Source organism: Eleutherodactylus coqui, chromosome 6, assembly GCF_035609145.1.
Source record: "Eleutherodactylus coqui strain aEleCoq1 chromosome 6, aEleCoq1.hap1, whole genome shotgun sequence".
Lineage (NCBI taxonomy): Eukaryota > Metazoa > Chordata > Amphibia > Anura > Eleutherodactylidae > Eleutherodactylus > Eleutherodactylus coqui.
Window position 1 is genome coordinate 84,813,751 of NC_089842.1, and position 144,179 is coordinate 84,957,929.

Sequence of the window (144,179 nt, forward strand, 5' to 3'; positions counted from 1 at the left end):
CCGCAAACGTGGGCATAAAGGGGGCTCAGGTGCCAGCAATTCTACACATCTCCACAATGCAACAATACTCTGTGTGGGAAGCACATGAGCAGGCCCAAGGTCAGATTCGGTCCCAGCCTCCACCTTGTATGACCCAATGTGCTGCGAGTTACATAGCAATGGGAAATCCATGTGTCCCCACACAATTCATTCTGTGTAGGTGTCAGATAGCTCAACAACGCAATAGAAAGTCTTTGAGTTCCTTGGGCTTGCCTATGCTGTGGGTGCACAAAGATGGTATTACACAGGAAGAAATCAAAGTGCCCAAACATGGCACCTCGGCCAAGGACCTCGGCCTTGGCCCACATTTCTGCCCAAGTCAGTCAGTGTATTTGTGCCAGACAGGTAAAACACTGCGATAGGAAGTCTTTGTGCACCCACAGCATAGACAGACCCCAGTAACATTTCTGTAGCAAGAGTATAGGCAGACCCCAGTAACATTTCTAAAGCAAGAGTATAGGCGGACCCCAGTAACATTTCTGTAGCATTGGTATGGGGAGACACCAGTAACATTTCTGCATCAAGAGTATAGGCGGACCCCAGTAACATTTCTGTAGAAAGAGTATAGGCGAATTCCTCAAACCATTCAGGAAAAAACGACATAGGCGAACCCCTGAAATATTGTTGTACCAAGAGTATAGGTGAACACCTGAAAAAATTTGGTTACCAAGAGTGTAGGCGAAGGCCGGAAAAATTAGCTTGATAACAGTATAGGCGAGGGCCAGAAAAATTGGTGTACCAAGAGTATAAGTGCACCCCTGAAAAATTGCTCAACCGCGAGGGCAGGTGAAACCCATAAACATTTTTTAAAGATACATCATGCTGTTGCTTGATTTGTAACAGAGCCTGGAGGCAGCCCTGTGAAAAAAATTGGTTTCTGTTAAAGTATCAATACTTTTGAAACTTTGAAAAATTGTAAAGAACTTTTAAACAGAGCCTTTTGGGCTGCAGAAAAATTGGCAGTTCAGCGTGATGGCATGCTGTTTAAGGAGGAGGAGGAGGAGTAAGAATATCCGAGAGTGATTGACAAAGCTAATTCCCCTTTTTTTGTGGTGATAGAGGATGCATTTTTCTCCTCCTGCAGCGAAAAGAATCATTAGGTTCCGCTTCTTTCCACCGGTGGAGAAGAGAAGTCTGGGGAAATCCAGCCCTTGTTCATTTTTATGAGTGTAAGCACGTCGGCACTGGCAGTCGACAAGCGGGTACGCTTATCCGTGATGATTCCTCCAGCTGCACTAAACACCCTCTCTGACAAGACGCTAGCGGCAGGGCAGGCCAGCACCTCCTGGGCGTACAGCGAAAGTTTGTGCCATGTGTCCAGCATTGACACCCAATAGTTATATGGAACAGAGGCAACACGGAGGACAGTGGTACGATTGGCTACGTACCCCCTTACCAACTTTTTACAGTGCTCCCTCCGAGTCAGCCTTGACTGGGGAGTGGTGACACAGTCTTGCTGGGGAGCCATAAAGCTGGCAAAGGCCTTGGAGAGTGTTCCCCTGCCTGCGCTGGACATGCTGCCTGATCCCCGCGCCTCCCCTGCTACTTGGAACTACGTCTTCTGCCACTAGCACTGTCAGATGGGAACTTTAGCATCACTTTTTCCACCAGGGCCCTGTGGTATTGCATCACTCTCGTACCCCCATCTCCTGGCTGATTAATTTGGCAATGTGCACGTTTAAAGCTTGTGGCAGCGTATTTGCGCTTTCGCTCCAACACTTGTGTTAGCAACAGCTGAACGCTGAGCTGAGAGACATTGTTGGATGGAGTGGAGGACGGTGGGGGTGAGGGTGTCGGTGCAGGCCGGGAGGCGCTCGTGCCTGTTTCCTGGGAGGGGGATTGGATCTGTGTGGCAGGTTGGGGCACAGGGGAAGAGGCAGTGGTGTGACCCGGAGGCGGTGAATGGCCTTTGTCCCCCCTTGTGGGGTGCTTGGCCATCATATGCCTGCGCATGCTGGTGGTGGTGGCACACAGGTTGCACACCACTGTTCGTCGGTCGTCATGCTCTCACTAAAAAACATCCACACCTTTTAACACCTAGCCCTCCGCATAGAGGCTTGCTGCGAGGGGGTGCTTTGGGAAACAGTGGGGGATTCTTAGCTCTGGCCCTGCCTCTACTCCTGGCCACTCCACTGCCTCTTCCAACCTGTCCTGCTGCTGCACTTGCCTCCCCCTCTGAAGCCCTGTCCTCATCGTCCAGCTGCTCTTCCTCTGAATCCTCTGTGTGCTCCTCCCTCAGACTTACTGCCCTTACTACTATCTCACTGACAGACAACTGTGTCTCATCATCCTCCTCCACAATAAACTCTCGAGACAGTTGCCGGAAGTCCCCAGCCTCATCACCCGGACTCCAGGAACTTTCCAAAGGTTGGGCATTGGTCACGTCAAACTCCTCAGGTGAGAGCGGAACCGTTTTTTCCTACTCATGGCAGGGACCCGAGAACAGTTCCTGGGAGTCTGCCTGCTCAGAATATGTCATTTTCAGGGAGTGAGGAGGCTGGGAGGAAGGAGAAGCAGCCACAGGATTCAGAGTTGCAGTCCCTAGGCCGGGAGTAGTGCCCTGTGTAGAAGACTGGGTGGTCGATACATTGCTAGACGCCTTTTCTGCCATCCACGACAAGACCTGCTCGCACTGCTCAGTTTGTAATAAAGGTCTACCACGTGGACCCGTAAATTGTGATATGAAGCTGGGGAGCCCAGAAACTTGCCTCTCTCCTAATCCCGCAGCAGCTGGCTGTGATTCACCACGCCCAGGAACTCGGCCTGTGCCCACACCCTCACTTGGACACCCGCGTCTATGTCCTCGACCCTTACCCCGACTCCTCATCATGGCGGTTTAAGAATAGAGCAGGGCCCAAATAAATTACTCCACTGTACAGCACTGACAACTGTGGCTTAATTTACCGCACACAGAGACTTGTAGATAGCGGAGGCTCTATGCTGTGACTTGAAAATATTAACCCGCTGTCTTGCGCTGATACCTAGGGGTAATTTACTGCTCGCAGAGACTTGTAGATAATAGAGGCTGTATGGAGGGGGAGAAGACTCTAAAGCCAGTGGATAGTGCTGGTAACTGCGGCTATCTCAACCCCACCAAGGAAAGGGTATTGTGAGACGCTCTGCACAGCGGCAGAGCTGAAATACTTGGCAGTGACCCAGGAAATATTACAGTACTGTTTAGCAGTGAGACCTCTCTCTAATGCACTGCAGGCACAGAACAGTATAACTGAAGTAGTTTGCAGTAGGCTAGGAAATGTTAGAGTGCAGTTTCACGGTAAGAGCTGGTTATATGGCACTGCAGGCTGAGAACGCTATTATTGAAAGGCTGGGAACCGGATGCGTAAGACAAAAATTGATGCACTACTGCTCCCAGCCACCCTCAACTATAATGCACATGGTCAGATGTAGCCCTAAGAAGGAGTGTTGGGGTTCTTGCACGGAGGAGCAGGACTGTATAACTTTCCATATAAAAGTGGCTGCATCCTTAAACTCTGCGTTATGCACTGCAGACCAGAACGGTATAACTGAAGTAGTTTGTAGTAGGCTAGGATATGTTTGAGTGCAGTTTCACGGTGAGAGCTGGTTGTACGGCACTGCAGCCTGAGAACGCTATTACTGAAAGGCTGGGAACCAGCCTAGATGAGCAATACAAAAATTGATGGACTACTGCTCCCAGCCAGCCACAACTATTACGCACACGGTCAGATGTAGCCCTAAGAAGGAGCGTTCGGGTTCTTGCACCGAGGATCAGGACTGCATAACTTCCCTATAAAAGTGGCTGTCACCCTAAACTGTGCGTTATGCACTGCAGACACAGAACGGTATAACTGAAGTAGTTTGCAGTAGGCTAGAAAATGTTAGCGTGCAGTTTCTCGATGAGAACTGGTTGTACGGCACAGCAGGCTGAGAACGCTATTATTGAAAGGCTGGGAATCGACCTAGATGCACAATACAAATATTGATGGACTACTGCTCCCAGCTAGCCACGACTGTAAAGCACACGGTCAGATGTAGCCCTAAGGAGGAGCGTTGGGGTTCTTGCATGGAGGATCAGGACTGCATAACTTCCCTATAGAAGTGGCTGTCACCCTAAACTCTGCGTTATGCACTGCAGACACAGAACGGTATAACTGAAGTAGTTTGCAGTAGGCTAGGAAATGTTAGAAAGCAGTTTCACGGTGAGAGCTGGTTGTACGGCACTGCAGGCTGAGAACGCTATTACTGAAAGGCTGGGAACATGCCTAGATGCGTAATGCAAAAATTGATGCACTACTGCTCCCAGTCAGCCACAACTATAATGCACACGGTGAGATGTAGCCCTAAGAAGGACCGTTGAGGTTCTTGTACAGAGGATGAGGAGGACTGTAAGTTTCCCTATATAAGTAGCTGTGTCCCGACACTCTGCCTTATGCACTGCACACACAGAACAGTATAGCTGAAATGGCCTGCACAGCCCGAGATGCTTAAAAAAAAAATTGGTGCACTACTGCTCCCAGCCAGCCACAACAGTAATGCACACTATGAAGAGTAGCCCTAAGAAGGACTGTTGGGGTTTTTGATGACAGGATCCTACTCTAACACTGTCCCTATACCAGCAGCAGCACTATCCCTAACCTCTGCCAGCATGCGTCTGAGGCGAGCCGCGGGCGGGACCACTTTAAGTACTTGGTGGTCACCTGATCGGCCCAGCCACTCACTACTGTGGGGAGGGGGGGGGGGAGAGGGCTGGCACGTCACAGCAGGAAATGGTAATTCCTTTCCCGCATGTCTATTGGCTAAAAAATGATGCTAAACATGCGGGGAAGGAAATGCAATTGACTTGAGTACCGCGTGGTGTTCGTCTCGAGTAACGAGTACCCTAATACTCGAACGAGCATCAAGCTCGGACCAGTATGCTTGCTCATCTCTATTTATTAACATACAGGGCACCAGAAAATAAAAGTTTTTGTTGAAATGCACTTTCTACCATTTCTTGCACACGTGTCCCCTTTGTGTTTCATGTTCTAGGTATTGCTGTAGTAGCAGTTTATGTTCAAAAAATGTGATGACAGAATCCATTTGAATAATGTTATTCATTTGTTATGCAAAAATTCTGTGCAGAATCCTCAAAGTAATTCACATACGCTTTTTAATAGGTAGCATGTTAATTCTTTGCTGCAGATTTGAGTATGTATTACACAATTTGCGGTGCAAGGGTGACATCTGTGGCTTATCCTCACCAAATTCCATGGCAAAATCCACACCATTTGGGGCCTCTTCAATCAGGCGTATTTACACAGTATAAAATTACAGTATAATACGCAGACACACGCACAAATCAAACTTATTCATAGCTAAATACATTGCGCTGAAATGGGGGCATTTGTGCATACACCCGAGTGAAGGCACCTTTTAGGTGCAGATTTTGTAGCTGTGGATTAACTGTGCATTCTTTGCGGAATATCTGTGAACATTCCCTTATACATATGGTTCATGCAGATTGTTAGCACCCAGATGCATACTATAATTTGTGGATCTTAGAGCAATGAGAGTGAGAGTTTTACCTTTTATTACACTTTAGGTTTAAACCCCCAATGCGGACAGATTTTTCAACATTCAGCCCAGCTGCCGTGAGAGCAGGGGGCTGAGATCAGCTCATCGCCAGAGATCCCAAGTGGCGGACCTCTTCTTAGCAACTATTGATAATCTGTCCTGAGGATAGAGCATCAATAGTACAAGGGTTAAAATGCCCAGAATGCCCCATGAAAATAAGTAATGATTAAAGTGAATGCCCTCTCTTGAATATCATTTTATAATTCTAAAAAGGTCCAACAGCCTGGGCAGATTAATAGCATACTATGTGGGCAACATGGTGGCTCAGTGGTTTGCACTGTTTCCTTGCAGTGCTGGCATTCTGATTCAAATCCCTCCAAGGACAACATATGCATAGAGTTTGTAAGTTCTCTTTGTAGGGGTTTGTGTTTAGAGATGAGCGAACGCACTCGTTACGAGTAATTACTCGATCGAGTACCGCGATTTTCGAGTACTTCAGTACTCGGGTGAAAAGATTCGGGGGGCGGGGGGAGGCGTGGCGGCGCGGGGGTAGCAGCGGGGAACAGGGGGGAGCCCTCTCTCCCTCCTAAATTTGGATTATAAATGGAAACTGATTTCTGCATTGGAATTAGGAACCTGAATCAATGTGTTCCTAGAAATGTTCTTTCTACTGATAATAAAATCTAAAAATGATTCTACTAACAAAGTGAATTTTCACTTTTTTTATTTTCTAACTAGATTCATTATTCTTTGTTGACCAATTTTATGATCCATAGTTTTGAAGTTCCAATTTTATCACACAGCTCCAAATCCTTAGTGCAGGTATAAACTTAAAGGATAAAATCTTGCAGCCACCACTAGGGGGAGCTCAGAAACTTACAATGTACTGTTATTACCAATGCGTATTTAGTGGGCCAGATTTAGGTCAGATAGAATGCAGGATGTGAGATATACATACGCAGCCATAAGCAGAGCTGTTGTATACTGGCTGAGTGCTGCCCATAGCCATGTACTATCTTAGCGAGTGTGTGCGCATATTAGAACATGGTGTGCTTTATCTGCAAGGTTTATCTTGTGCAAGTGGCAACATTGCTGCCTACGGCAGATTGGTACAGTGTTATTACATGTACAAGACCCGCGCATGATGTATGCCGGGCTAACTTAACCATATGCAGCAAACCCTGCTTGTGTCACGCATATTGCTTATCACTGCATATGGCAGCAATATTGTACTGTATCTCATGTGTAGTCTTCTTTTTTTTCATTTCAATTTCCTGCGCTGTTGCTTTGCAGCAGCGAGAGCGATAGATTAGAATTGTGGGGGTTTTTGGTCCCTCTGTCTCCAAGTAATTGAATAACAAATGAATCAAAAAGTCTTACATAGCCCAAAATGGTACCAATAGAAAATATGGCTTGTTTTCGGGAAATTAATCCCTTCCAGGGTCCCATCGTCTCCATAATTGTACAGACCCACAACTAGAAAATTAGCAGTAAAAATTGCCCATTCACATGATTGGGAGCTGCGTGTTTCGTGTTATCCAGCTCCACTGGAGTCTATGGAAACTCCAGCACATCACACAACACAGATAGATCAGGTCCTATATTTTCATGCAGCATGGACCTTAGATGCATAAAATGCAGTCACGCATGTCCTTTCTTTGTAAGGTGCAAGTTTTTTTCGTGCCTAAAATTCCTTCATCTCAACGTTTCTATAAGAAACCGATCGTTCTAATAGACCCACATTTTTTTGTGTGCCTATTCTGCGCAAAAGTCCCGCCGGTGTGAAAGAGCGCTAAAAGTAACATCACATTCAACACATCTGAACCCACTAAGAACAATGCCACTCCAAAATCGTGAAATTGCAGATTTTCTTTGGCCCTGCTAAACTTTAAGCTTTTCAATTCATCATTAGAGATGAGCGAACACGTTCGGCCCCGCCCCTTTTTCGCCCGAACACCGAACTTTGCGAACACTTCAGTGTTCGGGCGAAAAAGTTCGGGGGCCGCCGTGGCAGCGCGGGGGGGTGCGGCGGGGAGTGGGGGGGAGAGGGAGAGAGAGAGGGCTCCCCCCTGTTCCCCGCTACTGCCGCCCGCGCCGCCGCGCATCTCCCCGCCCCCCGGCGGCACCCGGACACTTACGCGCGAACACTGCAGTGTTCGGCAAAGCGGGTGTCCGGGTGCGGATGTGTCCGTAACGGACACGTTCGCTCATCTCTATTCATCATGTTTTTTGTTAGATATTGCCGTGATAAAAAGGCCACATGTAGCTCTGTCACTGGAAAATAAAAAAAAAGTAATGGTTTTTTGAAAGTGGGGAGGAAGAAATGAAAAAAAAAAAAAAAGGCTGCAGCAGGAAGGGGTTAATGTACTATATAATTTATTGAAAAACATTAAAAAAAAGTAAATTGCAAAGGATTTTATTGGTGTTCTAATAATCAAATCAATAAAGTGCTGCTTTTTCAATGACAAGACAATTTAACGACTTTCATTAATATGTATTAGTTATTAAGTGTATATCAAAAAGCAAAAATGTATAATAAATAGAGATGAGCGAACCTACTCGGCCACACCCCTTTTTCACCCGAGCACCGCGATTTTCGAGTACTTCCGTACTCGGACGAAAAGATTCGGGGGGCGCCGTGGGTGAGTGGGGGGTTGCAGCGGGGAGTGGGGGGCAGAGGGAGAGAGAGAGGGCTCCCCCCTGTTCCCCGCTGCTACCCCCGCTCGGCCACGCCTCCTCCCGGCGCCCCCCAAATCTTTTCACCCGAGTACTGAAGTACTCGAAAATCGCGGTGCTCGATCGAGTAATTACTCGAAACGAGTAGGTTCGCTCATCTCTAATAATAAAACAATAGTTGAAAGAGAATCAGGACCAAAGCTAGAGAGACTCTTGCATCACTTAAAGGGGTTGTCCCGCGAAAGCAAGTGGGGTTCAGCACTTCTGTATGGCCATATTAATGCACTTTGTAATGTACATTGTGCATTAATTATGAGCCATACAGAAGTTATTCACTTACCTGTTCCGTTGCTAGTGTCCTCGTCGCCATGGTGCCGTCTAATTTCAGCGTCTAATCGCCCGATTAGACGCGCTTGCGCAGTCCGGTCTTCTCCCTGGTGAATGGGGCCGCTCGTGCCGGAGAGCTGGTCCTCATAGCTCCGCCCCGTCACGTGTGCCGATTCCAGCCAATCAGGAGGCTGGAATCAGCAATGGACCGCACAGAGCCCACGGTGCACCATGGGAGAAGACCTGCGGTGCATCGTGGGTGAAGATCCCGGCGGCCATCTTGGTAAGGTAAGTAAGAAGTTGCCGCAGCGCGGGGATTCGGGTAAGTACTAAACCTTTTTTTTTTTAACCCATCCCTTGGGTTTGTCTCGCGCCGAACGGGGGGCCTATTGAATAAAAAAAAAAACGTTTCGGCGTGGGACAACCCCTTTAATACAGCTGCAACTGGAATTACCTCTATCAGCCTAGACCATTAGCTGTGTTAGCATTAACCTTTTTACTGTCTTTGGGCTTTTCACAAGAGTGTAGCGTGTAACAACCACAACGCGACCATTTGTGCGCCCATTCAGACGGCTCGGGTCCGGCGCATATATGCCGAGCCGTTGGGGGGGGGGGGGGAACAGTTCAGCTCTGCTAAACTGCCTACCCCTTTCCATCCCCTCATCAGCTCTCAGCAAGGGAAGGGGGTGGGACGGGGTGGGAGTTAGTGTGCTAAGCAAGTGTGCTTAGCAACTAGCTCCCACCCCATCCTGTGTCCTCCCATTGCAAACAGCCAGCAAGGGGAGGAGGAGAGAAGGGGGTGGGAGTTTAGCAGACACTGCTAAACTCCCTCTTACCTCCCTTCTCTGGCAGCTACCATAGGCTCCCACAGGAGTCTATGGTAGCTGCCACCGTATTTCAGCTAGAAGATAGTTCCTGAACTATCTTTCCTGGCCAGCATAAAAGCGCCTGGCCAAAATGAGCACCATATGTGCCATCTTGGCTGGTCGGGCGCTTTTACGCCACAGGAATATGCCCATTTGAACTGATGCATTGTAAACCAATGCATCAGATGGGCAGTGTATATCGGCTGGGCGTGAAACCTTGGCCAATATACACTCATGTGAATGAAGACTTAAGTCAATAACACATAGGCATATGCACTAATATGCTCGCAGATATGGAGGAAATTAGCGCATTAACCAGTTTGGTTTTTTGTTGACCATTCAAGCTCCGCGCTATTGTGTGCGAGTTCGAAATAAAAAGGCAAAAAGATAGGTCTGGCCTTACATGCAAGAAAGATAAGATATTCACCGACGAAGAATCTCTTAAAATTTACTAACTTTATTAACTTTAAAATCTGGACAGAACAAAACATATATAATAGATTCTGAGGGCCCTCGGGAATGTATCTTTTCGATGAAAAGATAGATCATATTATTCCTTGGCACCTCAGTGAAGAAAACCGTCTTATATACCCCTGCTATTCAGTGGGTATCCGGAATCTTGGCCACTTATAGGGTATTTACGGTACAAGTGGGATATTAGCCTATAGTCATTGATTTAGTCAGGGTTGCAGAGACGGATAAAGGCAACGCCTTTTTGTCAAAGATCTTTTTTATGAGTAGTCAAGTGATAGTGTCTTGCAGTGTTTTAACTGAAACTCTGCCTGTAATAGTATAGTTAGAGTCCCCTGTCTTTCATAGATGCAAGGAGATCAAGTGTGTTGTGTACCTGATTATCTAGTCACAGAGTGATCCATCAGGACAGAGGAGTGCAGTTTGAACAGTGCTTAATGCCCCTTGTGGGTATTAACCGATTCCTGCTGCAGGGCGTAGGTTTACGTCCTGGCAGCGTGGTCCTTCCCGCAACAGGACGTAAACTTACGTCCTGGAGATAGCGCAGGATCACATATGATCCCGCGCAATCCCGCAGCGGGAGCCGGCTGTCAATCACAGCCGGCGTCCCACTGCAACAGCGGGGGGGCATCGGAGATGCGCCCCCCGCTGTTAGCCCCTTCCCCGACGCGATCTAAGTAGATCGCGGCAGGGAAAGAGTTCACAGAGGGAGCGGACTCCCTCTGTGTCTCCGGCCGGCTCTCGCGATGTTATCACGAGAGCCCGGCCTGTCGCCATGGTAACAGGATGCCAAACACTGGAGTCCTGTATTGCCTATGTAGCTCTCCCATGCCTTATGACAGCGATCATCAGGGCAGTGGTCAAAGTCCCCCAGGGGGACAGAAATGGTGTAAAAAAACTAAGATTAAAAAAAGAATTTAAAAAAAATGTAAAAAAAAGAGTAAAAGAAAACATTTTTTAATGCTTTTTCTCAGATTAGCATAAAAAAAGGTAAAAAAAAATAAAACCCCACATACTTGGTATTGTCGCGTCCATAATGACGCATACAATAAGATGCACATGCTTTTGACTGTGCACGGAAAAAAATAAAAAAAAAACGCTAAAAAACTGAGGCAAAATGCTAATTTTTAGCATTTTGCCTCACTAAAAATGCAATAAAAGTGATGAAAAAAGCTGTATGTACCTCAAAATGGTACCAGTAAAAACTACAGCTCGTCTCACAAAAAATAAGCCCCCACAGAGCTCCTTACATCAAAAAATTTAAAAAGTTACAGGACTTTGAATGCAGCAATTTAGAAAAAAAAAAAGATTTCCAAAAAGAGGGTTTTTATTGCAGAAAAGTGGAATAAAAAAAAATGTAAGAATTTTGGTATCGTTGTAACCGTACCGACTCGCAGAAAAAATGGAATTTATGCTGCATGATTAACGCTGTAAAAAAAAAAAAAAACTGGCAGAATTGATGTGTTTTCTCTCCCTGCCATCATAAAAAAAATAATAAAAGTTTTACAATATACTCTATGTACCCAAAAATGACGCCGATAAAAACTACAGCTCGCCACGCAAAAAAACAAGCCCTTATACGGCCGCGTCGACGAAAAAATAAAAAAGTTATGGCTTTTGATAAATGGAGAAAATCCGCCAAAAATTGTTGCGTCCTTAAAGGGGTTGTCCCGCAGCAGCAAGTGGGGTTATACACTTCTGTATGGCCATATTAATGCACTTTGTAATGTACATCGTGCATTAAATATGAGCCATATAGAAGTTATTCACTTACCTGCTCCGTTGCTGGCGTCCCTGTCTCCATGGTGCCGTCTAATTTCTGTGTCTTCTGGCTGCTTTAGACGCGCTTGCGCTGTGCGGTCTTCTGCCCGGTGAATGCAGCCGCTCCGGCGCGCTCGCGCCGGAGAGCTGGTCTGCGCGTCGTCATTGTAGCTCCGTCACGTGGTGCCGATCAGCCAATGAGGTGGCTGTATCGGCAGTGGAACGCGGAAGACAAGAAGAAAATCCACGGTGCACCATGGGAGAAGACCCGCGGTGCACCATGGGAGAAAACCGCAGTGCATCATTGGGAAAGGACCGGCGGCCATCTTTAAAGAAGAAAAGAAGATGCTGCCCGAACGTGGATGCAGGTAGGCAATTTTATTTTTTTTAAATAACAAATAGATTGTTTTAAATGGGGCACAATGAGGGGGTATCAAGAAAAAAAAAATTTGGAGATTTCGCCGCGGGACAACCCCTTTAAGCCCAAAATAGGCCATGTCATAAAGGGGTTAAAGACGTGGTTAGATAGATAAAAATATTCCTTTAGGGAAATACTGGGGAAAGGGGGTGTCAGATTCTGTCTCTGATCCTTTATGATACTCAATGTCTAAAGGGTTAAACAGTCCCTTTATAGAATTCAAACAGTAGAAAGCAGCACTGTTGATGAATAGCGTTGTTTTCCTAAGTTTAGAACTCAAATCAGACTTCTTTTAACTCAGAGATTTATTTTACCCCCAGATGGAGAAGAAGGGGTTAATTTAGGATAGGTGAGCTTCTAGGTGGTGGGTATCCCCAGCCCAGTCACCCAGACATGATAAAGAAGCTGATAGGCATCTAAAATTGTGCCTTTTTCAGTTTTCTGCGAACCAGCGCATTAGGGGTTAATTCCCGGTAATTAGGAGGTTTGCTGTGTGCTGGTAATATCTCTCTGACATTGAGGTATATCCCCCAGTTTGAAAAAAATTCCTCAGTATTGCATGGAAGGTCCCTATCTGCTCTCAGCAAAAAGCACTGTAAAGTGAAAGTAACTAACTTGGCATCAGTGGACTCACTTCTGGGATGCCGCCTGTCATCACGGCTGCTCCCTGCTTCTCTCTCTAAAATCATCCTGATGAAGCAGTCCTTTTTCCTAAAGGCTGCAGAAACGCGTCGATGACGCAGAGTAGTGAGTTTAGATCTTAAATTTAGTCAGTCAGTGCAGTGTAGTTTTCATCGGCTGCCCGATACCATCTGTTGGGCAGCTACACCGATGCCGAGTTAGTTACTTTCATATATATATATATATATATATATATATATATATATATATATATATAGTAGCAAAGGGGGTACTCTTGCCTCGGGATCGCTGGTCTCTCGTACCATAAATGGCGCACCACACGGGTAAATACGGCTCAGGAATAGCATGTATTTTTGTCTGGCTCCTGCCAGCGTTTATTTCACAGCGTGTCACAGCACAGCAAATCACATCAATGTCCATAAGCACCCCAACTTTGGTTGGAGTCCAGGGTCGCCTTCCCTGTCAGACTCTTGTCTTTTTAGGCCACCAGCCTGCAGCACCTCCCTATGCTGTGCTAGCCCTCTCTCCCTTTCATGCTTTTGGCAGGAACCTGCTTTTATCTGGTTCCTGCTCCACCGCTTGGTTAACCCTCGCACCAGAAGTCCTGTCTCTGGCCCTCCACAGGCCCTTCTGTGTACTGCACTACTACAATATATATATATATATATATATATATATATATATATATATATATATATACACTACCGTTCAAAAGTTTGGGGTCACCCAAACAATTTTGTGTTTTCCATGAAAAGTCACACTTATTCACCACCATGCGAATGAATAGACAATAGAGCCAAGACATTGACAAGGTTAGAAATAATGATTTGTATGTGAAATAACATTGTTTTTACATCAAACTTTGCTTTCGTCAAAGAATCCTCCTTTTGCAGCAATTCCAGCATTGCACACCTTTGACATTCTAGCTGTTAATTTGTTGAGATAAGCTTGAGAAATTGCACCCCACGCTTCTAGAAGCATCTCCCACAAGTTGGATTGGTTGGATGGGCACTTCTGGCGTACCATACGGTCAAGCTGCTCCCACAACAGCTCAATGGGGTTCAGATCTGGTGACTGCGCTGGCCACTCCATTACCGATAGAATACCAGCTGCCTGCTTCTGCTGTAAATAGTTCTTGCACAATTTGGAGGTGTGTTTAGGGTCATTGTCCTGTTGTAGGATGAAATTGGTTCCAATCAAGCGCTGTCCACTGGGTATGGCATGGCGTTGCAAAATGGAGTGATAGCCTTCCTTATTCAGAATCCCTTTTACCCTGTACAAATCTCCCACCTTACCAGCACCAAAGCAACCCCAGACCATCACATTACCTCCACCATGCTTAACAGACGGTGTCAGGCATTCTTCCAGCACCTTTTCATTTGTTCTGCGTCTCACAAACGTTCTTCTTTGTGATCCAAACACCTCAAACTTGGATTCATCCGTCCACAACACTTTTTTCCAGTCTTCCTCTGTCCAATGTCTGTGTTCTTTTGCCCATCTTAATCTTTTTCTTTTATTGGCCAGTCTCAGATATGGCTTTTTCTTTGCCACTCTGCCCTGAAGCCCAAAATCCCGCAGCCGCCTCTTCACTGTAGATGTTGACACTGGTGTTTCGCGGGTACTATTTATAGAAGATGCCAGTTGGGTACCTGTGAGGCGTCTGTTTCTCAAACTAGAGACTCTAATGTGCTTATCTTCTTGCTTAGTTGTGCAACGCGGCCTCCCACTTCTTTTTCTACTCTGGTTAGAGCCTGTTTGTGCTGTCCTCTGAAGGGAGTAGTACACACCGTTGTAGGAAATCTTCAATTTCTTAGCAATTTCATGCATGGAATAGCCTTCATTTCTAAGAACAAGAATAGACTGTCGAGTTTCAGATGAAAGTTCTCTTTTTCTGGCCATTTTGAGCGTTTAATTGACCCCACAAATGTGATGCTCCAGAAACTCAATCTGCTCACAGGAAGGTCAGTTTTGTAGCTTCTGTAACGAGCTAGACTGTTTTCAGATGTGTGAACATGATTGCACAAGGGTTTTCTAATCATCAATTAGCCTTCTGAGCCAATGAGCAAACACATTGTACCATTAGAACACTGGAGTGATAGTTGCTGGAAATGGGCCTCTATACACCTTTGTAGATATTGCACAAAAAACCAGACATTTGCAGCTAGAATAGTCATTTACCACATTAGCAATGTATAGAGTGCATTTGTTTAAAGTTTGGACTAGTTTAAAGTTATCTTCATTGAAAAGTACAGTGCTTTTCCTTCAAAAATAAGGACATTTCAATGTGACCCCAAACTTTTGAACGGTAGTATATATATATATATATATATATATATATATATATATATATATATATATATATATATATATATATATATACATATATATATATATATGCGAAAGGCCTCACTCAACGACTCACTTACTGACTGACTCACCACTAATTCTCTAACTTCCCAATGTCATACAAACTTGAAATTTGCCACAAGCATTCTTTAGGTCCTACATAGGAATAGTTCTTGGGTTGCAACTTGAATATTGAATTCTAAGCATGAAAATCCACAAAAAAACATGATACGTGAGATAGTTGTTTTCCCAGAAAACAGAAAGCCTAGGGAAATTATTTTTTTGCACACACTACCTTCACGGCATGGAGGCATACTAAGTAGGCTCTTTAAGAAATTCATTGTCCTACCACGATAATTTATGATTAAAGCGCAAATCTTGGAAATTCACCATGCAAATTGGGGAAGTAATCAGGATCGCAACTTGATTATCTACCTCACCTCTATGTGTATATACTGAGAAGAATTTCACCTAGCTCTCAAATATTGGCCAGCTGGTAGCTTTCTTCAAAGTGGGAGGGTGGTGGTTCTGCCATGCTAAAAAACTATTCCTTGATGTTGGTTTATGATAGAAATTAGTATGAATACACCCATCATCTTCAATTCTGATAGTAGGCTGATGTTGGCTTCATTTTGAAAAGGAGTTGACTTCATGAGACAATCCTATTAATAATGCTTGTAAAATAAAAAAAAAAGTCATAGTACACACAAAGTGTAATCTCTTACAGAAAAGAAAGCAAGCACTAGATTTAAGTATTTTTTCTTGTATCATCCGAATGCTCAGCTTTTAGCTTTTAGTGCCATGTTTTTTTTACCATTATAAGCTGATTAATTTTTCTAGCAGATTACGATATCCAGGATATTTCCCTTCCAGCCTGCATACTGAGTGTGAAATTGGATTTGTTGTAGATTCAGGCCATCGACAACCACCTGCATACAGGAGCTTAGATATACGGGATGCGGAGGCAGCAATTACACCCGGGCCCTGGAGCCTGCGGGGGTAAAGGCCCCTTTTCAACATAAGAAGACACTAGTGTTATAAATAAAACATTGTAGGCGAGCACCCTGTTAAAGATTTTACATTGGGGTGTACAAGATTAAAGCTACTTCCCTTCATGCCTGTAAGGACTCTTTCCCCGATCTCTACTACACAGTAACATAGTATGTTAGGCTGAAAGAAGACAATGTCCAGTTAAGCCTGTTTCCACCCCCACACCCTTATTCATCTAGAGGAAGGCAAAAAAAAAAAAACAATGGGGCAGAAGGCAATTTAGTTCATTGTAGGAAAAATTCCCTTCTTGACTCTATAATGGCAGTCAGAATAATCCCTGGATCAACGCTTGAAAGTTCGTACCTGACTCCAAGACTCGGATTAACAACCCCACTGGTTATTTAATGTCTATATCCTGTAGTATTACAGCACTCTAAAAAGACTAAAACGTCATCTAGTCCCCTCTTAAACTCTTTTATTGATTTGGCCATAACCACGTCCTCAGGCAGAAAGTTCCACAGTCTCACTGCTCTTAAAGTAAAGAACCCCCTTCTGTGTTGGTGATGAAACCTTCTTTCCTCTAAACATGGAGGATGCCCTCTTGTTACAGTCATAGTCCTGGGTATAAACAGATCATGGGAGAGATCCTTTATACATAGTTATTTGGTCACCCTTAAACCATCTTTTTTCAAGGGGGAATAATCCCAATTTTGATAGCCTCTTTGGGTATTCTAGTTTTCGCCTTCTGTTTATTAATTTAGTTGACCTTCTTTGTACCCCCTCAAGCACTGCAAAGTCTTTCCTGAGTACTAGTGTCCAGAACTGTACACAGTATTCCATATGAGGCCTGACAAATGCCTTATATAGTGGAAGAATAATGCTCTTTTCCCTCGCTGCTATACTTCTTATAATGCACCCCAAGACATTGCAGAAGCTGACTGGCGTTGATTGCTCCAGTTAATTCTACAGTCAATTACAGAAATGCAGTCCTAAGCTTCTGCTCACAACCTGAATGTTGCAAGTTCAATCCCTGCATGGTTCAGGTGGCAGGCTGAAGGCTGACTAAGCCTTCCATCTGTCTGCGATTGGTTAAATGTGTACCCAGCTTGGTGGGGAGTAATAAATAAAAATTACTTGAAAGAACTGTGGCATACGTTGACGCTACACAAATAAGATTTATTTTATCTAGCACCCCCAGGTATTTTTTCGCATCATTTTTCCCTAGCAGTACCCCATTTAGTGTATTTAGGTGACATCCGTTTCTCCTGCCCATGTGCATGAACATCAATGTTGAATTTCATTTGCCATTTTTCTACCCAAGCCCCCAGCTTTTTTAGCTCCATTTGCAGCCGGATATTGTCCTTCGTTATATTAATTATTTTGTATAATTTTGTATCATCTGCAAATATCGATATTTTACTATGCAGTCCCTCTATAAGGTCATTGATAAATATATTAAACAGAATGGGGCCTAATACTGAACCCTGTGGCACCCCGCTAGCAACGGTGACCCAATCAGAGTATGAATCATTAATTACCATACTCTGCTTTCTATCTCCAAACCAGTTCTTTACCTAGCTACACACGTTTTTGCCCAGCTGGAGCTGTCTAATTTTATATATCAACCTATTATGCAGCACAGAGTAAAATGCTTTAGAGAAATCCAGATATACGAGATCAATAGACTTTCCCAGATCCAGCCTAGAACTTACTTCATTGTAGAAGTTGATCAAATTGGTTTGACCTGATTGACCCATGAACCCATGATGATGATGAGTTATACCGTTTTTCTCCTTGATTTATTCTAGGATGGCATTTCTCAGAAACCCCTCGAATATTTTTCCAGTTATTGAAGTGAGACTTACCTGCCTGTAGTTACCAGGCTCTCTTCTAGACCTCTTTCTGTATATTGGAACCATATTGGCAATATGCCAAGCCAGTGGTACAACTTCGATCTCAATAGTGTCCCTAAATATAAGAAACAGCGGTCTGTCATGTCGCTCTGTTCCCTTAGAACCCTTGGGTGTATTCCATATGGACCCGGTGATTTGTTGATTTTAATCTTTTTTAACTGACTCTGCATTCCCTGCTACATTAGGCAGGTGATATTTAGCAGGTGGTTTGTTTTATCCCCCTGCATCTCGTTTGACATTTCTTTTTCCTTTGTGAATACACTTGAGAAAAAACTGTTTAATAGATTGTCCCTTGGCTCCATCATCCTCTATGGTTTCTCCTGCATTTTTTGTTAAAGGGCCAGTACTTTAAATGCAGATCTTTTTTACCATTTATATAAATGAAGAATAGTTTAGGGTTATTTTTGCTCTCTTTGGCAATCAGTCTGCCTGCCTCCTCCTTGGCAGTTTTGATCTTTTCCTTACATAATTTGTTTTTTCACTGTATGTTTTTAGTGATTCTTTACTGCCTTCTTGTTTTAATATATAAATGCTTTTTTTTTTCACTTCTTACCCCCTTTTACAGTCTTGTTGATACACATTGGTTTCCTTTTACATGTAGTTCTTTTATTTTTGAAGGGTTTAAACTGCTTATATGAGGTATTTAGGATGTTTTTGAACGTCTCCCAGTTGTCGCCTGTACTGTTATTTTTGAGAACATTGTCCCATTTAATATTGTTCCCATGTTATACTGAGCTGATCAAATTTAGTCTTACTAAAGTTCAATTTTTTTGTTGATCCCTGATATGGCTTCCTATTGAATGACAACTGAAAATTTGGAAATAGTGACCACAATATACTCAAGTGTCCCTCAACCTGCACCCCCGTGAATCTGTCATGTTTGTTGGTTAATAATAAGTCAGGAGTGTCCCTCCCTCTAGTCAGTTCCCGCACAAGTTGGGTAAGGTAGTTATTTTAATTGTTCTCAATAACTTATTGCCCTTGTGAGATCTGCAGGTTTCATCTTCCCATATTACATCCAGATAGTTACAGTCTCTCCCATGATAATTACTTTGTTGCGATTTGACACCTTTTCTATTTGTCTTAGTAATAAGTTTTCAGTTTCTTCTGGTATTTTTGGTGGCCTATAGAAAACCCCTATCAGGATTTTGTTAGTTTTCCCTCCGTGTATTTCTACCCACAGAGATTGCACATTTTCGTGCCTTACACCTATATCTTCTCATAGCCTCGGCATTAAGTAGGATTTAACATACAGACATACCCCACCCCCTTTCTGTTTCCCATGGACTATACAGAGGTAGGGGCCTCCACACGACAGAACACATGCAGATCCCGTGCTACTTCTGCATAAGCTCCTATTTTGCAGACCTGCACTTGCGGCTATGTGCAATGTGGCTATGTGCAAAACTAACAAGAGCTTATTAGAAGAGATCTCAATATTTGTAATACAGAATTATGCAGCAAGTACAAATACAATCTATTTACCATTTAGATAATTAAAAGATTTAATTCCAGTTCCAGTAAAAAAAAATTACCTACAAACATAAGAAATAAATATGAAGGAGCATATTGTAGTCTTGTTCTATAAGCCTGAAGTGTATTAACTCATATTATGCCCAGGAGGAGGACTGGGGGTTATTTCCCCGTAGTCTATTTGAGTCCCAGTAATTGGAGGCTGATTCAATTGATACGACAACAGTGGAAAGAAGAACCAGAAGTGATTCTCATGTGATAGCTACATCCTAATCCCATGCTATTGAAGGAGGCGGCAGCACTAGCGTGCCACTAGGGGTCGCAATTGCAACCTGGCCCCTTAGCTAGGGGAGCTCACGGGGCTCCCACCATACGCTATTTCACTTCCACCAGCTGACTGTGGGTGATGCTCAGGGATGAGGGGATGGGGGGAACTACTTGGGGGAGCCAGCAGACAATTCAGTGCTGGAGACCCCGACGCACGGTCCTCCCTACCACTGAATGACTGCAGTTGTGATTTTCCACAACTGCCATCTGTCAGTGCACTAAAATTGCTCCAGCTGTGACTGATAGTGGAGGAAAGGAGCGAACCATGCGGTGCAACTAGGTATGCGCTGTACACACTAGCATAACTTGAAGCTTCTGGGCCCTAATGCAAAACCTGTAACAGGGACTCCGACCGTAATGCTTTATTCATACTACTAGGCTTACTATATGGAGAGGAAAGGCCTTAATTAGAGATGAGCGAGCACCAAAATGCTCGGGTGCTCATTATTCGAGACAAGCTTTTTGTATTATTCGAGAGCTGTATTTGAGTAACGAACCCTATTGAAGTGAATGGGAGACCCAAGCACTTTTTGCAATGGACCCGCCGAGTGCCGAGCTTCTTTTTTTTTTTTTTCTCTCTCTCTCTCTCTCTCTCTCGTTGAGGAGGAGGGGGAGGAGCATGAGGAGGAGGGGGAAGAGACAGCTTGGCCCATTGCTGAGGGGACTGATGCTTCTTGCCTGTCATCCTTTCAGCGTGTATGGCCAGAGGAGGAGGAGGAGGAGGGGGAGGGGGAGGAGCATGAGGAGGAGGGGGAAGAGACAGCTTGGCCCACTGCTGAGGGTACAGATGCAGCTTGCCTGTCATCCTTTCAGCGTGTATGGCCAGAGGAGGAGGAGGAGGAGGAGAAGGAGGAGGATCCTGAAAGTGATCTTCCGAGTGAGGACAGCCATGTGTTGCGTACAGGTACCCTGGCACACATGGCTGACTTCATGTTAGGATGCCTTTCTCGTGACCCTCGCGTTACACACATTCTGGCCACTACGGATTACTGGGTGTACACACTGCTCGACCCACGGTATAAGGAGAGCCTTTACACTCTCATTCCCGAAGAGGAAAGGGGTTCGAGAATGATGCTATACCACAGGGCGCTGGTGGACAAACTGATGGTAAACTTCCCATCCGACAGCGCTAGTGGCCGAAGGCGCATTTCTGCAGCCCAGGTAGCAGGGTAGGCGCAGAGATCAGGCAGCATGTACAGCAAGGCAGGGGAACATTATCCAAGGCCTTTGCCAGCTTTATGGCTCCCCAGCAAGACTGTGTCACCGGTCCCTAGTCAAGGCTGAGTTGGCGGGAGCACTGTAAAAGGATGGTGAGGGAGTACGTAGCCGATCGCACGACCGTCCTCCGTGACGCCTCTGCCCCCTACGACTACTGGGTGTCAAAGCTGGACACGTGGCCTGAACTCGCGCTGTATGCCCTGGAGCTGCTTGCTTGTCCTACGGCTAGCGTCTTGTCAGTGTGTTTAGTGTGGCTGGGGGAATCATCATGGATAAGCGTACCCACCTGTCAACCGACAATGCCGACAGGCTAACACTCATCAAGATGAACAAAGCCTGGATTTCCCCAGACTTCTCTTCTCCACCAGCGGACAGCAGCGATACCTAAACAATACGTAGGCTGCACCCGCGGATGGAAGCATCGTTCTCTATCACCATCCAAAACGGGGACCGTTTTGCTTCATCTATCTGTGTATAATATTCCTCCTCCTCCGCCTGCTCCTCCTCCTGAAACCTCACATAATCACACCGAACGGGCAATTTTTCTTAGGCCCACAAGGCTCAGTCATATAATTTTTCTAAACAATTTTTATACGTTTCAATGCTCATTAAAGCGTTGAAACTTTCACCTCAACCAATTTTTATTTTTACTGGTCTGCCTCCAGGCCTAGTTACCAATTAAGCCACATTACCAAAGCAATTAATGGGTTTCACCTGCCCTCTTGGTTGGGCATGGGCAATTTTTCTGAGGTACCTTAGTACTGTTGGTACACCAATTTTTTGGGGCCCTCGCCTACAGTGTAATCCAATTAATTTTTAGCCCACCTGCATTACAGCTGACGTAACATCAGCTGTGTTGGGCACTGCAATGGGATATATTTATGTACCGCCGGTGGGTTCCAGGGAGCCACCCATGCTGTGGGTCCACAGGGAGTTGTAAATGCATCTGTCCACTTCTAAAGAATCCCGGTCTGACTGGGGCATGCAGTGTGGGCCGAAGCCCACCTGCATTAAACATGACATTATTACCTCAGCTGTGATGGCCAATGCATTAGGATATATTAATGTACCGCCGGTGGCTTCCTGGCACCCACCCATGCTGTGGGTCCACAGGGAGTTGTAACTGCATGTGTCCACTTCTAAAGAACCCCGGTCTGACTGGGGCATGCAGTGTGGGCTGAAGCCCACCTGCAATAAGTACGACATTACATCAGCTGTGTTGGGCACTGCAATGAGATATATTTATGTACCGCCGGTGGGTTACAGGGAGCCACCCATGCCGTGGGTCCACAGGGAGTTGTAAATGCATCTGTCCACTTCTAAAGAACCCCGGTCTGACTGGGGCATGCAGTGTGGGCCGAAGCCCACCTGCATTAAACATGACATTATTACCTCAGCTGTGATGGGCAATGCAATGGGATATATTAATGTACCGCCGGTGGCTTCCTGGCACCCACCCATGCTGTGGGTCCACAGGGAGTTGTAACTGCATGTGTCCACTTCTAAAGAACCCCGGTCTGACTGAGGCATGCAGTGTGGGCCGAAGCCCACCTGCATTAAGCACGGCATCACATCAGCTGTGTTGGGCACTGCAATGGGATATATTTATGTACCGCCGGTGGGTTCCAGGGAGCCACCCATGCTGTGGGTGCACACGGAATTGCCATTGCGGAGTTGTACCTGCCTGTGACTATTTATAAAAAAACGCGGTCTGACTGGGGCATGCAGACACCTTGACAGAATGAATAGTGTGTGGCATATAGGTTCCCCATTGCTATGCCCATGTGTGCAGCTCCAGATGGAGGTGGCACAGGATTGGATTTCTCATTGCTACTGTACAGCATTGTGGACTATCACCCCGCCCCTTTTAAAGAGGGTCGCTGCCTAGCCGTGCCAACCCTCTGCAGTGTGTGCCTGCGGTTCCTCTGGCAGACACATTTATAAATAGACATGAGGGTGGCGTGGCATGAGGGCAGCTGAAGGCTGGGCAGGGACAGTTTGGTGTGCGCTGTGGACACTGGGTCGTGCCGGGGGGGGGGGTTGGGGGTTGGGCAGCATGTAACCCAGGAGAAGTGGCAGCGGAGTGTCATGCAGGCAGTGATTGTGCTTTGTTGGAGGTAGTGTGGTGCTTAGCAAAGTTATGCATTGCTAATGAGGGCTTTTCAGAAGTAAAAGTTGTTGGGAGGGGGGGGGGCACTCTTGCCGCTATTGTGGCTTAATAGTGGGACCTGTGAACTTGAGATGCAGCCCAACATGTAGCCCCTCGCCTGCCCTATCAGTTGCTGTGTCGTTCCCATCACTTTCTTGAATTGCCCAGATTTTCACAAACGAAAACCTAGCGAGCATCGGCGATATACAAAAATGCTCGGGTCGCCCATTGACTTCAATGGGGTTCGTTACTCGAAACGAACCCTCGAGCATCGCGAAAAGTTTGTCTTGAGTAACGAGCACCCGAGTATTTTGGTGTTCGCTCATCTCTACTGCCTACCCCATCTCTATGAGTTCTCTTGCAATGCAGAGCATAGCTGACAGGAGAGCAAGGAAGGTGGCTGCCACATGTGCAATCAAATGGTGGGGCTCATCCCATGCCTTAGTTCCTCAGGTGAACCCCCAGACCCAACTGTATGGCATATATAGAATGACTAGCTGATATACCAGGCTTTGTCCAAGTTAATTTGATACAGGTGGTTGTGTTTGCATGGAAAATTTTATGAAGTTGTGGTTAGTTTAGAGGAACTGAGGAATAAAATATGTAGACACATAGAGGACTGTTAGGCCCAATGTCGACAGGCAAATTTGTGCACCTGCACACATCCGCAAGAGGACACGGACAGATACGCAGGGTGGCCAGCTGCAGGCAGGGTTGGATTCCACTGCGGGCTCCCTCATGCCCGTGGACATAAGGCCTTAGATTCTCCTTGGACTGCATGTACTGATGTCCCTCTGCAGAATTAGTCACCCCCTTCAACTCTCTTCACTTTTTACCCTTATAAGTAGCACCCTTTTTTATTCAAATTTACCCCCAGGGTGGAGGTTGCAGCCCCTTCTTAGCCTTAAAGGCATGCTCCATGCCTGCAGTTCATGGCCACTTTCTTCTGCTCAGTAAAGGCACACAGAGGTGACTTAGATTCTAATTACTATATACACATAAAGGAGCATTTGAGTGTCCTCATTATTATATACACATAGAAGTGAGGTAGATTCTTCTCAGTATACAAATGATTTCCTTAGGCTTTAAGGTTTCTGAGAAAATAACTATATCATGTATCACAAATTTTTTCACGCTTAGAATTGATTAATGAAGTAGCGACCCCTTTACTTTTCTGATTTAGGATGTAAAGAATGGACGCTGCAAATTTCATATTTGTGAGATTCAGATGTGTGTTATTAGTTACATTACATAGGGCGTCACTTACTTTTGCACTTTGCATTGAATAATCAAGTTGTGACCTCTACTTTTCGTATTTAGGACCTAAAGAATGGTCGTACCAAATGTTACGTTTGTACAACACCGGGAATTTGGAGAATTACATTAGGTACATCATCCCTGCTAGCAAAAAGAATTCTCTGCTGCTACATCTGCCACATCTGTGACAGATGCAGCAGAGGAATTCTTCAGTTCACTACCGCAGCTGTCACACATTACAGCTGTGTTAGAGGATTCTGCTGCTCACACCCCATCAATTGATTTCAGGGAAGGGCTTTAAATATAAGCCGTTGCTTGAAAATCCAGTAAAAGAGCTGTAAAAAACAAACAAAAAAATTAGATACTTACCTTGCTTCAGCTGCCGGGGCTCAGCCGCGTCTTCTCCTGCTATCCCTTGCTCTGTAGTGCTGATCTATGAGCAGGCGGGGATTTAAAATCCCCACCTGCTGAAGGAGCTGAATGTGATTGGCTGAGGTGCTCAGCCAATCACAGGCAGCTTTCGGCCATCATTCATTTGGCTTTTTTTTTTATTATTGCTTTTTAAGGGTCACTTGGGGAGATTTTTACTCTTTAAGGGGGAACCAAGAGCTATTATTACTTCTTAAAGGGGCACTCAGGAGGCACTGCCACTTTCAATGAAGCTTTATTATATTTCTTAGAGATATTATCACTTTGTGAAGAGCTACAAACAAAACTACACTAGGATCTTATTACTATGTGAAAATGAGTATTATTAACACACCATTAATCAACACGTACATATATAGTTAAATACCCAATCCACCTATCAAATAATCAAAGTAATGCACTAGAGGACACCGTACCAACCACATGTTATTAAAGTGCATCTGTCTGTACCTCCATGACTGGAAGTCATCATAGACCATAATTCTGGTGATGGATGCAGCAGGTACTTCCAAATCACATAACGTGTTTCAACCTGGAATGCATGTAATTCAGCAGATAGTAAGCCACTTCACGTAACATAATATAATAACATATAATGTGTCCACCTAGTTCAGTCTTTTTCCACCCCCCTCCTTGTCGATCCATAGGAAGGAAAAAAAACAATGAGGCAGAAGCCGATTCAACTGATTTGGAGGAAAAAATTCCTTCCCGAGTCTATAATGGCAGTCAGTATAATCCCTGTATCAAAGTTTGAGTTCCTACCTACCACCAAGACCCGTCACAGCAACCCTTCTGGTTAGTTACTGTCTATATCCTGTAAAATCATAGTTCTCTAAAAAGACGTCTAGTCCCCTCTTAAACTCTTCTATTGATTTTGTCATCACCACATCCTCAGGCAGAGAATTCCACAGTCTCACTGCTCTTACAGTAAAGAACCCCCTTCTATGTTGGTGATGAAACCTTCTTTCCTCTAGGCCAGAGGTTCCCAAACTTTTTTGCTCCATAGACCACTTGCCGATTTATTTGTTTTCCGTAGACCCCCTGCCAAATATTGAATTTTCCTTAACTTATTAAAGTCAAATGGATCTTTCACGACTGACATAGTGCAGCTAAATTTGAGGGTTTTTGTAGAGTGGACAATTATATAAATAGAAAGTTAAGACTGTCAGATCACACAAAATAGAAATACAAAGCTGTTACCACATCCTAGTCAAGACCTGTATCCTGAGCCCCAACGCACATTTCTCATCTGCTTCCTCAAGGGGGGGGCAGTCTTAACTTATTGCCTTGTTTGTCTGGCTTGTATTATATATGACTCAGTAGATCCACTATTGTATTTATTGCTATCCTATCTATACCATGAATATATTTTTCTAGTGTCCAGAACTGTACACAGTATTCTATGTGAGGCCTGACAAGTGCCTTGTATAGTGGAAGAATAATGTTTTCGTCCCTCGCCGCTATACCTCTTTTAATGCACCTCAAGACATTATTTGCTTTTGCAGCAGCTGATTGGCTTTGTTTGCTCCAATTATGTCTACAGTCAAATCGTACCGCCAGGTCTTTGCCATATCATTTTTCCCTAGCAGTACCCCACTGAGAGTATATTGGTAACATTTGTTTCGCCTGCCCATGTGCATAACTTTATATTTATCAATATTGAATTATATTTGCCATTTTTCTACATAAGCCCCATAGAATCACAGAATAAAGAACGTTAGAGTTGGAAGGGACCTCCAGGGTCAGCGGGTCCAACCCCCTGCTCAGTGCAAGATTCACTAAATCATCCCAGACAGATGTCTGTCCAGCCTTTGATTTAACGGTGTTAAATGCTTTATAAAAATCCAGATATACGAGATCAAAAGACTCTCCCAGGTCGCTCAGCGGCGCAAGCCAGCGGTCGGTCTGCTCTGTCAGACCCTGCAGCAGTTCGTGGGCCGTGTGCCTCTTATCTCCTAAGCTGAGTAGCTTCAGCACGGCCTGCTGACGCTTGCCCACCGCAGAGCTGCCATGCCGCGCGACACCGACTGCTGGCGACGTGCTGCTGCTGACACATCTTGATTGCGAAACAGAGGTTGCGTAGGAGGAGGAGGGTGGTTTAGTGGAGGAAGCATACACCACCGCAGATACCACCACCGAGCTGGGGCACGCAATTCGGGGGGTGGGTAGGACGTGAGCAGTCCCAGGCTCTGACTCTGTCCCAGCCTCCACTAAATTCACCCAATGTGCCGACAGGGAGATATAGTGGCCCTGCCCGCCTTTGCTTGTCCACGTGTCTGTAGTTAAGTGGACCTTGGCAGTAACCGCGTTGGTGAGGGCGCGTACAATGTTGCGGGAGACGTGGTCGTGCAGGCCTGGGACGGCACATCGGGAAAAGTAGTGGCGCCTGGGAACTGAGTAGTGCGGGGCCGCCGCCGCCATCATGCTTTTGAAAGCCTCCGTTTCCACAAGCCTATACGGCAGCATCTCCAGGCTGATCAATTTGGCTATGTGCACGTTTAACGCTTGAGCGTGCGGGTGCGTGGCGGCGTACTTGCGCTCGCGCTCAAACAGTGGCGCTAGCGACGTCTGGACGCTGCGCTGAGAGACATTGCTGGATGGGGCCGAGGACAGCGGAGGTGAGGGTGTGGGTGCAGGCCAGGAGACGGTAGTGCCTGTGCCCTGAGAGGGGGGTTGGATCTCAGTGGCAGGTTGGGGCACAGGGGGAGAGGCAGTGGTGCAAACCGGAGGCGGTGAACGGCCTTCGTTCCACCTTGTGGGGTGCTTGGCCATCATATGCCTGTGCATGCTGGTGGTGGTGCCTCCCCAGCTGATCTTGGCGCGACAAAGGTTGCACACCACTGTTCGTCGGTCGTCAGGCGTCTCTGTGAAAAACTGCCACACTGTAGAGCACCTTGACCTCTGCAGGGTGGCATGGCGCGAGGGGGCGCTTTGGGAAACAGTTGGTGGATTATTCGGTCTCGCCCTGCCTCTACCCCTGGCCACCGCACTGGCTCGGCCTGTGCCCACACCCTGACTTGGGCCTCTGCGTCCTCGGCCGCATCCACGTCCTCTAGGCCTACCCCTACCCCTCAGCATGCTGTATTACCAGTAATGCAGAAACAGAACGCTGTAATTAAATGTGCCGCTTATTGGCCTGTGGTTGGAGGCTGACTTCGCTTACGGAACGCCAGGAAATAATTTGGCGCAAGCCTGGTGTAACACTTAGCTGGCTGCGTATGATTTTGTAGAACTACTACACCCAGCACAGACCCAGAACACTGAGCACAGTCACAGGCAGCCCAAATAGATTTTTTGCCCCAAATTTTTTTAGCAAAGGCCCACTGCCTATATTCAATCAATATGTCTTCTGCCCCTGCCTATGCACTTCTGTCCCTGGAGTATGTCACAGAACTGCAGAGTGTTGCACTGTGGACTGCAATACAGCAGTGATTTCACAGCCCAGACAGAGTCAGGAAATAATTTGGCGCAAGCCTGCTGTAACACTTAGCTGGCTGCGTATGATTTTGTAGAACTACTACACCCAGCACAGACAGACCCAGAACACTGAGCACAGTCACAGGCAGGCCAAATAGATTTTTTGCCACAATTTTTTTAGCAAAGGCCCACTGCCTATATTCAATCAATATGTCTTCTGTCCCTGCCTACGCACTTCTGTCCCTGGAGTATTACTGCAGGGCGCAATGCTCTGCACGGCCAATATACCCCAAAAAAAATGTGCAACACTGCACAAAGCAGCCTCCACAGTACTGCACACGGTTAGATGTGGCCCTAAGAAGGACCGTTGGGGTTCTTGAAGCCTAAAATACTCCTAACACTCTCCCTATAGCAGCTCCACCAAGATAGCACTTTCCCTCCTCTATGTCAGAGCACATCTGTGGCGAGCCGCGGGAGGGGCCGATTTTTATACTCAGGTGACACCTGATCTCGCCAGCCACTCACTGCAGGGGGGTGGTATAGGGCTTGAACGTTGCAGGGGGACGTTGTAATGCCTTCCCTGTCTTTCAATTGGCCAGAAAAGCACGCTAACGTCTCAGAGATGAAAGTGAAAGTAACCCGAACATCGCGTGGTACTCGTTACGAGTAACGAGCATCTCGAACACTCCAATACTCGAACGAGTATCAAGCTCGGATGAGTACGTTCGCTCATCTCTAGTAGGCAGTCCTAAGTACAGGAGCAACCCAGGTTATAAAGACAAATGCAAAAAACATTCCCAAGTTTTAAAAACATGAATGGTGAAAGGTATTTCAAAGTATAGATGCAGCATGGGAGAAGTTATGAACACATGAATAGCATTAGTCTTACTAATAACTGAGACTGGCCATTTTTAAGCTGAGATCAGCACCATAAACTAATCTGTAGTGTCTTCAGGGAGCTGACAGGAGGCTTGGGATGTAATTTTTGTTCTCAACTGATCCCCAGGTCCTGTAGTATCCCCCGGTAAAGATCGCATGCAGTCTGAAAATCTGACTATCTTCAAACCACATATGATCTTTACTGGGGACACCGTGGGATCAGGGGAAGGAGCCCTCGCTTCCCATCACCTCCCTGAAGATCTCCATAACTTAGTTTATGGAGCTGTTCCGAGGTGACAATTTCCCTATAAGTCATAATGTGTCTTTTCTCTGGGTCTTCCAATTTCCTGGATGTTAATTGACCTCCTTTTAAAACTTGCCCTATTGTGCGTGCATACCATTGTTAACCGTGCCTATTTTTACTAATTTTCTGTTGTGTATAGACTTGGAGAGAGAGCTTCAAAATTGTATGAATGCCAACTGCTACTGATTTGCCAAACTATGAAACGTCATCCAAATACATAGGAACAATCCAACCAATGCAATGTGTTTTTTTTTAAGCTAATAGATGAAAGAAGATACTGATTGACTATCCAGGAAGTTGCTGGATGCCACCTCCTCACATCAGGGTACAAATAAAGCAGAGGATAGCTTGTGCAAAATAACAGTGTCAGACAGATCTTCAGCAAGATGAAGAAGTCTTACATTTGCATCCTATTTGCCTTTGTTACCTTAATTGCTTCAGGTGAGTAGAAGCCAAATAAGGATCATGCTGTACATAGAGTTTTCTTGTACTTTGTCCTGTAATATGGATTATGCTGCGCATAGACTTTTCTTTTGCTTTGTCTCTAACTCTATTATGATGCCTTCACCTTGCTGCTCACTCTCCCCTCTTACAGCATGCAGTCTTACATACAACAAGACAATCTGCAACTGCATAACCCTCTTCTCTTTCTCCTATTTACTGTCTGAGGCCAAATGCACAAGGCCGGTTCGGATTCCGCATGTGGGATCCCACAGTGGCCGGGGACTCCTGCGTACCTGTCCACAGTGTTTATTCATCTGAAATGCAGATATGCTGGTCGAGCCATGTGCAGTACAGATGACGCTGCGCTGTCGCTAGGCGATGATGCGGATTCCACAACCCATGCACAGCTATCACTGCGGACGGGCTGCGGATCGGACGGCTTCCATTGACTTCTATCCGGCTCAAAATAGAGCATGCTGCGATTTTCTCTTCGCAAGTGGAAAATTGCTATTGATTTCCGCTAGTGGGCATGAAAAGCCACTTTTACATTGCATGCTATGTCCAGTATTTGCTGTAGAATCAGCAGGTGGACGCCCACTTCAGATTCTGCAATGCAAATCCGTCCATGTGCATTGGGCCTTACTCTACACATTTTTTTTCCATTTTAGCCCAGTCTAATACATGCAGTGAATGCTGGCCTGTTGGTGATATGGAATGTTGTAAGGAAAAGACAAGAGAATGTCCATCTGGCACATGCATGACAATTTCGGAATACTATAAGATAGGTATGTAACATTTGATTTAGAGCCAATTAAAGTGACCTGGAGCTCATATCAGGATTTAGGTGGAGAACTAAAACAAAATCGGATTGCTACTTACCTGTGAGGTATCATAGACTGTTTTATAACTAGCAACAGCATAAACAGAATACAGACAATTTAAAATTATGTCTTCTACTTAAAGGGAATGTACAATTAGAAAATAACCTATTATATTAACCGCATTCTTGTGTTAAACATACTTTTAGCAATTTTTGGTGATTTTTCTCTATTATCGGTCACAATTAGAGATGAACGAGCAAACTCGTCCCAGCTTGATGCCCGTTCGAGTATTAGGGTACTCGAGATGCTAGTTACTTGAGATGAGCACCACGCGGTACTCGAGTAAATTGCATTTCCTTCCCTGCATGTATAGCATCATTTTCTAGCCAATAAACATGCAGGGAAGGCATTACAACTTCCTGCTGTGATGTGCCAGCCCTTCTCCCCCCCCCCCCCCCTTCTTACAGTAGTGAGTGGCTGGGCCAATCAGGTGATCGCTGAGTACTTAAACTGGTCCCGCCCACGGCTCGCCTGAGACGCATGCTGGCAGAGGTTAGGGAAAGTGCTGCTGCTTACACAGGGATAGTGTTAGCATAGGATCCTGTCTTCAAGAACCCCAACGGTCCTTTTTAGGGCTTTTCCTCATCGTATGCATTATTGTTGGGGCTGGCTGGGAGCAGTAGTGCACCATTTTTCTTTAAGCATCTCGGGCTTTGCAGGAGATTTCAGCTATAGCGTTCTCAGTCTGCAGTGTATTACGCAGAGTTTAGGGACAGAGCTGCCTATATAGGAAAAGTTTTACAGGACTCCTGATCCTCTGTGCAAGAACCCCAACGGTTCTTCCTAGGGCTACATCTCACCGTGTGCATTATAGTTGTGGCTGGCTGAGAGCAGTAGTGCACCAACTTTTGTATTACACATCTAGGCCTGTTCCCAGCCTTTCAGTAATAGCGTTCTCAGGCTGCAGTGCTGTACAACCAGCTCTCACCGTGAAAATGCAAAGTAGTTCAGTTATACCGTTCTGTGTCTGTAGTGCATTAGACACAGCTCTCACCGCTAAACAGTACTGTAATATTTCCTGGGCCACTGCAAATTATTTCAGCTCTGCCACTGTGCAGAGTGTCTCACAATACCCTTTCCTTGGTGGGGTTGAGATAGCCGCAGTTACCAGCACTATCCACTGGCTTTAGAGTCTTCTCCCACTCCATGCAGTCTCTATTATCTACAAGTCTCTGTGAGCGGTAAATTACCCCTAGGTATCAGCGCCAGACAGCGGGTTAATTTTTTCAAGTCACAGCATAGAGCCTCCGCTATCTACAAGTCTCTGTGTGCGATGAATTAGCCACAGTTGTCAGTGCTGTACAGTTGGGTAATTTATTTGGGCCCTGCTCTATTCTTAATCCGCCATGCTGAGGAGTAGGGGTAAGGGTCGAGGATGCGGGCGTCCAAGTGAGGGTGTGGGCACAGGCCGAGTTCCTGGGCATGGTGAATCACAGCCGGCTGCTGCGGGATTAGGAGAGAGGCAAGTTTCTGGGCTCCCCAGCTTCATATCACAATTTACGGGTCCGCGTGGTAGACCTTTATTACAGACAGAGCAGTTTGAGCAGGTCCTGTCATGTATGGTACAAAATGCATCCAGCAATGTATCAACCACCCAGTCTTCTACGCAGTCCACTACTCCTGGCCTAGGGACTACAACTCTGAATCCTCTGGCTGCTCCTCCTTTCTCCCAGCCTCCTCACTACATCAAAATGACATATTCTGAGCAGGCAGACTCCTAGGAACCGTTTTCGGGTCCCTGCCATGAGTGGAAAAAACGGTTCCTCCTGAGGAGTTTGTCGTGCCCGATGCCCAACCTCTGGAAAGTTCCCGGAATCTGGGTGATGAGGCTGGGGACTTCAGGGTAACTGTCTTCAGCTTTTTGTGGATGAGAATGATGAGCCAGAGTTGTCTGCCAGTGGGGTAGTAGTAAGGGCATTAAGTCCGAGGGAGGAGCACACAGAGGATTCGGAGGAAGAGCAGCTGGACGATGAGGTGACTGACCCCCACCTGGTTTGCTAAGCCTACTGAGGATAGGGCTTCGGAGGGGGAGGCAAGTGCAGCAGCAGGACAGGTTGGAAGAGGCAGTGGAGTGGCCAGGGGTAGAGGCAGGGCCAGAGCAAAGAATCCCCCAACTGTTTCCCAAAGCACACCTTCATGGCAAGCCTCCGTGCAGAGGGCTAGGTGTTCAAAGGTGTGGATGTTTTTTAGTTAGAGCACGGACGAATGACGAACAGTGGTGTGCAACCTGTGTCACACCAAGATCAGCCGGGTAGTCACCACTACCAGCCTCACCACCACCAGCATGCACAGGCATATGATGGCCAAGCACCCCACAAGAAGGGACGAAGGCCCTTCATCCGCCTCTTGGTCATACCACTGCCTCTTCCCCTGTGCCCCAGCCTGGCACACAGATCCAATCCTCATCCCAGGACGCAGGCACGAGCACCTCCTGGCCTGCACCCAAACCCTCACCTCCACCCTCCTCCAATCCATCAAGCAATGTCTCTTAGCGCAGCATTCAGCTGTCGCTAACACAAGCGTTGGAGTGAAAGCGGAAATATGCCGCCACCCACCTGCATGCACAAGCTTTAAACGTGCACATTGCCAAATCAATCAGCCTGGAGATGCTGCTCCTGTACAGGCTTGTGGAAATGTAGGCTTTCAAAAAGCTGATGGCTGCGGCGGTGCTGCGCTACTCGGTCCCCAGTCGCCACTATTTTTCCCGGTGTGCCATCCCCGATCTACACCATCACATCTCCCACAACATAAATCGTGCCCTCACCAACGCGGTTACTGGGAAGGTCCACGGACGCGTGAACAAGTACTGGCGGACGGGGCCACTATATCTCCCCGACGGCACATTGGGTGAACTTGGTGGAGACTGGGACTGAGTCAGAGCCAAACCTAGAATAGCGGGTCCTACCTCGGTGCTGGTATCTGCGGCGGTTTATGCCACCTCCTCCAAACCCTCCCCCTTCTCCTCCTCCGCCGCGTCTACCTCTCAATTAAGAAGTGTGAGCACATTGCCAGCAGTCAGTAGCACGTGGCGCGGCTGCACAGCGGTGGGCAAGCGTCAGCAAGCCGTGCTGAAACTAATCAGGTTAGGTGACGAGGCACACAACCCCCAAGCTGTTGCAGGGTCTGACAGAACAGACTGACCTCTGGCTTTCGCGTCTGAGCCTCCAACCGGGCATGGTCGTGTGTGACAATGGCCATAACCTGGTGGCGGCTCTGCAGCTCGGCAGCCTCACACACGTGCCATGCCTGGCCCATGTCTTCAATCTGGTGGTACCCCCACTTGTCTGACCTGCTCGGCAAGGTGCTCCGCACCTGCGCACATTTCTACAAGTCCACCACGGACGCTGCCACCCTGAGGACCCTACAACGTGGGTTTCAGCTGCCAGACCACCGACTGCTGTGCAACATGCCCACACGGTGGAATTCTACGCTGCACATGTTGGCCAGGCTGTATGAGCAGCGTTGAGCAATAGTGGAATACCAGCTGCAACATGGGCGGCGGAGTGGTAGTCAGCCTCTGCAATTCTTTACTGAGGAGTGGGCATGGATGGAAGACATCTGCCAGGTCCTCAGAAACTTTGAGGAGTCTACCCAGATGGTGAGCGGCGATGCGGTCATCATTAGAGTTACCATCCCGCTGCTTTGCCTGCTGAGAGGTTCGCTGCTAAGCATAAAGGCTGACGCTTTGTGGTTGGAACAGGAGACGGGGAATGACAGTATGTTGCCTGATAGCCAGACCACCCTCATGTCTATATCTCAGTGCGTTTTGGAGGAGATGGGGGAGGGGGAGGAGGAGACTGGCCTGCCCTGCCGCTAGCGTCTTGTCAGAGAGGGTGTTTAGTGCAGCTGGGGGAATCATTACGGATAAGCGTACCCGCCTGTCAACTGACAGCGCCGACATGCTTACCCTCATAAAGATGAACAAAGGCTGGATTTCCCCAGACTTCTCTTCTCCACCGGTGGAAAGCAGCGGATCCTAAAGAATCTTTTTGATGCAACAGGAGAAAAATGCATCCTCTATCACCTCAAAAAGGGGAAAATTAGCTTTGTGTCTCCCTCTCGGATATTATTACTCCTCCTCCTCCTAAAAGAGCATGTCATCACGCTGAACTGCCAATTTCTAAAAGGCCCAAAATGCTCTGTTTAAAACTTTTAAAAGTTTTATCAGTTTTTACAGTTTTAAAAGTTAAAAATTTTTGCGGAGGGCTGCCTCCAGGCTCTGTTACAAATTAACCAATAATGAGCTGTATCTTCAAAAAATGTTTGTGGGTTTCACTTGCCCTCGTGGTTGAGCAATTTTTCAGGGGTACACTTGTACTCTTGGTACACCAATTTTTTAGGCCATTGCCAATACTGTTAGCAAACTAATTTTTCCAGGCTTCGCCTATACTCTTGGTAAACAAATTTTTACAGGGGTCCGCCTATACTCTTGGTACACCAATGTAACTGGGGTTCGCCTATGCTATTGCTACAGAAATGTTACGGGGGTTCGCCTATACTTTTGCTACAGAAATGTTACTGGGGTCCGCCTATACTCTTGCTACAGTAATGTTACTGGGGTCTGCCTATACTCTTGCTACATAACTGTTACTGGGGTCCGCCTATACTCTTGCTACATAACTGTTACTGGGGTCCGCCTATACTCTTGCTACATAACTGTTACTGGGGTCCGCCTATACTCTTGCTACATAACTGTTACTGGGGTCTGCCTATACTCTTAGTACACTAATGTTTCAGGGGTTCGCCTATACTCTTGCTACAGAAATGTTACAGGGGTTCGCATATACTTTTGCTACAGAAATGTTACAGGGGTCCGCCTATACTCTTGCTACAGAAATGTTACTGGGGTATGCCTATACTTTGCCTACAGAAATGGTACTGGCATCTGCCTATACTCTTGCTACAGAAATGTTACTGGGTCCGCCTATACTCGTGCTACAGAAATGTTACTGTGGTCTGCCTATACAGTTTCTACTGAATGGTTTGAGGGGTTCGCCTACACTCTTGCTACAGAAATGTTAAAGGCATTTGCCTATACTTTTTGCTACAGAAATGTTACAGGCGTTGGCCTATACTTTTGCTACAGAAATGTTACTGGGGTCTGCCTATGCTGTGAGTGCACAAAGACAGTGTTTTACCTGTCTGGCACAAATACACTGACTGACTAGGGCAAAAATGTGGGCTAAGGCCGAGGTCCTTGGCGGGGTGAAACTCTGTCATGTTTGGGCCCTCTAATTTCTTCCTGTGTAATACCAACTTTCTGCACTGACAGCATATGCGAGCCAAAGGAACTCAAAGACTTCCTATTGCGGTGTTGAGCTATCTGACACCTACACAAAATGAATTGTGTGGGGACACATGGATTTCCCATTGCTATGTAACTCGTGGCACCTTGGGTCACACAAAGTGGAGGCTGGGACCGAGCCTGACCCTGGGCCCGCTCATGTGCTTCCCACACAGAGTATTGCTGCATTGTGGAGATGTGTAGAATTGCTGGCACCTGAGTCACCTTTATGCCCACGTTTGCGGCTCCTGACAATTTTGCGATGGAGGTGGCATGGGATTGGAATGATGATCGTACGTCAATTTATCATCAATTCTCAACAGCATTGTGGGCTATTGGCCACACTTTCAAAGAGGGTCGCTGCCTTTTCCTGCCAACCCTCTGCAGTGTGTGCCTCCAGTTCCTCCTCATCTAGTACGCGCTTATAAATAGACATGAGGGTGGTGTGGCTATGAGGCGAGCATGTGGTATGAGGGCAGCTGAACGCTGCGCAGGGAAACTTTTGTGTGCGCTGTGGACGCAGGATCATGCAGGGGGGAGGGGTGGACAGCAATGACAGCATGTAACCCAGGAGAGGAGGCAGCGGTATCACCCGCAGGCAGTGATTGTCCTTGGTTGCAGGTAGTGTCCTGCTTGGCTAAGGCGTGCCTTGCTAATGAGGGTTTGTCCCAAGCAAATTGTTGGGGGGGTGACGCCAGACTCTTACCCCCATTTTGGCTTAATAGTGGGACCTGGGAGCCTCAGATGCAGCCATGCATGCTGCCCCTGCCCTTCCCTATCCGTTTCTGTGGTGTTTCCATGACTTTCTGATGTTTTCTGGTGTTTGACAAGTCGTCATCTATGCGGCGCATCGGTCCCATACAAAAATGCTCGAGTTGCCCAATGATTTCAATGGGGTTCGTGATTCGAAACGAGCGCTCGAGCATTACGAAAAGTTTGACTCGAGCAACAAGCAACCGAGCATTTTGGTGCTCACTCATCTCTAGTCGCAATCAATATATTTTTTTAACCCCTTAATGACATGGCCTATTTTGGCGTTGAGGACCAAGCGATTTTTTGGTATTTTTCCATCTCCATTTTTCAAAAGCCATAACTTTTTTATTTTTCTGTGGACGCAGCTGTATAAGGGCTTGTTTTTTGCATGGTGAGCTGTAGTTTTTATCGGTGCCACTTTTGGGTACATAGACTATATTGTAAAACTCTTATTATTTTTTATGATAACAGGGAGAGAAAACGCATCAATTCTGCCATAGATTTTTTTTTTACAGCGTTAATCATGCAGCATAAATGACACACTACATTTTTTCTGCGGGTCGGTACGGTTACAACGATACCAAAATTTTTATATTTTTTTTAGGTTTTTACACTTTTTTGCAATAAACCTCCGTTTTTTTTGGAAATGTTTTTTTCTCTGTAGCTGCATTCAAAGTCCTGTAACTTTTTTGTTTTTTTATATACGGAGCTCTATGAGGGCTTATGTTTTGCAAGACGAGCTGTAGTTTTTATTGGTTCCATTTTGGGGAATGTACGACTTTTTTGATCACTTTTATTGCATTTTTTTGGAGGCAAAATGCTAAAAATTAGCATTTTGCCTGTTTTTTAGCGTTTTTTTAAACGCTTTTTGTCGTACAAAATAAAAAGTACGTTCATCTTTTTTGTACACGTCGTTACGGACGTGTCAATAGCCAATATGTGGGGTTTTAATTTTTTTTCCCTTTTTTATGCTAATATAAGAAAAACCATAAAAAAGGGGGTTTTTTTACATTTTTCTTTTTTTACACTTTTCTTTTTTTTTTTACACAATTTGAGTCCCTCTGAGGGAATTGCAGCACTGTGCCTATGATCGCTGTTATAAGGCATGGCAGAGCTACTGCTCTGCCATGCCTTATCGCTTATACAACGATTTAAGGCATAGGCAATACAGGACGCCAGTGTCTGGTCATGATGACATCGCGAGAGCCGGCCGGAGACACAGAGCCAACGCGATCCCTCTGTGAACGCTTTCCCTGCCGCGATCTACTTAGATCGCGGCAGGGAAGGGGTTAACAGCGGGGGGCGCATCTCCGATGCCACCCCGCTGTTGCAGCGGGACGCCGGCTGTGACTGACAGCCGGCTCCCGCTGCGGGATAGCGCGGATTCTTATGTGATCCCGCGCTATCCCCAGGACGTACCGGTACGTCCTGTTGCAGGAAGTACCAGGCTCCCCGGACGTACCGGTACGTCCTAGGGCGGGAAGGGGTTAACCTCTTAAAATCCTGCATTTGCAAACTGACCAAAGAGCCTAATAGTAAGATGATACTTCCTGATCTGTAGGGAAAGCTTTGCAGCAGTCATCTAAAACCCCATATACACACAAAGATGATCACTAAAAATTTGTCAGAAGCTGACAGTTTTGAGCGATCATTTTGTTTTAGCTACTAAAAGGCTAATCAGCACATTAGTAGCTAACTAACTTAGTTTGCATGTGTTTAGAGTACAGTGGGTGGTCTGTTCTATAAACATATCTGCTTTTTGTTCTGCTGTGGGCTGCTGGCTGCATGCAATGCTGTCAGCGCTGCCCATGGAGAGCACAGCATGTTATCAGGAATGATGATTGTATGCTGACTTAAAGTCAGTGATGATCAAAGAGTGCCCAGAAAGTGCACAATGGGGGCGCATTTACACGCAACAGCTATCACTCAAAAGCCGTTGTTTGGATTAATTTTATGCGATAATCGTTGCATGCAAATTAGACTTTACTGACATCACCGGCAGGATTACACTGAGGGGTAACACTTATATGTATCGTCTGTGACTATCCAATCCACCTCATTGCAAAATGACCTGTGTACATATCACAGAACCTGCCTAGAACATTGTCAGGGGCGTAACTATAGAGGATGCAGGGGATGCGGTTGTACCCGGGCCCAGGAGCCTTAGGGGACCCCTCCCTTCTCCATATAGGGAACCCAGTACTATGAGTAAAACATTATAGTTGGGGGCCCTGTTACAAGTTTTGCATCGGGGCCCGGGAGCTTCAAGTTACGCCTCTGAATAGTGTCCATGCAAGACAATGGGTCAGGTCCTGTACAATGTGTCAATGGCCCATGAAGCTGCTGTAAAGTATATCTGTAAATGCTCTAAATGATGTTGCAGGCAGCTCAGGTAAGATAGCTTCCCCCATATTCATGTAATGACAACAGAATAAAAAAATTTACAATCAGAAAACTAAAAAATGGAAAATGTTCTCTACCTGGTTTTAATTAATAAAAACATTGTTGGTGATTATAGTTCCTTTAACCCCTTAATGATGAGGCCGTTTTTTCCTCCCCCCTTTTAAAAAATTGTAACTCCTTTATTTAGCCATCAACGTCGCTGTATGTGGGCTTGTTTTTTGCGGGACGAGTTGTATTTTTACATGCTACTATTTAATGTACCATATAATGTACTGAAGAACTTTTGACGTGGATTTATTTTGGGGTCCACAGCGAAATCAATAGGAATGTTTGCACCCTTTCAGATTTATGTTCAAAGATTGTGCGTACAAAGGAAGAGATCACACAGAGACAAGACTGTCAGTGCAGAAAGTCTTCCTGACTCTGTTTATTAGTAGGCATAAAGCATCTTTTAAAGCATTAACGGTTAATTGCCCTTTATGGGCAGCAGGAAGCAATACGTGGTTAGAAATCAAAGCATAGGATTGGGTGGTCCAAATATGGTCTTTTTGCATCTGGTCCCGCGTAAGTTATGGACGTCCAACATCACATGTTTTCAGATGAAGAGCCAGCGCCATCTTTCTGAGTTCAATGGAGGGGGTAGGGGCGGGAATGAGCAATGTGTCTTAAAATGACGCCTGAGGGTTATGTGCAGGTAAAAAGTGTGCCCTGAGGTTATGAGCGTGTGTTCCTATCAGCTGCATATTCTGATAATGGTTAGCAGTACAGGCACATTCCATTCTATTCTACTGGCTCAGATAGTGAAATAGACATTTCACCTTGCGTATATATATATATATATATATATATATATATATATATATATATATATATCCTCCACACTTTTAAAAATTTTACGTGGAGTGAATTGAAAAATAAACAAAATTCTGTCATCTTTCAGTCTGTCTTGTTTCTACGACGCACAAACTGCAATAAACATAACATGATAACTTTATTCTATAGGTCAGTATGATTACTAAGACACCAATCTAATATAGCTTTTTTTGTTTGTTTGTTTTTCGCTGTACTACTTTTTTTTCAAAGATGTTTAATTTTTAAAAAATTATTTTCTGCCAACATCTGCTGCGTGCAATAGCTTTTTTATTTTTCCGTTGACATAGTTGTGCGAGGGCTTATTTTTGCAGAATACCATTTTGGAATACATACTACTTTTTGATCAATTTTATTGCATTTTTTTTGTGGAGACAGGATGACCAAAAAAGCGCATTTGTGGCGTTCTTTTTTTTCCTGACGACGTTCAGCGTGCAGGGTAAATTATGCATTACTTTGATACATGGGCTTTTACGGATGCAGCGATACAAAATATATATTTTTGCTTTATTATTGAGACTCTTTTATAAATATGACAGGTTGTTTTTAAACTTTTTTTTTTTTACCTGTGATCTTATAGTCAAAAACAAATATTTTTTTTTTCTATTAATTAGAGGATTTTCCATGTTTATGTTTTTTAAAGAACACACAGACCAGTGATAGAACCTGCTGGTACCTTGCTCTGTTCTCTTAATACATCTGTTTATAAGCCAAGTGGTTCTGATAATATTGTATTAACTTTGTCCCAGTATATGGTAAGAAGTATATATACATCATAAACAGGAATTGCTATCCCGCACAAAATGTATGTCATGGATATCGCAAGAAACTGGCTATGACTGACAGCTGAACTCCCGCTGTAATAGTCAGGATCGGAGCTAACTCAGATCCTGACTGTTTAGTGCTTTAGATGCCGCAATCTTGGATGGAGAAGATGGCGATCTGGTTAGCGAGTAACCCCCAGGTTGCCGCAGTATTTATTAGCAATTCCATCTGCCTATGTGTATTTGTTCATTGGTAAGTATTTTGGTGTCTATCTTTGTGGTTGGTTGGTTGTATGCATGTACGTTGTATATCGGTGTCCATTCGTGTCCCTACTCTCTTTTTTTTTTACCTTTCCAGCCGTATATATTTTGTAAGAGTCCTTGTAGGCCATTGTTCCTAGCTAGATTATCTTCTTCTATAATTTACTATTACAGCTTTCATATACTATTCAAGCAATTCCATAGATGTGATTGTGACCTAGACACTCCTCCTTCATTGAATTTTTTTTTAATATTATTATTTACTTATTAAGTTTGTATATGTATATTCATGAGTTGTATTATATTGGTATTGATATATTTATTAGTTTCTTCTTGGTGGATATTTTGTCTCTGGTTTTCTTTCAAACTGCAACATTTCCTATGATTTATGCATTGTATGTTTGAAGTGTCTGTGAGTATTTTAAAATACTATCGAGAAAAATATATTAAAGGGGTTGTCCCGCGGCAGCAAGTGGGTCTATACACTTCTGTATGGCCATAATAATGCACTTTGTAATATACATTGTGCATTAATTATGAGCCATACAGAAGTTATAAAAAGTTTTATACTTACCTGCTCCGTTGCTGGCGTCCTCGTCTCCATGGTGCCGACTAATTTTCGCCCTCCGATGGCCAAATTAGCCGCGCTTGCGCAGTCCGGGTCTTCTGCAGTCTTCTATGGAGCCTTTCGTGCAGGATGCCGGCTCCGTGTAGCTCCGCCCCGTCACGTGCCGATTACAGCCAATCAGGAGGCTGGAATCGGCAATGGACCGCACAGAAGAGCTGCGGTCCACGAAGACAGAGGATCCCGGCGGCCATCTTCAGCGGTAAGTATTGAAGTCACCGGAGCGCGGGGATTAAGGTAAGCGCTCCGGTAAGCTTTCTTTACCTCCCTGCATCAGGGTTGTCTCGCGCCGACCGGGGGGGGGGTTGAAAAAAAAAAAAACCCGTTTCGGTGCGGGACAACCCCTTTAAGACCAGCATTTCCAACGCCAGTCTTAATGATTTCCCTATCATCTCCACAACAGCACCACCTGAGATCGCCTCCTCCTGATAAGATAGGAACACAGAGTTTATAACTTCCCCCTCTCCCACCTCCCTCAGTGTTTTCCCTGTCCTTACAGGAGGCAGGTATCGCAGAGAGGTGCTGGGTGGAAGTCTCAGCAGGAAAAAGGAGGATCAGAGTCCAGTAAGGCTGCTCTCCCTTCTTGAGGATCATCTTCTGGTTTGCTGCATCGGGCAGTTCACCCAGGCCGCATTCCTTCTTACTGCAGCCAATCGTGGGCTCTACGTGGGGGCCGCGGTCCATCCTTTACTCTCTCCTCGACGCTGCTGATCTGTGAGGCTTGCGGGCCTGCATAAGGGTGGTCGTGGTGCTCTGAGGCTCTTCTAAATGATCGCGCTAGCAGGGGGTGGAGCCTGCAGTACTCCGTGACAAGCGCGATGACAGAATTTCGTTGGTGGGCGGAGGGCGGGCAGGGGCGTAAACAAGCAGCAGAGGGCACCAAATTTGAAAGAAAAAAAAGGTACTAAAGGAATCTGGAGAAAACAAAGATGGATACTCAGTTAATCACTACAGTTGCAGACTTAAAGTCCTAGATTGGTCTGCAGTACTAAGAAATGATGAGTACTCCAGCACTGGATATTCCTGAACCAGCTGCTAGCTCTGGGGACATAAATAGACCGTTACGTAAAAAACACTTCAATCAATGTAATTTTAAGTGAATTGTCTATGCTTTTATTGCTAAGGGGACAAGAAGGTAGATGGTCCACCAAAGACAAGGCCCAAAAAATGTGTGGAATGCACAAAAAGATTACCATCCACATATGCAAAGTTGCTTTGCAAATTATGCGTAGGTAAAATTATAAAAGAGGAATTGGGAGCTTTATGGATGACATTAGACACTTGATCTGAGAAGAAGTCTGTTGTGCCCTGACGTCACAAGACATACAGCCAGCTAAAGCGTCTGTTCCTAAACATTTAAGGAGGCCTTGTAGGCGATTACTTGGACTGTGAAAAAAGCATAATGTTTTCAGACATTGAGGAACATCCAGATCCTGAGGAGTCCTTGGATGAGGATGATTATAAAAAATTCCTCTTTTAATCAAGATGACCTTTCTGAACTTATAAAGTCAGTTAGGGCTACCCTTAAAGGGGTTGTCCCGCGCCGAAACGGGTTTTTGTTTTTTTTCAACCCCCCCCGTTCGGCGCGAGACAACCCCGATGCAGGGGTTAAAAAAGAACACCGGAGAGTGCTTACCTGAATCCCCGCGCTCCGGTGACTTCTTACTTACCTGCTGAAGATGGCCGCCGGGATCTTCTCTCTCGGTGGACCGCAGGGCTTCTGTGCGGTCCATTGCCGATTCCAGCCTCCTGATTGGCTGGAATCGGCACGTGACGGGGCGGAGCTACACGGAGCCGGCATCCAGCACGAGCGGCCCCATTGAGGAAAGAAGAAGACCCGGACTGCGCAAGCGTGTCTAATTTGGCCATTAGACGCCGAAAATTAGACGGCCTCCATGGAAACGAGGACGCTAGCAACGGAGCAGGTAAGTGAAAAGCTTCTTATAATTTCTGTATGGCTCGTAATTAATGCACAATGTACATTACAAAGTGCATTAATATGGCCATACAGAAGTGTATAGACCCACTTGCTGCCGTGGGACAACCCCTTTAAGATGGAGGAGCCCAGAAAACCATGAACTATTCAGGAGGAGGTCTTTGAAGGTCTGGGGAAGAGATGTAGACACACTTTCCTAGTCCTTAGCAATATACAGAAACTAATTAAAAAAGACTGGAGCAGATCGGAATACAGGATCCTTCACTACTATAGGTATTAAAAGACGCTACCCATTTTTGGAGGAGGTATGCACAGATTGGGAGGAAGTACCCAGGGTTGATGTTCCTCTAGTCAAGGTGGTGAAACAGATGACCCTGTCATTCGAAGACGCCACCAAGTTGAAGGATCCCATGGATCGAAAAGCAGAGGGCACCATGCCAGTGGGGGCGAGATTATAGTCCTTCTTGAACCAATGGGCCCCATTTTGCGAGAGAGCCTGGATTCCAAAAATTTTAAACCAGGATATCTCATCCCAAGCAAAATTTCCGCACCACTGGGGGCTCAAGTCATCAACTACATCTTCTACAACAGGGGTTCGGAATCTACTGTGGTTGAAGGCAGTAGCTCCAGTTCCCCAAGCAGAAAGACCACTACTCTAGATTGTTTCTGATTTTTAAAAAAAGCTGTGCGGGAAATCCAGTATGATTATAAACTTGAAACCTCTGAATGTCTACATAAAGTACAGAAGGTTCAAAATGGAGTCAGTGAGCTCAGCATTGAAGCTAATAAGAAAGGGAACTTTCATGGCCTCCATAGATTTAAAAGGCACATTTTCATTTGCCAATTCATATGGACTTGCAAAAATTCCTCAGATTTGCACTATACATAAGGGGAAGAACAAGGCACTTCCAATTTAACTGCCTCCCTTTTGGAATATTGTCAGCCCCTGCATTTTCACCAAGATCATGGTAGAACTTGGGGCCTATCTGAGGCAGAAATCAGTCTTGATTGTGCCTTTACTTGGATGACATCCTGGTTGTAGCAGAAACCAGAGTGCTCCTAGTGGAACATCTGGCAACAACTATTCATCTTCAATATCTGGAGTGGATTATAAACTGGGAATAGTCAGACCCCTAGCCAAAAGAAATCGTTTCTAGGCATCCTGCTTGATTCAAAGTGTCAGTGCTCTTTTCTCCCAGAGATAAAGATACTGGGTCTGCAGCTCTATAGCAGAGCATTCGTAAAAAACAAAACATGCTCAATTCGGACATCTATGTCATTATTAGGGAAGCTAACTCCATGTATCCCATCGGGCACAATTTGCACACTAGGACTCTACAAGGTGCAATTCTTTGGGCCTTGGACAGAAGGCAGTCCTCGCTGGACAAGAGGATGCACATAGAGAACACATTGAGGGTATCCCTGCGCTGGTGGCTGTCGACCAAGCACCCAGGGCTGGGGTGCTCACGTAAGGGATTTTTGTACCTTCAGGGGTCCTGGCCCCCACAGATTACCAATCAGTCCTCAAATTCCAAAGAGCTTGGAACCATCTTGGAGACTGTCCAGCAATTGGGAGATTTTTCATACGACCGACACCTGAAGATCCTGTTGGACAACATCACAGCAATTGCCTACATTTGGCATCAGGGCGGAACAAGATACCCATCCTTACAGGATATCTCTCAAAGAATCTTCCTATGGGCAGAAAAGCAGGTCCTATCAATGTCAGCAATCCACCTGAAGGGAACCTTTAACCAGAAAGCAGACTATCTCAGCCAAAAACTCATAGACCCAGGGGAATGGTTATTTTCCCAGGAGGCCTTCAGAATCTTTACAAACAGGTAGGGAATCCCACAGAAAGACCTCTTTGCATGAAGAAAAAAAGGACAAGATGGAGAGCTTCTTTTCTCTCAGCCCGGGAGATAACCCAATGGGGGTGTATGCATTAACTCAGGATTGGGGCAGATGATTGTCCTACGCATTTCCCCCAATCCCGCTAATCCCAAAGGTCCTCCAGAAGTTCCATTCCCAAAAAAATACTCGCTAGTACCAGTAGCTCCATTTTGGCCAAGGAGAAGCTGGTCTAGGCGTCTAAAAAGTCTAAGCCTATAGTCACTGAGGGCATCTTCTGCACCTTCCTTCAACTGCAGATAGTCTACAACCTGCCTGAACACTCCTATTTCAGATATTACCAGCTACGACATGTGATCAGGGCTCAGTTTCAGGGCCTGTCCATACCGCTGTCCCTGACTCGGTTGGAGGGTTTGGCACAGATGTGCAACATAGTAAGACCATTGTCCAGTTTCTATGCCCACTTAGTTCAGTGTCTTGCCCCATTGAGAGAGAGAGCCACCCAAAAATGGATCATTGACATTCCTGATCTGTTGGAGGGAGAGGGTGAAGACATATTGACGAGCTCTGGTCCTCCCTTGATTAGTGCTAGAGATAGGCTCATCCAGGTAGGGTTCCTACACCGGACATACTACACCCCATCCAGGCTACATGTAATGGGTCTACTCCCCTCGGCGACCTGCCCCCGATGTCTAATTGCCGATGGGACCATCATACACATGTTTTGGGACTGCGGTGTCATGCGAGACTACTGGGGGGATGTCCTCATATTTATGGAATCTCGCCTGGGGGCCCCGAGGATCATGCACCCTGGTGTGCCTCTTTGGGATTGTTGGAGACCTACCAGTGGCAGCGGCAACCCGCACCTTATATAAACTACTATTTTTCTATGTTAAAAAGGTGATTTTGTTGAATTGGAAACACCCTGGTAAGCCGACCAGAAACGCATGGATCCAGGTGGTGAACTCTGTGCTTCCAATGTACAAACTGACTTATATGGTGAGAGGATGTCCTGAGAAGTTTGACAAAATTTGGGGGGGCTGGGTAAACTGTCCTGCAACGGCAGCAGAGATGCCTGTCTAGAAACTAGGAAGGGATAAAATAAAGTACACCCACTTGAACCGATCTACTGTTTAGGCTAATCCTTTTTTTTTTTTTTTCTTTAAGAGTCGCGCAGGTTTGTTGTTTAAGGGATTAAGGGGGAGGGTTAAAATTCTTTCTGGGAGGGGGGGGGGGTGTTTTCTCTAATCTTTTTTATGTCCCCTTGTTTATTTTGACCTGAGGGGGGTCCTCCCATTCTCTTTTTCTTCTCTTTCTTTCTATCCTGGTATTTTGGGACTCCGAGGCTTGGAGCCCTAACCTGGTTTGGGTTTGTTTTATTATGAGCAGTTGATAAATAAATGCGAAAATGAACAGCCAAATACTATGTTTTATGAGAAATGCACACAAATATGCGAGACACTCAGTGTTTTTACTTTTGTCCTCTTTTTCTCTCACTTCTCATATACTGTGATGTATCAACAAGATGTGCATTCTTTTTGGTGTCCGCTGTTTTTGTATATGCATCTATTTGGCTAAATAAACGTCCCTTTAAAAAAAAAAGTCTAAGCCTACAGCACCCAGTCCACCTGGTCGCTCTTCCGGACCTTTTGATCCAGGGTCCCCTAAACCATCCGGACGTAGCGAGCCTTCACCATGCAGTATGGATGTTGTAAAATGCATGCTGATGGAAAGAGGGTTCTTTGAGAAAGTGACACATAGCCTGTTATCTAGCAGAAATATAACAACTAAGATTTATCTAAATGTCTAGAAAAAAAATTTCATGGGCCAAGAGAAGAAGCTCCCAGTTTTTTCCCCTGACATCTCTACAATAGTTGAATTCTTTCAGGAGGGTCTGGACAAGGGCTTCTTCCCAAGTACACTGAGGGTCCAGGTAGCAGCACTTAGTGCCTTTTTTGACACCAGACTCTCTGAAATAATATGGATTGCTAGGTTTAGGAAAGCAGGAGACAGATTGAAGCTTTAAACCTCTCTATGTGTTCCTGTCCTATCAGGAGGCAGTCTCAGGTGTTGCTGTCGTAGAAACTCCCCGAAAACCTGATTTACTGGTAAGTCTAATCTAACTTTCCCCTTGGTGCACACGCCTTTTCATATATTAGGTGCATTTCTGCCCCTCTGTGTGCCTACATAAAAATGTACATCAGGTCCGACCTAGCATAATTTCTGGTAGTTTGTGGTGTAAATACCTAATTCAGGATGGCCACACCCACTCCCAACATGTCCTGCCCAATATTTTACAAATTCTGACATAAAAGCTTTTAGAATTGCTCCTGTGTGTTGAATTTGGATCTGACATGAATCCTGCCAAAAAAAAGAAGCATGCTATGGTATGTCATCCAGGAAAATTTCTGCCTGCATACTAGAAGTTTCATGGAAACAATAACAGTCAGGTTGGTCTGTGTTGTTATGAGCTTGGTTCTGGTACAGTATTCATTGAGATGTTCTGGTAAGGGTGTTCTGCTATTTTGCTGCTTTCTGCACAAGCAGAATACAGACAAACTGCCTATTAGTGCAATATATGTTTTTTCCTTATGATAGGGGTGAAAAGACAATTCTGTGCAGGGTGGCATCTTATCTAAGGCCAGCACTGCGCTAGACAAGACCTATGTTCCTCTGTTATGCATGCCTGGTTGGAAGCATGGTCTAAACTGGATTTGAGTTGTGGTGACAGCAAGCTGGTCTCTTCTTTCTGTACGACCAATCATGGCCAAATGTGCTCAGATTGCAGCGAGTATACAAAGTAACATTGGCCCAGTGTTACTTGGAAATTAATTATCTTATCTATCTTCTAGGTGATAAGGAATATAAAACAATAAAAAAAGCGTGTGCTGATAGCACATATTGTGACAAGTGCCTCTTTCTCACAACCGGAAGGGGCATATATGTTGAGGCATGCGCAAAATGTTGTACGGGAAACAAGTGCAACGCTGGTCTTAACTATACAAGTAAGTGCAAATGTATCAAGTGTATCCAAGATGAATGGCTACAGTAATCGTATATCCAAAAAGTCTTGGTTTCTTACTGAAAGTCTTAAACTTAGACAAAAATGGTACTGGAATCTACTGGCCAATCAGAATGCCAGGGGGACCTTTAAGCTCAGAAATAATAAGCTATTACTACAATAGGGCCAATCACTTTCTACTAGGGCTCCTTTATGGCATGATTCAGAAATACCTTATCAGATCTGATTGATGATACAATATGTATGTGTGCACAACATTAACAACAAAGTATGGGGTGCAATTAAAATACATGCTCTGTATACATGGAGGATGGGTTCCAGATCATTTCTTCTGGTGTGCAAAAGTATCCTCAGCCCAGCATGAACCCCCCCCCCCCCCCCCCCTTTCCTTTTATCAGCTCACCATATAGCTCTTCTAATGCTGGATATTATGATTGAAACCAACATGTATTTATTAACTGGTGATAATGAAAAAAAATGTGATATCTAAGGCTTTGAAAGGAGTTTTCTGGGAAAAATACAATTGATGACCTATCCTCAGGATAAATCATCAATACTTTATCGGCTGGAGTCCAGGCACAGCTTCCATTGATTTCAATGAGACCCAAGCCTGCAGTTACAAGCACTGAGCACTACACAGGGGTTGGAGCAGTGGCTTCCACTCCGACCCCTGTGTAATTGCAGTGCTGTCAGCGTGTGCACAATCAGCTGATTGGCTGGGGTAGATAACAGTATTTTCCACGGAAAACCCCTGTAACATATAACCAGTTATGGACTTCATTAGGCTGTATTTAGATGGGCAAGAGCTTGTAAAATTGCAATTTTCCACGTGAGTGTGATGTGATTTGCAACAAAATCGCATAATTGAACATGCAATTTTCATGCGTGTGAAAACTGCATGTATTTTAAATAATGGTTGAGATTTCTGTGCACTCGCTGAAAAATAGAACATCCTGCGATTTTTTTTTTTTTAACTTGCTCAAACATTGTCTCACAATGTTCAAAACTCGCACGGGAAACTCACAAGTGTAAATATAGCCTCAATAAGAGACTAAAAAGAGCAGTGTTTTTCAACCTTCCTAAGCCTATTACCTTCTAGTCATAATAACTTCAACCAAGTACCCCTAAAGCTATGGTCCATTGCAATATAAAGCAAATGTACTCAGTTGGTGGCATATAACACTGTGATGTTACTGGTAGTGCAAATTCATGTATGAAGTGATCACAAGTAATGAAATGCAATCAAATATAAATAAACCTACATGCTTTTTCTTGCACCACACTTTGACCCCTATGCTTTACCTTTGGTGGCTGATGTTGGTGTCATTAGATAAGGCACATGCTCACGACAGCCGTAGAATCATTAAATTTGAGTTTAATAGCTTCAGTGAGCAGTCGGGTGAGTGTAAAGTTACAATGTTAAGTCTATGGCGGCTCTGCTGTGTCAGTGCAAGAGAGTGAAGCATTGCATTGCTAAGCAATGCTGATAAGAAGCCATAGCCGGTAAACAGTGAGGGTGCATAGGGGAGGGAAAGAGACACACACATGGAAGACAGAGACACAGAGAGAGAGAGAGAGAGACACACACACACACACACACACATGGAAGACAGAGACACAGAGAGAGAGAGAGAGAGACACACACACACACAGCAGACAGAGACACCGAGAAAGAGAGAGAGACACACACATTGCAGACAGACACAGAGAGAGAAACACACATGGCAGACAGAAAGTGAGGCACAGAGAGAGGCAAACATGACAGTCAGAGACACAGAGAGAGAGACTCATACAGCAGACAGACAGAGAGAGAGAGGCACACAGAGAGAAAAACAAATAGCAGACAGAGAGACACAGGGAGAGAATGACACACATGGCAGATAGAGGGAGATACAGAGAGACAGAGACACGGCAGATAGAGAGAGACACGGAGAGACAGAACACACATGGAAGACAGAAAGAAACACAGAAAAAGAGATACACATGACACAGAGGGAGAGAGACACACACAGCAGACAGAGACACATAGAGAGAGAGAGAGAGATAGATACATGCGGCAGAAAGAGACACGGCAGACAGAGAGAGTGGGACACAGAGCGAGAGAGTCACACACACAGAGACACAGAGAGAGAGAAACACAGACAGAGAGACACAGAGAGAGACACACACGGCAGAGAGAGAGAGAGACTCACAGAGATAGAGATACAGAGAGAGACACACACTCACAAAGAGACACACACAGCAGACAGAGAGAGACATACAGCAGACAGAGACACAGAGAGAGAGACACACACGACAGACAAAGAAAGAGAGCGAGACAGAGAGATAGACACACACACTGCACAAAGAGCGAGACAGAGAGAGAGAGACAGAAAAAGAAAGACACACACGGCAGACAGAGAGAGACACACACGGCAGACAGAGAGAGACACAGACACACAGGTACAGATGGCCGACAGGGAGAGACAAAGAGAGACACACAGCGGACAGAGAGAGATACACAGAGCAACAGAGACACATGGCAGATAGACTGAGATACACATGGCAGAGAGAGATAGACAGAGACAGAGCCACACACAGCACATAGAGAGACATACAAGACAGAGAGAGATAGACAGAGACAGAGTCACACACAGCACATAGAGAGACATATAAGACAGAGAGAAACATGGTAGACGGAGAGACATAGTGAGAGATACAGAGAAACAGAGACACATGGCAGACAAAGAGACAAATAAAGAGAGACACCACAGACAAAGGGAGACAGAGAAAGACACATACAGAGAGAGACACATGGCAGACAGAAAAAAAGAGACACAGAAAGAGACACATGGCAGACAAAGAGACACAGAGACAGACACAGCAGACAGAGAGAGAAACCCAGAGAGAGAGAGAGAGAGAGACATGGCAGATAGAGAGATACACATGGTGCAGAGAGAGACATACAGGGAGAGAGGGACACACATGCGCACACAGCAGACAGAGACAGAGAGAGAGGGACACAGAGATAGAGAGAGACACACACAGACACACACGACAGACAGAGATACAGTAAGAGAGACACACAGCAGACAAAAAAGGGAGAGAGAGAGAGACAAACACAGAACAGAGAGAGACACAGAGTGAGAGACACACAGGGAGAGACAGAGAGAGACACACATGGCAGAGAGAGAGAGACACACAGAGATAGAGAGAAACACACACACAGCAGACAGAAAAATACACACAGTGAGATACAGAGAAAGACACACACACAGCAGACAGAGACACACACACAGACCCACACGGCAGACAGAGACAGACACACATGGCACAGAGAGAGAGACACAGAGTGAGAGACACATGGTACAGAGAGAGAGAGACACACAGAGAAAGAAAGAGACACACACGGTGCAGAGAGAAACACAGAGAAAGAGACACAGAGAAAGAGAGACATACACGGCACAGAGAGAGACACGCAGAGTGAGAGACACACACACAGCACAAAGAGAGAGAGAGACACAGAGAAAGAGACCCACACGGCACAGAGAGAGGGAGACAGAGTGTGAGACACACACGGCAGACAGAGCCAGAGACACAGAGAAACAGAGACCAAACAAAAAATAGTGTAGCGCAGCAACAGAGGTGCAAAAACACGGATGAATACTCACATCCAAATCTCTATGGTTTAAACTTTATTCAAAGCACAAGTCTACTACATCACCAGAAACGTTTTGACTGGGCTCACCAGTCTTTGTAAAGCATGAGAAACAGAAACACATCCAGCAGACAGAGAGAGAGACAGAGACAGACAGAGACACATGGCAGACAAAGAGAGAGAGACACAGACAGAAACACACATGGCAGACATAGAGAGACACACAGAAAGAGAGAGAGACACACACACAGCGGACAGAGACATGCAGCAGGCAGAGAGAGGCAGAGACAGGGAGACGCACACATACATGACAGGCACAGAGAGAGAGAGACATGACATACAGAGAGAGACAGAGGGAGAGACACACACATGGCAGATAGAGAGACACCGTGAGATACACTCAGACAGAGAGACTGACAAAGAGAGAGAGACACAGAGAGAGAAAAAGGCAAAAAGAGAGATACAAGATATTACCGCAGGATACATTGAATATACTGGGGGCTCCACAGTAACATATACTATCTACTAAGTGGTGTAATATGTCGACATGTATTATACACTGATTGACTGTTGCGATATCCCCAAAATGTGGAAGACCAAGCTGTGGACTGCGAACTGTTCAAGCCGAATCCTCGGCTCCACAGTTCTTTAATCATTTAAAACATTTTTTCCAAGCTTTTTATGTTCGAGTAGCAAATACAACCAGATAAGAATTGCAGATTCTGCAGCAGGTTCTATTTTACTGCAGATATCTGCAACATAGAGCCCATTGTACTCTATGGTTGCGGATATACCCGCAGCTCTTATGCAATTATATTGTGTACGGGCTGCGGGAAATATAATCAACAAAAGGTGTACTGTGCATGACCACCTGTGTGAGTAGGTAGTTATGTGCAGTACACTATGCGGCCATACTCCGGGCCATGGCAAGGCTCCCAGCTGGGATCCACTGCAGGCTTCAACAAGCAGATTCCACATACTGCCGTGTGAGTCTGGCATTTTTTTAGATCTCTACCTGTAACACATAATTTACATGATTAACTGGATGGTATTTTCTCCAGCAGGTTTCGGGGGAATTCTGTAGCTTCCTAATTGTGTAGCATGGCATGCGCACGCCTTATAACAACCAAGTCAGAGACACAAGCTGTAAGTCTCAGGTCTAAACTGGATCTGGGCGTACAATGCTCAGAGCCTCAGGTTTATTGAAACACATAATACCTGCCCTTTATGGGCGCATAACACATTACATCAGTAACCTATAGAGGTTTTCCTTTGTTGGGCCATATAGAATCCTCCGCCCCTCTCCACACCTCTCTCAAGTCCAGTGTATGAGCCAGCCTTTGTCTCCTCAACATGTGGTGAGGCAAAAGTAGCTTCTTTGTCTCAGTAGTTGAGGGTGGGGGAGAGCTGGGAATACGCCCAATGTGGATACAGTTCTTCAGTCTTGCAGTATAGCAATGTGACTTTAACCCTTTAAGTGGCTGCAGAGGAGCAGACCTCTGGCGCTTAACCATAGCTACACCGCTATTCTCCGTGATTCCTCTCTCAATCCCCTGAGATGACTCACTCTTCCTCCTTCTCGACCTTTTTCTCTCCTCATGCTCTATCATGCCCTGTCTTTAACCCCCTCATTTTCCTGGTTTGACTCAACTCCTCCGCACTCCACCAATCAGGAAATTTAACAGCAAACAGCCAATGCAAGGAGGGGGTTGCTGGGTAGATTAGTTCTGACCTGATATTCCAGAAACAACAGTGCCTATATCATGCAGGGCACCTCCTGTGTCCCCTAGAGGCTTATACCCAGGTCCCAAGGACCTATTAACTCTTTTGACTACTGTGGACCCTCCTGGTCACTACACAGGCATACCACACAGTTTACATTATTACTTTTATATCAGACCTAGGAGATGCGAAAAAGGGGGAGGGGGATGATTATTTTTAGGGAGGTTTTTTTCTGCACAAGTGAGAATTGGGCCAGGAATTTATTCAGTTGTGCCATGAAATCCAATGGGTGTTCCCTCCATTACAAGCCTAGCCATGTTTTATTCAGTTGTGCCATGAAATCCAATGGGTGTTCTCTCCATTACAAGCCTAGCCATGTGTCTATTAAGCAAGCTGGGGCTACAATGGGTTTGTTTCTGAAAACAGGACAAACAAGGGTATCCATTTTGGGATGCAAGTTTTCATTCATATGTGTGCTGTACAAAAAAAACCCTGTTTTTAAAATGACATAATTGACAAAAAAATTAAAATCATAATTTTTTCCTTCTGCTTTGCTTAGAATAATTCAATAACTGTGGGGTCAAAGTACAGAGTACACCCATAGATTAATTCATTAATGGTCTAGTTTTCAAAAAAGGAGTCATTTGTGGGGGTTCGTTTTGGCCACTCAACAGCTCTACAAGTGTGCTATGGGGTCTAAAACACCTTCAAGCAAAATTTCTGTTCTGAAAGCCACCGGCTGCTCTTTTCGGTCTGAGTCCCGATAAGGGCCACATAGGATTAGAGCCACAATGGGTATGTTTCTGAACACAGTGCAAACAGGGATATCCATTTTGGGGTGCAAATCCTCATTTGCACTACAGAAAAAAAAAACTGTCTTTAAAATTACATATTTGCAAAAATATGAAATTTTGATTTTTCTTCTCTAAATTGCAGTAGCTCCTGAAAAGAAACTGTGGCGTCAAAATAGCCATGACTCCTTGGTTTTTCAGATGGCTTGGTGTTATCTAGTTCCTGGCGACTAGTCCTTACAGGGTTAAACAGCGCCCAGGTTCCTGCGCAGGGCTGCCCTTGTCATGGCAAATTCTCTGCTGTTTATTGCTAATTGCTAGCAGCATAAGGCTAGATCCCCAGGTCACCTTTGCATTCCAAGTCTCGTCTTCAGCTGTGAGCATCCGGGTTTCCAGAGTCAGCTGTCAGACCTTCTGATCCATCTACTGGTTGGGTGACACAGTGGATCCACATCCACTTACATAACAGTACTCTGCAGACCAGGCTGTCAGGTCTGAGGCATCTATATAGTGGTGAAGAGATGACAAACACTCTGCAGCTGGGTGGAAAAGTCAGATGTGCTGGAAAAAAGGCAATCACAGATTCAGAGAGCAACGCCCATGTCTGCCAGACCTAACAGCAAATAGGCTTGGTCACTACCGGGTTAATATAGTTTACCTGAAGGAAGTGATGACACTTAAAATTGCATTTGTTTTGGTGTTCATTAGATGGACCTATCTGTTAAGACGGATCTTGCACTGATGGGATATTGAGGGATGGCTGAGCTGCTTCTTTAACACTGAGCTCTGTGATTGGCTGCAGTAGCCTGTGATGTTCTGTTCACATGCTGACTGTAGCCTTCTACATTGATGTCATTGGTGGGATTTGAGTTGTGGGGTCCAGGAGAGGAGAGTATAACATTTTTTATTTTCAGGCATGAAGAGCATCAAGTCAAATAAGAAAAAATATAACTTGAATAGAGATGAGCGAGCACCAAAATGCTCGGGTGCTCGTTACTCGAGACGAACTTTTCGCGATGCTCGAGGGTTCGTTTCGAGTAACGAACCCCATTGAAGTCAATGGGCGACTCGAGCATTTTTGTATATCGCCGATGCTCGCTAAGGTTTCCATTTGTGAAAATCAGGGGAATTCAAGAAAGTGATGGGAACAACACAGCAACGGATAGGGCAGGAGAGGGGCTACATGTTGGGCTGCATCTCAAGTTCCCAGGTCCCACTATTAAGCCACAATAGCGGCAAGACTGGGCCCCCCCCCCTCCCAACAATTTTTACTTCTGAAAAGCCCTCATAAGCAATGCATACCTTAGCTAAGCACCACACTACCTCCAACAAAGCACAATCACTGCCTGCATGACACTCCGCTGCCACTTCTCCTGGGTTACATGCTGCCCAACCCCCCCCCCATGACCCAGTGTCCACAGCGCACACCAAACTGTCCCTGCCCAGCCTTCAGCTGCCCTCATGCCACGCCACCCTCATGTCTATTTATAAGTGCATCTGCCAGAGGAAAAGCAGGCACACACTGCAGAGGGTTGGCACGGCTAGGAAGCGACCCTCTTTAAAAGGGGCGAGGCGATAGTCCACAATGCTGTACAGAAGCAATGAGAAATCCAATCCTGTGCCACCTCCATCTGGAGCTGCACACGTGGGCATAGCAATGGGGAACCTATGTGCCACACACTATTCATTCTGTCAAGGTGTCTGCATGCCCCAGTCAGACTGGGGTTCTTTAGAAGTGGACACATGCAGTTACAACTCCCTGTGGACCCACGGCATGGGTGGCTCCCTGGAACCCACCGGCGGTACATAAAAATATCCCATTGCATTGCCCATCACAGCTGAGGTAATGTCGTGCTGAATGCAGGTGGTCTTCGGCCCACACTGCATGCCCCAGTCAGACTGGGGTTCTTTAGAAGTGGACACATGCAGTTACAACTCCCTGTGGACCCACGGCATGGGTGGCTCCCTGGAACCCACCGGCGGTACATAAATATATCCCATTGCAGTGCCCAACACAGCTGATGTAACGTCAGCTGTAATGCAGGTGGGCTAAAAATTCATTTGATTACACTGTAGGCGAGGGCCCCCAAAAATTGGTGTACCAACAGTACTAATGTACCTGAGAAAAATTGCCCATGCCCAACCAAGAGGGCAGGTGAAATCTATTAATCGCTTTGGTTAATGTGGCTTAATTGGTAACTACCGTATATACCGGCGTATAAGGCGACGGGGCGTATAAGACGACCCCCCAACTGTCACCTTATACGCCGGTATTCAGTGGAGAAAAAAAAAAAAATTTTATTACTCACCTCCCACGGCGTTCTGTCGCGCTCCGGCAGGATGTCGCTCGCTCCGGCAGGCTGTCGCTCGCTCCTCGTCCCCGGCGCAGCATAGCTTTCTGAATGTGGGGCTTGAAATCCCCGCTTCCAGAAAGCTAATACACACGCCGGCAGCCATGACATCATTGAATGGCTGTGATTGGCTAAAGCACACGTGGCTTCAGCCAATCACACTATTCAATGACATCATTGAATGGGTGTGATTGCTAACACGTGCGCCTTCAGCCAATCACAGCCATTCAATGATGTCATTGAATAGTGTGAATGGCTGAAGCCACGTGTGCTTTAGCCAATCACAGCCATTCAATGCTGTCATGGCTGCCGGCGTGTGTATTAGCTTTCTGGAAGCGGGGATTTCAAGCCCCGCATTCAGAAAGCTATGCTGCGGCGGGGACGAGGAGCGAGCGACAGCCTGCCGGAGCGAGCGACATCCTGCCGGAGCGCGACAGAACGCCGTGGGAGGTGAGTAATAAAATTTTTTTTTTTTACACTTTTTTTTTTTTTGTATTACCGGCGCATAAGACGACCCCCGACTGCAGAGCAGATTTTTCGGGGTTCAAAAGTCGTCTTATACGCCGGTATATACGGTAGGCCTGGAGGCAGCCCAGTTAAAATAAAAATTGGTTGAGGTGAAAGTTTCAACGCTTTAAAGAGCATTGAAACGTATAAAAATTGTTTACAAAAATGATATGACTGAGCCTTGTGGGCCTAAGAAAAATTGCCCATTCGGCGTGATTATGTGAGGTTTCAGGAGGAGGAGCAGGAGGAGGAGGAGGAATATTATACACAGATTGATGAAGCAAAAAGGTCCCCGTTTTTGATGGGGATAGAGAACGATGCTTCCATCCGCGGGTGCAGCCTACGTATTGCTTAGGTATCGCTGCTGTCTGCTGGTGGAGAAGAGAAGTCTGGGGCAATCCAGGCTTTGTTCATCTTGATGAGTGTAAGCCTGTCGGCACTGTCGGTTGACAGGCGGGTACGCTTATCCGTGATGATTCCCCCAGCCGCACTAAACACCCTCTCTGACAAGACGCTAGCCGCAGGACAAGCAAGCACCTCCAGGGCATACAGCGCGAGTTCAGACCACGTGTCCAGCTTCGACACCCAGTAGTTGTAGGGGGCAGAGGCGTCACGGAGGACGTTCGTGCGTTGGGCTACGTACTCCCTCACCATCCTTTTACAGTGCTCCCACCGACTCAGCCTTGACTGGGGAGCGGTGACACAGTCTTGCTGGGGAGCCATAAAGCTGTCCAGGGCCTTAGAGAGTGTTCCCCTGCCTGTGCTGTACATGCTGCCTGATCTCCGCGCCTCCCCTGCTACCTGGCCCTAGGAACTGCGCCTTCGGCCACTAGCGCTGTCGGATGGGAATTTTACCATCAGTTTGTCCGCCAGGGTCCTGTGGTATAGCATCACTCTCGAACCCCTTTCCTCTTCGGGTATGAGAGTGGAAAGGTTCTCCTTATACCGTGGGTCAAGCAGTATGTACACCCAGTAATCCGTAGTGGCCAGAATGCGTGTAACGCGAGGGTCACGAGAAAGGCATCCTAACATGAAGTCAGCCATGTGTGCCAGGGTACCTGTACGCAACACATGGCTGTCCTCACTAGGAAGATCACTTTCAAGATCCTCCTCCATCTCCTCCTCAGGCCATACACGCTGAAAGGATGACAGGAAGCAGCATGTGTACCCTCAGCAGTGGGCCAAGCTGTCTCTTCCCCCTCCTCCTCATCCTCCTCATGCTCCTCCTCCTCCTCCTCCTCACCGCGCTGATATATAGACAGGAGGGTGCTCTGACTATCCAGCGACATACTGTCTTCCCCCGGCTCTGTTACCGACCGCAAAGCGTCTGCCTTTATGCTTTGCAGGGAACTTCTCAAGAGGCATAGCAGAGGAATGGTGACACTAATGATTGCAGCATCGCCGCTCACCACCTGGGTAGACTCCTCAAACTTTCCAAGGACCTGGCAGATGTCTGCCAACCAGGCCCACTCTTCTGAAAAGAATTGAGGAGGCTGACTCCCACTGCGCCGCCCATGTTGGAGTTGGTATTCCACTATAGCTCTACGCTGCTCATAGAGCCTGGCCAACATGTGGAGCGCAGAATTCCACCGTGTGGGCACGTCGCACAGCAGTCGGTGCACTGGCAGATTAAACCGATGTTGCAGGGTGCGCAGGGTGGCAGCGTCCGTGTGGGACTTGCGGAAAGGTGCGCAGAGCTGGCGCACCTTTCCGAGCAGGTCTGTCAAGCATGGGTAGCTTTTCAGAAAGCGCTGAACCACCAAATTAAAGACGTGGGCCAGGCATGGCATGTGCGTGAGGCTGCCGAGCTGCAGAGACGCCACCAGGTTACGGCCGTTGTCACACACGACCATGCCCGGTTGGAGGCTCAGCGGCGCAAGCCAGCGGTCGGTCTGCTCTGTCAGACCCTGCAGCAGTTCGTGGGCCGTGTGCCTCTTATCTCCTAAGCTGAGTAGTTTCAGCACGGCCTGCTGACGCTTGCCCACCGCTGTGCTGCCACGCCGCGCGACACCGACTGCCGGCGACATGCTGCTGCTGCTGACACATCTTGATTGTGAGACAGAGGTTGCGTTGGAGGAGGAGGAGGAGGAGGGTGGTTTAGTGGAGGAAGCATACACCGCCGCAGATACCAGCACCGAGCTGGGGCCCGCATTTCTGGGGGTGGGTAGGACGTGAGCGGTCCCAGGCTCTGACTCTGTCCCAGCCTCCACTAAATTCACCCAATGTGGCGTCAGGGAGATATAGTGGCCCTGCCCGCCTGTGCTTGTCCACGTGTCCGTTGTTAAGTGGACCTTAGCAGTAACTGCGTTGGTGAGGGCGCGTACAATGTTGCGGGAGACGTGGTCGTGCAGGGCTGGGACAGCACATCGGGAAAAGTAGTGGCGACTGGGAACTGAGTAGCGCGGGGCCGCCGCCGCCATCATATTTTTGAAAGACTCCGTTTCCACAACACTATACGGCAGCATCTCCAGGCTGATAAATTTGGCAATGTGCACGTTTAACGCTTGAGCGTGCGGGTGCGTGACGGCGTACTTGCGCTTGCGCTCAAACACTTGCGCTAGCGACGGCTGGACGGTGCGCTGACAGACATTGGTGGATGGGGCCGAGGACAGCAGAGGTGAGGGTGTGGGTGCAGGCCAGAAGACGGTAGTGCCTGTGTCCTGAGAGGGGGGTTGGATCTCAGTGGCAGGTTGGGGCACAGGGGGAGAGGCAGCGGTGCAAACCGGAGGCGGTGAACGGCCTTCGTCCCACCTTGTGGGGTGCTTGGCCATCATATGTCTGCGCATGCTGGTGGTGGTGAGGCTGGTGGTGGTGGCTCCCCGGCTGATCTTGGCGCGACAAAGGTTGCACACCACTGTTCGTCGGTCGTCTGCACTCTCAGTGAAAAACTGCCAGACCTTTGAGCACCTCGGCCTCTGCAGGGTGGCATGGCGCGAGGGGGCGCTTTGGGAAACAGTTGGTGAATTCTTCGGTCTGGCCCTGCCTCTACCCCTGGACACCGCACTGCCTCTTGCAACCTGCCCTGCTGCTGCCCTTGCCTCCCCCTCTGAAGACCTGTCCTCAGTAGGCGTAGCAAACCAGGTGGGGTCAGTCACCTCATTGTCCTGCTGCTCTTCCTCCGAATCCTCTGTGCGCTCCTCCCTCAGACGTACTGCCCTTACTACTACCTCACTGATAGACAACTGTGTCTCATCGTCATCGGCCTCCTCACCCACTGATAGGTCTTGAGACAGTTGCCGGAAGTCCCCAGCCTCATCCCCCGGACCCCGGGAACTTTCCAATGGTTGGGCATCAGTCACGATAAACTCCTCTGGTGGGAGAGGAACCACTGCTGCACAATCTGGGCAGGGGCCCGAGAACAGTTCCTGGGAGTCTGCCCGCTCCTCAGAATGTGTCATTGTAATGGAGTGAGGAGGCTGGGAGGAAGGAGGAGCAGCAGCCAGAGGATTCTGAGTTGCAGCAGTGGACGGCGCAGAACTGTGGGTGGACGATAGATTGCTGGATGAACTTTCTGCCATCCACGACAGGACCTGCTCACACTGCTCAGTTTCTAATAAAGGTCTACCGCGTGTACCCATTAATTGTGCGATGAATGTGGGGACGCTAGAAACGTGCCTCTCTCCTAATCCCGCAGCAGTCGGCTACGATACACCTGGATCAGGAGCTCGGCCTGTGCCCACACCCTGACTTGGGCCTCCGCGTCCTCGGACGCGTCCACGTCCTCTAGGCCTACCCCTACCCCTCAGCATGCTGTATTACCAGTAATGCAGAAACAGAACGCTGTAATTAAATGTGCAGGTTATTGGCCTGTGTTTGAAGGCTGACTTCGCTTACAGTACGCCAGCAAAAAATTTTGCGCAAGCCTGCTGTAACACTTAGCTGGCTGCATATGAATGAGGAGGACTACTACACCCAGCACAGACCCAGAACACTGAGGACAGTCACAGGCAGCCCAAATAGATTTTTTTCCCCAATTGTTTTTGCAAAGGCCCACTGCCTATATTCAATCAATATATCTCTTCTCTCTCTGCGTCACCACTTCTGGCCCTGGAGTATGTCAAAGAACTGCAGAGTGTTGCACTGTGGACTGCAATACAGCGGTGATTTAACAGCCCAGACAGAGCCAGGAAATAATTTTGCGCAAGCCTGCTGTAACACTTAGCTGGCTGCGTATGAATGAGGAGGACTACTACACCCAGCACAGACCCAGAACACTGAGGACAGTCACAGGCAGCCCAAATAGATTTTTTTCCCCAATTGCTTTTGCAAAGGCCCACTGCCTATATTCAATCAATATATCTCTTCTCTCTCTGCGTCACCACTTCTGGCCCTGGAGTATGTCAAAGAACTGCAGAGTGTTGCACTGTGGACTGCAATACAGCGGTGATTTAACAGCCCAGACAGAGCCAGGAAATAATTTTGCGCAAGCCTGCTGTAACACTTAGCTGGCTGCGTATGAATGAGGAGGACTACTACACCCAGCACAGACCCAGAACACTGAGGACAGTCACAGGCAGCCCAAATAGATTTTTTTCCCCAATTGTTTTTGCAAAGGCCCACTGCCTATATTCAATCAATATATCTCTTCTCTCTCTGCGTCACCGCTACTGGCCCTGGAGTATGTCAAATAACTGCAGAGTGTTGCACTGTGGACTGCAATACAGCGGTGATTTAACAGCCCAGACAGAGCCAGGAAATAATTTTGCGCAAGCCTGCTGTAACACTTAGCTGGCTGCGTATGAATGAGGAGGACTACTACACCCAGCACAGACCCAGAACACTGAGGACAGTCACAGGCAGCCCAAATAGATTTTTTTCCCCAATTGTTTTTGCAAAGGCCCACTGCCTATATTCAATCAATATATCTCTTCTCTCTCTGCGTCACCACTTCTGGCCCTGGAGTATGTCAAAGAACTGCAGAGTGTTGCACTGTGGACTGCAATACAGCGGTGATTTAACAGCCCAGACAGAGCCAGGAAATAATTTTGCGCAAGCCTGCTGTAACACTTAGCTGGCTGCGTATGATTGAGGAGGACTACTACACCCAGCACAGACCCAGAACACTGAGGACAGTCACAGGCAGCCCAAATAGATTTTTTTCCCCAATTGTTTTTGCAAAGGCCCACTGCCTATATTCAATCAATATATCTCTTCTCTCTCTGCGTCACCACTTCTGGCCCTGGAGTATATCAAAGAACTGCAGAGTGTTGCACTGTGGACTGCAATACAGCGGTGATTTAACAGCCCAGACAGAGCCAGGAAATAATTTTGCGCAAGCCTACTGTAACACTTAGCTGGCTGCGTATGAATGAGGAGGACTACTACACCCAGCACAGACCCAGAACACTGAGGACAGTCACAGGCAGCCCAAATAGATTTTTTTCCCCAATTGTTTTTGCAAAGGCCCACTGCCTATATTCAATCAATATATCTCTTCTCTCTCTGCGTCACCACTTCTGGCCCTGGAGTATATCAAAGAACTGCAGAGTGTTGCACTGTGGACTGCAATACAGCGGTGATTTAACAGCCCAGACAGAGCCAGGAAATAATTTTGCGCAAGCCTGCTGTAACACTTAGCTGGCTGCGTATGAATGAGGAGGACTACTACACCCAGCACAGACCCAGAACACTGAGGACAGTCACAGGCAGTCCAAGTAGATTTTTTTCCCCAATTGTTTTTGCAAAGGCCCACTGCCTATATTCAATCAATATATCTCTTCTCTCTCTGCGTCACCACTTCTGGCCCTGGAGTATATCAAAGAACTGCAGAGTGTTGCACTGTGGACTGCAATACAGCGGTGATTTAACAGCCCAGACAGAGCCAGGAAATAATTTTGCGCAAGCCTGCTGTAACACTTAGCTCTCTGCGTATGAATGAGGAGGACTACTACACCCAGCACAGACCCAGAACACTGAGGACAGTCACAGGCAGCCCAAATAGATTTTTTTCCCCAATTGTTTTTGCAAAGGCCCACTGCCTATATTCAATCAATATATCTCTTCTCTCTCTGCGTCACCACTTCTGGCCCTGGAGTATGTCAAAGAACTGCAGAGTGTTGCACTGTGGACTGCAATACAGCGGTGATTTAACAGCCCAGACAGAGCCAGGAAATAATTTTGCGCAAGCCTGCTGTAACACTTAGCTGGCTGCGTATGAATGAGGAGGACTACTACACCCAGCACAGACCCAGAACACTGAGGACAGTCACAGGCAGCCCAAATAGATTTTTTTCCCCAATTGTTTTTGCAAAGGCCCACTGCCTATATTCAATCAATATATCTCTTCTCTCTCTGCGTCACCACTTCTGGCCCTGGAGTATGTCAAAGAACTGCAGAGTGTTGCACTGTGGACTGCAATACAGCGGTGATTTAACAGCCCAGACAGAGCCAGGAAATAATTTTGCGCAAGCCTGCTGTAACACTTAGCTGGCTGCGTATGATTGAGGAGGACTACTACACCCAGCACAGACCCAGAACACTGAGGACAGTCACAGGCAGCCCAAATAGATTTTTTTCCCCAATTGTTTTTGCAAAGGCCCACTGCCTATATTCAATCAATATATCTCTTCTCTCTCTGCGTCACCACTTCTGGCCCTGGAGTATATCAAAGAACTGCAGAGTGTTGCACTGTGGACTGCAATACAGCGGTGATTTAACAGCCCAGACAGAGCCAGGAAATAATTTTGCGCAAGCCTACTGTAACACTTAGCTGGCTGCGTATGAATGAGGAGGACTACTACACCCAGCACAGACCCAGAACACTGAGGACAGTCACAGGCAGCCCAAATAGATTTTTTTCCCCAATTGTTTTTGCAAAGGCCCACTGCCTATATTCAATCAATATATCTCTTCTCTCTCTGCGTCACCACTTCTGGCCCTGGAGTATATCAAAGAACTGCAGAGTGTTGCACTGTGGACTGCAATACAGCGGTGATTTAACAGCCCAGACAGAGCCAGGAAATAATTTTGCGCAAGCCTGCTGTAACACTTAGCTGGCTGCGTATGAATGAGGAGGACTACTACACCCAGCACAGACCCAGAACACTGAGGACAGTCACAGGCAGTCCAAGTAGATTTTTTTCCCCAATTGTTTTTGCAAAGGCCCACTGCCTATATTCAATCAATATATCTCTTCTCTCTCTGCGTCACCACTTCTGGCCCTGGAGTATATCAAAGAACTGCAGAGTGTTGCACTGTGGACTGCAATACAGCGGTGATTTAACAGCCCAGACAGAGCCAGGAAATAATTTTGCGCAAGCCTGCTGTAACACTTAGCTCTCTGCGTATGAATGAGGAGGACTACTACACCCAGCACAGACCCAGAACACTGAGGACAGTCACAGGCAGCCCAAATAGATTTTTTTCCCCAATTGTTTTTGCAAAGGCCCACTGCCTATATTCAATCAATATATCTCTTCTCTCTCTGCGTCACCACTTCTGGCCCTGGAGTATGTCAAAGAACTGCAGAGTGTTGCACTGTGGACTGCAATACAGCGGTGATTTAACAGCCCAGACAGAGCCAGGAAATAATTTTGCGCAAGCCTGCTGTAACACTTAGCTGGCTGCGTATGATTGAGGAGGACTACTACACCCAGCACAGACCCAGAACACTGAGGACAGTCACAGGCAGCCCAAATAGATTTTTTTCCCCAATTGTTTTTGCAAAGGCCCACTGCCTATATTCAATCAATATATCTCTTCTCTCTCTGCGTCACCACTTCTGGCCCTGGAGTATATCAAAGAACTGCAGAGTGTTGCACTGTGGACTGCAATACAGCGGTGATTTAACAGCCCAGACAGAGCCAGGAAATAATTTTGCGCAAGCCTGCTGTAACACTTAGCTGGCTGCGTATGAATGAGGAGGACTACTACACCCAGCACAGACCCAGAACACTGAGGACAGTCACAGGCAGCCCAAATAGATTTTTTTCCCCAATTGTTTTTGCAAAGGCCCACTGCCTATATTCAATCAATATATCTCTTCTCTCTCTGCGTCACCACTTCTGGCCCTGGAGTATGTCAAAGAACTGCAGAGTGTTGCACTGTGGACTGCAATACAGCGGTGATTTAACAGCCCAGACAGAGCCAGGAAATAATTTTGCGCAAGCCTGCTGTAACACTTAGCTGGCTGCATATGAATGAGGAGGACTACTACACCCAGCACAGACCCAGAACACTGAGGACAGTCACAGGCAGCCCAAATAGATTTTTTTCCCCAATTGTTTTTGCAAAGGCCCACTGCCTATATTCAATCAATATATCTCTTCTCTCTCTGCGTCACCACTTCTGGCCCTGGAGTATGTCAAAGAACTGCAGAGTGTTGCACTGTGGACTGCAATACAGCGGTGATTTAACAGCCCAGACAGAGCCAGGAAATAATTTTGCGCAAGCCTGCTGTAACACTTAGCTGGCTGCGTATGAATTAGGAGGACAACTACACCCAGCACAGACCCAGTACACTGAGGACAGTCACAGGCAGCCCAAATAGATTTTTTTCCCCAATTGTTTTTGCAAAGGCCCACTGCCTATATTCAATCAATATATCTCTTCTCTCTCTGCGTCACCACTTCTGGCCCTGGAGTATATCAAAGAACTGCAGAGTGTTGCACTGTGGACTGCAATACAGCAGTGATTTAACAGCCCAGACAGAGCCAGGAAATAATTTTGCGCAAGCCTGCTGTAACACTTAGCTGGCTGCGTATGAATGAGGAGGACTACTACACCCAGCACAGACCCAGAACACTGAGGACAGTCACAGGCAGTCCAAGTAGATTTTTTTCCCCAATTGTTTTTGCAAAGGCCCACTGCCTATATTCAATCAATATATCTCTTCTCTCTCTGCGTCACCACTTCTGGCCCTGGAGTATGTCAAAGAACTGCAGAGTGTTGCACTGTGGACTGCAATACAGCGGTGATTTAACAGCCCAGACAGAGCCAGGAAATAATTTTGCGCAAGCCTGCTGTAACACTTAGCTGGCTGCGTATGAATGAGGAGGACTACTACACCCAGCACAGACCCAGAACACTGAGGACAGTCACAGGCAGCCCAAATAGATTTTTTTCCCCAAATGTTTTTGCAAAGACCCACTGCCTATATTCAATCAATATGTCTTCTGTCCCTGCCTCACAATATATGTGTTCTGTCCCTGCCTCATAATATATGTCTACTGTCCCTGCCTCACCACTACTGGCCCTGCACTATATCTAATTACTGCAGGACGCAAGTGCAAGTGCAGTAGACAGAAGTCTATCTCCTACAGCGCATTAAATGGCATGCCCGTCTACGCCAAGGAGCTATTCAAGGTGGACCGTATGGTCCAAGCACAATAGTTCTAGGATAGTTTCCTTTAGATAGAGTCAAGAATAGCCATCAGAGCCGCAGGCGCTGCACCTCTTCTCCTATCCTCTACCTGCACTATACTTCCCCTAGCTAGTGGGGCAACACAGCACTGCCTTGCAATTTGGGTATTGCTGCTAGCCCACACAAGCGCACTCTGATCCATTCCCGCAATAGGGGGGAATTTTCATGGATCAAGAGACCTATCATCTTCTATAGGCTATTCTTGACTCTATCTAAAGGAAACTATCCTAGAACTATTGTGCTTGGACCATACAGTCCACCTTGAATAGCTCCTTGGCATAGACGGGCATGCCATTTAATGCGCTGTAGGAGATAGACTTCTGTCTCCCGACTCTCCCCTCAGTGGTGAGATATCGGGGTTGTTAACTCCCACCTACCTGCTCTGAGATTAAAATACCCTGATCGGTATCTCGAAGCGGTTCGGTGTGGTCTCCGATAAATGTATCTAGGGTGAAGTTATACTCTTTGCTAAATAATCTAATACAGTGACCTACTACATCAAGGTCCTGAGGCAAGACGGGTAGAGTAGGTATAGGAGTATCTTGTCTAATCCAACGACAAAACTCAATCTGTTAAAGGACTATCAACAAGGGTTTGAATCACGTGATAGGACGACTAGGGATAATCATACACTCTTCTGGGCAATCGTCGGCCCCGCTCCTGAGGAACCGCCCCAGACAGGGACGGAGAAACGCGTCGAGCAATAATTCTACCTCTAATCCTGAAACATGAAAAAACATCTGAGTGACTATATCACCTTTAATGGTGAAACATGTAAAAACATTTGAACAGCTACATAAATCCCTACTGTGAAAACATGTGTATATACACCGAAGCGGCGACACGAACAGTCAGATAGCTTCCAGTCCTGAATTATGAGTAGGAGTATCTGAGTGACTATACTACCTAACGATTCGAAGTCTGACACTTTTTCTGATCACTCCAGGAAACGTGACGTGCCGCTCTAGACTAGTGACCCAGTCCCCCTAATATTGTTAATAGGGTCTAACTAGACTGGCTACTTTGGGGAAATTGATACCCTCACACCACCCGGTCACTGGGTTTATTGAGTACAATCTATGTTGTTAAGTCCATGTCGGTTTTATGTTGTATGTGGCCCTATTTTTAATTAGTTGATTATTAAAGTTATTAGTTTTAATCTATATCTGTGAAGGGCGTTCCTCTGATTATATAGATTCGAAATACCACTGTGATTTGAAGGTGTGCAGTGGAATCGGATACTGATTGGAGTAAAAGGGACTTCCCCTGGTTTAGGGTAAGTGGAGACACTGATATTTAAGCACTCAGACAGTGAGACTGTGGAACTCTCTGCCTGAGGATGTGGTGATGGCAAAATCCATAGAGGAGTTTAAAAGAGGACTTGACGTCTTTCTAGAGTGGAACGATTTTACACGATATAAATCTTAGGTTAATTGTTAATCCGGGTATACAGGCAGGTAGTAACTATTAGGGGTTGATTCAGGGATTAGTCTGATTGCCATTAGGGAGTCCGGAAGGAATTGTCCCCCAAATGAGCTAATTGGCTCCTGCCTCTTGGGGTTTTTTGCCTTCCTCTGGATCAACAGCACAGGAGGATAAACAGGCTGAACGAGATGGACATTGTCTTTATTTGGCCTTACATACTATGTTACTATGTTACATTATCGGTCTACTGACCATCTCTGATCATTATATCACAGCCACAAGGGCTGCACAAACAGTCTCTATCAGTGCTCCGTCCTGTGGAAACAAAATTTCTAAGATTATCTAATTTAACTGTGGAAATGCGTCGATGGGCAAAGAGAGTAATGAGGGGGGTGCTAGAAAAGGGAAATGAAAACTCCCCTCCGTTGTATGAGGCCAGCAGAGAAGAGTTGAAATAGGCTATTTACTATTACTCACTGACGTACCAATGAAGAGAGAGACATAATGATGCAAGCTGTGATGGTGCTCTGAATTATTGTTTAAATATCAGACCGTTATAAGGGACTAGTTGAGTTATAGGATTATCAGCTACGTCGAACAGCTAATGATGGGTATCTGAACAAGGGTGTTTGGATTTAAACCCATGTTAAGCGTGTGTATATAAGCGTGTAAAAAAAAACGCTAATCTATGACACGAGGTCTGGTTACATCCGATGCCATAGTGTCATAAAAACGCATGGGAGTAGTGGTTAGTACATACACCATCTACACCTGAGGCCAATACTGGATAGGGGTTCTAATGTTGCACTAAGACTTTCTATGTAAAAAGTAAAAAAAAAAATATAGAAAATATCTTGGTCACCCAGAACCCGTGTCAAGCATACACATATAAGTGTGGAACAAGCGCCAATCTATGGCACAAGGTTTGGGTACATCTGATGCCAGAGTGTCATAACAAAACGCATGGGAGTAGTGCTTAGTATATACAACATCTATACCTGAGGCCAATACTGGATAGGGGTGTTGCTGTCACACTAGTATTTAAAAATTAAAAAATAATAAATAACTTAGCTACCCAGAATATAATCGGAAGCCTGATATATCAGAGTCTGATGTTGTAATAGACTGAAAATACAAGGAAAGGCCTATTGGGGAACCAGCTGGCTTTATGATTCAAGTAATCGAGATATCACAAGATAGTGGAGAAGGGTGGATTATTCTGCTGTTGAAATAGTGGTGTCATTATTCAGTTGCAGCACACCTTAATTGGTGTCGATTAGAGATGAGCGAACGTGCTCGGCCACGCCCCTTTTTCGCCCGAATACCGCGATTTCCGAGTACTTCCGTACTCGGGCGAAAAAATTCGGGGGGCGCCGTGGCGGCACGGGGGGTAGCAGTGGGGAGTGAGGGGGAGAGGGAGAGAGAGAGGGCTCCCCCCTGTTCCCCGCTGCTACCCCCCGCACCGCCACGCCTCTCCCCGCCCCCCGGCGCCCCCCGAATGTTTTCACCCGAGTACTGAAGTACTCGAAAATGGCAGTACTCGGGTGCGTAAGTACTCGAATCGAGTACGTTCGCTCATCTCTAGTGTCGATCGTACAATAGTAAATACACGTGTTTTTTTTTTTAGTGTATATCAATATCAATATCAATATTTTAGTGTATATCAATATCAAGTTGTATTTTAGGACTAGTGGTTCCTTTCAGTGATAAACTACCTAAACTTGTGGTTCGTACACATACTATGACTTAAGAACCAATGCTCTAGAGTAACATAAATGTCCCTTAGGGCTCTTTCACACAAGCACTGTCCATCCGCAGTATAGCCGTGTGCAAAGTTTGCGGCTATACTACTCTAAAGATCACGTGAAGCTACTTGAATTAGCCCATTTACATGATCCGAGGTGTAAGGTGTGTACTTTCCAGCTCCCATAGGAGCCTATGGAAAGCACGCAGCAAAGATAGGACAGGTCCTTGGAGCCAAATGCGACCTCGCAGTTGCATGTCCTATCTTGTGTTAGGTGCACAAATTCAGCGTGCCTAACATTCTCTCATGCGAACACTTCTATAGGAACCCATTGGTTCCTATAGAAGCGCATTCGGTGTGTTGCTATGCTGCGGGTGGACAGCGCTCGTGTGAAAAAGTTTAACAATGTAATGCTTGAAGGGGTTCTGAGCTCTGTTATTGGCTGCAGCCCCTGCCATGTCTCTTAAGCCCGGTGGGACTGCAGCTGTAAACAGAGGCCAGAGCGGGGGACCAACAGCGGCACAGGACACAGCGGGAGCTGGGAGAGGTGAGTATGTACTGGTTTATGTTACTGCATGCAAAAGGGCTTTTACCAATAAAATAGAACTCTGACAACCCCTGTAGGTTCTCTTGCGGTGGCACTGCAGGGAAACCTAAAGGTTTCTGCTGAGTTCTTCTCACAGATTACTGCTAGATGAGGATCTCAGAAGCATAGAAACTTTCTAAAAAGTGAACTTTGTGCGGCCTAGTTTTCTTCTAATGGAAGAATGAGAGTATGCCAGCAGCACAACCTGGAAGCCGTTCACGGCGAGGCACTATTAATGCACAGCCACACTGTAACCTGAATCACGACTCCAAGCATGTACTCAGAGTAAAGATATAAGTGGCAGCATAGGTGGTGCAATAAAATCCAATATCATTTTATTCCTCCATTATTCCATTTAGGATTTAAAGATATTGGATTTTATTGCACCACCTATGCCGCCACTCATGTCTTCGCTCTGAGTACAATCTTCTTCTCATCAGCTCACCTTATGGCTATGGATCATATTGCATTTTAAACTTTTGCTCCCATAGATTGAAGTATCATATAATTACATGCATAAAAATGTCTTAAAAATATACATATATAATTTAGATGGGATTTTTATGGCTGTACCTGTGTTGTAATAGACAATACACCCGTCCCAGGCCACTGATTTGATTTGTCTTAAGAGATTGTTTCTTTATCCCACTCACTTGCTTTCACATTTTACTTCAGGGAAATCCACATAAATGTCTGCATGTCTTACATGCGGATTACGGTGCTGATTTCTCTGTAAAGAAGTTGTGTGCCCTCTGAAAGCCCCTTGTACTTTACACTGCCGTTCCACTTGTGCAGATAAGCTGATGTCTATCAGCACGAGCCCATCACAGATTTAGCAGTACATGTAGGGCGAATCTACAGCAAGAACAGAGATTATTATCTATTAGCAACCAGTGAGACAAAAGACATCAACCGAGCCACAATAAGTAGGCGGCTCAAGATCTGCTCTAAATTCTGAGGATAAAATAATATATATTAATAATTATGTTTTCAGGAGGCTCCAAGAGCAAGCCAAATGGTTATGTCTGTCCGGCATGTTATAGAAAGGACACTGCAGAAGGCTGTGATCCTGGTTGCAATACAATTAAATGTACAGGAGGACAGAATACGTGTGTGAATTATGGCGGAGCTGTTCAGTTTTCTGGTAAGTTATCTATAGAACTACACTACTGCTGATTACACAAACCTACAGCCCATTTATTTAATCAGGGAGGAGGTTCACATAGTATTTTATCTGTATTGGGGGTTATTCACACGGGTGTATATCGGCTGGGTTTTCACACCCGGACGATATACGCTGCCCCTCTGATGAATTGGTTTACAATGTATTAGTGCACAGGGGTGTATTTCCGTGGCGTAAAAGCACCTAACCGGGTGCTTTCACGCCAGTGGCAGCAGCTCCATGGCTTCCTAGGGGAGTCTATGCTAGCTGCCGAAAAAGGGAGGTGGCAGGGAGTTTAGCAGTGTGACTGCTAGACTCCCTCCAAGGGGCGTACCTAAAGGCTCAGGGGCCCGGGTGCAAAAGTTCAGCTCGGGCTAGATTATAGATAGATAGATAGATAGATAGATAGATAGATAGATAGATAGATAGATAAAAATCTAGATAAATAGATAATAGGTAGATAGATAATGATAAATAGATAATAGAAAGAGAGAGAGGTAACAGCAGCACTCCAAATTGAAAACCACCACTGGTGCAAGGTGTCTCTATGCAAAGCCTGGATCCGGGACCCGACTCCAAAGGTCCACCATAAAGTGCAGAGGAGAGAATAGAAGTTATCCAGGCAGCATCCGTTAAAAGATTGCTTCTTTATTCAGTGCATAACATCACAGGTGAGGCAAGCAGCAGTATCTATTTTTTTTGTTTTTTAAATCACTTTTAATTCATTTCCAGGGAATGGCTTATATGTAAAGCCCTTCCCTGAAAAAGAATTCAGGTGTGCCAGCGGACCATTGTCGTCAATGGAGTCGCCAGCAGCAGCAGCGGCTCCATTGAAGAGAATGCCTGCATTTTTATTCTTTTTTTACACTAAAATCTTTCTTTTTCAGGTAAGGGCTTATATTTTTAAGCCCTTCCCGAAAATTCATCCTGCGCTCGCCGGCAGCCCATTGCTTTCAATGGAGCCGGCTGTATTGAAGGCTCCATTGAATTCAATGGGCTAACATCGTTCTTCTCTGCCACAGCTGTTACAGCTGTGGCAGAGGAGAACGATCATTATGCTGACAGTGGGGGGGGGTGGGGGGGGGGTCTCACTCTTGCCACTATTGTGGTTTAATAGTGAGACCTCGGAGCCCGAAATGCAGCCCTGCATGTTGCTCCCAGCCTGCCCTATCCATTTCTGTGTTTTTTACATGACTTTGGTGATTTGCTAAGATTTTCACAAATGAAAACCTTAGCGGGGCACCAGTCATATACAAAAATGCTCGAGTCGCCCATTGACTTCAATGGGGCTTGTTATTCGAAACGAACTCTCGAGCATCACTGAAAGTTCGACTCGAGTAACGAGCACCCGGGCATTTTGGTGCTCGCTAGAGATGAGCGAACGTACTCGTCCGAGCTTGATACTCGTTCGAGTATTAGCGTGTTCGAGATGCTCATTACTCGAGACGAGTACCATGCGATGTTCGAGTTACTTTCACTTTCATCTCTGAGACGTTAGCGCGCTTTTCTGGCCAATAGAAAGACAGGGAAGGCATTACAACTTCCCCCTGCAACGTTCAAGCCCTATACCACCCCCCTGCAGTGAGTGGCTGGCGAGATCAGGTGTCACCTGAGTATATAAATCGGCCCCTCCCGCGGCTCGCCACAGATGCCTTCTGACAGAGATCAGGGAAAGTGCTGTCTTGCTGGAGTTGCTATAGGGAGAGTGTTAGGAGTATTTTAGGCTTCAAGAACCCCAACGGTCCTTCTTAGGGCCACATCTAACCGTGTGCAGTAGTGTGGAGGCTGCTTTTTGCAGTGTTGCACTTTTTTTTTTTTTTGTATATCGGCCGTGCAGAGCATTGCGCCTTGCAGTAATTATACATAGTCCAGGGCCAGTAGTGGTGAGGCAGGGACAGAAGACATATTTATTGAATATAGGCAGTGGGCCTTTCCAAAAAAATATGGGAAAAAAAATCTATTTGGGCTGACTGTGACTGTCCTCAGTGTACTGGGTCTGTGCTGGGGGTAGTTGTCCTAATTCATACGCAGCCAGCTAAGTGTTACAGCAGGCTTGCGCAAAATTATTTCCTGGATCTGTGTTGGCTGTTACATCACCGCTGTATTCCAGTCCACAGTGCAACAGTCTGCAGTTATTTTACATACTCCAGGGCCAGTAGTGGTGATGCAAAGAGAGAAGACATATACAGTGTATATAGGCAGTGGGCCTTTCCTAAAACATTTGGGAAAAAAAATCTATTTGGGCTGCCTGTGACTGTCCTCAGTGCACTGGGTCTGTGCTGGGGTAGTTGTCCTAATTCATACGCAGACAGCTAAGTGTTACAGCAGGCTTGCGCAAAATTATTTCCTGGCTCTGCCGTGCATTCCGTAAGCGAAGTCAGCCTCCAACCACAGGCTAATAAGTGGCACATTTAATTACAGCGTTCTGTTTCTGCACTACTGGTAATACAGCATGCTGAGGGGTAGGGGCAGGCCTAGAGGACTTGAACGCGGGCGAGGACGCGGAGACCCAAGTCAGGGTGTGGGCACAGGCCGAGCCAGTGCGGTGGCCAGGGGTAGAGGCAGGGCCAGACCGAATAATCCACCAACTGTTTCCCAAAGCGCCCCCTCGCGCCATGCCACCCTGCACAGGTCAAGGTGCTCTACGGTGTGGCAGTTTTTCACAGAGACGCCTGACGACCGACGAACAGTGGTGTGCAACCTTTGTCGCGCCAAGATCAGCTGGGGAGGCACCACCAACAGCATGCGCAGGCATATGATGGCCAAGCACCCCACAAGGTGGGACGAAGGCCGTTCACCGCCTCCGGTTTGCACCACTGCCTCTCCCCCTGTGCCCCAACCTGACACTGAGATCCAACCCCCCTCTGAGGACACAGGCACTACCGTCTCCTGGCCTGCACCCACACCCTCACCTCCGCTGTCCTCGGCCCCATCCAGCAATGTCTCTCAGCGCAGCGTCCAGACGTCGCTAGCGCCACTGTTTGAGCGTAAGCGCAAGTATGCCGCCACGCACCTGCACGCTGAAGCGTTAAAAGTGCACATTGCCAAATTGATCAGCCTGGAGATGCTGCCGTATAGGCTTGTGGAAACGGAGGCTTTCAAAAGCATGATGGCGGCGGCGGCCCCACGCTACTCAGTTCCCAGTTGCCACTACTTTTCCCGATGTGCCGTCCCCAGCCCTGCACGACCACGTCTCCCGTAACATTGTACGCGCCCTCACCAACGCGGTTACTGCCAAGGTCCACTTAACAACGGACACGTGGACAAGCACAGGCGGGCAGGGCCACTATATCTCCCTGACGACACATTGGGTGAATTTAGTGAAGGCTGGGACCGAGTCAGAACCTGGGACCGCTCACGTCCTACCCACCCCCAGAATTGCGGGCCCCAGCTCGGTGCTGGTATCTGCGGCGGTGTATGCTTCCTCCACTAAACCACCCTCCTCCTCCTCCTCCAACGCAACCTCTGTCTCGCAATCAAGATGTGTCAGCAGCAGCAGCACGTCGCCAGCAGTCGCTGTCGCGCGGCGTGGCAGCACAGCGGTGGGCAAGCGTCAGCAGGCCGTGCTGAAACTACTCAGCTTAGGAGAGAAGAGGCACACGGCCCACGAACTACTGCAGGGTCTGACAGAGCAGACCGACCGCTGGATTTCGCCGCTGAGCCTCCAACCGGGCATGGTCGTGTGTGACAATGGCCGTAACCTGGTGGCGGCTCTGCAGCTCGGCAGCCTCACCCACGTGCCATGCCTGGCCCATGTCTTTAATTTGGTGGTTCAGCGCTTTCTGAAAAGCTACCCACGCTTGTCATACCTGCTCGGAAAGGTGCGCCGGGTCAGCGCACATTTCCGCAACTCCAAGACGGACGCTGACACCCTGCGAACCCTGCAACATCGGTTTAATCTGCCAGTGCACCGACTGCTGTGCGACGTGCCCACACGGTGGAACTCTACGCTCCACATGTTGGCCAGACTCTATGAGCAGCGTAGAGCTATAGTGGAATACCAACCACAACATGGGCGGCGTAGTGGGAGTCAGCCTCCTCAATTCTTTACAGAAGAGTGGGCCTGGTTGTCAGACATCTGCCAGGTCCTTGGAAACTTTGAGGAGTCTGCCGAGATGGTGAGCGGGGATGCTGCAATCATTAGCGTCACCATTCCTCTGCTATGCCTCTTGAGAAGTTCCCTGCGAAGCATAAAGGCAGATGCTTTGCACTCGGAAACGGAGGCGGGGGAAGACAGTATGTCGCTGGATAGTCAGAGCACCCTCATGTCTATATCTCAGCGCGTTGAGGAGGAGGAGGAGGAGGGTGAGGAGCATGAGGAGGAGGGGGAGGAGACAGCTCGGCCCACTGCTGAGGGTACCCATGCTGCTTGCCTGTCATCCTTTCAGCGTGTATGGCCGGAGGAGGAGGATCCTGAAAGTGATCTTCCTAGTGAGGACAGCCATGTGTTGCGTACAGGTACCCTGGCACACATGGCTGACTTCATGTTAGGATGCCTTTCTCGTGACCCTCGCATTACACGCATTCTGGCCACAACGGATTACTGGGTGTACACACTGCTCGACCCACGGTATAAGGAGAACCTTTCCACTCTCATTCCCGAAGAGGAAAGGGGTTCGAGAATGATGCTATACCACAGGGCCCTGGTGGACAAACTGATGGTAAACTTCCCATCCGACAGCACTAGTGGCAGAAGGCGCAGTTCCGAGGGCCAGGTAGCAGGGGAGGCGCAGAGATTAGGCAGCATGTACAGCGCAGGCAGGGGAACATTCTCCAAGGCCTTTGCCAGCTTTATGGCTCCCCAGCAAGACTGTGTCACCGCTCCCCAGTCAAGGCTGAGTTGGCGGGAGCACTGTAAAAGAATAGTGAGGGAGTACGTAGCCGATCGCACGACCGTCCTCTGTGACGCCTCTGCCCCCTACAACTACTGGGTGTCGAAGCTGGACACGTGGCCTGAACTCGCGCTGTATGCCCTGGAGGTGCTTGCTTGTCCTGTGGATAGCGTCTTGTCAGAGAGGGTGTTTAGTGTGGCTGGGGGAATCATCACGGATAAGCGTACCCGCCTGTCAACCGACAGTGCCGACAGGCTTACACTCATCAAGATGAACAAAGCCTGGATTTCCCCAGACTTCTCTTCTTCACCAGCGGACAGCAGCGATACCTAAGCAATACGTAGGCTGCACCCGCGGATGGAAGCATCGTTCTCTATCACCATCAAAAACAGGGACATTTTTGCTTCATCAATCTGTGTATAATATTCCTCCTCCTCCTCCTGCTCCTCCTCCTGAAACCTCACGTAATCACGTCGAACGGGCAATTTTTCTTAGGCCCACAAGGCTCAGTCATATAATTTTTCTAAACACTTTTTATACGTTTCAATGCTCATTAAAGCGTTGAAACTTGCACCTGAACCAATTTTTACTTTAACTGGGCTGCCTCCAGGCCTAGTTACCAATTAAGCCACATTAACCAAAACGATTAATAGATTTCACCTGCCCTCTTGGTTGGGCATGGGCAATTTTTCTCAGGTACATTAGTACTGTTGGTACACCAATTTTTGGGGGCCCTCGCCTACAGTGTAATCCAATTAATTTTTTGCCCACCTACATTACAGCTGACGTTACATCAGCTGTGCTGGGCACTGCAATGGGATATATTTATGTACCGCCGGTGGGTTCCAGGGAGCCACCCATGCTGTCGGTCCACACGGAGTTGTAACTACATGTGTCCATTTCTAAAGAACCCCAGTCTGACTGGGGCATGCAGTGTGGGCCGAAGCCCACCTGCATTAAACATGACATTACCTCAGCTGTGATGGGCAATGCAATGGGATATATTTATGTACCGCCGGTGGCTTCCTGGCACCCACCCATGCTGTTGGTCCACACGGAGTTGTAACTACATGTGTCCACTTCTAAAGAACCCCAGTCTGACTGGGGCATGCAGTGTGGGCCGAAGCCCACCTGCATTAAACATGACATTACCTCAGCTGTGATGGGCAATGCTATGGGATATATTAATGTGCCGTCGGTGGCTTCCTGGCACCCACCCATGCTGTCGGTCCACAGGGACTTCACAATAGGGAGTTGTACCTGCCTGTGTCTATGAATTAAAAAGCCCGGTCAGGTTGGGGCATGCAGTGTAGGCCGAAGCCCACCTGCATTTAATCTGACGTTAGCTCTGCTGTCCAGGGCACTGCAATGGGATACATTTATGTACAGCCGGTGGGTTCCAGGGAGCCACCCATGCTGTGGGTGCACACAGAATTCCCATTGCGGAGTTGGGGATTCCCAGTTGTACCTGCCTGTGACTATTTATAAAAAAAACGCGGTCTGACTGGGGCATGCAGACACCTTGACAGAATGAATAGTGTGTGGCATATAGGTTCCCCATTGCTATGCCCACGTGTGCAGCTCCTGACGGCGGTGGCACAGGATTATATTTCTCATTGCTTCTGTACAGCATTGTGGGCTATCGCCCCGCCCCTTTTAAAGAGGGTCGCTGCCTAGCCGTGCCAACCCTCTGCAGTGTGTGCCTGCGGTTCCTCCTCATGGCAGACGCACTTATAAATAGACATGAGTGTGGCGTGGCAAGAGGGCAGCTGAAGGCTGCGCAGGGACAATTTGGTGTGCGCTGTGGACACTGGGTCGTGCAGGGGGGGGGGGGGTTGGGCAGCATGTAACCCAGGAGAAGTGGCAGCGGAGTGTCATGCAGGCAGTGATTGTGCTTTGTTGGAGGTAGTGTGGTGCTTAGCTAAGGTATGCATTGCTAATGAGGGCTTTTCAGAGGTAAAAATTGTTGGGAGGGGGGGGGGGGCCCACTCTTGCCGCTATTGTGGCTTAATAGTGGGACCTGGGAACTTGAGATGCAGCCCAACATGTAGCCCCTCGCCTGCCCTATCCGTTGCTGTGTCGTTCCCATCACTTTCTTGAATTGCCCAGATTTTCACAAATGGAAACCTTAGCGAGCATCGGCGATATACAAAAATGCTCGGGTCGCCCATTGACTTCAATGGGGTTCGTTATTCGAAACGAACCCTCGAGCATCGCGAAATTTTCGTCCCGAGTAACGAGCGCCCGAGCATTTTGGTGTTCGCTCATCTCTAGTGCTCGCTCATCTCTAATATTAGGGCTTGTTTTCTGTGTGGCAAGCTCTAGTACCATTTCAGGGTACATGTCATGTAATGTATAAGTTAGACATTACAGTATAACATTTATGATTTTTTTTTGGGTGGAAAAAAGACATACTGCCATTGTGTTTAGTGTTTTTTTTTACTTTTTTACACCATTTACTATGCAGTATAAATTACATATTTTTTTTTTCTACAGGTCGGTACAACTATAATATCAAAAATATACATACCGTTATATATTTTTTTAGGCTTGATCCATTTTTTAACAATAAAACTCCTTTTTGGAAATATATATGTGTGTGTGTGTGTATGTATATATATATATATATATATATATATATATATATATATATATATACTATATAATTTTTTTTTCATATTTAGTTATTAATTTTTTTAAATGGCTGCATTTAAAGACACAACTGATTTTCAATGGCTGTGTAATGGCTTGCTTTTGGAATGATAAGCCTAAGGCCCAATGTCCACAAGCAAAATTAAATTAAGAAATTTGCGTGGGTGTCCCGCACACGTGATCCATGCCCAGAGGGATGCATTGGACACCCACAGGTAATTAAATACCTGCGGATGTCATTTTTCCCTTGCGAGTGGATCAGCAGGAAAGCACCCACAGCATGCTCCATTTTCTTTGGATTCTCGTGCGACAGCTTCCATGGATTCCATTGAAGCCTATGGAAGTTGTCCAATCCTGCGGCACATCCGCAGCTGTATTTGTGCTGTGCTGCAGGACCGTGGGAAAGCAGGAGTTCAAAAAAAAATATGTGCACAGCGCATGCACGCGGCATGCTGCCGGCGTGCCAAGCACATCCGCTGGGCTAAAAAAAGACGATCCGGCTGTGACGGATGGCAGACTCGCAGCGTCCGAAGAGGTAAGTATTATCGATTTTCTGGCCTCATGTCCGTGGGAAAGGAGGGACCCGCTGTGTGGTTCTGCATGAGGAATACGTCTTCATGGCATCATTTTGGCATACATATAACTTTATTGATTTTGTTGTATTTTTTGTTAGGCAAAATGAACAAAAGCATTTTGGCTCTTTCTTGCCTTTTCCTTTGTAGCGCTTGTCATTGACGATAAAAATGTGATTCAATTTTATTGTAAGGGTTCTTACAGAATCACTAATACCAAATATGTGTTAGTAAAAGTTTGTAAAAGTTTCTTTGGATCATTACTAACTAAATGTTTTTACATATTTGTAGATAGTACAATTCGATCAGAGTCTTTACAGGGCTGCATTTCGAAGGATGGCTGTAAGTCTGGATTTGCATTTCTTCCTGGAGTCAAAGAATTACAAAGGAAGAAGTTGGTCTGTACTCCAGCAAGAAAAATCTAATAAAACGTTAAGGAAGCTCCTGGAAGAATCTGTAACTGCTGATTACCCGCAAGCTGAGCCTGCGTCATATTTAGTAATGTGACTTATGTAGCAAGGATTTCTTGGAAGGTTTTGCAGCTTAATTGAAAATCAAAATAATCACAATAAAATATTGAACCAAAAGATATGAAGTAATATTGAGTGTATCAATGTCTTCATCCCAATTTTCATAAATCTGCTAGTCTGGGCTATAAAAAAGCACCTCCACCTGATAGGGATTGTCCAAACGGAGAACACCTACTTGTTAAAAGGATCTCTCGGTAATAAACTGATGACACAATATCTCCTACTAGGACCCCCAACAATCTGATGTAATCTATGGCAAAACCTGGCAGTAAGGGCTTCTTTAGACAACCGTATTTACGAAGGTATTTCGGTGCATAAAAACACACACACACATAAAACACAACCATGTGAAGCATTGAATTTAAAAAGCTATATTCAGATGAACGATTTTTCGCCACATAAAATAATCGCACAAGAAAAAAGTAGCACATAGGAGACTGGTTGTCATTTTTATATGTCGTGTGAAATGAAAGGTCTTGCCGTATCTTTTGAGCATTGCCCTTAGCGAGTACCTGCCCGCTCGAGGGAAGAGGTTCGGGTGCCGGCGGCGGGCAGGGAGCTGCGGGGAAGAGCGGGGAGGAACGGAGGGGAGATCTCTCTCTCCCTCTCATCCCACCCGCTCCCCCCTGCTCACTGCCACAACTCATCGCTCTCCCGCACCGGTACCTGAACCTTGTCTCTTGAGCGGGCAGGTACTCGCTAAGGGCAATGCTCGCTCGAGCAATTGCCCTTAGCAAGTATGCTCGCTCATCTCTCATAGCGATCATTGGTTTCCTTCACTACTGTGTGTTTTTTTACATACACGCAGCAGCGCCCAGTGTGAATGGCTTGAAATATGAGAATAAAGATCGGAATACGATCAGGTCAAATATATATTGATGCGTATATATATTGCGTAGGGGCAAAGATAAAAACACATAAGGTCGTGTGAAGGAGGCGTAAGTGTTCAATTTTCCTACAGCACCACCACAGGAGTAAAGAAGCATCAAGGCTTATTCACACAAGTGTATATCGGCCACTGTTATTATCGTTGGCCGATATATGCTATCATCTGAACTGTCTTCCCCTTCCCTCCCACTCGCCGACTCCTCGCCTCTCTCCTCCCTTCCACCTGTTTGCACTGGGAGGGGATGGGGTGAAGTTCTGCCCCTCCCATTGCTGGCTGCGGACAAGGGGCAGGAGCTTAGCTCCGCCCCCATCCCATCCCCTCTCCATTACAAACAGCCAGAAGGGAGGAGAGAGGCAGAGAGCCGGCAAGGGAGAGGGAAGGGGGAAGACAGCTCAGATGGTAGCGTATATTGGCCGGCGTGAAAAAGATGGCTGATATACGATTCTGTGAATAAGCCCTTATTCACATGGGCGTAAATATGCAGCATATTATGCATGTATTTTGTATGCATGCAATACGCAGTGCATAAAGCCCATTGAGTTCTATGGGTTTATTCACATGTGCGTATTTTGGTTGTGTAAAAAACAAACGGTATGTCATATTTTTGTGCATATTATGCAACAATTGCCGCATATTAAACTTAATAGCCAGTTGAAGTCAATGGGAGCATGCATGCGTATTCTTCTTGTGCAAAAAAATACAGTAAGTGCCCCTTCAGACGAGCGTAGGTGTGTATATACTTGCAATAGCATGACTTATTCCTGTGAAGGGAGCACTATTGCGTGCTTTTGTGCTTTTTTCAGCAGCGTTTTTAACTGTACTTTTTTGCACTGCCGGGACCCTTCATATCAGCGTGGGACATACCCACACTGTGATTTGAACAGCTACGCAGCTTCTATAGTAGGCTGTCCAGACTAACTAGTGCAGGCTGTTATTGATTTCCCCAACAAAATTGTGCAGTGCACACAGGGTGCGCATTTGTGCAGCCTCAGACTCCTACGGTACCTCGCATGTTCAAATGCACACAAAAATAGAGCATGTTGCGCGTATTATTTTCACGCATGTGAAAATTGAGCGCAAAAACACAGAATGTCAGGGAACCCATTGAAATCAATGGGCTCTATTCTCTGCGATTTGCATTGGCGAAAACACTCAACTGCAGTAGGCCTATAATACACACATGGACCTGTACATTGAAATGCCTGATTAGCCTAATTGGTTTCATATGTTCTATTTTCCTGTACAAATGCACAAGAAAATAGAGCATGCTGTTATTCTTAGTGCAACACACAATTGTGCACACAACATACATACTTGTGAACTTGATTCACTGCATGCTGTGAATGTAAATTTTGTGCGCAAGAATGCGTGACACAGGTTTAAGTCTTTCACTTGCATTCTTCTGTTATTAAAGTTTTATATTTACTTCTTTTGAAATCTTAGTGACACACAAAGGGTCTCCATTAGAGCAGCTTTTCTATATTCCTCAAGAGAGAAGCTGTTAAGGTTTGCATTTCTATAACTGTTACTTTATATGGGCAAATAAGGGACCTTTCACACGTGCAGAATATTTCTGCAAGATGCACCTAAAGACGCAGCTTAATCTGCTGGTGTAGATTTTTGCTCTATGAGGGCGCCCACCCACTGGCGATTTTTTTTTCTTTGCGTTTTTTCTCAAGAGCAATTAGAATTGAATGTACTCCTGTCCACTGGCGTTTTTTTTTGCGTTGCGTTGTGTTTTTTAACATAGGAACTGTCAGTTGCATATGTGTCCTTATTTTTCTCCTAATGCACCCATGAAAGTCAATGGAAATTAATGGAAAAGCCGCGAAAACGCCGCAAAAACGCGGCAAAAAACGCCGCGAAAAACGCGGGAAAAACGCCGCGAAAACGTTGCGTTTTTCACGCACGAAAATCGCAAACGCCAGTGGGTGGGCGCCCTAACCTGGATGTATACATACTGTATGAATTTTCTGAATCTTGTAAAAATATTCCACACATGGGAAAAGTCCCTAAGCCAAAGAAGACTATGGGAAAGCCCACAAGAATATCTCAAGATTCTCCAGTGAGGCCAGAGCCGGACCCAATATTAGGCCCCATGTTCTGGGAGAAGACAATCCCCATCTAGAGGTGACTTTGGAAAAAATCTCTTGTCATTAGAGTCTATTTATAATGGGATGAATCATAAATAACCTATTATATCTTCTTGATGATATGTCCTGTGCGTACCATGATGGTGAACAAAGAGTATGATGCACATAGAAGAGATGATCAAATGTTCTATATACCATACATATGTAACAGCTGCCAAACAAACAGCCATGGCATGCTATGCATACACTATTTACGTAGCATGCTGTTCATAACTTAGCGTTGGAATGGCCACACTATATAAATAGTGTAGTGGGCTGGAGACCAGGAGACAAGGGTATACATACCATAGAAGCTGATCATACAACTCCTACAAGGCCCTTACAGAGTAGGTGCCTCAGCAATGACTGCAACATCCCTTTTACTACTGGATAGTGAGACCATATTCAGACTGCGTGGAAAGACAACCTCCCCTTAGCCATACTTGGTGTTGTAATACCCTAAATTATAAAACACATGGACACCATGGAGGAGTGTTTAAACTGGGGACCCGGGTAGGGCACCAAGAGAAATAAGTACAGTTAGAACTGGCAGTGTAGCTAATAGGACCAAAGGTAGAACAGTGAAAATAAAGAATAACAACCACCGTATAAATTGTATGGCAACGAATGCAAGAAGTCTGATCAGTAAAGTGGGTGAGCTCAAAACGAGAATGTCTGAAAAAAATACGATATAGTGGGAATAATGGAAACATGGCTTGATAATAAGTGTGATTGGGCGGTGAACTTACAGGGTTACAATATCTTCAGAAGAGACCATGGAAACCAGAAAGGGGGAGGGGTATGTCTGTATGTTAAATTGTACCTAATGCCGGGGAGCGTAGCCTAAATGCAGACTGAAGTGGACATCTTACTCTGTGCTCTGCTCAACATCAGCCTTAAAAGCAACTCAAAACCACAACTAACAGCAGGGAAACAGAAGAAATACACCTACCAATCCTCTGAACATGCCGAAGCGCAAAGTTTCTGACTTCTTCTCATCACGGAGCGCCGGTCACTAGCAGGCTGAGAGTTCCCATGCCCTCCCCCACCCTTCCTTGTCAGATCTGCCTTGAGTGAGGGCACAGAGTCTTCTGCCTCCAGCCCAGCAGACATCAGAGACAACACCAGAAAAAGCAATGGAGCGCTTCAAGAAAGACAGCCTGAAGTGCCAGGTGAGTAAAGGAAAGGGGGAGGCTCACTACACAGTAACATAAGGTACCAAGATGGCGCCTGCACGCGCACCTCCTCTACTTTCTTCCCTGCTCCCTACAATAAGCCCAGCTATTAGTGCAGCAGATGCTCCAACGGACAAACAGCACACATGGAGGGGGCTCTTGAGGAGTTTCTCCCAGAATGGGGGAGGGTAGGGGGCTACTGGAGAAGCATATAACAGCCCCCCATCACTCAATAAAATGGCAGCTGAGGATTGCCCTTGCTTGTCCTCCTCCTCCTCCCCATCCAAAAGTCCAGAAAAACAGCGACCTAGTCTCTCTCCACCTCTTTGGCCACAAAGGAACGCTCTTCCTGAGGGAGATTCCCTGGCAAACTTCCCTGCGTCTAGGCCCCCAGCTTCAGAGGAATTCATCAAAAATATACTGATGGCGCTGAGGGGGTCATTACAATGCGATCTGAATCACTTTTCCTCAGCATTTAATAACTCCCTTCAAGAAATAGGGGATCGCACTAGAAAACAAATTGGAGGAACTCTCTACCTCACATAACATTTTAATAGATGTTCACTATGCTCTGGAAGAGGAAGTGTCCCACATGGAAAAATAAGATGGCAGATCAGGAAGACAGGAGTAGGTGAAATAATGTAAAATTTAGAGGTATCCCTGAAAAAAGTACTCAAGCCAAGTTAACAGGCTTTTTAAAAGCATTAATAGCAGCCCTATTACCAAACAGCTTGGATCTTGACTGTACAATTGACAGACCCACAGACTGCCCAAACTAAAGTTTCTTTCAGAGTCAATCCCGTGGAATGTAATTGCAAGAATTCACTTCTTTTACATAAAAGAGACTCTGATGTACACCATGCGCAAAATTGCCAATTTACCTAACCCAAATGCAAATATCCACGTATACACTGATTTATCCCCTTCCACTATCCAAACCAGAAGAACCTTCTCGCATATTACATGAAATCCCGTACAGATGAGGTTTCCCCACAAAATTGCTTACACAGAAGGATAGCACTCTACACATTATTACGTCTCGTAAAGAGGGAGAAAAAAAATTGGAAGCATGGAATATTCCTGCCCCAGAAAGACAAAAGGATACAAATCTGATGCGACCAAAGAAAACTCAGAGGAGCTGGTCTCACAAATTGCCTATATAAATGTCTGATTTTACCTTCTATTAACTCCACTTACCTGCAGAAACAACCTGCTGCTGTAGAGCCTAAACGACTGCAAATGGTTACAAAGGCTGATGATTGCCAGGCGAGCTTTTCTGTTCCTCCAAAATTATGCAAGTATTAGAACCGGATACACCTGTTGTTTGGTTTATGTTTTTTCTCTCAAGTCTATACGTACAACCACCAACCATACCTAGCTACAACTTTGACCGACATAAGTTTTAATTCTTGTTCTTGGATTGTTGTTATTGTTATGTTATTTATATGCACGCTACCAGGTGTTGGATTCCTAATGTAACTCACTACGATCCAATATATCATGTCAATTAAGATCCTATCGCAAAACACTAAGGGCTGAATTCCCCATTCAAAAGGGCAATGATTTGGAAAGACGCTATTATGTCCAAAGCAGACATAGTGTGTTTACGATAGACGCACTTTTCAGGGGTGGCGTGTCCAAAATTTACCAATAAAAAGTACCCACAGGTATATTTGGCATGTGCTCAAAAAAAAAAAAGGCGGGTGTCCTAATTGCAATTAGAGAGAATCTTCAGTTTGCGATGCCAGAGCGAGTAACTGATCCAAAGGGGAGATATCTTATACTAGTGTGCACACTAAATGGAAGCCCCATTACACTGGCAAATATATATGCTCCAAATAGTGCCCAAATTTCTTTTCTAAATAAAACCATAAAAAGTCATGAGAATCCAAAAAGGAAAATTAGTTATATGTGGAAATTTCAACATCATCCAGATAAAATAATGCACTCTACAGTTATGGTAGCCACAGAGCCTCTCCCACCCTCCATCCTTGGCTTCATAAAGAAGCTATATATGACGCCTTTAGATTTTTCAATTATTCATCCAAAGAATTTATCTATTACTCCCCACGTCACAAAATATTCTCTCACATTGCCTTGTTCCTGGTAGATAGGTGGACCCTCCCAATAAGTTATTTTGTTAGATAAGGGTATAGGATCAATAGCATTTCTTTCTTTATGAAAACAAAGTTAATCTTGCAATCGCAAGGGCAATTGTCCACAGGTGGACCTGGTGGCTCTTCTAAGAACAAGGAGAGGTCCAGGGAGTCTCCTTCTGGATTAAGGTGAAACAATTGATGAAGGGGCTGAGGATGCTGACACTGAATTGGTGGGTGATAAAGAACTTCGTGAAGGTGGTACCGATGCTGGTGCTTGATAAACTAAGCAAGCAAAGGGGTTCCGCTACCACAATATTTGATTTTCCAGATCATAGGGAGATGGACATTCATAAATTGGGCTTGAATCTGTCTCAGTCTCAAACTCAGATTTGATTTCCTTAGTGCCTGAATCTGTTGAAGAGGAAGGTCAGACTAGGCAAATCCTCAGACGCATGGTCTGAATCTTTCCTTCTGGATGTGCGATGCAGTACAGTCCTTTTTCTTGGGAGAAAATGGTGATGATGGTATAGGGTTAAAGTTCCCATTAGGTATCTAATTTTTCAGTGCGGTGTTCTTTACACAGCCATACTTGCTCTCATATTTGCAGGTCTGCTGCTTGGATAGTTTTGTTAAAGTCTTTTGTTGTTTTTCTCTTACTCCTACTAGGCGGGTGTCAACGATTTATTGGGCTTCCCTTAAACATCTTTAGATCCATTCTGTTTTGGGCAAGGGGTGAGAATCATCAAAAACCTGGATTTCTAGTCTGAGATCTTCAGGCAATTTTCCTTGTCGGCAAAACATGAGATAGTAAGGGGTATATCCTGTGGAAAAATGTGGGGTGTTATTGTAGGTATAGGTGAGTTCTGGCAATAAAGTGGGCCAATGCATTTTCTGCTTGGGTGGAATAGTTCTCAATAATTGTAGAATGGTTTGATTTGCTTTTTCACAAACTCCATTTCCTTGGATGGTATGGTTTAAAGTTTCTTACAGTTGTAGGTATCACATAGCTCTGGGAATAATTGAGATTAGAATGCTGGTCTTCTATCTGTATTTTATCTGGGCATCCATAATTTAGAACAAAGTGCTTCCATACTATGGCAGCTGTAGTTTTTGCGGTCAAGTCTTTCACAGGGATTGCAACGGTGAACTTAGTATAATGATCAATTAGAGTGAGCACATAACTAAATCCGGACTTACTAGTTTCAATTTTCAAGTGGTCAATGGCCAAAAGTTCAAGTAGTTTAGTGGTGACAATGGGATGTATGGCTTTTTGGTCATTCTTGGATCTCCTACGGGTTTCACAAATTGTGCATTCTTGACATCATCTTTCAATATCATGACACATCCCTATCTAGTTAAATCACTGTCTGATGATTGCTTCTGTTTTATGTACTCCAAAATGGCCAGATTGACCATGATATGCAAGTAGAACCTGATTAGGATCTCTGCACGGGATTAATATTTGGTGGAGGCGATTTCCAGAGGCTGGATCAATAGAACTTCTGAAAATTAAAGTCTTTTTAAGAAATAGTCTCTTTCTCTGTCTCCACAATCGTTTCAGTTCGGGGTCCATTGATTTACATAGTATTCCTCTGGGGACTGCTCCTGTCACCAAATATTCTTGTAACTCTCCAAAGGTCCTGCTGTCTTGTTGAAGCAAAATCCATCTCTGTAGAGTATCGGTGGCTTCTTGGGTAGAACAAGGATTAGATACAGCTTGACAATTCTGTTGAGCTTGGTGGGCTCTGAAGTCAGGCATTTTAATGTCTTCCCATATGTCATTTTCAGGGGAGTGTTCAAGTGAGTCTGGTAATCGAGAGAGAGTGTCAGCATTGGTATTATTTTTTCCTGTGCAGTACTTTATTTTGAAATGGAAATTGGCTAGTCTTGAGAGCCATCTCTGCTCTAATGCTCCTGGTTTGGCAGAATTTAAGTGAGCAACTGGGTTGCTTTCTGTGTAGGCAGTAAAGGTTGCAGCGCTAGATAATCTTTGAATTTCTCAGTGATCGCCCAAACTAATGTGAGTAATTCCAGTTTGAAGGAACTGTAATTTTGATAATTTCTTTCTGACCTTTTTAGTGAACGACTGGCGTAGGTGACTACTCTCTCCTTGCCCGTTTGCACTTGGCTAAGCACTGCACCTAAATCTTTGAAGCTGGTGTCTGTGTACAAGTTAAATGGAAGTGTGTAATATGGATAAGCAAGTATAGGTGGAGTAATTTGTTTTTCCTTTAAGGTTGGAAATGCCTGCTCCTCCTCTATCTCCCAGTTTATAGAAAGTGGCCTTCTATGTGTCTCTTTGGGATGTCCTTGCAACACTTCTTGGAGGGTGGCTGCTATCTGTGCAAATTTGGCAATGAATCTCCTATAGTACCCCACAAATCCTAGAAAGCTTCTAATGTCTTCAAGTGTCTTTGGGGTCATGTACTGCTGCAATTTTATCTGGATTTGGATATACTCCTTCTGCACTGACGATATGCCCGAGGTATCGCACTCTGGTATAGCAAATGACACTTGGAAGGTTTGATTTTAACTAGACTATCACGTCATCTAAGTACAGTAAGACAGATTCAAAGTTCCGGTGACCTAAGCATCTCTTCATAAGGCATTGGAAAGTGCCTGGGGCGTTGCTGAGAACGAAGGGCATGCAGTTAAATTCATATGCCCCATAGGGATAGTGAAGGCGGTCTTCCATTGTGGGAGTGGAATGGCATATATCACTGATCCTGCCAAAGTCCATACTATGCTGACTGAAAGCATTATGTTTCTCTATGGCTATGTCTTTCACTCCCTGGATCTGGTCAGCAGAGGTCTGTGTATCCCCAATCTGAAGATCATCAAGCCACAAAGGGACCTTAGCAGAATCTAGCTGGATGGATTGTTCCCCCTGGTGGATGCTATCAGTCGCCCTCTCTAGAAAATTGTCAGGGGAGAGTAGGGATACCTGTACCACGGCAGTGTACTTCAGCTGCATGGGGACATTCCCAATATTAATCAAGTGAATCAGTACTTTATTATATTTTATGGTGGCTAGGCTCTGGGCAGTCATCAAGAACGGTTGACCATCTATGGGTATGAGCTCAATAAAGGCTTCATGCTCGTGTAGAACTGGACATGTTTGGCACCAAAGGACAAATTCAGATTCCAGGGGAACTAGGACTGATATCTTTGACACGGCTCTTTCCACATGACCCTGTGGGTTAGTAAACCGTTGCTGAGCCGTGAGAGCTTTAATGGGATGCTGCAGGAATATGACTCTGGAGAGCGTCCAACATTTCTGCATAGCAGTTCCTGAGGATATTCATGCCCAGGGTTATTACAGGTGCATTTTTATCTGGCACATCTACTACCAGAATTCATTGATGGTGTAACTCAGTTATGACAGTGGGTTCCCAGTACCCAACTATTGGTACGTGGAAATCGTTACTCATACAACATTATTGAGCAGCTAAGGACTTCAGGGGACCAGTATTTTTCAAAATCACATTTTCTGATAGAGGTCACTTGTGATCCCAACTACGTATAATGTCACCTCAGAACAGGAGCCTACATATTTAGAAATCCCTTTTAGCGTGTGTGGACCTATTGTTTGTCCTCCTCGGGTATGGTCCTTCTTCCAAGGGGTTGCTCGTTTAAACAGAAGCATGTATTAATCTCATGTGCATACTGGTGACAATGTTCACGGATAACTTCTGGTCAGTCAAAGCAGTTGCCTGCACTCGGGCAGTAATGACTGGGGAGTAGTATGTGGACTTTCCAGCTCACTAACTTTTTTGCATAAGGCTGAAACTATATAATACCCAGAGCTCCAGTGAACAAACTCCAAAAAGATATAAATGTGAAGCACTTACTTCACACGGGTGAGTGCACCCCTACAAGGCAATGTTTAGACCAGTAAACATGAGGTAGATAAACAAAATTCTGGCCGCAAAGTATCCTCATATAGTTTATTCCTTAAAATCAATGCACCGCATTTCGGCTACTAGACAAGCCCGCTCCTTTGCGTGGTCCGTTCACCAGCTACCTTCATTTTCAGAATTATATATATATATATATATATATATATATATATATATATATATATACATACTCGGAATCCCCATTTGATGCTCTCTATGATTGGATGTTGTAAGGACCAGTGGCCACCAGACTCCTCACCCTAACCATCAACATTTGGAAGCACCTGAGCTACCTGCTCTAAGGGAGACTCGGCTACACCAGGGGCCGGGATCTCGAACATATCTGCATTTTCATCTACCTGGATCTTTGATGTAGCGGTGTTCCCTAGGGAAACCCAGGTACGTCAGGGTGAGTCAAAAATCTTATAAATTATCAATTATTGATAGAATAGTATAATAATACTCCTCACTCTGGAGCGCTGCCTTCTGACTTTTGCCAATTATTTCCATATACTTTGCTTAGATTCATTAAAAAAACGTGGGATCAAAATACACAGTACACTACTGGATTAATTTGTCAAGGGGTCTAGTTTTCAAAATGGGGTCATTTCTGGGGGTTATCCATCATTTTGGCAGCTCAAGGGCTCTAGAAGTGGGCAATGGGGCCAAAAACACCTTCAAGTAAAATCTCTGTTCTGAAAGCCACTGGCTGCTCCTTTGGGTTTCGGCCCTGCTGTACATACAGATAGAAGATTAGGGCCACAACAGGTATGTTTCTGAACACAGGACAAACAGGGAATCCATTTTGGTTTGAGCGTCTTCATTCATGTGTATGCTGTACAAAAAAATGGGACAACTGGAAATTTTTTCCTTCTGCTTTGCTTAGATTCGTTCAAAAAATGTGGGGTCGAAATACGCAGTACACCCCTAGATGAATTTGTTAAGGAGTGTGGTTTTCAAAATGGGGTCATTTGCGGGAGCTCTATATCATTTTGGACACTCAAGGGCTCTACAAGTGTGTTATAGGGCCTAAAATTTGTACGTCTCCTAAATGGTTAAAAAAAATGTATATTTTTCAAATGTGCATCAAAAATAAAACAAACAGATGGAAAAATATATCTTATCAAAAATTTGTACAGTGTGTTTGCACATATTTGAGATATTGTAATTCAAAAAGTGAAAAAATGACAATTGTTTAAAAAATTTCCTAATTTTGACACTTTTAATAAATATACACAAATTCTATCAGACTATTTTTACCACCTAAATGAAATACAACATGTGGAGAAAAAACCTTTACGGAGATATTCTATGCTAAAGTGACACATGCCAGATTTCTAAAATTTGGCTTGGTCATTAACCCCTTCCCGCTCCAGGACATACGTGTACGTCCTGGAGCGTCGGGGTATGTATGAAGAGAGGTCGCGGGGCGACCTCTCTTCATACAGCGCAGGAGTCAGCTGTTTATTACAGCTGACACCCGCGGACAATATCTGCAATCGGCTGTTCAGCCGATCACGGCTATTAACCCATTAAATGCCGCTGTCGATTCTGACAGCGGCAATTAAATCCCCCGAATGATGTTCGCGGGTCCCACACGGGCCCCCCACGGCAAGATCGGGGAAACCGTGCAGGTGTTATGGCAGCCAGGGGCCTTCTGAAAGGCCCCAGGGCTGCCTTGAGAGACTGTCTATCAAGCCATCCCCGTAGGGTGGCTTAATAGGCTGCCTGTCAAATTGCAGTATGACATAATGCATCGCATATTGTAGTTCCCCAGGGGGGAACTTGAATGTAAAGTAAAAAAAAGATCAATAAAGTTTTTTTAGCTGTAAAAAAAAAAGTAATAAAAGTTTAAATCATATCTATAATTAAAAAAACTAAATAATAAAATAAAAATACATATCTGGTATCGCCAAGTTCGTAAAAGTCCAATCTATCAAAGTAGTGGACTATTTACCCCGCACGGTGAACTTTGTTTGAAAAAAAAAAAAAAAGACCGCCAGAAATGCACTTTTTCAGTCACCCTGTCTCCCAGAATAATTGAAAAAAAATTAAATGTCTTTGAAAAAAAAAGAGTAGTAAAAGAAAAAAACCTATACAAGTTTGGTATCGTAGTAATTGTACTGACTCATAGAATAAAGTTATCATGTCGTTTTTGTTACAGTTTGTGCGCTGTAGAGACAAGACACACTGAAAGATGGCGGAATGTGGTTTGTTTTTTTTCATTTTACTTCACTTAGAATTTTTTTTACATTTTTCAGTAAATTATATGGTACTTTAAATAGCACCATGGAAAACTACAACTTGTCCCGCAAAAAACAAGCCTTCATACAGCAACATCGATGGATAAATAAAGGAGTTTTTAAAGGGGGGATGAAAAAACGAAAATGGGGAAAAAAAGGGGCCGCGTCATGAAGGGGTTAAGGCGCAAACAGGCTTGGTCACTAAGGTGTTAAAGGAGTTGTCCAGTTGAAAACTATTGAAGGCCTATTCTTTGAATAGGACATCAGCAGTAGAGCAGAAGGGGGTCTGCTGCTTGGGATCCTGCCAATCAACCATTTAATGGGCCAATGTGCTTGTTGACTAAGCTGATTTCTGCAGCAAATAGACAAATTTGTTCCCAGTGCAGTTGCAAGCCATCATATTACAAGCAAACTTCATATTCAACGGGAACTTCACATGTAAACCGGTCACTGCTGTCTGCATAGTGCATGTATGTACCGGCCTGGTGATAAAACTGATCACCAGGCTGGTACATACATGCAATGTATTCCTTCTGAGCAATGGATTCCTTCTCATCTACTATTGATGGCCTAATCTAAGACGAATCCATAAATACTTTACAACTAGACAATCCCTTTAAAAAGAGGTTGTCTAATTAGGACAACCCTTGTCCATTTACCTTAACCCATTAAGGACCAAGCACTGTAAATTTGCAGCGCTTGGTAGCGGGCTTAAAGCCCAGCGGTATGTAAAATTATGGCGGGAATTAAAGACTCCTGTGTTAGGGAAATCATCCGATATTTCTTAGTGTGTTTCATTGCCTGGTCCAAATTAAATGAGAAGCCGTGTACACAGATCACTGACACATGACACAATTGTTATCACCCGACAATGAAAGCTCTTCTGCCCTTATTACAAAGTAGACAATGTATATATATGTTCTCTTACGTACGATCAGAAATACATGCCCCCTGTAATCATAAGAACTCATGATTAGCTTTAGGTGCTAATGATTTTACATAAGTTAACACCTCAAGGCGTGTCACTCCAAACATGTAATTCCCAGGAATAGAAACTAGATTCTGTAACCACTGTTCTAGCAGTTTCTATATACGTGGAGGGGATTAGAAACCATTATCTCTTCATATTCCTAAACCAAAGTATGAGCCTACATCTACATACCAGTGTACAACATGAACTGACTTAACCATTTAGATACTGGTTTTGTGAGAGCAATAACACAGTTTGTCAAGCTATCATGCTGCATCTGGAGTTATCATGGAAAATACAATCCTAACCTTGGGGACAAACCAAAAAGTACCTCATATGCACTGAGGCCTATTCTGTTAGGTATGTACCTTATAGAGAAGAGTGCCAGAGGGAGGCACTTGGTCCATGGTCTATTGAGCTCTGCCATGGCCTTCTGGATCGTGGTTCGTAGGTAGCATTTAAGCTCTCTACCACTGCTTTGTGGATGGTAAGGAGCATAAAAGGCCTGTTTTACCCCCAAAGCATTCATTACTTTCTGCATCACGTGGTCACCATGAAGGGAGTGCCTTGTCACTTTCAATTGTCTTTGGTAGCTGAATACCACCTCAGAGATCAGTTCTTGGCGGTGGCATTGTCAGTGGGTAAGCCAGACTGGCTACTCTGAGAACAGGTCTAGGCAAACCAGAACGTACTTGTACCTGCCCACCCTTTGGCAGTTTGATGTAGTCTATTTTAAGATGCTAGAATGGGTAGTCGGGATGAAGGATGCACTTCATGGGAGCCTTTAACAGACCTACTAACATTTTTTTGTGCACAAATCAGACAGCCATGTATGCATAACAGTGAATAGCGACCACATCTGTCATAGCTGTTTTTGATGTGTGTATTTTTATTAGGAGGCCGAGCCATGATGGGATAGGGGCTTGTGGAAGATAAGGTTTGTTGGGTACCATCCATTTATGTCCAGGTGTCTCTGCCCCTCCTGCTGGTTCCTATTGTTGCTTCTGTAACTGTATCAACAGGTCATAATCCACCAAGGGTAATGTCTGAGGGGGTACCTGTACCACCCCAACCATTGAAGAATCAAGTCTAGGCTTCTGTGTGGCTGTCTTCACAGCCTGCTAAGTCGGGTGCTTTCCGGTTACCTCTTTTGTGCAATCTTAGGAGTGGCCTATTGTTATGCCTTCAAGCCACTTTCTCGGGCAGCAGGAGGACTTCCATCAGTGCCTATACAACCTTACTGTTTTTAATTGCTTTTTCATTTGCTGTAAAAAATGACCTCACTTTCCAGATGGGTCTGTAGTCATGAACATGAATGTGAGTCCTTGTAGATGTTAGCCGTGCTCTGACCACATCATATAAGGAGAGCACAACATAACCTGTATAGTACCTGCCTTCTTGACCATACCTCGAGCCATTCACAAAGAGTGAAAAATCATGATTGTCTAATGACTGATCAACATGACAGAATCCTCTGTCTCATGGGCCATTAGCTAGTGCAAACTTGCACACGATTATCCCTCCTCCCTCCTTTTCCAGATGTAGCATGGTAGTTGGGTTGAGGGTGTTGCAGCGCTGACACGTTGAGTGGCATGAGCAAGGCGCACTGTAGGTAAAAGTGACATCCTGTGGAGCAAAGTTTGAGCGAGAAATCTATGACAGTGTTGCCGAAGACACTGCCATAGAAAAATGGAAAGTTATCTCAGAACATTTGTCCAGCTGCAGTTAGCATTTCTAACACAAGTGGGCGCACCACAGCCATATTTAAAAGGCTTGGTATTCCCAGGGCTGAGAGAAAAAACTGTGTTCTTTTACATACAATCAGAAATACATGCCCCCCGTAATCATAAGAACTCATGATTGGATCTAGGTGCTAATGGTTTAACATATGTTAACACCTCAATGCATGTCGCTTCAAATACATAATTCCCAGGAATAGAAACTAGATTCTGTAACCACTGTTCTAGCAGTTTCTATATATGTGGAGGGTATTAGAAAATGTTAACTCTACACATTCCTAAGCCAAAGTATGAGCCTACATCTGCATACCAGTGTACAACATGAACTGAGGTAACCATTTAGATGCTGGTTATCCGCTAAGAAGGAAGATATACCAGTATCTACATATATATACATGTATACATACACATGTTTACCTAGGCTGATATGAGAAACATATTACTATAACATCTGCTTCTGTAATCAATCAGAAGCAGGATGGGTTGTCAGCTGTTAGTCACAGCTGACAACCCGGAGGAGGAGGGAGAAGTGGATTTTAACCCTTTCTGCCTTCTCCTTCCTTCAGTACACTTCGCTCAATGAGCGCTATATACTAAAGTGAAAGTGGAAGTGTTTCTTCCACTTCGCGAGCCGTCAGTCAGTAACCACTGGGATTCCCTGCTATAGCAGAGTTGCAGAGTCCCAGGAGACTATTGTCACCATAGGCGATGCTTTCTCCTGTAACTGGGGCCCCTTTTGATTCCCCAGCTACAGTGGGAAAGTAAAAAAAAAACAAAAAAAACATGTGAATGTCCCCCAGAGGTCTTATATGATGTCATGGGGGGACATAGATGGTAAAAAAAAATTACAGAATAAACAACAATATATACATTAAGAAAGAAAATAACCCAAAGCCAATGCCAATCAAAACCATCGCTATATGCACCCTGTAATCCAAAACCATACATATTATATATCAAAATGTCTGAAACAAAATGAGGAACCCGTTCCCATACTTTATTTTAGCATAAATAATACTAATTAAAGAAAAAATAACTATAAATATTTTTTAAAAAATCATTTTTTTTAGCTTTTTACCAATAAGTAGCCAATAGTTTTTTAGCAATAAAACAAAAAACGGGAAGTCATTGAAAAAGCTATTTAAAAAAATAGCCCTTTATGCCATGGAAAAAAAGCGCAGCGAAAATAATTTTGGTAGCTAAAGAAAAAAAAAATAGGGCAGTAAAACTACCACATGGCTAAAATCCCTAAAAAGTGTTTGGTCTTTTAGGTACAAAACAGCCTGGTCCTTAAGGGGTTAATTAAACAAAATTATGTCATAAAGCAGGCTACTGGGGGTGTGGCAATGGAGCAGCAAGAGTGTGGTCACATGGCAGCTGAGCTTTGACTTCTTCAATAAATCAGCCACAGTATCTAGCTCTCAGCAGGAGTGGGAGATCTCTCTCAGGTGACTTCGCATGAGCCTTGGACCTGCTCACCAAGACCTGCAGTGGCTATCTGTGGTGAGGTGAGCCTGCAATCCACATGGCTGTGCTGGGTTGGCCATCATGGCCCAGCGGCTATACCTGCGGAGACCCCAACTTCTAAGCACCGATCTTCATGCCAGAGCTAGAGGATGAGGTCAGCGCCACTGTCATCTGAGCACATTCCATCCTCCTGCATCCTCTGTCTTCCTGCTGCTTGGTCCTTTGAGGAGGAGAAAGTTCGCCTGTCTACCTGCTCAGAGCGAGCACGTGGAGAGGAACTGGTGGGTGCTATCTTGGAAGGAGCCACGGTAAATCATTGGTAAGCCCTCCTTTGCATCACTAACTAGGCTATATTAATCAAGATAACTGATCAAGGCTGATCAACACATCACAAACGATTTCAGAAATACTTTGCTCTCCTCTCCTCCTGACCATGGCAGATCAAGACCCAGACCACCCATCTGCACTCACCGACAATGAGCGCTCCCCAGCAACCCCGATACTTGGCACCGCTGCCTCTTTAGCCCCTGATCTTAAGGAATTGTATGAGAATATTCAACAGTTTTTAAAAAAGAAGTCCACAATGCTATCTCAGAATTCTTCAAACAAGTACAGGAATTGGCTCAACGGATTGATAAGGTAGAAACTAGAGATGAGCGAGCATACTCGTCCGAGCTTGATGCTCGTTCGAGTATTAGGGTGTTCGAGATGCTCGTTACTCGAGACGAGCACCACGCGATGTTCGGGTTACTTTCATTTTCTTCCCTGAGAAATGTGCGCGCTTTTCTGGCCAATAGAAAGACAGGGAGGGCATTACAACTTCCTCCTGTGACGTTCCAGCCCTATACCACCCCCCTGCAGTGAGTGGCTGGGGAGATCAGGTGACACCCGAGTATTAAAATCTGCCCCGCTTGCGGCTCGCTACAGATGAATGCTGACAAAGATCCGGGAAAGTGCTGTCTTGCTGTAGCTGCTATAGGGAGAGTGTTAGGTGTTATATTCGTCTTCAAGAACCCCAACGGTCCTTCTTAGGGCCACATCTGACCGTGTGCAGTACTGTTGAGGCTGCTTTTAGCAGTGTTGCACAATTTTTTTTTTTTTGTATATCGGGCGTGCAGACAATTGCGTCCTCAGTCTGCAGTCATTTTACAGAGTATAGGGGCAGTACTGGTGAGGCAGGGACAGTGGGAAAGGTGAAAGAGATATACTGTCTATATAGGCAGAGGGCTTTTTCAAAAAAATTGGGGAAAAATACTATCTTTGGGCTGCCTGTGACCGTCTTCAGTGTACTAAGTGTCTGCTGGGGGTAGTAGTCGCTCATAATTACCCAGCTAAGCGTTACAGCAGGCTTGCGCATAATTGTTTCCTGGCTCTGCTGTGCCCGTTACATCACCGCCGTCATACCGCCAGAGGCAAACAGTATACATAATATACGCTGCATACAGGGTCTGTCTGGTGTTTCAGCTCACCATTTAAAAAAATAGAAGCAAAATACTTAAGGCCTACCACTGGCCTTTGGCCACTTGACTGCTTCTGCACTGTGAATTCCAGTAGCTGAGTCATACGCACCTACGTCTCACTACAGGCTTGCACATAATTGTTTCCTGGCTCTGCTGTGCCCGTTACATGACCGCCGTCATACCGCCAGAGGGAAACAGTATACATAATATACGCTGCATACAGGGTCTGTCTGGTGTTTCAGCTCACCATTTAAAAAAATAGAAGCAAAATACTTAAGGCCTACCACTGGCCTTTGGCCACTTGACTGGTTCTGCGCTGTGAATTCCAGTAGCTAAGTCATACGCACCTACGTCTCACTACAGGCTTGCGCATAATTGTTTCCTGGCTCTGCTGTGCGTTCCGTAAGCGAAGTCAGCCTCCAACCACAGGCCAATAAGCGGCACATTTAATTACAGCGTTCTGTTTCTGCTCTACTCCTAATACACCATGCTGAGGGGTAGGGGTAGGCCTAGAGGACGCGGGCTGTCGGTCCACACGGAGTTGTAACTGCATGTGTCCACTTCTAAAGAACCCCAGTCTGACTGGGGCATGCAGTGTGGGCCGAAGCCCACCTGCATTAAACCTGACGTTACGTCAGCTGTGCTGGGCACTACAATGGGATTTATTTATGTACCGCCGGTGGGTTCCAGGGAGCCACCCATGCTGTTGGTCCACACGGAGTTGTAACTGCATGTATCCACTTCTAAAGAACCCCAGTCTGACTGGGGCATGCAGTGTGGGCCGACGCCCACCTGCATTAAACCTGACGTTACTTCAGCTGTGCTGGGCACTGCAATGGGATTTATTTATGTACCGCCAGTGGGTTCCAGGGAGCCACCCATGCTGTGGATCCACAGGGACTTCACATTGGGGATTTGTACCTGCCTGTGACTATTTATAAATAACCCCGGTCTGACTGGGGCATGCAGACACCTTGACAGAATGAATAGTGTGTGGCACATGGGTTCTCCATTGCTATGCCCACGTGTGCAGCTCCTGATGGAGGTGGCACAGGATTGGATTTCTCATTGCTTCTTTACAGCATTATGGGCTATCTCCCCGCCCCTTTTAAAGAGGGTCGCTGCCTGGCCCTGCCAACCCTCTGCAGTGTGTGCCTCCGGTTCCTTCTCATGGCAGACGCACTTATAAATAGACATGAGGGTGGTGTGGCTATGAGGCCAGCGTGTGGCATGAGGGCAGCTGAAGGCTGCGCAGGGACACTTTGGTGTGCGCTGTGGACACTGGGTCGTGCGGGGGGGGGGGGGGGGTTGGGCAGCATGTAACCCAGGAGAAGTGGCAGCGGAGTGTCATGCAGGCAGTGATTGTGCTTTGTTGGAGGTAGTGTGGTGCTTAGCTAAGGTATGTCTTGCTAATGAGGGTTTTTCAGAAGTAAAACTTATTTGGAGGGGGGGCACTCTTGCCGCTATTGTGGCTTAATAGTGGGACCTGGGAACTTGAGATGCAGCCCAACATGTAGCCCCTCGCCTGCCCGATCCGTTGCTGTGTAGTTCCCATCACTTTCTTGAATTGCCCAGATTTTCACAAATGAAAACCTTAGCGAGCATCGGCGATATACAAAAATGCTCGAGTCGCCCATTGACTTCAATGGGGTTCGTTACTCGAAACGAACCCTCGAGCATCGCGAAAAGTTCGTCTCAAGTAACGAGCACCCGAGCATTTTGGTGCTCGCTCATCTCTACCTGGGATCCTTTGATGTGGTGTCATTGTAAACTAATATATGCCATCTGAGAGGCCTTCAGGCCATGAGGGAACATCTTGTAAAGTTGGATATGTCCAACAGCAAGATTGAGTCTATGTCTCTCCTTGAAAGTGTTTTGTACAACAAATTTTTCTTGTATGATGGTAGGTTCTATAGACATAAGCATAGAACAGCGATGGGGTCCAATGTGGCCCCCCACTTGTGCTAATGTGTTTATGGACCAAGTTGAAGAGACATTGATATATACCTCCCCATCCTGGACCTTAGTCCAGACAAGGTGGGGTATATAGACGGCATCTTCATGGAAAGGTACAGAGAGTTCTTTACGTGCTTTCCACAGTGAGTTTAACAGCATAATGCCGGAATTGAGCTTCACCCTGACCTGTTCCAAAGAATCTATTCAATTCTTGGATGTTATGGTGACCAATACTGATGGTATTCTCAAGACTGATTTGTTTACAAAACTCACTGATCGGAATGGCCTCCTGTTTTACAGTGGCTGTCATCCACCCAGCATGTAGGCATCACTTCCTTGGAGCCAGCTGCTGAGGATAAGGTGGATCATTGATGATGAATTTGTGGACAAAAGGCTTAATGAGATGTGCGATAAGTTTCCCCAGAGGGGATATTCCAAAAGACTGATTGATGACGTAAAAGTCAAGGCTCGCTTGAGAGCCTGTGAGACATTATTGCAGCCTGAGCCCCAGAGAAATCTGACTACTCAAATACCGTTTGTAACCACTTTTGGTCAGAAGAGTCGCAGTATCTCCTGTGTTATTAGAAAACATTGGCCTATAGTGACACATAGTCATCCTGAAATTGTTGAATTTAGGGAACCCCCTTTTATGGCATACTAGAGGGGTCCGAATCTGAGGGACAGGGTAGTTTTTACCTTGAGGAGGCCATCTGAGCAACCCAGGTAGCAGGCACTTATTTCTGCAAGAAGGGGGTGTTATCCTTGCATGGGTTGCACTTGTTGTCACAATATGCTTAAAGGGGACAGGTTTACATGCCCTAGGTCTGGGGCTGAGTATCGTAGCCACCAGAGATATACTTGTCGGTCTACATACTTAATTTATCTGATCTGCTGCCCTTGTGGATTGCAGTATGTAGGCAAGACCACAATAGAAGTTAGGACAAGAATCACAAACCGCAAGGGTAAGATGCGTACAAGGATCTTCCTATCCCCAAGCATTTTGTGGAGGCGGGCCATGCCGTAAGTCAGTTGAGATACCAGGTTATCAATAGTGTTTCAGCTGACATTGGAGGAGGCGATAGACAGAAAAAATTGGGTTTGCTTGAGTTAAAATGGATTTTGTGAACTCAACACATTGTACCCCAGGGGGCTTAATTTGGACTACAATGCTACCCCCTATTTCTAGATGATGATTAGGATGATGATGTTTATCCCCTTCATGACATATTTTGGGCTTAAGGACGCAACAATTTTTGGCGTATTTTCTTCTCCGTTTATCAAAAGCCATAACTTTTTTATTTTTCTGTCAACGCGGCCATATAAGGGCTTGTTTTTTGCGTGGCAAACTGTAGTTTTTATCGGCGTCATTTTTGGGTACATTAACTATATTGTAAAACTTTTATTATTTTTTTTATGATAGCAGGGAGAGAAAACGCATCAATTCTGCCATAGATTTTTTTAATTTTTTTTACAGCGTTAATCATGCAGCATAAATGAGACATTCCATTTTTTCTGCGGGTCAGTACGGTTACAACGATACCAAAATTCTTACATTTTTTTTATTTTTTTCCACTTTTCTGCAATAAAAACCCTTTTTTTGGATATCTTTTTTTTTTTTCTAAATCGCTGCATTCAAAGTCGTGTAACTTTTTTATTTTTTGATCTACGGAGCTCTGTGAGGGCTTATTTTTTGCAAGACGAGCTGTAGTTTTTACTGGTACCATTTTGGGGTACATATGGCTTTTTTGATCACTTTTATTGCATTTTTAGTGAGGCAAAATGCTATAAATTAGCATTTTGCCTCAGTTTTTTAGCGTGTTTTTTTGCGTTTTTTTCCATGCACAGTCAAAAGCATGTGCATCTTATTGTACGCGTCGTTATGGACGCGACAATACCAAATATGTGGGGTTTTATTTTTTTTTTACATTTTTTTAAATTCATTTTTTTAATCTTTGTTTTTTTTACACTGTTTGTGTCCCCCTGGGGGACTTTGACCACTGCCCTGATGATTGCTGTCATAAGGCATGGCAGAGCTACTGCTTTGCCATGCCTTATCGCTTATACAGCGATCTCAGGCACTGGTAACACAGGACGCCAGTATCTGGCGTCCTGTTACCATGGCGACAGGCCGGGCTCTTGCGATAACATCGCGAGAGCCGGCCGGAGACACAGAGGGAGTCCGCTCCGTCTGTGAACTCTTTCCCTGCCGCGATCTACTTAGATCACGGCAGGGAAGGAGTTAACAGCGGGGGGCGCATCTCCGATGCCCCCCGGCTGTTGCAGCGGGACGCCAGCTGTGACTGACAGCCGACTCCCGCTGCAGGATAGTGCGGGATCATAAGTGATCCCACGCTATCTCCAGGACGTAAGTTTGCGTCCTGTTGCGGGAAGTACCCTGCTGCCAGGACGTAAACTTACGCCCTGCAGCGGGAAGGGGTTAATGTGTACATTTACGGCTAAACAAGTAAACACACGCTATTCGGTATGTTTTTATATTTATTCATTGCATTTACCTGTTGTGCAAGTGTAATTTTAACTTTATTGTTGGTTTTGTTGTTATAGGCTGAAGGGAGGAGGATCGAATGGTGCAGAATGCTGGAGACCGGTAGAATACATTTATGAACCTAGTGGTCGCCACACAGGGTTCTTGACAAGGACTGAATTTTAAAAAATTAGTAGATTTGTGCAGGTGTTTTGCCCAATGTGTGTTGTTTTCGAATTGGATTAACAATTAAAAATGTTTGTGATAAATAACAATAATAATAAATATATGTTTTGCACCCTAGTGGTATTGATTGTTATGATCTATATTGATTTCATGAGGGTTTGGGCTATATGCCATGTGCCTGTGGTACCATTGTGGGTGATGAGGTACCTGATAGGGGAATATATGTGTACATGTATCCGCGTATTAATAAGTCTTTATAAATGCACACGTGTAATGTATAAACAAAATATTTATACTGTACCATTGGAGGGTCAGTAGGCTAATAGTGACCTAGATAGGCAAATAGTGATTTGTGAATGATGAGTGGCGAAGGCGAACTTTTCTATATCTCTTGGATATCGCACGTCCTATGTGGGGAACGTAACCATGACACCCGTGCCTCTATGACAACAGGGTGTTATTGTCAGGTCATGCCCGATTAGGAGCCAGTACAGTGGGGGTTGTACATGACAGGGATTCATCTACGACTCCATTCAGGTGTAAACGCATGGGATGCACACTTTAACCTGCTGTGGACCTTTTTTTTTAATCTTTATGCGGTGCAATGGCAGCGAATGGTGTTACTTGATGCCAAACAGCCACGCGATAGTATGGGCGTCCTCTCGCGCCTGCGCAGTAAAGATTGTGGATGATAGTGAATACTGTGGCACTAGAGATGCCAGCATGTGGATTCTCAATACTATCGATGGACACGTGATCCACTTGATTCTCAGCAGTCTGCACCTGGTGGTACCCTCCCAGACGACCTATCATTTTCAGGTACATGGGGGGTGTTGTTTTTAGGGGCATTGATTCGTAGTCATTACTATGTAAGTAAGCTCTATGTCTGTATTGTGTGAGCTTGAAAAAGGCCAGCTGGTGGCCGAAACGTTGCTTTTTAATGGCATAATAAAGATGCATCCATGAATGTAATTATTTTTCATACAAATATTCCTGTGTGCTGCTTATGAAGTACCCTATGCTATTACTTTACGCCAGATCCTAGTGAAGTCAGGATCCATCTGATGATCAGGCACTCTGCAAGCTTCCCCAAGACATTTGAATTGTTGGTTGGGCTGCTGGAGACCACTTTGAACATTTAGGGCTAATGTCCACGGACGGATTTCTGACGCGTTTTACGCGGCGAAAATCCGCAGCGCTACTCCGCAGCTATTGAACCTAATAGCTTAGTGCTCACGCTGCAGAATTCCACTGTGGAATTCCGCAGTGTGAAATTACCCGCGTCATGTCCTATTTGCCGTGGGAATATGCGCAGACGGCTTCCATTGCAGTCAATGGAAGCCATCCATCACGGTTTACTTCCGCTGTAGCACAGCGGATGATAACATGAAAAAGCTTCCCCGCCCACGTGTCATGTGGCACTGCCAGCGCGTCAATGGGGACTTTGCGCAGCAGAATCAGAGGTAAGTATGGGGTCTTTGAGGGGATGCCGTGACAGACTTCGCTGCAGTATTCTGCTTGCAGAGTCTGTCAGGGCCGTGTGCATTAGGCCTAAGGGGCTTTGGTAACAGCTTCAAAGGTACTCTGCATTGTAGGCTCTGTTATATTAATGGTTGCTTTCTATGTCCTTTCAGTGCATGCCTTGCTGCTTACTCCACTATCTGTCAGCCTTTCCTCCTTTCCTGCCTCCAGCTCCCATGCTGTGCCATATGCAGAGGGACTCATCCACACCTTAGGGTTCTCATTTGTCTTCTGACAGCTGCCTGTGTCTGCTTCAGACAGTATGTCTCTCCTGGCATAGCGTGCCAGTTTAGATGCTGTGTCCCTACTCACTTCAGCCCAGGGGGTCCGATCTCCTTGCAATGCTCGCTCAGTGCACGTGGCGGTGCCATCTTGAAAGTTCTGGCCGCTCGACACCCCACTGTCTTCTCTGTCTTTCCTGTAGATCATCTCTATGTATGGCCGTCCCAGAGCTCCACACTACTGTCCGGTACTATTGTACCTTGATGCCACCGGAAGCTAGAGGTTTGACAGGGCTTGCGTGAGGAAAGCCCCAAGCTCCCGATTGGCTGATGCTATGTGAGCTGTAGTGTATGGCACACATGTCAAACACAAGGCCCGCGGGCCGAATCCGGCCCACCACCTCATTTTCTGTGGCCTGCCGGCAGTGGAACAAGTTCCCTCTGTGCTGCTGTCAGTATCAGATAGTCTATCGGCTTGTTTTGTCTAGCACAGCAGACAAAAACAGATGAGTGCCGATAGCACATGGACAACGGCCGCGGAGAAGGGAAGAAGCCTGCAGATAACATGATACCTGGTGCGAGGCTGAGGAGGAGGAGCAGCAGCTGCAGGATGAGAGCTCTCACCAGCCCTCCCTCGGTTCATGGCAGCAGATCTGGGGAGACATCAGGGGCCCAAGTATGCAGGAGGGCCCCAAAAAGGACCGAGAACAGCCTGTATACCTGCCATTGGGACTACATTGGATGCAGGTGAGTATACAGATTGTTCTGTCTGTTATATAAACACTTGTGTTTGCATTGTGTATAAAAATGCAAAAGTGTATATATGTGTATATATATATATATATATATATATATATATATATATATATATATTGTAGAGGTGCACTATAGATAATGGCCCGTAGGGGGCAACAGACAGGCATTCTGGTGCCGGAGAAAAAGGAAAACACCCACAGGTATGGTGTGGAAGATATATGTCACAGAGGTTGTTAGCTTCTGGGATATAGATCGGTCCAATATTACTCCAGGCCAGATCTTACACCCAAACCGGTAAGCAATGTAAAGAGACAGGTGGAAGTGTGTGTGTGTCTGGGAAAACCAGACTTCTGTGGTGACCAGACTTCTGTTTAACCTGACTCCTGTTGTAGGCAGAGAGAGACGCTGTGACTAAACGGAGAGCTACGTTGTTCCGGCAGGAGACTTGGGGAACTCTTGCCCTAGGATTGGGGTCTGGAGACACTACAACATAAAGACAAGCTGCGCTTCTGGACTATTACAGGTCTGTGAAAGTAAATGGACTTATTGCTCTTTAGCTCAGTTGTGGACTTAATTGCTCCTCCTGTGGACTGTTGGAGGATTAAATTGATGGACTTTGCAAACTTTATCATTTTCTGGAGACCCAGTCGTTTCTGTTATGCTAAACTGATGTTGAATAAACTGAACAAGGAGTAAAAGTTACCATTGACATACTCATTAACCCCTGTGTTGCTACTATATATATACATAAGTGTGCGTCTGTGCATATATAATCATGTGCACCTGTGCGTGTATTTATATATGTATAATAGCGTGCATCTGTGTGTGTGATATATATAAAAATTAGTGTGTGGGTGTCACTTTTTACTACTATGGCTAATATAAGGACTACAATGGGGGACCCTATCACTACTGGGACTACAATGGGGGACCCTATGACTACTGGGACTACAATGGGGGACCCTATGACTACTGGGACTACAATGGGGGACCCTATGACTACTGGGACTACAATGGGGGACCCTATGACTACTGGGACTACAATGGGGGACCCTATGACTACTGGGACCACAATGGGGGACCCTATGACTACTGGGACCACAATGGGGGACCCTATGACTACTGGGACCACAATGGGGGACCCTATGACTACTGGGACCACAATGGGGGACCCTATGACTACTGGGACCACAATGGGGGACCCTATGACTACTGGGACCACAATGGGGGACCCTATGACTACTGGGACCACAATGGGGGACCCTATGACTACTGGGACCACAATGGGGGACCCTATGACTACTGGGACCACAATGGGGGACCCTGTGACTACTGGGACCACAATGGGCCACTATGGGGGACCCTATTACTATACAATCTTACAATTATAATCGGCCATTTGAAGGCAACCATAAGGCTGATGTGGCCCTCGGTGAAAATGAGTTTGACACCCCTAGTGTATGAAGTGTTTCAATGTGGCTGGCAGCCGGCACACAGTGGCGATGGACCTGGGGGCAGAGTAGTATGGCAAATGAAGTGTGCAGCACTACAGAGCGACGAAGGTGTGCGGCGGCATCCAGACTGCAGAATTTTGCGGGCAAAACACGCCTGCGGACCACAGTGCTTTGTCACAGCGATGCACATAAAGGTGGACAGAGGCTGGGACATGGGAGCTGGGAGCAGGTACAACAGTACCCTACATCCAGCCACAGAGGAGTCCCAGCGCTGCAGATATAGCTAGGTAAGCCTGGTTACTGGATGGTCTGGCGGGTAGTTGTCAGCGGAGCTCCAGTCCCACATGTCCACTCACATCCCCTGCTTAACTCTGCCCCCCTAATTCAGGTGTCTTAAGCACCACAACTCTTCTGGCAAATAAGAGGAGGCCCATGTTGGTAGTTGGGTTCCCACCAAAGTTGTTTGATGGAGGATGTCTCATACTGGGTCAATAAGTTGGTTAAAGATCCCCAGCAGTACTAATGGGGCTGCATCTAGGAGTACTACTTTGGCCATGATATTGTGCAACACTTGCGCATCAGCTAGGGGAGGTATATAAACATTGACTATAGTTAGAAGTTGCCCATTAAAGGAACCCTGCAGTATAAAGAAGCGGCCATTAGGGCCGATATATAGTTGTTCAAAGGTGAATGGTATGGATTTAGCCACCAAGATTGTCACACTTCCAGCATAACTGGAGTATGTAGCGTGGTAAGCCGAGCCACCAAACACTTGTTTAAGCGCCATAACATTGGAACCTTGCGAGTGTGTTTCCTGCAGCAAGAGGATATGGGGGCAGTAGTTTTTAAGAAAGTTGAACACTAGTGCTCTATTGACTTTAGAATTGAGGCCTCTGACGTTCCATGAGATTTATGTTTATCAGTAGGGATGAGCGAGCATACTCGTCCGAGCTTGATACTCGTTACTTTCACTTTCATCTCTGAGAAATTTGCGCGCTTTTCTGGCCAATAGAAAGACATGGAAGGCATTACAACTTCCTCCTGTGACGTTCCAGCCCTATACCACCCCTCTGCAGTGAGTGGCTGGGGAGATCAGATGACACCGAGTATTTAAATCTGCCCCGCCCGCGGCTCGCCACAGATGCATGCTGACATAGATCAGGGACAGTGCTGCTGATGCTGCTGCTGCTATAGGGAGAGTGTTAGGTGTTATTTTAGTCTTCAAGAACCCCAACGGTCCTTCTTAGGGCCACATCTGACCGTGTGCAGTACTGTTGAGGCTACTTTTAGCAGTGTTGTGCAATTTTTACTTTTTTTTTGTATATCGGGTGTGCAGACCATAGCGTCCTCAGTCTGCAGTTATTTTACTCAGTATAGGGGCAGTACTGGTGAGGCAGGGAAAGAGGTATACCGGCTATATAGGCAGTGGGCTTTTTCCAAAAAACTTCCAAAAAATACAATATTAGGCCTGCCTGTCACTGCCTTCAGTTTACTGCGTCTCTGCTGGGTGTAGTAGTTGTTGAATTAATACCCAGCCTTGCGCATAATTGTTGCCTGCCTCTGCAGTGCGTTACGTACGTGAAGTCAGCCTCCAAAAGGGCAATCGAAATACAGTGCATATCACAGGCAGTGTGGTTGTTCCCACAAAGTTTAAAAATATACAAGATTTGGCCTGCCTGTCACTGCCTTCAGTTTACTGCGTCTCTGCTGGGGGTAGTAGTTGTTGAATTAATACCCAGCCTTGCGCATAATTGTTGCCTGCCTCTGCAGTGCGTTACATACGCGAAGTCAGCCTCCAACCACAGGCCAATAAGCGGCACATTTAATTACAGCGTTGTGTTTTCTGCTAATCTCGTAATACACCATGCTGAGGGGTAGGGGTAGGCCTAGAGGACATGGACGGGGGCAAGGACGCGGAGGCCCAAGTCAGGGTGTGGGCACAGGCCGAGCTCCTGGTCCAGGTGTATCGCAGCCGACTGCTGCAGGATTAGGAGAGAGGTAAGTTTCAGGGGTCCCCAGATTCATCTCACAATTAATGGGTCCACGCGGTAGACCTTTATTAGAAAATGAGCAGTGTGAGCAGGTCCTGTCGTGGATGGCAGAAAGTGCATCCAGCAATCTATCGACCACCCAGAGTTCTACGCCATCCACAGCTGCAACTCTGAATCCTCTGGCTGCTGCTCCTCCTTCCTCCCAGCCTCCTCACTCAATGAAAATGACACATTCTGAGGAGCAGGCAGACTCCCAGGAACTGTTCTCGGGCCCCTGCCTAGATTGGGCAGCAATGGCTCGTCTCCCACCAGAGGAGTTTGTCGTGACCGATGCCCAACCTTTGGAAAGTTCCCGGGGTCCGGGGGATGAGGCTGGGGACTTCCGGCAACTGTCTCAAGAGCTTTCAGTGGGTGAGGAGGACGATGACTATGAGACACAGTTGTCTATCAGTGAGGTAGTAGTAAGGGCAGTAAGTCCGAGGGAGGAGCGCACAGAGGATTCAGAGGAAGAGCAGCTGGACGATGAGGTGACTGACCCCACCTGGTTTGCTAAGTCTACTGAGGACAGGTCTTTAGAGGGGGAGGCAAGTGCAGCAGCAGGGCAGGTTGGAAGAGCCAGTGCGGTGGCCAGGGGTAGAGGCAGGGCCAGACCGAATAATCCACCAACTGTTTCCCAAAGCGCCCCCTCGCGCCATGCCACCCTGCAGAGGCCGAGGTGCTCAAAGGTGTGGCAGTTTTTCACTGAGAGTGCAGACGACCGACGAACTGTGGTGTGCAAGGTTTGTCGCGCCAAGATCAGCCGGGGAGCCACTACCACCAGCCTCACCACCACCAGCATGCGCAGGCATATGATGGCCAAGCACCCCACAAGGTGGGACGAAGGCCGTTCACCGCCTCCGGTTTGCACCACTGCCTCTCCCCCTGTGCCCCAACCTGCCACTGAGATCCAACCCCCCTCTCAGGACACAGGCACGACCGTCTCCCGGCCTGCACCCACACGCTCACCTCCGCTGTCCTCGGCCCCATCCAGCAATGTCTCTCAGCGCAGCGTCCAGCCGTGGCTAGCGCAACTGTTTGAGCGCAAGTACGCCGCCACGCACCCGCACGCTTAAGCGTTAAACGTGCACATAGCCAAATTGATCAGCCTGGAGATGCTGCCGTATAGGCTTGTGGAAACGGAGGCTTTCGAAAACATGATGGCGGCGGCGGCCCCGCGCTACTCGGTTCCCAGTCGCCACTACTTTTCCCGATGTGCCGTCCCAGCCCTGCACGACCACGTCTCCCGCAACATTGTACGCGCCCTCAACAATGCGGTTACTGCCAAGGTCCACTTAACAACGGACACGTGGACAAGCACAGGCGAGCAGGGCCATTATATCTCCCTGACGGCACATTGGGTGAATTTAGTGGAGGCTGGGACCGAGTCAGAGCCTTGGACCGCTCACGTCCTACCCACCCCCAGAATTGCGGGCCCCAGCTCGGTGGTGGTAACTGCGGCGGTGTATGCTTCCTCCACTAAACCACCCTCCTCCTCCTACGCAACCTCTGTCTCGCAATCAAGATGTGTCAGCAGCAGCACGTCGCCACCAGTCGGTGTCGCGCGGGGTGGCAGCACAGCGGTGGGCAAGCGCCAGCAGGCCGTGCTGAAACTACTCAGCTTAGAAGAGAAGAGGCACACGGCCCACGAACTGCTGCAGGGTCTGACAGAGCAGACCGACCGCTGGCTTTCGCCGCTGAGCCTCCAACCGGGCATGGTCGTGTGTGACAACGGCTGTAACCTGGTGGCGGCTCTGCAGCTCGGCAGCCTCATGCACGTGCCATGCCTGGCCCACGTCTTTAACTTGGTGGTTCAGCGCTTTCTGAAAAGCTACCCATGCTTGTCAGACCTGCTCGGAAAGGTGCGCCGGCTCAGCGCACATTTCTGCAAGTCCCACACGGACGCTGCCACCCTGCGGACCCTGCAACATCAGTTTAATCTTCCAGTGTACCGACTGCTGTGCGACGTGCCCACACGGTGGAACTCTACGCTCCACATGTTGGCCAGGCTCTATGAGCAGCGTAGAGCTATAGTGGAATACCAACTCCAACATGGACGGCGTAGTGGGAGTCAGCCTCCTCAATTCTTTACAGGAGAGGGGGCCTGGTTGGCAGCCATCTGCCAGGTCCTTGGAAACTTTGAGGAGTCTACCCAGATGGTGAGCGGCGATGCTGCAATCATTAGCGTCACCATTCCTCTGCTATGCCTCTTGAGAAGTTCCCTGCAAAGCATAAAGGCAGACGCTTTGCGCTCGGAAACGGAGGAGGGGGAAGAGAGTATGTCGCTGGATAGTCAGAGCACCCTCATGTCTATATCTCAGTGCATTGAGGGGGAGGAGCATGAGGAGGAGAGGGAAGAGACAGCTTGGCCCACTGCTGAGGGTACCCTTGCTGCTTGCCTGTCATCCTTTCAGCGTGTATGGCCTGAGGAGGAGGATCCTGAAAGTGATCTTCCTAGTGAGGACAGCCATGTGTTGCGTACAGGTACCCTGGCACACATGGCGGACTTCATGTTAGGATGCCTTTCTCGTGACCCTCACGTTACACTCATTCTGGCTACTACGGATTACTGGGTGTACACACTGCTCGACCCACGGTATAAGGAGAACCTTTCCACTCTCATACCCGAAGAGGAAAGGGGTTCGAGAGTGATGCTATACCACAGGACCCTGGCGGACAAACTGATGGTAAAATTCCCATCCGACAGCGCTAGTGGCAGAAGGCGCAGTTCCGAGGGCCAGGTAGCAGGGGAGGCGCGAAGATCAGGCAGCATGTACAGCGCAGGCAGGGGAACACTCTCCAAGGCTTTTGCCAGCTTTATGGCTCCCCAGCAAGACTGTGTCACCGTACGTAGCCGATCGCACGACCATCCTCCGTGACGCCTCCCTACAACTACTGGGTGTCGAAGCTGGACACGTGGCCTGAACTCGCGCTGTATGCCCTGGAGGTGCTTGCTTGTCCTGCGGCTAGCGTCTTGTCAGAGAGGGTGTTTAGTGCGGTTGGGGGAATAATCACGGATAAGCGTACCCGCCTGTCAACTGACAGTGCCGACAGGCTTACACTCATAAAGATGAACAAAGCCTGGATTTCCCCAGACTTCTCTTCTCCACCAGCGGACAGCAGCGGTACCTAAACAATACGTAGGCTGCACCCGCGGATGGAAGCATCGTTCTCTATCACCATCAAAAACGGGGACCTTTTAGCTTCATCAATCTGTGTATTATATTCATCCTCCTCCTCCTGCTCCTCCTCTTGAAACCTCACGTAATCACCCTGAATGGCCAATGTTTCTTAGGCCCACAAGGCTCAGTCATATAACTTTTGTAAACAATGTTTATACGTTTCAATTCTCATTAAAGCGTTGAAACTTGCACCTGAACCAATTTTTATTTTAACTGGGCTGCCTCCAGGCCTAGTTACAAATTAAGCCACAGTAACCAAAGTGATTAATGGGTTTCACCTGCCCTCTTGGTTGGGCATGGGCAATTTTTCTGAGGTACATTAGTACTGTTGGTACACCAATTTTTTTGGGCCCTCGCCTACAGTGTAATCCTAGTAATTTTTATGGGCTTCGCCTGCACTCATGGTACAGCAAGATGTGTGGGGTTGGCCTACACTTTTGCTACATAAATGTAACTGGGGCCTTGTCTATACTGCAACTACTGAAATGTGCAAGAGACTGTTATCTCCCTAAACTGCTGCAACGGGAATGTTTCTGTGGCCTGTCTTGACTGCTGCTACTACAGAAATGGAACTAATACTGTGCTCCCCCTATACTGCTGCTTCGGAATTGTTACTGGGGCCTGTCTTGACTGCTACTATTACTGAAATAGAACTAAGACTGTGCTCCCCCTATACTGCTGCTAGTGATATGTTACTGGGGCCTGTCCCTAATGCTACCGCTGAAATGTTACTAATTCTGGCCTCTGCCTATACCGCTGCTAATGCTATGTCCCTGGGGTGTGGAAACGGAGGCTTCCCAAAGACATGATGGTGGCGAGGCCATTTCCCACCAACGCGGTTACTGTTAAGGTGCATATAACCAGAGACACGTGGAGAGGACACGTAGTGCCTCAAAAACATCCCCCTCCTGCTCCAACAATGAAAACATTCTTGGCAAATACCTTTGCATTGGTCCGTCTGGTGGCAGTCCAAGAATTTCACCTTTAACGACACAACAAGAGAGCCCCCCCCCCATCCCCCCGCCACGGCCCGCTTAATGCTGGCCACATTCCGAAAACCACCTAAATAAAACCGCGCTACTAGGTCCGCAGTCGCCACCACATTCCCACCAACGCGGTTACTGTTAAGGTACATATTACCAGTCTGACTGGGGCATGCATTGTAGGCCGAAGCACACTTGTATTGTATGTTACGTCAGCTCTGCTGAGCAGGGCACTGCAATGGGATTTATTTATGTACCGCCGGTGGGTTCCAGGGAGCCACCCATGCTGTGGGTCCACAGGGACTTCACATTAGTGAGTTGTACCTGCCTGTGTCTATGTATTAAAAACCCAGGTCAGACTGGGGCATGCAGTGTGGGCAGAAGCCCACCTGCATTAACCCCTTCCCGCTGCAGGGCGTAAGTTTACGTCCTGGCAGCCTGGTACTTCCCACAACAGGGCGTAAACTTATGTCCTGGAGATAGCACGGGATCACATATGATCTCGTGCTATCCCGCAGCCGGAGCCGGCTGTCAGTCACAGCCGGCGTCCCGCTGCTACGGCGGGGGGGCATCGGAGTTGCGCCCCCGCTGTTAACCCCTTCCCTGCCGCGATCTAAGTAGATCGCGGCAGGGAAAGAGTTCACAGAGGAAGCGCGGCTCCCTCTGTGTCTCCGGCCGGAACTCGCGATGTCATCGCGAGAGCCCGGCCTGTCACCATGGCAACAGGACGCCAGACACTGGCGTCCTGTATTGCCTATGCCTAGGATCGGTGTATAAGCGATAAGGCATGGGAGAGCAGTAGCTCTGCCATGGCTTATAACAGCGATCATCAGGGCTGTGATTAAAGTCCCTCAGAGGGACACAAACAGTGTAAAAAAAAACAAAAATTAAAAAAATGAATTAAAAAACATTTTTTAATGCTTTTTCTCAGATTAGCATAAAAAAAGGTACAAAAAAAAATAAAATCCCACATATTTGGTATTGTCGCGTCCGTAACGACGCGTACAATAAGTTGCACAGGCTTTTGACTGTGCACGGAAAAAAACGCCAAAAAAAACACTAAAAAACTGAGGCAAAATGCTATTTCTTAGCATTTTGCCTCACTAAAAACGCAATACAAGTGATCAAACAAGCCATATGTACCCCAAAATGGTACCAATAAAATCTACAGCTTGTCTCGCAAAAAATAAGCCCTCATAGAGTGCCGTACATCAAAAAATAAAAAAGTTACAGGACTTTGAATGCAGCGATTTAGAAAAAAAAAGATTTCCAAGAAAAAGGGTTTTTATTGCAGAAAAGTGGGAATAGCTAAAAAAAATGTAAAAATTTTGGTATCGTTGTAACCGTACCGACCCGCAGAAAAAATGGAATGTCTCATTTATGCTGCATGATTAACGCTCTAAAAATAAAATAAAAAAATCTATGGCAGAATTGATGCGTTTTCTCTCCCTGCTATCATTAAAAAAAAAAAAAAAAGTTTTACAATATAGTCTATGTACCGAAAAGTGGCACCGATTAAAAACTACAGTTCGCCACGCAAAAAACAAGCCCTCATACGGCCGCGTCGACGGAAAAATAAAAAAGTTATGACTTTTGATAAACGGAGAAGAAAATCCGCCAAAAATTGTTGCGTCCTTAAGCTCAAAATAGGCCATGTCATGAAGGGGTTAAACCTGACGTTACCTCAGCTGTGCTGGGCAATGCAATGGGATATATTTATGTACCGCCGGTGGGTTCCAGGGAGCCACCCATGCTGTGGGTCCACAGGGACTTCACATTAGATAGTTGTACCTGCCTGTGTCTATGTATTAAAAACCCCGGTCTGACTGGGGCATGCAGTGTGGGCCGAAGCCCACCTGCATTTCATCGGACGTAACCTCAGCTGTGCTGAGCAATGGAATGGGATATATTTATGTACCGCCGGTGGCTTCCTGGGACCCACCTATGCTGTTGGTCCACACGGAGTTGTAACTGCATGTGTCTACTTATAAAGAACCCCAGTCTGACTGGGGCATGCAGTGTGGGCCGAAGCCCACCTGTATTTAATCTGACGTTAGCTCTACTATCTGGAGCACTGCATTGGGACAAACTACAGGAGCAATACAGCGCTAATGAGACGTGCACAGCTACGCTAGCATTGGAGTCTGCTGTAGGCCCGCGATTGCTGAGGGTTTGTGCAGAGGCCTCTGTCCTTGGTGCAGTGAAAGTTCGCTTCCTGCCTAGGATTGCTGAAGCTGTGGGCCGAGGTCTATGTCGTGGGCGCAGTGCAAGTCTGCCATGTTTGGCCGCTCAGATCAATTTTTGGTTCATGTCTTGGGCTTCCTAGGACCCCACTATGCTGTTGGTGCAGACTTAGTTCCCATCGCGGTGTTTGACCTGTCTGGCACAAAGGCACTGACTGACTTGGGTAGTGGGCAGAGCGCTGACGGCTTTCCCCTTGCAGTGTGGATTGAGCTATGCGACACCTTGACAGAATGAATACTGTGTGGCACATGGATTCCCCATTGCTATGCCCACGTTTGCAGCTCCTGACGGAGGTGGCACAGGATTGGAGTTCTCATTGCTTCTGTACAGCATTGTGGGCTATCACCCCGCCCTTTTTAAAGAGGGTCGCTGCCTGGCCCTGCCAACCCTCTGCAGTGTGTGCCTGCGGTTCCTCCTCATGGCAGACGCAATTATAAATAGACATGAGGGTGGTGTGGCTGTGAGGCCAGCGTGTGGCATGAGGGCAACTGAAGGCTGCGCAGGGACACTTTGGTGTGCGCTGTGGACACTGGGTCGTGCGGGGGGGGGGGTTGGGCAGCATGTAACCCAAGAGAAGAGGCAGGGGTGTGTCCCCCAGGCAGTGCTTGTGCTTTGTTGGAGGTAGTGTAGTGCTTAGCTAAGGTATGCCTTGCTAATGAGGGTTTGTCCGAAGTAAAAATTGGTAGGGGGGGGGGGGGCACTCTTGCCACTATTGTGGCTGAATAGTGGGACCTGGGAACCTGAAATGCAGCCCAGCATGTTGGCCCTCGCCTGCCCTATCTGTTTCTGTGTCGTTTCCAGCACTTTCTTGGGTTTTGCAGATTTTCACAAATGAAAACCTTAGCGAGCATCGGCGATATACAAAAATGCTCGGGTCGCCCATTGACTTCAATGGGGTTCGTTACTCGAAACGAACCCTCGAGCATCGCTAAAAGTTCGACTCGAGTAACGAGCACCCGAGCATTTTGGTGCTCGTTCATCTCTATTTATCAGCCATTGGGAATGAGGGGTAGATTTAGAGAGGTCATGTTCATGCAAGGCACTCGTGCAACCTCATAAGGACTGTGATATCATGGGTCAAATCTGAAATTTAAACTACACATAAACAATAACTTTTCTCCCCACCCTACCCATCCAACCCAACTGAGGACAGGTTTTAAATCCCTGAATTATTACAATCAAAAGGGGGAATGGGCCCACCAAGCAACTCTTAAAAAAGAGAGGGAAAAAAACCCTATGTAAAGTACAGTGCAAAAAGGAAAGCGAGGGACTAATTTACCAAATTAGTATGGTAAACATAAGCCTGTATGAAGCCTAAGATCACTTATTCTGTAGTTTTTTTAAGTGACTAGATTCCGGGAGAAGGCTTATTCTGTCATGGAGGATTCCTCCTCCTAAGGACAGGAGCTCCAAACAGGATTACAGCACATTGACTTGTGGGCTGAAATTTAATGTTGGGGTTGACCAGACAGAAGCTGAGAGAGAAAAGGGGAGAGGCAGTAGACTATATAGAGCAGTTACATTAGTGCACTTATAAGACATGCATGAAGCAGTTTTAACCTAGCGCAACATACAGTCAAATACATGTTCACCCCCTCCCCTAAAGAGTCTATCTCCCCTCTACAGAGGAAAGCAACAGTGTCATTTAATGGCAGTAGAAAGCATGAGTGGTCATTTTGACCAGTCAGTCCCCTTTAAAGGGGTTGTCTCGCGAAATCAAGTGGGGTTATACACTTCTGTATGGCCATATTAATGCACTTTGTAATATACATCGTGCATTAAATATGAGCCATACAGAAGTTATTCACTTACCTGCTCCGTTGCTAGCGTCCTCGTTACCATGGTTCAGTCTAATTTCGGGGTCTTCTTGCTTTTTTAGATGCGCTTGCGCTGTGCGGTCTTCTCCCTTCGGCTCTGCTCGGCAGCTCCGCCCCGTCACGTGCCGATTCCAGCCAATCAGGAGGCTGCAACCGGCACACGTAATGGGGCGGAGCTACGCGATGACGCGTACAAGGGGGCGGAGCCAAAACGCTGATGCTGCCGAGCAGAGCCGAAGGGAGAAAACCCATCTGCGCAAGCGCGTCTAAAAAAGCAAGAAGACCCCGAAATTAGACGGAACCATGGCGACGAGGACGCTAGCAATGGAGCAGGTAAGTGAATAACTTCTGTATGGCTCATATTTAATGCACAATGTATATTACAAAGTGCATTAATATGGCCATACAGAAGTGCTTAACCCCACTTGATTTCGCGAGACAACCCCTTTAAGTACCATAGGGCACTCAGGATCCAGTGGTGCTCCAGCCAGGCAATCACATCTTCTGGCTTATCAAAGAATTGTGCCCAGTTGTCCCTGATCACTTTGAGGTTAGCCGAATACAGCATTGCATAGTCCAGCTGCTTGGAGCGTAGGAGATGTTTGGCTTCTGTGAACTTCTGACGACTAGGGAATAGTCAAGAAAAATTCTCATGTGTTGTCCTTGAACTTTTAAGGGATTCATCTTTAGGTTCAGTTCCAGCATTTTATCTCTATCTCCGCAGTTTAGAAGATTAGCTATAAATGTGTGCAGAGGTGCTCCTAAAGGAGGGGCTTTAGTCGGGATATGATGCACTCCAGCACAGAAGAGGATGGAAAAGGAGTCAGAGACATAGAAGTCCCTGAGTAGGGATTCAAAGTATTCACAGGGTTGTCACCCCTCCACTCCCTCTGGCAGGCCGACCAGTCTGATGTTGTATCTACGAGAGCGGTTCTCCAGGTGATCAATTTTTAGTTGTTAAGCAGAGGTGACAGATTCAAGCACCTGCACTTGCGCCCTGAGTGTTGACTATGTCCTCCAGGTCAGAGACTCGAGTTTCCACTGTAGTGGTGCATTCTCATAAGACATGGATGTCTGCCTGCAGTAGGTCAAATTTGCTTTCCAGTATCAATTTTCCCAGTATGTGCTAATCGAGACTCTGTTATAGCTTTTAGTACATCTGCAATAGTCGGGCTTGAGACACGTGGTCCAGAAGGAGACCCTTGAGGTGTATTAGGTGCACCAGGTTGGGTATCTTCCATAGCGCCAGGTTTCCCAAGCTGTTGTACCCTGTTAGTGATTTTCACTTGCTTTATAGGGGTATGTGTTACAGGAAAGCAAGTCAGAAGCAAAGGCATCACTCAGTTAGAGCTTATTATAATATAATCGGGGAGTCCTTAAAGAGCTTTATTCTGTTAACTTCTTGAGGTTCTTGGATTTAATCGGATGTAGGTTGCATAATATTGTAAGTCTATTATGCTACTGGCACTTTGTGATTTCAAGTTCAGGGCCCTGTGGCAAGGGTACAATGCAAGGTGTAATTTCCACACACTGCCACTGGATGGCAGTAGAGTACAGAAAAAGGCCTGCTCTTATTCTTGCTCAAGTACATTAGAAATTGTCTCCACTTTTCATATCACTTATAGGGCCGCATTTCTCTCCATCCTCTAAATTTAAAAGTTCGGCCTTCTTAACATCATTCTTAACCATTTCACCTTGTAAGAATTGAATCCAGGTGTCCTACAGTAAATGCCTACAATGGTGTCCTTTCTGTTCTCTCCTTGTATTCTTACCCAAACAGTTCCTACAGCACTACCATGCTCTGAAGCTTGATTCTCTGTGGAGATGAATGTTTTCCTAACATACAACACAATCCCCCCTGCCCTTTATTTTAGATTTGTTTCTTATAAATAAGTTGTATCCTTCAATCCTTGTATTCTAATTATGTGTATCATTCCACCAAGTTTCCGTGATGCCTATGACAAACATAGTTAATGTTTATATAACTCCCCCAGCTGATACTCGTGTTGCATGACATCAGGGCTAAAGAGGTGCTCTTGGATGCAGCCTCATTAATACTGATGGGAGATTTTAACCACCTTATAGTCCCGGTATGGGACTGTCGTCGCTAGACGACCTTGGTGGGAACCCAACTACCAACATGGGCCTCCTCTTACCTGCTAGAGGACATGTGGCGTTTTAGACACAAGCATGATAGTGCATACTCTTACCACTCAGTGTTGCATGGCTCATTTTCCAGAATAGATTCGTGCTTTGGGTCCCCGGAGTGTCTTCTCTTTGTGTGTGACGTCTCTTACTTGCCCTGAGGTGTCTCCGATCACTCACAACTTCGGCTAGTTCTAAATTTGAGGGGAGGGGGAACTTATACCCACTGGAAGCTTAATCCCTTATGGCTACATCAGCAGGAGGTCTGTATCTACACTGATCAGGAGGCAGATACCTTTTGGGGAGTCAATGCTGCTCCGGCTCCTGAGTCTGTAAACTGGAAGGCCTTCAAGGCCTTTAGCAGGGGCTCCTTCGCAGTAGCTATATCTGTCCATAGAAAGCCCTTACAACAGGCTAGACTTAGCTTGGAGTGCAGCCTCTGTGAGGCAGAGGCTTGCTATACTCCGAGCCCCACCGAAGCCAACCATTCTGCACCTAATCTATGAAGACAATATAGACTACTACTGCTTGATTACACCAAGAAAAAGCTTCTGCTCTCCCAGCACTGCGTTTTCGACCGAGGGGATAAAAACGCTTGACTATTAGCTTACCTTGTTAGTAAAGACAATATCATACCCTCAAATGTGGGGGTCCAGGATGTGTCTGGAGTCAAGGTCAATGACCCTGAGCTTATCAATAATATATTTAGTAACTTCTACACCACCCTGTATATGTATAAACTCAATTGCCCCAGGGAAGACCTAAGCACTTACCTCAACAGTAATGCATTCCCAACATTGCCCCAGAGTAGCATGACTATGCTAGATGGGAACTTATAGCTAGAGGAGGTAGTAGAGGCTATTCAATCCTTCCCAAATAAAAAAAACCCTGGGCCCGGACAGACTCCCTATAGAGTGGTACAAAATATATAGTAATATAATAATATCCGGCAACAATACGTGATGCCCTGATGGTTTTAATCCCCAAACCCGGTAAGGACCCAGGGGACTTGGGCTCTTACCAACCCATCTCCCTCTTTAACAATAATATTAAAATCCTAGTAAAAGTACTGTCAATATGCATTAACAGGGCCCTTCACCATATCGTACATGCTGATCAATCATGATTCATACCAGGCAAGAGTATGACCGTGAATGTTAGGCTACTCTTCACTAATCCTGCACACACTCCAGCCGGGGAAAGCGTACTCTGGTCTTCAATCGACCAAGCTAAGGTCTTTGATTCAATGGAATGGAAATATTTGTGGGAAGTGATGACGCAGTTCGGTTTTGGGTCAAGCTTCATTAAATGGGTGCAACCCATATACTATCTCCCGGTGGCTCGGATATGCACAAACACCTATATATCTAAGCAGTTCTCCCTGGCTAGAGGAACGTGTCAGGGATGCCCTTTGTCCCCAGCACTTTTTGCTATTGCAATCTAATGACTGGCGATCCAAATCAGGGTGTCAGCCGAGGTCACAGGGTTCCGACTGAGAGCATATGAAGAATGGGTGGCGCTTTACGCAGACAATAACCTCTTATTCTTGCAGGACCCAGAATCCTTCTTGGCTGCAGTACTCTCTATTTTTGCTATATTTGGAATATACTCTGGGGTGAAGGTCAATTGTGATAAAACTGGGCTGCTGACGTTTGATGCACTGTGACCTCTTTGGCCCTCTCTGCCCCTCTGAGGTGGACTGACAGAGTTACCTATCTTGGGATAGTGGTACGAAAATCTGCTGACCATTTCTGTGCAGGCAACCTTGCCCCACGGTTGAAGTAGACAGAAGTTATAGCAACCCAATGGGCATCGCTCCCACATAAACCTAATCAAAATGAAGCCATTACCCAAATTTCTCTACATATTCCAGAATACACCTAATTCGATCCCTAAAAAGTACTTTAAGGCTGTTTGAAAGATACTCCTCCATATACTGTAGTGAGGATCCACCCAGAGAATTAAATATAAACTCTGTCTGCCTGTGGAGGGAGGGGGACTATGTGCGGGGTGGTGCCTCTCTTCTACTGATTATAACCCAGTGGGAGGCTTGAGCGCAGAAGAGTAAGTGATTAATATATGAGGGCTGTCACAGTGTGGAGGGATCAGCCCTATTCTCATTTGCATCAGAAGCAATGGGATGAAACTGAAAGGGAGGACACACAAATTAGATATTAGAAAAAAATTCTGACAGTGAGGGTGATCAATAAGTGGAACAGGTTGCCACAGAAGGTGGTGAGTTCTCCTTCAATGGAAGTCTTCAAGCAAAGGCTTGACTGACATCTGTCTGGGATGATTTAGTGATCCTGCACTCAGCAGGGTGTTGCACATAGCTTTGCAATAGCCTATGATCGTTATAACAAGCGATAAGGCATTGCAGGACAAAAGGCCTGCAATGCTTTATCATAGCGATGATAGGTGTGGTTGTACAAGTCCATTACAGGGACATAATTGTTTAAAAAAGAAAAATGTAAAGCAAAACTGTAAAAAAAAAAATTCTGCTTTTTCCCATATTAGCATAAAAAAATTAAAATCCCACATAGTTGGTATTGCCATATTCGTAACAATGTGCACAATACATTGAACACACTTTTTATCCTGCAAAAAAAAAAAATCTAAAAAACAGGCAAAATACAAATTTTTTTTTTCATTTACCAAAAAAAGCAATAAAAGTGATCAAAAAATCCGTTTGTACCCCAAATGGAACCAGTAAAAACTACTGTTCATCTCTCAAAGAACAAGCCCTCACAGAGCTTCGTCCATGGAAAAAAAAAGTTATAGGACATTGAATGCAGCGATTTAGAAAAAGAAAATAATTTCCAAAAAAGGGATTTTATTACAGAAAAGTGTAAAAAAAACCTAAAAAAAATTTTGGTATCATTGTAATAGTACCGACCCACAGACAAAAATGTATCCTGTCATTTATGCTGCATGATTAACGCTGTAAGAAACCCCCCCTCCAAAAAAATCTATGGCAGAATTGATGTGTTTTCTCTCCCTGCTATCATAAAAAAATTAAAGTTTTACAATATAGTCTATGTACCCAAAAATTGTACCAATAATAACTACAGTTCGCCACGCAAAAAACAAGCCCTTATATGGCCGCGTCAACAAACAAACCAAAAAAAAAAGTTATGGCTTTTGAAAAAGGGAGATGAAAATCCGCCAAAAATTTAAGCCCAAAAAATAGACCATGTCCTTAAGGGGTTATGTTTATACACTCGCCTCGTAGCGAAAAAAAAAAACCCGCTGTGATATCGCCAGTGTTTTCAATAGGGCGAGCAGCAGTATTAATGAATAGCTAAATGCTGCCTGTAACTGGCTCAGCACTCAGCCAATCAGCACAGCCCTTTTTAAATCATCCGCCTGCTAAAAAGTGCTGTTCAGCAGTGCAGGGTAGCCAGCCGGAGGACGCGGCGGAGAGGTGAGTAAAGATTTTTTTTTAGTTTTTCTCACCAGCTAGGGATGATTTTCAGGGAAGGTCTTATATTTCAAGCCCTTCCCCGAAAATCATGCTGCGGAGGTTGCCTAAAAACCACAGCTTTCAATGGGGCTGGCAGCAGAAGTCCAACCCAATTGAAAGCAATGGGATAGCATCCTGGACTTCTGCCACAGCTGTGGCAGGATTCCTTCAACCCCTTGTGTGCGTGTGTGTGTGGTATGAGTTATACATCTCCCTGTATATAAAATTGCACTCTATTAAAAAGAAAAAAAAAAAAAATTGCATCAAAAATACATGCAGTTTCTTAAAAATGTTTGTGGTCTTTGAATACATGCAGTTTTTTTGTGTGTTTTTCTTAACTGTGGTTCAAAAGTACAAAAAAAATTGAACATACCCTAAGGCCCAATGTCCACAAGCAAAATCGAATTAGTGAATCCGTGTGGGTGTCCTGCACACGTGATAGGTAATTATTGGACACCCACAGGTAATTAAACACCTGCGGATGTCATTTTTCCCTGCCGCGCAGATTGCACTAGTGGGAAAGCACATGCAGCATGCTCCATTTTTTGCGGATTCCCCGCACAGACTGCTCCTGCGGCTTCTATTAAAGCCAATGGAAGCCGTCCGCTCTCGCAGCTGTAGCTGCATCCCTCCAGTGGGAAAGCAGGAGTTCAAAAAGAAAGTGTGCACGGCACATGCACGTGGCACGCTGCCGGCGTGCCGAGAACATCTGCCGGGCGGGAAAAAAGAAAATCCGGCAGCGACGGACAGGAATCCACTGCGTCTGGACCGGTAAGTATAATCTATTATATGGCCTCATGTCTACGGAAAAGAAGGGACCTGCTGCGGGATTCTGCATGGGGAATCTGTGAGGCCCCCGACATAAGGCCCAAGGCCACTCTAAGATGTGCATTCAGAAAATGCAGCTTCAAATCGTGTTTTTGTTTTGTTTTTTTAACACAATTTCGAGCAGCATTTTTGAACACTTGGTACAGTGTTTTTAATGCACCCCATCATTGTGATGGCTGAGGAGGTGCATTAGAAAACGCAAAAAACAGGACAGATAGCAGAATATAATATCACAGATCCTTCCAGCCTGTATGTGCAAATACTGAGTGTGAAATGGATTTATGGTAAATTCAGGACATTAACAAGTACCTGTCTACAGGGGCTTAGATGTAAAGGATGCAGAGACAGCAGTCGCATCCGGGCCCTGGAACCTGAGGGGCAAACAGTCACCCTGCCATATGACACTAGTGTTATAAATAAAACATTGTTAAACACTTTGCATTGTGGTCCAGGAGCTTCAAGTTACTCCCCTTCATGCCTGTAAGTATATTTAGTCTCTTTCCTCCTCTCTACTATCCTATACGGAGGCAGGTAGCTCCACACGACAGACCACATGCAGCTCGCGTGCTAGTTCTGCATAGGCTCATGTTTTGCAGACTTTGCACTTGCACTATGTGCAAAACCAACAAAAGCTTATGAGGCGATTTCCCAGTATCTGTAATGTGGAAAGCTATGGAACATATACAAAGACGATGTATTTACCATTGGGCAGAAACAGCCACAGTAGTTAATTAAAATATTTATTTTCTGATCCCAATTAGAGATGAGCGAACACCAAAATGTTCGGGTGTTCGTTATTCGTAACGAACTTCCCGTGATGCTCGAGGGTTCGTTTCGAACAACGAACCCCATTGAAGTCAATGGGCGACCAGAACATTTTTGTATTTTGCCGATGCTCGCTAAGGTTTTCATGTGTGAAAATCTGGGCAATTCAGGAAAGTGATGGGAATGACACAGTGACGGATAGGGCAGGCGAGGGGCTACATGTTGGGCTGCATCCTAAGTTCACAGGTCCCACTATTAAGCCACAATAGCGGCAAGAGTGGGCCCCCCCCCCCTCCCAACAACTTTTACTTCTGAAAAGCGCTCATTAGCATGGCATACCTTTGCTAAGCACCACACTACCTCCAACAAAGCACAATCACTGCCTGCATGACACTCCACTGCCACTTCTCCTGAGTTACATGCTGCCCAACCGCACCCCCTCCCCCCCACAGCGCACACCAAAGTGTCCCTGCGCAGCCTTCAGCTGCCCTCATGCCACACCACGCTCATGTCTATTTAGAATTGCGTCTGCCATGACGAGGGACCGCAGGCATACACTGCAGAGGTTGGCACGGCTAGGCAGCGACCCTCTTTAAAAGTGGCGGAGCGATAGCCCACAATGCTGTACAGAAGCAATGAGAAATAGAATCCTGTGCCACCGCCATCTGGAGCTGCACACGTGGGCATAGCAATGGGGAACCTATGTGCCACACACTATTCATTCTGTCAAGGTGTCTGCATGCCCCAGTCAGACCGGGCTTTTTAATTCATAGACACAGGCAGGTACAACTCCCTATTGTGAAGTCCCTGTCGACCCACAGCATGGGTGGCTCCCTGGAACCCACCGGCGGTACACAAAAATATCCCATTGCATTGCCCAACACAGCTGAGGTAGTAATGTCGTGCGTAATACAGGTGGGCTTCGGCCCACACTGCATGCCCCAGTCAGACTGGGATTCTTTACAAGTGGACACATGTAGGTTTAACTCCCTGTGGACCCACTGCCTGGGTGGGTGCCAGGAAGCCACCGGCGGTACATAGAAATATCCCATTGCATTGCCCAACACAGCTGAGGTAGTAATGTCGTGCGTAATACAGGTGTGCTTCGGCCCACACTGCATGCCCCAGTCAGACTGGGATTCTTTACAAGTGGACACATGTAGGTTTAACTCCCTGTGGACCCACTGCCTGGGTGGGTGCCAGGAAGCCACCGGCGGTACATAGAAATATCCCATTGCATTGCCCAACACAGCTGAGGTAGTAATGTCGTGCGTAATACAGGTGGGCTTCGGCCCACACTGCATGCCCCGGTCAGACGGGTTCTTTAGAAGTGTACAGATGTATTAAAAACTCAGTGTGCACCTACAGCATGGGTGGCTCCCTGGAACCCACCGGCGGTACACAAAAATATCCCATTGCATTGCCCAACACAGCTGAGGTAACGTCAGCTGTAATGCAGGTGGGCTAAAAATTAATTTGATTACACTGTAGGCGAGGGCCCACACAAATTGCTGTATCAACAGTACTAATGTACATCCCAAAAATTGGCCATGGCCAGCCAAGAGGGCAGGTGAAACCCATTAATCGCTTTGGTTAATGTGGCTTAAGTGGTAACTAGGCCTGGAGGCAGCCCAGTGTAACGAAAAATTGGTTCAAGTTAAAGTTCCAATGCTTTTAAGCGCATTGAAACTTATAAAAATTGTTCTGAAAAATTATTTGAGTGAGCCTTGTGGCCCTAAGAAAAATTGCCCGTTCAGCGTGATTACGTGAGGTTTCAGGAGGTGGAGCAGGAGGAGGAGGAGGAGGAATATTAGACACAGATTGATGAAGCAGAAATGTCCCCGTTTTGGATGGTGAGAGAGAACGTAGCTTCCATCCGCGGGTGCAGCCTACGTATTGCTTACGTATCGCTGCTGTCCGCTGGTGGAGAACAGAAGTCTGGGGAAATCCAGCCTTTGTTCATCTTGATGAGTGTTAGCCTGTCGGCACTGTCGGTTGACAAGCGGCTACGCTTATCTGTGATGATTCCCCCAGCCGCACTAAACACCCTCTCCGACAACACGCTAGCCGCAGGACAAGCAAGCACCTCAAGGGCATACAGGGCTAGTTCAGGCCACGTGTCCAGCTTCGACACCCAGTAGTTGTAGGGGGCAGAGGCGTCACCAAGGATGGTCGTGCGATCCGCTACGTACTCCCTCACCATCCTTTTGCAGTGCTCCCGCCGACTCAGCCGTGACTGGGGAGCGGTGACACAGTCTTGGTGGGGAGCCATAAAGCTGGCCAGGCCCTTAAAGACTGTTGCACTGCCTGGGATGTACATGCTGCTCGATCTACGCACATCCCCTGCAACATGGCCCTCGGAACTGCGCCTTCTGCCACTAGCGCTGTCGGCTGGGAATTTTACCATCAGCTTGTCCGCAAGGGTCCTGTGGTATAGCAACACTCTCGAACCCCTTTCCTCTTCGGGAATCAGAGTGGGCAGGTTCTCCTTATACCGTGGATCGAGCAGTGTGTACACCCAGTAATCCGTCGTGGCCAGAATGCGTGCAACGCGAGGGTCACGAGAAAGGCATCCTAACATGAAGTCAGCCATGTGTGCCAGGGTACCTGTACGCAACACATGGCTGTCTTCACTAGGAAGATCACTTTCAGGATCCTCCTCCTCCTCCTCCTCCTCCTCAGGCCATACACGCTGAAAGGATGACAGGCAATCAGCCGGTGTACCGTCAGCAGCGGGCCAAGCTGTCTCTTCCCCCTCCTCCTCATCCTCCTCATGCTCCTCCTCCTCCTCCTGTACGCGCTGAGAAATAGACAGGAGGGTGCCCTGACTATCCAGCGGCATACTGTCTTCCCCCGCCCCCGTTTCCGAGCGCAAAGCAGCTGCCTTTATGGTTTGCAGGGAATTTCTCAAGATGCATAGCAGAGGAATGGTGACGCTAATGATTGTAGCATCGCCGCTCACCACCTGGGTAGACTCCTCAAAATTACCAAGGACATGGCAGATGTCTGCCAACCAGGCCCACTCTTCTGAAAGGAATTGAGGAGGCTGACTCCCACTGCGCCGCCCATGTTGGAGTTGGTATTCGACTATAGCTCTCCGTTGTTCATAGAGCCTGGCCAACATGTGGAGCGTAGAGTTCCACCGTGTGGGCACGTCGCACAGCAGTCGGTGCACTGGCAGCTTAAAGTGATGTTGCAGGGTGCGCAGGGTGGCAGCGTCCGTGTGGGACTTGCGGAAATGTGCGCAGAGCCGGCGCGCCTTTACGAGCAGGTCTGACAAGCGTGGGTAGCTTTTCAGAAACCGCTGAACCACCAAATTAAAGACGTGGGCCAGGCATGGCACGTGCGTGAGGCTGCCAAGCTGCAGAGCCGCCACCAGGTTACGGCCGTTGTCACACACGACCATGCCCGGTTGGAGGCTCAGCGGCGCAAGCCAGCGGTCGGTCTGCTGTGTCAGACCCTGCAGCAGTTCGTGGGCCGTGTGCCTCTTATCGCCTAAGCTGAGTAGTTTCAGCACGGCCTGCTGACGCTTGCCCACCGCTGTGCTGCCACACCGCGCGACACCGACTGCTGGCGACATGCTGCTGCTAACACATCTTGATTGTGAGACAGAGGAGGAGGAGGAGGAGGAGGGTGCTTTAGTGGAGGAAGCATACACCTCCGCAGATACCAGCACCGAGCTGGGGCCCGCAATTCTGGGGGTGGGTAGGACGTGAGCGGTCCCAGGCTCTGACTCTGTCCCAGCCTCCACTAAATTCACCCAATGTGCCGTCAGGGAGATGTAGTGGCCCTGCCCGCCTGTGCTTGTCCACGTGTCCGTAGTTAAGTGGACCGTGGCAGTAACCGCGTTGGTGAGGGCGCGCACAATGTTGCGGGAGACGTGGTCGTGCAGGGCTGGGACGGCACATCGGGAAAAGTAGTGGCGACTGGGAACTGAGTAGCGCGGGGCCGCCGCCTCCATGATACTTTTGAAGGACTCCGTTTCCACAACCCTATACGGCAGCATCTCAAGGCTGATGAATTTTGCGATGCGGACGGTTAACGTTTGAGCGTGCGGGTGCGTGGCGGCGTACTTGCGCTTGCGCTCGAACACTTGCGCAAGCGACGGCTGAACGGTGCGCTGAACTACACTGCTGGATGGGGCCGAGGACAGCGGAGATGAGGGTGTGGGTGCAGGCCATGAGGCGGTAGTGCCTGTGTCCTGAGAGGGGGGTTGCATCTCAGTGGCAGGTTGGGGCACAGGGGGAGAGGCAGGGGTGCAAACCGGAGACGGTGAACGGCCTTTGTCCCACCTTGCGGGGTGCTTGGCCATCATATGTCTGCGCATGGTGGTGGTGGTGAGGCTGTTGGTGTTGGCTCCCCGGCTGAGCTTTGCGCGACAAAGGTTGCACACCACTGTTCGTCGGTCGTCAGGCGTCTCTGTGAAAAACTGCCAGACCTTAGAGCACCTCGGCCTACGCAGGGTGGCATGGCGCGAGGGGGCGCTTTGGGAAACACTTGGTGGATTATTCGGTCTGGCCCTGCCTCTACCCCTGGCCACCGCACTGCCTCTTCCAACCTGCCCTGCTGATGCCCTTGACTCCCCCTCTGAAGACCTGTCCTCCTGAGTAAGCGTTGCACACCAGGTGGGGTCAGTCACCTCATCGTCCTGCTGCTCTTCCTCCGAATCCTCTGTGCGCTGCTCCCTGGGACTTACTGCCCTTACTACTACCTCACTGCAAGACAACTGTGTCTGATCGTCATCGTCCTCCTCACCCACAGAAAGTTGTTGAGACAGTTGGCGGAAGTCCCCAGCCTCTTCCCCCGGACCCCGGGAACTTTCGAATGGTTGGGCATCAGTGACGATAAACTCCTCTGGTGGGAGAGGAACCGCTGCTGCCCAATCTAAGCAGGGGCCCGAGAACAGTTCCTGGGAGTGTTCCCGCTCCTGAGCAGGTGTCATTGTAGTGGACTGAGGAGGCTGGGAGGAAGGAGGAGCAGCAGACAGAGGATTCGGATTGGCAGCAGTGGACGGCGCAGAACTGCGGGTAGACGATAGGTTGCTCGAAGCACTTTCTGCCATCCAGGACAGGACCTGCTCACACTGCTCATTTTCTAATAACCGTCTCCCGCGTGGACCCATTAATTGGGCGATGAATGTGGGGACGCCAGAAACGTGCCTCTCTCCTAATCGCGCAGCAGACAGCTGCGACACACCTGGATCAGGAGCTTGGCCTGTGCCCACACCCTCACTTGGCCCTCCGCGTCCTCGGCCACGTCCACGTCCACGTCCTCTAGGCTTACCCCTACCCCTCAGCATGCTGTATTACCAGTGATTAGATTTCCCAGGCAGGAAATAAATTGGCGCAAGACTGCAGGCCAAATATAATTTTTGCCCTTTTTGGAAAACGAAAGGCCCCACTGCCTCTAGTGAATGAATTATCTAAGTTTAATAACTGTGCTGTGTCCCTGCTTATGTGTCACAGAACGTGAGGGTAGCAGAGTTATTATAACTCTTGGAGAGCAGGTATTTTTTTTCCCAATTAAGGAAAGCAAATGGCGAACCCAGCAGTAAAGCGTAGCTGGGTGCGTATGATTTAGCAATGTTTTTCACGCAGCTCACACGTCTACACAGGCGTAAGGACGGACACAGGCTGGACAAATAGATTTGTTTTCAGTTTTTTCCCACCAACAGGCAGCACTGCGTATATTCAATGAACCTGCGAAGTTTAATAACTGCGCTGTGTCCCTGCTTATGTGTCACAGAACGTGAGGGTAGCAGAGTTATTATAACTCTTGGAGAGCAGGTATTTTTTTTCCCAATTAAGGAAAGCAAATGGCGAACCCAGCAGTAAAGCGTAGCTGGGTGCGTATGATTTAGCAATGTTTTTCACGCAGCTCACACGTCTACACAGGCGTAAGGACGGACACAGGCTGGACAAATAGATTTGTTTTCAGTTTTTTCCCACCAACAGGCAGCACTGCGTATATTCAATGAACCTGCGAAGTTTAATAACTGCGCTGTGTCCCTGCTTATGTGTCACAGAACGTGAGGGTAGCAGAGTTATTATAACTCTTGGAGAGCAGGTATTTTTTTTCCCAATTAAGGAAAGCAAATGGCGAACCCAGCAGTAAAGCGTAGCTGGGTGCGTATGATTTAGCAATGTTTTTCACGCAGCTCACACGTCTACACAGGCGTAAGGACGGACACAGGCTGGACAAATAGATTTGTTTTCAGTTTTTTCCCACCAACAGGCAGCACTGCGTATATTCAATGAACCTGCGAAGTTTAATAACTGCGCTGTGTCCCTGCTTATGTGTCACAGAACGTGAGGGTAGCAGAGTTATTATAACTCTTGGAGAGCAGGTATTTTTTTTTCCCAATTAAGGAAAGCAAATGGCGAACCCAGCAGTAAAGCGTAGCTGGCTGCGTATGATTTAGCAATGTTTTTCACGCAGCTCACACGTCTACACAGGCGTAAGGACGGACACAGGCTGGACAAATAGATTTGTTTTCAGTTTTTTCCCACCAACAGGCAGCACTGCGTATATTCAATGAACCTGCGAAGTTTAATAACTGCGCTGTGTCCCTGCTTATGTGTCACAGAACGTGAGGGTAGCAGAGTTATTATAACTCTTGGAGAGCAGGTATTTTTTTTTCCCAATTAAGGAAAGCAAATGGCGAACCCAGCAGTAAAGCGTAGCTGGCTGCGTATGATTTAGCAATGTTTTTCACGCAGCTCACACGTCTACACAGGCGTAAGGACGGACACAGGCTGGACAAATAGATTTGTTTTCAGTTTTTTCCCACCAACAGGCAGCACTGCGTATATTCTATGAATAATAACTGTGTTGTGGCCCTGCCTATACAATTCTTTCCCTGCAGTATCAATGGAGGGTGCAATGCTCTGCAGAGGCGATTTTGAGAAGCCCAAAAAAAATGCAGCACAGCCAACAGCAGCCTGGACAGTACTGCACACGGATAAATATGGCCCTAGAAAGGACCGTTGAGGTTCTTGAAGGCTACACTCACTCCTAACACTCTCCCTGCCTATGCAGCACTTCTGTCCCTAATGCCAGGTGCAACGGTCTGCAGAGGCGATTTTGAGAAAAAAAAAAAAATCCCACTGCTAACAGCAGCCAACACACAGCTATCAGTGGCCCTAATAAGGACCTTTGGGGGGTCTTGAAGCCTACACTAACTACCAATTCTTTCCCTACAGCAGCTCCGGTATAAACAGCACTGTCCCTCATCTAACTCACACCGCATCTGAGGCGAGCCGCGGGAGGGGCCGACTTTTATATTAGGCGAACACCTGATCTCGCCAGCCACTCACAGCAGGGGGGTGGTATAGGGCTTAAACGTTGCAGGGGGAAGTTGTAATGCCTTCCCTGTCTTTCAATTGGCCAGAAAAGCGCGCTAACGTCTCAGGGAAGGAAGTGAAAGTAACCAGAACACCGCATGGTGTTCGTCACGAATAACGAACATCCCGAACACCCTAATATTCGCACGAATATCAAGCTCGGACGAACGCGTTCGCTCATCTCTAATCCCAATCTGAAAAGTAAATGTTACCTGCAAACATAAGAAATATATATGAAGGAACATCCTGCAACATTCTTATGCTATGAGCCTGAAGTGTAATGACTCACACACTATGCCCAGGAGGACTGGGGTAAGCTAAGGACACAGGCATTCCACTGAAACAGGGAGAAGATAAAGAGGAACAAATACAGACCAACGGCTCATCCCCCTTTCCTGATAGACTGCAACACAACTTTCCCAAGATAAAGGAAAACCTCACATATATTTCAAATGTATCTCAGGAAGAGGATATAAAAAAGAGTATTAGTGAAAGTGTTAAAGGGGTTGTCTCGCGAAACCAAGTGGGGTTATACACTTCTGTATGGCCATATTAATGCACTTTGTAATATACATCGTGCATTAAATATGAGCCATACAGAAGTTATTCACTTACCTGCTCCGTTGCTAGCGTCCCCGTCGCCATGGTTCCGTCTAATTTCGGTGTCTTCTTGCTTTTTTAGACGCGCTTGCGCAGATGGTTCTTCTCCCTTCGGCTCGGCTCGGCTCAGCAGCATCAGCGTTTTGGCTCCGCCCCCTGTACGTGTCATCACATAGCTCCGCCCCCGTCACGTGCCGATTCCAGCCAATCAGGAGGCTGGAACCGGCACACGTCATGGGGCGGAGCTACGCGATGACGCGTACAAGGGGGCAGAGCCAAAACGCCGATGCTGCCGAGCTGAGCCGAAGGGAGAAGAAGGGAGAAGACGGATCTGCGCAAGCGCGTCTAAAAAAGCAATAAAACACCAAAATTAGACGGAACCATGGCGACGGGGACACTAGCAACGGAGCAGGTAAGTGAATAACTTCTGTATGGCTCATATTTAATGCACGATGTATATTACAAAGTGCATTAATATGGCCATACAGAAGTGTATAACCCCACTTGATTTCGCGAGACAACCCCTTTAATTTATAGATTTTACACCTGGTGATTGGAGGCTGATTTTAATTGATATAAAAACAGTGCAGGGAAAAAACAAAATTTATTCGCAAGTGATGGCTGCATCCCAACCCCCTGCTATAATGCCCTAATGTTGAAATGTCTTTACAGTGTGTGATTTTAGTATACTAAAGGTGCGGATCACGCGTGCGGGAGCTCATAGAGCACATAGCTCAATTGATCTCCCGCATGAAAAATAAAACACAATTACAGTGCATCCGCAGCCTAAATCCGTGTTACAAATCCGCAGCAGATCTGATTTTCCCCGTGGACATGAGGCCTAAGGCCTCATGTCCACGAGCAAAATATGATTTTAAATCCGCAGCGGATCACCTGCATGCGGATCCGCATCCCATAGGGATGCACTGACCACCCGCGGGAAGATAAATACCCGCGGATGGTCAATAAAAGTGAATTTAAAAAAAATGGAGCATGAAAAAAAATGTGACATGCTCCATTTTCGCGCGGGTCTCCCGCGGGGACTGCTCCCGCAGGCTTCTGTTGAATAAAATAAGAATAGAATAACTTACCCGCAGCGGACCGGGCAGGTCTTCTCTACTGCACGGCCAGATCTTTTTTCTTCGGCCCGGCGCATGCGCACGGCACGCTGCCGGCGTGCCGAGTACATCCGCCGGCCGAAGAAAGAAGATCCGGCCGTGAAGAGGAGAAGACCTGCCCGGTCTGCTGCGGGTAAGTTTATTCTTATTTTAAGCGCTCATGTCCGCGGGGCAGGAGGGACCCGCTACGGATTCTCCATGGAGAATCCGTAGCGGGCCTGATTTTCCCCGTGGACATGAGGCCTAAGGCCACCTGCACACGAGTGTTCCGGATTACGCCAGAGGATTTTCACGTGCGGGAGACCTACGTATGGCACCTAAATGTGCTTGCGGATAGGTGCAGATGCGTGAAAAATCACACGCGGATATATGCAGATGTGCTGCGGAAAAAAACGTGCGGAAAAACCTGCAGCCCCCTACCACGCCTACTTCCTCTAATGTCATAGCAACCAGTGCCTTCATCTGCAGCTGCACCACGGATGTACTGCGTGAAAAAACGCGTCCATTCACTTGTATTGGAGTCTCCACGCACAGAATCCGACCCAAATTAGGACATGCCACGTTTTTTTTTCTAGCGCGTGAAAATCCGCAATGCAAATCCGTCCATCTGGGGACAACTGCGCATCCTCATAGAAGTATGACCGCCTGCACACGAGCGTTCCGGATTACGCCAGCGGATTTTCACATGCGGGAGACCTGCGTATGGCACCTAAATGTGCTTGCGGATAGGTGCAAATGCGTGACAAAATCATGCGCAGATATATGCGGATGTGCTGCGGAAAAAAATGCGCGGAAAAACCTACAGCCTCTTACCCTGCCTACTTCCTCATAGCAACCAGTGCCTTCATCCGCAGCTGCACCGTGGATGTACTGCATGAAAAACGCGTCCATTCACTTGTATTAGGCCGCCTGCACACGGGCGGAAATCCTGCGGCAGTATTTCCCGCGGGATTTCCGCCACTGAAAGTTTGCATAGGAGTGCATTACAATACGCACTCCTATGCAGACGGCCGCGGTTTGGCCGCGCGAAATCTCGCGCGGCAAACAAACCGCGGCGTGTCCTATTTTTCTGCGGGGCACGCACTCACCCGGCCGCCGGCTCCGGTCTGCGCAGAGTCGGGGCCGCCAGGCGCGGGTGAGTACGCGCTCGTCCCTGCAGGCTCTTGGGTCGGGTCCCGCGGCGAGAATTCTCGCTGCCGGATCCGACCCGCTCGTCTGCAGGCGGCCTTAGAGTCTCCACGCACAGAATCCGACCCAAATTAGGACATGCTGCGTTTTTTTTCTAGCACGTGAAAATCCGCGATGCAAATCCGTCCGTCTGGGGACAACTGCGGATCCCCATAGAAGTATATTGGCTGCGGTCAGGGGCGGACAATGTGCTTAAAATACCGCGGCAGAAATTCCGCCCGTGTGCAGGCACCCTTAATTGGCTGCGGTCAGGGGTGGACAATGTGCTTAAAATACCGCGGCAGAAATTCCGCCCGTGTGCAGGCACCCTTAATTGGCTGCGGTCAGGGGTGGACAATGTGCTTACAATACCGCGGCAGAAATTTTGCCCGTGTGCAGGCACCCTAAATGAGAAACACTAGTAAATATGATTCATAAAGTCATCTCCTAACTTGTTAAAAGTCCATCCCAATGACATGGGTATGCTAGAGTCACATCCGCTGTTGGGAGACAGATTGTATGTACATAATACTTATAATAGACATTGAAGTTACCTCTTTGATATTTTATTGTTTATGTAGCGGTCGGGAAAAACATCTTGGGCTCAGGCAATCCTATTGCTTAGGATGTATTCACACGACCGTATATCGGCTGGGTTTTCACGCCCAGCAGATATACGGTGTCTGTCTCTGCAGGGGGAAGAGGCTGGAAGAATCGGGAGCAGTGCTCTGAGCTCCCACCCCCTCTCTGCCTCCTCTCCGCCCCTGTGCACGATTAGCAATGAGAGGAGGCGAACGGGGGCAGGGCTAAGTTACAGGAATTAGCTCCGCCCCATCCCGGCTCTCCTCATTGAAAATAGTGCAGGGGGGTGGAGAGGAGGCAGAGGGGGGGGGGTGGGAGCTCAGAGAACTGCTCCCGGCTCTTCCAGTCTCCTTCCACTGCAGAGAGAGACGCCGTATATCAGCTGGGCGTGAAAACCCAGCTTATATACTGTCTTCTGGAGCCATCCTCATTCTGCATTATGGACTATCGCAGGAAAGTTTTTGATAGCTTTTCCATCTTTATACCTCGTGGAAAGGGTTTTAGTGCGATTGCCAATCCTCTTACAAAAAAAAGAAATTGATTACTAATCACTGGATGTAGAGATTTGAGACAATATCTCACTAATTTGAAGCCAAATATTGAAAAATTGCCTTCAGAGCATCCCTCCCATTAACAACATTATTTGTGTATTCATTTTATGTAAGAATTTTACTAGGTTTTGATTTTGTTTTATCCTAAATCCAAATACTTACTTGCATTTCGTGTATTTTCAATAAAGATCTGAATGAAAATTGCATGTTTTTTTTTTTTTTTTTATGCAATTGTCCACTCTACAAAAAACCCTATCTAAGTAAGCAGCGCTGTGTCAACTGTGGAAAAAACAATTTGACTTTAACAAGTTGAGAAAAGTTCAGTATTAGGCCAGTTGCACAAGGCTGGATTTGCATTGCAAAATCCGGAGCCGGCGTCCGCCTCCAGATTCCACAGCAAATACCTTCCATAATTTGCTATTAAAAATTGCTTTTTCTTGCAGACAAGCGGAAATCAATTGACATCGCAGCATGTTCTATTTTTAAGCTGATTCCGCATGGACGAATTCCACTGAAGTGAATAGAAGCCATCCAACCAGCGGCCCTTCCGCAATTGACATCGTGGAAAGGTCGCGGAATCTGCATTATTGCTAGGCGATGATGCGGGAAAAGCAAGGGTTTAAGAAAAAAACCCTGTACTGTGCATGTCTCACGACGAGCCATGCGGACCATCCGCAGTACAGAAAAGAAGAAATGACAGGTATGCATTGATGCCGGCTGGGCACAGGGATGGATTCAGCTGAAGGCTCCCACATGTAGAATCCGACCTGGTCATGTGCAGCTGGTCTTAGGCAGGCAGGGGGTCTACAGAAAGCAAAAAAATCGGAACGTGGTCTACGGGGCAAAAAAGTTTGGGAACCAGGGATTTAAATGAACCCCTTTGCTCAACCAATAACCACCAACGCCACTTTTCAAGTTATCCTGCCTAACGCTACCACCCCCTTTTTTCGAGCTACAAATGTCAATATGTGCATATTTATTTTTACCCTGGCCCTATTAATTTTTTCCACTGACCTGGCCATCCTCCACAACTTTCTAGGGAGCATCTGAGACCATACTACAACCTTGTTTGTCAACTACCCCAGATCATTATCTCCAATATGTAGAACTAAGATGTTAGGGGCCCTGTCCAAATCTACAAAACGCATTATATTTCACTGGAAAAGAGTCAAAAACGCGATACCTGATAATGTGCAGAGCAGGCACGATTGCCGCTAAGCCGGCGCAATGGCCGTAGGGTAGGCGCAATGGCCGTAGAACCTAACAATATGCAGCAAGCCAGACTATAAACCAGAGGAGCTAAACTGTCCACTGCAGACCTATATGCAGCCACCCACTCAACCCAGCCCAGATTGGGGAGGAGCAACTGCATGCAACTAAATCTGCAATGTAAACGATACCACAGAAGCCAGCCAATAGATGGGTGCGTCCCACAATACAGGATTACAACTCACACTGACATGGCAGTGGGTTGCCCCGTATCTCAACAGTGGGCCACACTGTCTGACATCTTGGGCTCCCCCAGAAGTCTATAGCAAACTGCATAATTGAGATATTGATACACACTAATAAAATGTGAGTGTTATTTAGTATTTTGGGCAAGACGCATAAGCTGATGGGCCGAACGGCAAGGCCTCACTGCGTCCTTTTCAATGGAAAAAAAACAAAAATGTGAAACCTGATAAGTTGCAGAGCAGGCACGATCGCCGCTAATCCGGCTGAATGGCCGTAGGGTCAGCACAATGGCCGTGGAACTTAGCAATATGCAGCAAGCCAGACTATAAACCAGAGGAGCTAAACTGTCCACTGCAGACTGGGGAGGAACGACTGCATGCAACTAAATTTGCAATGTGAATGATACCACAGAAGCCAGCCAATAGATGGGTGCGTCCCACAATACAGGATTACAACTCACACTAACATGACAGTGGGTTGCCCCGTATCTGAACAGTGGGCACCCCTACGGCCATTGCGCCGGCTTAGCGGCTATAGTGCCTGCTCTGCACCTCATCAGGTATCACATTTATGGCTCTTTTCCAGTGAAATGGTTTTTTATTCTCTCCTTACCTCTGTAATTTTAATTTACAGTGAGATAGTGTAGGTTCTGACGGACGCGGTGTGGCCTTGCCGTTCGGCCTGTCAGCTTATGCGTCTTGGCCAAAATGCTAACTAACACACGCATTTTATTAGTGAGTATCAATATCTCCTCTATGCAGTTTGCTATAGACTTCGGGGGGAGCCCAAGATGTCAGTCAGTGCGTCCCACTGTTCAGATACGGGGCAACCCACTATTATGTCAGTGTGACTTGTAATCCTGTATTGTGGGACGCACCCATGTATTGGCTGGCTTCTGTGGTATCGTTCACATTGCAGATTTAGTTGCATGCAGTCGCTCCTCCCCAATCTGGGCTGGGTTGAGTGGGTGGCTGCATATAATTCTGCAGTGGACAGTTTAGCTCCTCTGGTTTATAGTCTGGCTTGCTGCATATTGTGCAAACCCTACGGCCATTGTGCTGACCCTATGGCCATTGCATCAGCTTAGCAGCTATCGTGCCTGCTCTGCACCTTATCAGGTATAGCATTTTTGCTCTTTTGCAGTGAAATATGCTTTTGCAAAACGTATTAGAATCATAGAAGGGTTGAGTTGGAAGGGACCCCCAGGGTCATCTGGACCAGCCCCCTGCTCAGAGCAGGATTCACTAAATTATCCCAAACATTACCTCTGGAAGAACCCTCCCCCACATTGTCTCTGAGTCCCAGCCAGTGGATAATTGCATCACTCCTGTAAATGCCCAGCTGATGCCCTTCCAGTCTTATATTTGCTCGCTCAACAGCCCAAAAGACAAATGAGTGTCCGTGTTATGTCTTACCAATGCTGGATTGGAGCTGCAGGTGTAGTAGCCATGCCCATCACTGGAGAATAGTCAAGATAGCAAGGAGCCGTTATCAGGAAGTCACAGTATGCAGTACAATGGGATGAGACAGAAGCATAGTCAAATGGAAGCCAGAGGTCAGCATCAGGAGGTATCAGTTAGCAGTACAATAGGATGAGGTGGAAGCATAGCCAATTAGAAGCCAGAGGTCAGCAGCAGGAGGCATCGGTATGCAGTACAATGGGAGGAGATGGAAGAATAGTCAAATGGTAGCCAAAGGTCAGCAGCAGGAGATATCGGTACAATCAAAGAGGAGCAGGAGGAAGAGGAGCTCGATCAAGGTAGTGGAGCACAATAATCACGCACTGGATCTGAGGCACGATCAGGCTTTTATAGGAAGTCCTGATTAGCAGCAGGGCGGAGCCAGTACAGAGAGACAGGAAGTGGATTTAGCAGGAGCAAGGAAACAGAAGGCTGGGTCTCAGCAAGGAACTGTCCAAAACCTAGATAGCTCCGGGAAGAGAGCTGCCAACTGGAACATAAGAGTTCCCGGGCTTGAGTCCTGAGACAAGTCCCCTCCTTCCCGGCTACTGGACATGCCAGGAGTCAGCTTACCCGGGTACCTATATGAAATTCCCTCATGAGCTGAACGTTTGAGGACGGATTTGAGGACGGATTTCAGTAATTCTCCCCTGGGCCATATCCCTTCCACTGGACCAGGTACTGCAGCCTCCTTCTGTTTTCTGGTATCCAGGATCTGATCTACCAGGAACCTCACTTATGGAAGGAAAGTATTCTCTTTGAATGGCTTGAGCAGTGATACATGGAACACTGGATGGACTCGAAGACTGCCAGGGACTGGCTTGGCCCACTTTTGTAGAAATCTGAAAGGGCCCAATAAATTTTTGCCCCAGTTTGGGAGTGGGCACACGGACATTCAGGTTCTTGGTTGATAACCATACTTTTTCTCACACCTGGAAGGCAGGGGCAGCTTGGCGGTTTTTATCTGCCGCCTCTCTGTAGGACTTTTGAGCTTCCTGTAAGGCTTCCTGAGTTCTAGCCAGCGCTGTCAGTCTCTGGATGACAGTCGGCACCAGAGTATTGATAGGGAGGCCAAGAATAAATGCAGGATGCATAACGTAATTGGCGTAAAACGGAGACTGGGAGGTAGAACTGTGTTTAGCATTATTATAAGTGAACTCCACAGTTGATAAGTAATCCATCCAATCGTCCTGTAGATGGGAGATGAAGCAGCAAAGATACTGCTCACGAGTCTGATTTGTTCTCTCAGTATAGCCGTTGGACTATGGATAAAAGGCAGAGGAAAGATTCGTGGAGGTTCCCAGGGCTGTGCAGTAGTATTTACAGAATTTTGAGGTGAGCAGAAAGAATGACTCCCAATAATTGCCCCAGCAGTAATAGTGAGCCCAACAATTGCCCCAGAAATAACAGTGACCCCCAATACTTCCCCAGCAGTAATAGTGACCCCAATAGCTGTGTCAGCAGAAATGGTGACCCTCAATAGTTGCCCTTAGCAGAAAGTGACCCCAATATTTGCCCCAGCAGAAATAGTGACTCCCAATAATTTCCCCAGCAGTAACGGTGACCCCTAATAATTACCCAAGCACAAATAGTGACAGCCAATAATTGCCCCAGAAGTAAGAGACCCCAAATAGTTGCCCCAGCAGTAATAGTGACCCCCAATAATTGCCCCAGAAGTAATAGTGACCCCCAATAGTGGCCCCAGAAGTAAGTCACCCCCAATAATTGGTCCAACAGTAACAGTGACCCCCAATAATTACTCCAGCACAAAATGTGACCCCAATAATTGCCCCAGAAATAAGGATAGACCCCCAACAGTTGCCCCAGCAGTAATAGTGACCCCCCAATAATTGCCCCAGAAGTAATAGGGACGCCTCATTAGTTGCCCCAGAAGTAATAGTGACCCCCCCCCCAATAGTTACCCCAGCAGTAATAGTGACCCCCAATAATTGGTCCAACAGTAACAGTGACCCCCAATAATTACTCCAGCACAAAATGTGACCCCAATAATTGCCCCAGAAATAAGGATAGACCCCCAACAGTTGCCCCAGCAGTAATAGTGACCCCCCAATAATTGCCCCAGAAGTAATAGGGACGCCTCATTAGTTGCCCCAGAAGTAATAGTGACCCCCCCCCCCAATAGTTACCCCAGCAGTAATAGTGACCACCAATAATTGGTCCAACAGTAACAGTGAACCCAATAGTTGCCTGAGCTCTAAGAGTTACCCAAAATAGTTGTCCCAGCAGTAATAGCCACCCCCAATAGTTGTGCCAGCAGTAATAACCCCCAATAATTGTCCCAGCAGTAGGAGTTACCCAAAATAGTTGTTACAGCAGTGATAGTGAAACCACAACAGTTGCCCCAGCACAAATAATGTCTCTCAATTGCCCCAGCAGTAATTGTAATCACCAATAATTGCCGCAGCAGTAAGAGTGACCCCAAATAATTGCCCCATTATTAAGAGTGACCAACAGTAGTTGTGCCAGAAGTCACCCCAATTATTGCCCCAGCACAAATAGTGACCCCTATTAATTGACCCAGCAGTAAGAGTGACCCCTATTAATTGACCCAGCAGTAAGAGTGACCCCCAATAGTTGCCCCAGCAGTAAGAGTGACCCCCAATAGTTGCCCCAGCAGTAAGAGTGACCCCCAATAGTTGCCCCAGCAGTAAGAGTGACCCCCAATAGTTGCCCCAGCAGTAAGAGTGACCCCCAATAGTTGCCCCAGCAGTAAGCGTGACCCCCAATAGTTGCCCCAGCAGTAAGAGTGACCCCCAATAGTTGCCCCAGCAGTAAGTGACCCCCAATAGTTGCCCCAGCAGTAAGAGTGACCCCCAATAGTTGCCCCAGCAGTAAGAGTGACCCCTTACATATGCCCCAGCAGTAAGAGAGACCCCCAATAGTTGGCCCCAGCAGTAATAGTAACCCTCAACAATTGTCCCAGCAGTAATAGTGACCCCCCCCAATAACAGCCCCAGCAGTAATAGTGACCCCCCAATAACTGCCCCAGCAGAACATGACCCCAATAACTGCCCCAGCAGAACATGACCCCAATAGTTGCCCCAGCAGAACATGACCCCAATAGTTGCCCCAGCAGAACATGACCCCAATAGTTGCCCCAGCAGAACATGACCCCAATAGTTGCCCCAGCAGAACATGACCCCAATAGTTGCCCCAGCAGAACATGACCCCCAATAGTTGCCCCAGCAGAACATGACCCCCAATAGTTGCCCCAGCAGAACATGACCCCCAATAGTTGCCCCAGCAGAACATGACCCCCAATAGTTGCCCCAGCAGAACATGACCCCCAATAGTTGCCCCAGCAGAACATGACCCCCAATAGTTGCCCCAGCAGAACATGACCCCCAATAGTTGCCCCAGCACAAATAGTGAAGCCCAATAGTTGCCCCAGCACAAATAGTGAAGCCCAATAGTTGCCCCAGCACAAATAGTGAAGCCCAATAGTTGCCCCAGCACAAATAGTGAAGCCCTATAGTTGCCCCAGCACAAATAGTGAAGCCCTATAGTTGCCCCAGCACAAATAGTGAAGCCCTATAGTTGCCCCAGCACAAATAGTGAAGCCCTATAGTTGCCCCAGCACAAATAGTGAAGCCCTATAGTTGCCCCAGCACAAATAGTGAAGCCCTATAGTTGCCCCAGCACAAATAGTGAAGCCCTATAGTTGCCCCAGCACAAATAGTGAAGCCCTATAGTTGCCCCAGCACAAATAGTGAAGCCCTATAGTTGCCCCAGCACAAATAGTGAAGCCCTATAGTTGCCCCAGCACAAATAGTGAAGCCCTATAGTTGCCCCAGCACAAATAGTGAAGCCCTATAGTTGCCCCAGCACAAATAGTGAAGCCCTATAGTTGCCCCAGCACAAATAGTGAAGCCCTATAGTTGCCCCAGCACAAATAGTGAAGCCCTATAGTTGCCCCAGCACAAATAGTGAAGCCCTATAGTTGCCCCAGCACAAATAGTGAAGCCCTATAGTTGCCCCAGCACAAATAGTGAAGCCCTATAGTTGCCCCAGCACAAATAGTGAAGCCCTATAGTTGCCCCAGCACAAATAGTGAAGCCCTATAGTTGCCCCAGCACAAATAGTGAAGCCCTATAGTTGCCCCAGCACAAATAGTGAAGCCCTATAGTTGCCCCAGCACAAATAGTGAAGCCCTATAGTTGCCCCAGCACAAATAGTGAAGCCCTATAGTTGCCCCAGCACAAATAGTGAAGCCCTATCGTTGCCCCAGCACAAATAGTGAAGCCCTATCGTTGCCCCAGCACAAATAGTGAAGCCCTATCGTTGCCCCAGCACAAATAGTGAAGCCCTATCGTTGCCCCAGCACAAATAGTGAAGCCCTATCGTTGCCCCAGCACAAATAGTGAAGCCCTATCGTTGCCCCAGCACAAATAGTGAAGCCCTATCGTTGCCCCAGCACAAATAGTGAAGCCCTATCGTTGCCCCAGCACAAATAGTGAAGCCCTATCGTTGCCCCAGCACAAATAGTGAAGCCCTATCGTTGCCCCAGCACAAATAGTGAAGCCCTATCGTTGCCCCAGCACAAATAGTGAAGCCCTATCGTTGCCCCAGCACAAATAGTGAAGCCCTATCGTTGCCCCAGCACAAATAGTGAAGCCCTATCGTTGCCCCAGCACAAATAGTGAAGCCCTATCGTTGCCCCAGCACAAATAGTGAAGCCCTATCGTTGCCCCAGCACAAATAGTGAAGCCCTATCGTTGCCCCAGCACAAATAGTGAAGCCCTATCGTTGCCCCAGCACAAATAGTGAAGCCCTATCGTTGCCCCAGCACAAATAGTGAAGCCCTATCGTTGCCCCAGCACAAATAGTGAAGCCCTATCGTTGCCCCAGCACAAATAGTGAAGCCCTATCGTTGCCCCAGCACAAATAGTGAAGCCCTATCGTTGCCCCAGCACAAATAGTGAAGCCCTATCGTTGCCCCAGCACAAATAGTGAAGCCCTATCGTTGCCCCAGCACAAATAGTGAAGCCCTATCGTTGCCCCAGCACAAATAGTGAAGCCCTATCGTTGCCCCAGCACAAATAGTGAAGCCCTATCGTTGCCCCAGCACAAATAGTGAAGCCCTATCGTTGCCCCAGCACAAATAGTGAAGCCCTATCGTTGCCCCAGCACAAATAGTGAAGCCCTATCGTTGCCCCAGCACAAATAGTGAAGCCCTATCGTTGCCCCAGCACAAATAGTGAAGCCCTATCGTTGCCCCAGCACAAATAGTGAAGCCCTATCGTTGCCCCAGCACAAATAGTGAAGCCCTATCGTTGCCCCAGCACAAATAGTGAAGCCCTATCGTTGCCCCAGCACAAATAGTGAAGCCCTATCGTTGCCCCAGCACAAATAGTGAAGCCCTATCGTTGCCCCAGCACA

The 144,179-nt window shown here is 46.7% G+C and overlaps 1 protein-coding gene and 1 long non-coding RNA gene across 3 annotated transcripts; both read left to right on the forward strand.

Moving 5' to 3' along the window:
* The first annotated feature begins 29,717 nt into the window (after positions 1-29,717).
* LOC136632299 (phospholipase A2 inhibitor LNF1-like) lies at positions 29,718-81,950 on the forward strand. Of its 2 annotated transcripts, XM_066607080.1 has the most exons (5): positions 29,718-29,875; positions 30,547-30,663; positions 48,359-48,511; positions 71,647-71,796; positions 80,162-81,950. In XM_066607080.1, the coding sequence occupies exons 1-5, from the start codon at positions 29,821-29,823 to the stop codon at positions 80,293-80,295; spliced, it is 609 nt and encodes a 202-aa protein (XP_066463177.1). In that variant the 5' UTR covers positions 29,718-29,820; the 3' UTR covers positions 80,296-81,950. The 2 variants fall into 2 exon arrangements, with proteins under 2 accessions (XP_066463177.1, XP_066463178.1); XM_066607081.1 differs by lacking the exon at positions 30,547-30,663 and having other exon boundaries at positions 29,729-29,875.
* A 21,708-nt stretch (positions 81,951-103,658) lies between these two features.
* Positions 103,659-106,293, forward strand: LOC136631379 (uncharacterized). The gene is made up of 2 exons (XR_010793006.1): positions 103,659-103,916; positions 105,988-106,293. It is a non-coding gene; the product is annotated as an uncharacterized lncRNA (long non-coding RNA).
* Positions 106,294-144,179: the final 37,886 nt, after the last annotated feature.

What these genes read in the sequence shown, in the direction of transcription:
- LOC136632299 (XM_066607080.1), top strand. Translation starts at nt 29,821, where the DNA reads ATGAAGAAGTCTTACATTTGCATCCTATTTGCCTTTGTTACCTTAATT. An exon ending in CGCTGGTCTTAACTATACAA is followed by an intron (nt 48,512 to 71,646) that starts GTAAGTGCAAAT and finishes TTATGTTTTCAG; the next exon opens with GAGGCTCCAAGAGCAAGCCA. An exon ending in CGGAGCTGTTCAGTTTTCTG is followed by an intron (nt 71,797 to 80,161) that starts GTAAGTTATCTA and finishes ACATATTTGTAG; the next exon opens with ATAGTACAATTCGATCAGAG.